Genomic DNA, 138,014 nt, shown 5'->3' with positions numbered 1-138,014 from the left:
AGTTGCCAGCGTGGCCCCACGGTACAGATGCTGAGCCTGGGGCTGAGGGAGAAGCACTGGCGTTGTAGAAACGGGCCGAGCCAGGGCTGGAGCCTGAGTCTCCTGACTCCCGGAGACCTCTGCCTGACACGCGAGCAGGTCCGGGTTTTCCAAGCTGCCCCCACACACGCTCAAGTCCTGTCCACTGCCCCTGTGACCTCAGCCATCTAAAATGCCCTGAGCACTCTGGCTGGCAGTAACTGGTGACTCTGGTGTCACCGCTCCTTGCTGTGTGGCCTGGGGTCTGTGGCCTAATCTCTCGGGGCCTGCTGATCTGTAATGCAGTTGAGTATCACAACTTCATCATGGGTTACAGCACGAGGGTGGGGTAGCCCCGGATTAGGTCCCCTGCTTGTCCGCACGCCGTCTGGGACTGCCAAGCTCCAGTGCATCTGAGAGCCTTGTGTGGGTCTTTCTTAAACCCTGGAGATCGGAACAGCCTGCCTTCAGCTCCCTCTGCCCCAGCAGATTGGTGCTCATGCCACTGCCTGGGCCCAGTGAGCTTTGGTCTCGGTGACACAACCCTCTACAGCACAGTGCACCTGCTCAGCCCACCAGAGCAAAGGACGGGGCAGATGGAGTCCCCGCATTTCGTAGCTTCCAGGAGGGGGAAGACAGATGGCTCATCAGCCCCTTCGTCCACCTGTTCCCCAGATAGGTGCTGAGGGCCACCCACGCGCACACCAGATGAGGCCCAGGGTACAGGAGCATCCCTGTTCTCACGAAGCTTCCCTTCTGGTGGGGAACTGGATCGGCCATTACCTCTGGGGAACATGGACCGGCCATTACCTCCGGGGAACATGGACGAAGCACGCCGTCAGAGGGCAGTGGTTTGCAGCAAATAACGTGGGAACTGGAGTGGAGACCCAGGAGCTCCTGTGACTGGGGGGCGGGGGGTAATCAGGCTTGTGGGAGCTCAGGAGAAGGTGTCCCAAGAAGTAGGGCCTTTTGTGAGCAAGAGGTGACTGGTTTGCTTTTTGAGAATCCTGAAGTTACCAATGCCAGTCACGCGGGAGGGCACTGGGTGCAGCGGTTCAGACGCTGCTGGGGACTCCCACGTCCCATGTCTGGAGAGCCTGGGGGTGACCCCAGCTTCCTGCTGACACCCTCTGAGGCGGCAGTCACGGCTCAGGCAGCTGCATTCCTGCCACCATCCACGTAGCAGACCTGAGATCCAGATGGAGCTCCTGGCGCCCGGCTTTGGTCTGTCCCAGTCTCAGCTGTTGTGGGCATCTGGGGAGTGAGCAAGATAGATATCCCTCCCTCTCTGCCTTCAAAGTTTTAAAAAATAAGAAAAGTTGCTATCTTATAAAAACCACCACAGGCTGCCTTCAAGGTGCCAGACGCGGACCTGTGTCCAAGCCTCTTCCACTTCTCTCCGTTTCTCCCAGCCCTGCTCCAAGGGCCCCCATTCCGCCCTTCCTCTCTCCCTGGAGGGTCCTCCTCCTGGCTGAGGACCAGGCCTGCTGCCCTTTTCTTGTTCCTTTCTGATTGTCATGGAGACCCAGGCTGCCAGTGGTGGGTTTCCAGGGACAAGGGGCTGTTGGGGGAGGAAGGTGCCCGTGCTGAGACCTCCCCCACCTGCAGGCCAGAGGGCAGCCCCCGACTGAAAGGTTGCCCAAGCCCTGTGAGCCCAGCCCAGGACAAAGGAGAAGGAAAAGGGGCTCTGCTTGTCTACTTCTCTCTTTGGTGCCCTCGCGACTCCAAGGCAGGGAGGAGGGCAGAGTCCCTCCCCGTGGGGCCAGGAAGCTTCCAGGATGGGGTTGCCTGCCCCACAGGGGCAATGAGAGACCAGGTCGGCCACGGCCACAGAGGACCCACAGTGTGGGGCTGTGCACCCGAGTGCGTTCCCCTTGCTACTCACATAGTCCTGTGCAGGGCAGCACCATGGACCCCTCCCCTGACTGCTGCCCAGTACAGGCTCTCAAACAGCGAGGGATTCACCAGGCTGCAGGCGGAAGAGGCTGAAGCAAGCCTGGCCGCTAGGACTCCCGATCCCCCTGCTCCCTCTGCCCGCCCACGCTAAGGGTCACCCGAGCAGCCCCTGGCAAGCAGGACATGGCATCAGGGTGGCCAGAAAATGCTCCAGTCCCCCAGCCCTCCAAAAAGCCTCTGCAGGCTGAGGCCAGGACTTGTTTCCAGGCTGCTGGGCACTGGGAAGGGGAACGGGAACAGGCCCCCTGCTCCCCCCACACCACCCAGGAGTCAGAAAGGGGAGTGGAAAAATGGCCACGCATGCAGCCCCGACTCAGTGTCACGCTCCTGCAAGAGCTGCCCGGAACAATGTGCTCAGAGCCTTCCCAAGCCAAGAGAGAAGGCCAAGGAATGAGGGATGGGCCTGGGCCCCATCCAAGGAGTCCAATGGGGCTGCCTCTGGCCATCCCTGCCTGCCTAGCAAGGAACGGAGCTGGGAGCCAGGGAATGAATGTGGCTGGGGGCAGGGGAGGAGGAAGCCTGGGACCACCTCCCATACACGCATGTACATTCATTCATACACTTATACATGCTCTCATGCTACACCCACACACATACAGGCTTTCTCAACACATGAGAGTGTACACACTCACACATGGACATTCATACACATGCGCATACCGTCACTCTACACCTGTACACAATGTGTCACACACACACAGATATAGGCTCTCCCAAACACATGAGAGTGTACACACACTCTGCTCACACACGGACATGCATACACGTGCACATACCGTCACACTCTACACCCATACACACATATGCTGTCACACACATGTGCTTTTACACACTACACTCACACACATATAGGCTCTCCCAAATACACGCTTTTATATGTGTACACACTCACACTCTGCTCACACACGGACATGCATACACGTGCACATACCGTCACACTCTACACCCATACACACATATGCTGTCACACACACACTTATACACACGTACACACTCTGCTCACACAGGACCATTCATGCACATTCTCATGTACACACACACTAACACATGTACACTGCCACACTACACTTACACAGCTACACTGATACACACACATTCATATACACTCACACGCCCCTCCGTGGGCCTCAGACACGATGACCCGGCATCCACTCGCTCTGAGACGTGGGGAAGGCAGGCAGCCCCACAGGAACCTTCCAGCTCCAGCCTCAGGGCAGCAGGGAGGTCCCCCAGAGCCCCGCTCAGCCCAGCCAGCTGCACACCCTCCCACCCACCACCGAGGGGCTGGCCACGGGCACAGAGCGGCCGTGACGAGCTTCCGGTTGAGAAGGTGTCGGGAAATTGCCACGCCCTTCGTGGACAGAACGTTGCCTGTGTGCAGTGAGGGCGCCTGGCCTTGGGCTGAGCCTCCGAACGTCACCAGCACCCTCCTAGGGGTGAGTGTCCCCAGAGCAGTGTGAAGGAGGGGGGCAAGACTTCCTGTTCCTGCCGGGGCCTGAGTGGCCGCCATTTGTCGGGGACTGAGAACGCCCAGGCAGGTAAGAAGCTGGCAGTGGACGCGCTCAGCCTGGCCCCCAGCAGCACTGTCTCCAGAGTCGCTGCCCGCTGCTCGCCTGGCCTCCCTGGCCAGCGTGGGAGCCGCTCGGGGGCACGCAGGGCCCAGCCCGCAGAAAGACTGCCGAAGGTTTGAACTCAGAGCCTAGTTTCCCCAGACCAGGCGGCCCCTTCGCTCGTACCGGGCCCTGGCCCTGCTGTTCCCTAAAAGAGGAAGGGGCAGCTCACCGCGGGGCTTGGAGTGGCTGTCGGACAGCCTGCAGCCAGGGACCTCCTTGGGCCTCTCAGGAAAGCAGAGAGCGGCTCCCAGGCATCCCCAGGGAAGCCGGCCGGCCATGCTCTGCCGCTGGCCTCGCGGGCTAGGGGAGGAAGCGCACCCATGGGTCTCCCCAGTCAGCGAGCACTGCTTGACCCAGTGCAGGCCGGAGCAGACGCGGCCGCTAAGCCTTTGCCGGCCGGCTTCCCTCTCCCGCTGGGATTCTCTGTCAGAAGGAAGGCGGCCTGGGATTTGGGAGTCGCGGGGACGAGGAGGACAGACTACTGATTAAATATCCTCATTTGGACGGAAATGAGTTTTTGAGTGAACAGATGGAAAATCACTGTCTTCCGCTGCCGGGGGGCTGGCAAATCCCTGCGGCTTCTTGGCAGCAGCCCATCAATAATGGAGGCTGGAGGAAGCCATCTGCGTGCGGAGCCTCTCCCTGGCGACGGGGCCTCAGCCCAGCTCCCAGAAGTGGAGGGTGCACGACAAAGCCCCCTGGAGGAGCGGCTTCCGGACAGCTAGGGGACAGGGAGGAGAGGGAGAAGGGGATACGCACCCCCCTAACCTGGTCTCAGTTCTTCAGCGGGGCAGGGGCCTGGGCACTGGCAAAATAGGACCCTTGAACTGCAAGTGCGGCTTCAAACCCCATTCAGCTCCTACTGGAGTCCAGCATAGAGCAGTGGACCCTCAGACCAGCAGTGGCCCTGTCCTGGGGAGAACGCACAAGGCTCTGTAACACACACACTACTGAGGACCCCTCCCCTCGGAGTCCCTCCCCTAAGTACATTTCCTGCAGACCTGAATTCCCCCAGGGCAGCAAGCGACTCCTGCACCCCAGTGGGCCGGGCTTAAAGGCCGGGCACGGCAGCTCCTGCATCAGCACAGCTCGAGCGGCATCAGCCAGCAGCCCCAGGCCTTTGCCTGGTGAGACAAGGGGAGGGGAGCCAGCAAGCCAGCAAGCAGGTGTGATGAGGTAGGCCTCTGATTCGGCTCAGGGGCATACACCTGGGCTTACACAGGCTGCGGGACAAGCCTGCAGAGAGCAGGATGGGAATGGGGAAGGCCTGTGCTCACAGCGCAGGAGAACCCACAGCCATGGGGGTGGCCGGGCCCTGGAGTGATGGGCATGTGTGCGTGCCCAAGAGATTTCACCAGGGAGTCCGTCTCAGAAAGCATAGACTTTGGAGACCACAGATTTGACACTAGTGAGTGATTAAAAATAAATCCCTCTTGTTATCTTTCTAACTGGATTTTTAAGCATTTTTTTTAAATTTTATTCTGAGAAGGCAGGGGAGAGCGTGAGATTGCCCCTCTGTGTGTTCTCTCCTGAAGCTGCTGGAACTCAGATCTCCCATGTAGGTTGGAGGGATCTAAGGACTTGAGCTGTTACTGGCTGTCTCCCAGGGTGTGCACTAGCAGGCAACAAGAACAGGGAGCGGAACTGGACTCAAACCCTAGCACCCCAGTGTGGGATGTGGGCGCCCCAAGCTTTTCAACCACTTGACCAAAGGCCCGTGACCAGATTTTTATCTTCAGAAAAACCACACTTGTAAATTTAGTTTTTATTTCCTCATATGTCTATTTTCTTTTTAAATTTTTATTTATTTTCCTCTTATTTGAAAGAGAGAGAGACAGATCTTCCATTCACTGGTTCGTTCCCCAAATGCCCACAGTGACCAAAGCTGGGTGAGGCTGAAGCCTGGAGCCCAGAACTCCATCCTGGTCTCCCCGGTGGTGTCAGGGTCACAAGTACTTGAGCCATAATCTGCTGCCTTCTAAGTTGCACGGCAGCAGGGAGCTGAGAGCCAGGGCTTGAACAGGCACTCCAGTGGGAGATGCACGCGTCCCAGGGGGCAGCCGAAGCCATTGCACACACACCCTATTGTTTTCTTTTTAACTTTTTAATCTTATTTCAATCTGATTTACTCTAAAATGGGAACTTAGGTTTATAATTAATTTCACCTCAAAATCTTTGTCCTGCCACCAGAAATTCGTCAATTGCTTCCTGATCCATCACTGTTTCCTCAACCTATTAGCTCGTGTCTCTGAGCCACATGCTCTGTTCTTTTGATCTGCGTATCTGCATTTGCACTTGTATCGCGCCACTTAAATTGGTGTTAATTTATTATCTTTTTGCTTCTCACAGATCTCTGCTTTTGAAGATACCTTTTTTTCTCTTTACAAAATTAACATGTTCTCCCTGCAAAAGTTTTGGAGCAGGAAGCAAAAGTAAAGATTAACTAAGACAGCCACAATAGGCTAATCCTCCGCCTGCCGTGCCAGCACACCAGGTTCTAGTCCCGGTCGGGGCGCCGGATTCTGTCCCGGTTGCCCCTCTTCCAGGCCAGCTCTCTGCTGTGGCCCGGGAGTGCAGTGGAGGATGGCCCAAGTGCTTGGGCCCTGCACCCACATGGGAGACCAGGAGAAGCACCTGGCTCCTGGCTTCGGATCGCGCTGTGCGCCGGCCGCAGTGCGCCGGCCGCGCCGGCCATTGGAGGGTGAACCAACGGCAAAAATGGAGATCTTTCTGTCCTTCTCTCTCACTGTCCACTCTGCCTGTTAAAAAAAAAAATTAAGTAAGACAGCCATCATCAAATATTAGAGATCTTTTCAGATTGTGACTTTGAGAAAAATGTGAACATCCATAATGTATTATGATCTTCCTTTATGGTGCCAAAATAGATTATGAATAAGTTGCAAAATAAAAATGAAACGAGCAGAATGATAGGCAAATTTTGAAGATGACTTCCATGAGTTTTACTCATGGATGGTACAGGGAGACGAGCCAGGCAGGGCCGGTCTAACCATTCCAGAATTTTCTCTCCAGCTGGTGGCAGGCATAGATAGAGAAGCCCTCTGTGAAGTTGCTGTTTGCAGCAGGAGAGAAGGGAAGGAAGTGGCCTGCAGGGGGAGCCAGCAGCCCCAGGCTGACAGCCCTGGAGGAAAGGGAGACACCAGCCCTACAGCCACAAGGCCCTGGGTTCTGCCACCTGCTGACCCCAGCTTGGCGAGGGGCTGTGCTGAGAGCCCCCAGGAAGAGCCCTGCTGACACTACCCTGAGCAGAGAGCCCAGTCGAGTCCAGCAGGAATTCTGAGTTTACAGAATTGAGAAATAATAAGGGGTGTTGTTACAGATCACTTCAATTTTAATTGTGTGGTTACTTGTTAAGTAGCAAGAGCAAGCCAATAGAGGCCCGTGTGCCAGTGAATGATAAAAAGAAAACCCCTTTTATCATTTTTCCAGCTACATCTTTAACGTTAGGAAAACTGTGTTTGGGGCTAAGCCTGTGGAGTCAGCTTCATTCTCTTCACCCGGCGTCTGCAGTGGCTCTAAGCCGTGTTCGCCGCCTGGGCTGAGGGGAGGCCCTGCTGTGCAGGTGGGTGTCCTCCCTGCACGAAGCAGGGTGAGGCCCAGGCCCACAGAGACCTCCCCAGAGCGCCGGGGTTCTGAACCCTCCTATGGTCTGGGCCGCAGCCCATGCCGTGTCCCTGGGCCTCCTCACTGAGGGGCCAGCTGACAGCCCAGGGACATCCACACAGAGTGGCATCACACGTGACCAACAAACTCTGATCCCCATCAGAGAGGTCGCAGAACTCCTGGGAATAAGTGGCCACCTTTGCATCTTAACAAAGTTAAGTGTTCACATTTCTGTCCTCCTGCAGCCACGCCTGTCCTGGAACCGGGGAGAGAAAGAGGGGGGGGAGGGGGCTGGGTTACAAAGGGCCCCAGGGCACCATTAGCGTCAGTCTTGCCCTGTGGTGCCAGTAATGATCAAAGCCACCTGCTACTGCCGCCTCGGTTGGTACAAAGCTTCATACTAAGCCGCTGATTCCCCACAGTCTCGATTCGCCCACCGGTTCTAGGGGAAGGAACTAAGGCTCAGGTCTGGTACTTGACTGAATATTTGTATCCTGCCTCCCCCGAAATTCATTTGCTGAGCCCCTAATCCCGACGTGACTGCGTTCAGACACCCTTGGGAGGTGACTAGGCCATGGGGGTGGAGCCGGGCGAGGTGATTCGTGCCCTTTTACAGAGAGGCTGCAGAGAGCTTGCTTGTCTTTTTCTCCACCAAGGGAGGATGCCGCAGGAAGGCGGCCCCCGCGGCGCCAGAGCAGCGCCCCCAGCAGGAACCCAACGGTGACGCCCTCATCCTGGACCTTGCCGCCTCCTTAGCTGCTGCCGCTCCGTGCGTGGTGTTTGCTGTGGTAGCCTCAACTAAGTGATTTACGCAAGCAGACACTGGTGTAGACGAGGCAGAGCCAACTCTGGCAGCAGACTCTGGATTCTGGTGTGGAAGACGCCGTACCTGCGCACGGAGACAGGGTCTCAGCCCTGAGTGCACGGGGAAGCCTGTGAGGAACCTCCCACTTACCGGGGCGGAGCCGGAGACTCTGATTTCAATGGCTCTCAAGGGGGCCCAGCCCCCAGTACTTTACAAGCCTCCCAGGTGAGTTCATTACCATGCCTAAGACTGGCCTTGGGGACCCGGTTGCCTGTGCAGGTCTCCAGCCTATCGGGTTCTCTTTAGCTGTATGTGGGCAGCCCAGAACTCGCCAGCCCAACACACACGCAGAGCAGGGCTTTCACAGTTGCTAAGGTGAAGATGCCAGTTCAGCGTGTGTGCGATGGAGCCTCAGGCTCTGCCTTCCCAACCCACTTGCTGGGGATGCTGATGCTCCTGGCCCAGGGGCCACCTGTGAGCAGCCAACCTCAGCAGGTTTGGAAGCACCCCGCTGGGCCCCCGTTTCTTAAAGTATACTTCTGGGACCGGCAGAACCACATGGGAAGTAATGCACTCCAGAGGTGGAGTGGAGGAGTTGTAGGAAGTCCCACGTTCCACGCCTAGAGGAAGGGGCCACTTCTACTTGGGGCAGCAGCTCGGGGCTGGCAGAGGACACAGCTCCCTCCCTGGGATTCCGTACTCTCGGCCCCAAAGGCAAAGCTGGGGCAGCCCAGCGAGGGTGAGCTGGGAGCAGCCGCACCTCTGGAGCTGGAGCGCAGCAGAACTCCTCTTCCCCAAGAGGTCGGGAGCAGCCACATCAGGAACATTACGTAAATATGCAAAAGGCAGCATTCCTGGAGGAAAGCTCTTGACTTGGTGATTGGAACTCCATCTGGCTCCGCCGACTCCCCAGATGTCTGTTTGCCGCTTCGCCGACAGCTGCCAGGGAGGCGGTGCAGGTTCGAGAGCTTTGTTTTCCCTCATCTTTCTGGAGCCTGAACAGCCGCTTGTGGAAAGTTGCGGGATTTTCCTGGCCTGGGGTAGCAGAGGAAGTTGGCAGCAGGGAGGGGTGGGATTGTCTGTTCCTCCATCCCTTCTGCACACACGGATAGGTTGCCTGCTGCGTGCCTGGTACTCTGCCGGGAAGCGGAGGGAGAAGGCTCCCGGCGTTGATGGCGTCGGTGAGAGGGATCTGCGCAGTTACTGCTGTCTCACCCTCCTCAGCCCCTCCCCGACTTGGCAGTGAATAACCTGAAGCCAAACATGGTTCTCATCTCTGGGAACACCATGGGCCCAGTTTGCAGGACTGGTGGGTCCCTCAGCGCCCCCTCCCTTCTCTGTCCTGAAGAAATCCCAGGCCCACCCTCAGGGCAAGGCCCAGGATCCCCTTCCCACCAAGGTCACCGGTTACCCTGGGGACTGGAATTGATCGACCTGGGAAATGCAGCAGCCGAACCGGCTGTGCCTCTCTGAGCTGCAGCCCCCTGAGGAGAGGGGGTTCAGTTAGAGCTGCAGCCCCCTGAGGAGAGGGGGTTCAGTTAGAGCCGACAGTGAAAGGAGCAGGAGAGAGAAACCAGGGCCCCGGGCCGTGGGGGTGGAGGGCAGAAGTGGCCCCTGCTGCTCTCCTGGAGGAAAGGGCCTGTTCTCGGGCTCCCCACCCGCTGAACGCGGGAGAGGTCGCCCAAGGCTCACACGTCAAGGTCAGCTGCTCTGCCTGGCCCTGCGTGGAAGCGTTGAAAAACGAGGATACTAGAATGATCGAGCATGCAGCAGGACAGCCCGCAGGCCTCTTCCGAGCTGAGGGTGGCTTCCCTGTGGCCCTGATGCTGTTTCCCGTCGCCGACAAAGGAGGCAGTGAAAAGCCGTGGAGCCACCTAGAGGCAGCCAGGTGGGGGCTGCACCTGAGCAGAGGCGGGCATGTGGTCCCTCCCGTGTCACCTGCCAACTTTATGCACTTTGCGCCCTCCCACGGTTTTCCACCTGAGGCTCAGGCACGGTGATGGGGCGTGTCTCCACCTGTGTTTCTTAGGGTTCAGGTCATCTCCCCACATCCCTGCTGGCCTGCTGGCCCTGTGTCCTCGTGTGACCCCAACAGGAGCTTTGAGCATTTCTTCGCCTTTTTTCATGCCAGAAACTAGGAAGGGAAGACTCTGTGCCGTGTAAAGAACTGGACCAGCAGGTGCTAGCAGGAAGCAGGGAGGCCGGCTGTGTGGCTGTGCGTGGCTGTGCGTGGCTGTGCATGGCTGTCAGTGGTCCAGGCAAAGGCTGAAGGCGGACTGATAGGGAGCAGGGCGCAGCGGCAGTGGTGGTAAAACCCATAGGACCTTCTGATGCAAGCATTCAGTGGATGGCGCTGCTCTCTGCTGAGACGGGAGAGACTGAGGGAGCAACAGGGTTGGTGGGGTGGGAAGGGACCTGTTGGAGTTGATCCTGTTTGATCCCAAACATTCCAGGTAGAGAACCGGATACTAGAATCTGCAGGTCAGAGAAGTCCTGGGCTTAAGATACATGAGTTCTTCAAAATGTTCATGGGAAATGCATATTACAAAAAAAAAAAAAAAACCTGTATTTTTTTAAAGATTTATTTTATTTATTTGAAAGACTGAGTTACAGAGAGAGGTAGAGCCAGAGAGAAAGCAAGAGAGAGGTCTTCCATCCACTGGTTCATTCACCGAATGACTGCAATGGTCAGAGCTGAGCTGATCTGAAGCCAGGAGCCAGGAGCTTCTTCCAGGTCTCCCACGCAGGTGCAGGGGCCCAAGGCCTTGGACCATCTTCTACTGCTTTCACAGGCCATAGCAGAGAGCTAGATCAGAAGTGGAGCATCCAGGACTCGAACCAATGCCGATATGGAATGATGGCACTGCAGGCCAGGGCATTAGCCTGCTGTGCCACAGCGCTGACCCCTGCATGGATTTTTTTTTTTTTTAGGGGAAAGAGTTTATTGGGGGAAACCTGACAGACCAGAGGGAAGGGGCGAAGAAGGAAAAGAGGGAGAAGGAGAGCGAAAGAGAGAGATAAGAGAGAGATCCAACCAGAGACCAGGAGATGGAGAGAAAGAGAGCCACGTGTTCAGGAACAGTCCTTTTAAAAGGTTGCCAGGAAGATTTTTGCCCTGTATGGACTTTTAAAAAGCTTTTTTTTTTTTTTCCCCATAAAAATCAAGTTAGCTTTTAATTCCATTTTCCATGAACTTTTTGAAGTCACCCCTTGTGCATTTGGAAATCATTAGCATGCAGACAGTTTGATGCCTGGGAGCTGAACAGGGTCACAGAGGGAGAGAATGGAGGTAGAGGTGGGGAGGAGAGGAGGAGAAAGTGTGGTCTACACTAGATAAGGAAAGAGTAGGAATTTGGCCTGAGGTCACCTTGACAACTGCCAGAGCCTGGGTCAGAGAAAAGCCCTTGTGCAGAGGCTGCAGAGGGAGGGAGAGACAGAGGTGGTTTGCCACAGGTGGGGAAGACAAGGGACATTGTGAGGAGGTGCTGTGGATAAGGGGCTGTTCCGCTCTGTTGTGGTTTTGTGGGCAAGGGGACCATGTCCATTTCCCCCCATGGACCCTCTCAAGGCGTGTGTGCTGGCTGCTGGGAATGATTCAGCAGAGGGAAGCTGGTAGTGTGGGAGGAGGTGGGCGGGAGTCTCCTGTGATGGAGAGGAGGTGCGCAGGCAGCCTGGGATGCAGGCAGAGAAGGCCTTGGCTTTGCTGATAGGAGGCTAAGTTCGTGGGTTTGCATGAACTCATTTTGTGGGGAGGAGGTTTAAGGAGAGAAGTACGGAAGTCGCCCTAGAGGTACTTAGAAATGCAGGTGCCTGGGAGGCACCATGTGTTCTGGTTTCTCTGTAGGAGGTGGCTGGAATGCGAGGTTTTCATGATACTGTCCAGTGATGCCTGGTGTGTGCGTGGGCGGGGGTGGGGTGCTGTCCACATAGCTGGCAGGATTTGCCGTCTGTTTTGAGTAATCTGTGTTCTTTATGGGAATTCTAAAGATGAGGACTGTGGACATGCCAGCTTGCCATTCCCCCACCCTCACATCACTACCCCTTCCACCAGAACCACCCTCACACCACAGCCGACACCGCCAATAGCTGGCCTTCCGGGCTGGGTCAGCGCCACAGTTGCCCTCCCAGCAAGCTTTCTCTCCCTTCCGACGTTCAGGGTCCCCTAGCCGTCAGGGCACCCCTTCCTGCACAGGCTCACTCCAAGAGGACTGGGCTGCTTGGGTGGGGCATAGAGAGCTGCAAGAGCAGTGAGTCCTCTCTAGGGCATCTCCCAGAGTGACAGGAGGACTCGCTCCACGCTTCCCACACTTCCCCACCCTCGGTTCCTGGTGGGAAGGGGGGCCACTCAGGACCACAACCACCTGAGGGGCGCAGTTGCCCCTACCCCTCTGCCTGGAGCCGAGGGGAGGCTTGGAGCTGAGAGGTGTGCACCATCAGGTAGAGGCACTCTTCCTGACCCCGCCAGGCCTGATCAGAGGCACCTGTGGTGTCACCGAAGCCAAGAGAGGTGAGCGGTGAGGCACAGAAGCCCCTTGGAAGTCCCCACTGGGGCCCCAGTGCGCAGACGGGTGGGGAGCATAGCCTGAGAGTGCCCAGGATGCCCTGGACCCCAAGGACTTCCTCCACCGAGAAAGACCCTCCCCACGCAGACCCTGACCCACATCAAGTCCACTCCACCAGCAAATGCTGAATCAGGAACACGGCCGACACGGCGAGGGGGCAGGGCCTCTTCCCCGCCCACCCACCCCATGGCTAACGTCTGGAGGAGAGCCCCACCGGGAACAAGCGGAGAAGCCATGTGAGATGCGCAGAGACAGCGCAGAGCACTAGGGAGGAGACAAGGAGCAGAGGGAGGCCGAGAGCTGCTCTCAGTGTCCCCCATGAGGACGCCAGGGAGGAAGGGACTTGGAGCCCTCTAGGGACTGAGAACTGCGGCTGCAGTGGACGGAGGGGGAGGGTCTCCCTAGCCGCCCGTGATGCGGCCCTGGTGGACCACAGACTGTGCGAAGGAAAGCGCGGAGTGACGCGATGACTGCCACCGAAGCCCCAAGCACCGCCCGTGTCCTCGGAATGGCCCAGGAGCCCCAGCCGATCCCCAGCGCAGCCCGGGGTCCCGGGGTCTCCTGCGCACTCTCATCGTTTATCCTTGGATCCGAGCCAGCGGGACAGGCTTGATCACCCGGCCAGCAGAACCCAGGCTGAGGAGCGAGCACTTGCTCAGGGCGTCCAGACCACCCCGAATCAAGTCAGCAGCCACTTAAGGGACCGCACGAGTTACAGCGGGGCCTGAGGTCCCCGACCTGAGGGGTCACCCCACGTCGAAGGTGCTTGGGTTGCACAAGAGTCCAGCGGCGCCCGGAAGGCCCGGTGTCACCAACCAGAGGGGCAAAGGACACATCTGACCTCCCCCCCCCCCCCCCAGTGAGGGTTCACCCAGAATCCGGGGCACACAAGCGGTGCATGGAAGGACCCTGGGGTCACTCATGGCTTAAAAAGGCACAGGGGACCCCAGCTGAGATCCCGAGGGAGAAGCAAAAGGGAAGGTACATGGGCCGGGCGGCTTGAACTAAAGGGTCAGGGAGCACCCACGGGTCTCGAACCCCCACGCCGGGGTCAGACACCTGGACAGCCTTGCGCGAAGAAGTAACCGCTTTAAGCTGACGCTGACCCGGGGAGGGCTCCTCCATCTCCACTTCTAAACCCCAGCCGAGTGACGTGGAGGGGGCGGCCTGCCCACGTTCCCGCACCCGGAGGCCAGCGCCACCCGCTGTGCCCACGCTGGTCCGCAGAGTAGGTGCCTCCGCGCACAGCGGGCAGAGCCCCGACTGCTTCGGTGGGTCGGGCAGCCAGTGCGTTCGGGAGTCCGGTTCTCCCAGAAGCTTTCCGGGGGGCGCCATAGCAGCCGAGGGTGGCCCAAACCCCTCGGTCTGGGTGCCTAGGAGCAGCCTGCCTACTTCCCAAAGACTGGGCCCTTAAGTTTTGTCGGTGCCCCTGGTGCTGAGCTGGTGATCGGTTTGGAAGGCGAGTGACCAGAGCTGTAGGGACGCCCCCTCGAGGTGGAAGCGGGAAAAGCCTTCCTGCTTTAGCCCACGCCCCGGGTCTTCCCCTTTGGCTCCTGCGGGAGATCCATGAGCACCTGGAGCCCTTTCCCGTGCGATTGCCAGCAAGTGGACTGAGACTCAGGGATGTTATTATTATTACTAATAATAATGATGTCCCATTTACTCAACTCATGCCACTGGGTGCATCCAGCTGTGGGTTAAGCATTTACCCTGTTTGATGGCCACCACAACTCTGAGCGTGGTAATGAACCCATTTTGAGGATGAATCAAGTAACTGAGACTCAAGTGACTGGACTCTTCAGAATTATAAAGAATGACACCATTATCCAAGGATGGAACCAACGTGGGAGCTCCCAAGAAAGAGGAAGAACCACCTGTGTTGTGGTCGGTGTTGCTTTAGAGTGTTTCCAACCAGCAGTGAGCAGCACGTAGGGGACTTGCATTTTCTACTTGGCTGTCTCCCGGCTCCTAGCTCGGGGCCCGGCCTGCGGCAGACATTCAGTGAACACTTGCTGGGTGAGTGAGGGACCGGGGAGAGTAGCAGGGCCTGGTGCTACACACTGCTGTCCCCAACACCAGGCTGGGGATCCCAGCTCCCCCTCATCCCAGCTGCGTGACCTCAAGGTCTTTATTGTCTCTTAGGTTTATTTGGTATTGAACAAAAACCTTAAGTACAGGAAAAAACCCTGTATCGATGGCGAAAGCCACCTTGACCCTCTCTCCAGCTGCCAACGCAGACTCTGCCCAGAGGTAACCTCTGCTTTTTCACAAGGATCGCTGCAGCTCCTTCTGGTCCTCGCTCTGGGATGTCAGCATCCTAGAACGTGCTTGGGGTTCTGGCTGTGTCTTCTTGGACGGGCTGGAGCTGCTCTGGACGCATCGTTCTGAACGTGCTCTGTGGGAGCCTGCCCAGCCCGTCCGGGAGAGCTCTCCTAACTCAGGGTGCCTCCAGGGAGTGCTGAGCCACTGCTGGTTTTCCAGTCCCCCGGACCCTGCTGAGACTGGATCGAAGTCCTTTCTGGGTTTTTCAATCTGTACAGATAGTGCTGCTGTGAACATCTCTGGGCAAACCTCTTCATGAATGTGGCCAAGTATTTCTCGAGGATAAGCAGAAGAGCAATTGATGGGCTGAGCAGCGTATGCACTGAAGTGTGATAGCCTGATTGGCATCCTGACATGGGGTTGTTGAAAGGAAGTACCTGCTGCAGGGGTGGGAGGCAAGGCTGCCTTAAAGAGTCACTCAGGCCAAGCACAGGAGGCATTGCACACGTGACTGCCAGCAGTTGCTTCTCTGTGAAGCGTTCCTAGCAAATGTGTGCATGCATGCATACCCGTGTACACTCTCTTTCTGTCTGACTCACTCACTCACCCACCCACCCAGCTCATGAAGCCCTGACTTTGGGGCCTGGACCCCGTAGTGCATGCCTGGTGCTCCCCCTGGTGGCCAAGTGTCTCTGGACGTTAAATCCTCATCTACTTTAACCTTGACTCAGACCCCCCCTCCCCACTCAGAAGGCACTTTGGAAAACCTCTTAGCACACAGTCCGGACGCCCAGCGCTGGATGACCCAGTGCCTGCCTTTCGGGTGGTGCCCGTGCCCCTTCCTCTTTCTCTGCTTTGTTGCAACCACGCTGCCGTCACCCCTGAGCTGACTCTTAGCACTCTATTCATATGCTGCCTCCTGGGAGTCCATCCTTAAATACTCTGCTTAAAGGGCCGCCTCTTTCCTCCCCACTCCCCGTTCCTTTGCTCTTGGTTGTGTCAGCTTGTGTGTTCCGGCCTCTAACAACTACAGACCTAAGGACGCCAAGACGTGGCCAGGTGTGGCAGAGTGCCCGTGCAGGGAGGACAGGGCTGTGTGTGGCGAGGACAGGCCTAGCGCAGCGCCTGGCAGCACAGAGCACCCACCCTTTGCTAAGTGATTCTGGAAAAAGCAGGAGTGGAGTTGAAATGGAGAACTAGCAGGAGGTGAGACAGGGCAGCCCCCCGGGGGGTTTGTTCCCTTCCCATGATCTCTGCTCTTCCATGAGCAGTGAGAACCTGTGTTTCCTAGGGTAGTCTTTAGCCAGCAGGATCAGCGGGATTAGCCTGAGTGCCTGAAAGTAGCAGAGACGGGACAGAAGCTGGGGGGTGGGGTGCACCGTTGGTTCAGTAACCCTCACCCCACTCAGAGAGGTAGGTCTTGCTTGCTGGGTGAGCAGAGTGGAGCTCATGTAAGTGAAGTGGGGTGCACAGCTAGTGTCTGGATGGTGCGGCGCTTCCTCTAGCCCCACAGAACATCGAGTTCACAAGGAACCACAGCGCCACATGTGTGGCTGGTGACACTTCTCAATGGAGGAATCCAAACTGGCCCGTATCCAGGCCACCTGTTCAGCATCTACCAATAGCAATGATGTTCGACATTGAAGAAGGGGAAAGGTCAGCCTTCAATAGCCTTGTAGCCATCGCTCTGTAGGATGTCAAGTGAGATGTTTGGAGCACATACAAGGAGGGCTCCCACACACGGCCAGGTTTTACATCACTCAAGTCTGGGCATTACCCTTGAGCGAGCACAGTGTGCTCTCCGGAGGCACAGTACACAACCTGAGCAAACGTACATGGCTTCCAGTGGGGGTGGGATAGTGATCTGTAATTAGTGACCAGTCTGAAGGAGACGAGAACTCAGAGCAGTGCCAATGTTTAGGGGTCTGTAGAAGAAGAGAAAGGCAGGGGAAATGGAAGAAGAGCCAGGGTGTTAGAGGAAACAGCAGGAGAGCCAAGACAGAGGTGAGGGTGACAGTGCTGGGGCCTGTGAACAGTCGAGCGGAGAAGGGCTCTGGAGTGACTGCGGCCATGGGGGACTTGTTGGGGACCTTCGCAGCAGGAGTGAGAGTCCGCTTCCTGCTGGGTGAGGGGTGGATGGGATGTGGGGACAGAGAGGGCGTTGAGGGCTTTCTGGAAGTTGGGCTGTGACCTCGGAGGAGGCGGGAGAGGGAGGGGTCTTCAGGATGGAGGGCTTTGTCATGCTGCCAGGTTTTCAGGCAGGGCCCTGAGCGGTTTGTAAAGTTGGGAAGAAAGGCACAGCCAGCTGAGGGTGCAGACACTAGAGAGTGCTTGAAGCAGGGTGACTGGCATTAGAAGGTTTCTGGAAGGAGGGGTGGGATTCGCCCTGGGCAAGGATGCCAGAGGGTGCTGGTGAGACTTCCACAGGCTTCAGGGAGACGGCAAAAGAAGCAGGAGTGCTCGGGACTCTGATGACCACTAGAATGGGGGTGGGTGTTTGGCCTAGCGGCTAAGATGCGATGTGGGACACCCACATTCCATATCGAAGTCCTAGTCCCAGTTCTGTTCGCATTCCCAGCTTCCTGCTGCTGCACACCCTGGGAGGCAGCACGTGGCGGCTCAAGGAGTTAGGTCCCTGGGAGAACCATAGGGAATCAAAAGCAGGTTCCTGGCTCCCAGTCTTGACCCGGCCCAGCCCCAGCTGTCGCAGGCATCTGGGGACTAAACCACCAGATAGGAGTTCTCTGTGTGACCATTTGTCTCCCTCTGCCTTCCAAACAAAGATCAAATTAAAAAAAAAAAGCATCTAGAATAATCAGCAAGTTTAATAAGATTTTTGAATTTAAGATCAGCATTTAAAATTGATTATATTCCCATTTATTAGCAACAAACAGTTCAGTGTTGGAATTTGTAACAATAGGATTTATCAAAGCACTTTTGTAAATACTTAGGGAAACATATGATAAAGTATGTGCAAAATTCATACACAGAAAACTACCAAACATCGTGGAGAGAAATTAAACTTAAATGGAGAAACATACCTTGTTTGGGGGTCAGAAGACAATATTGTCAATTTTTTCCAAAATGTTCTGTAGATTTAATATACTCCCAATCAAAATCCTAGCTGATATTTAAAAAAAAAAAACTGACAAACTGCTTTTAAAATTCATATAAAAAGTTAGGGGCCTAGATTAGCCCAAAGTTTTGGGTAAGAAGAATGAAATTGAAGGGCAAATCTACCCAGTTTTAGGACTGTAGTAATCGGGGCAGGTGTCAGGCACAGCAGCTCAGGGGCCGCTTGGGGGGCCTGCATCCCGGGTCAGAGTGTGCCTGGTTTGAGGCCTGGCTCCTCTGCTTCTGATCCAGCTGCCTACCAGTGCACGTCCTGGGGGGCACTGAGTGATGGCTCAAGCACTCCGGTCCCCGCCACCTGTGTGGGAAACTTGGATTGGGTTCTGGGCTCCTGGCTTTGGCCTGGCCCAGTCCTGGCTGGTGTGGGGATTCGGGGAGTGAACTCTTTGTGGCTGTTTCTCTGTCTTTAAAATAAAATGAAAAATAATTTCTAAAAAAGACCACGGTAATCCAGACAGCGTGGTGCTGTCATGAAGATGCGTAAATGGATGGATGGAACAGAACAGGCTTTGAAAACAGACCCACACGTTGACAGAAAGCTGATTTTCTGACAAAGGCACATTGGATTTGATATGCAAAAAAAAAAAAAAAAAGCACTAAAATTTGAGCCATACCTCCCCCCATCTGCAAAATGGAGATAAATGAAATTTAAAAATCTAATGTTGGGTCATCGACTTGAATGTGTGACCCAACAACCGAGAAACTTCTAGGAGAACACCTGTCTGACCTTGACTTAGTCTGGAATCTAAAACATCTTTGCCAAAGAAGTGTGAGTCACCAAAGAGAGTGACGCCACTGCATCAGAATCGAAAACGCTGCTCTTTGAAACGTGGTGTTAGAAGAATGAGAAGACAAGCCGGCGCCGTGGCTCAATAGGCTAATCCTCCGCCTAGCGGCGCCGGCAGACCGGGTTCTAGTCCCGGTCGGGGCACCGATCCTGTCCTGGTTGCCCCTCTTCCAGGCCAGCTCTCTGCTGTGGCCAGGGAGTGCAGTGGAGGATGGCCCAAGTGCTTGGGCCCTGCACCCCATGGGAGACCAGGATAAACACCTGGCTCCTGCCATCGGATCAGCGCGGTGCGCCGGCCGCAGTGCGCTACCGCGGCAGCCATTGGAGGGTGAACCAACGGCAAAAGGAAGACCTTTCTCTCTGTCTCTCTCTCTCACTGTCCACTCCGCCTGTCAAAAATAAAAAAAATTTAAAAAAAAAAAAAAGAAGAAGAATGAGAAGACAAAACACAGATGGAGATGGAAATCTTTGCAAAGGGTATACACGATAATGGGCAAGTACGCAGAAAAGTCCTCTCAAAACTCAATAGTAAGAAAACAATTTGTTAAAAAAATAAGCTGGGGCCAGCGCTGTGGGGTACTGGGTAAAACTCCCACTTGCAGTGCTGGCATCCCATATGGGCTCTGGTTCAAGTCCCGGCTGCTCTACTTTCCATCCAGCTCTCTGCTATGGCCTGGGAAAGCAGAGGAAGATGGCCCAAGTCCCTGGGCCCTTTCACCCACATGGGAGACCTGGAAGAAGCTCCTGGCTCCTGGCTTCGGATCGGCGCAGCTCCAGCCGTTGCAGCCATCTGGGGAGTGAATCAGTAGATGGAAGACCTCTCTCTCTGCCTCTCTCTGCCTCTCCTCTCTGTAACTCTGACTTTCAAATAAATAAATCTTTAAAAAATATAAACAAATATTTGAATAGCTGTTTCCCCAAAGATAGTAAATGGATAGGAAAAGAAATGCATGAGAAAAAAAAACCTCAGCGTAGTCTTCAGGGAAATGCAAGTTAAAACCTCAAGAAGATAACACTGCATTACAGGCATCAGAACCATTAGAAAGAGAAGACGGACTACCCGAAGTGTTGGCAAGGACGGGAGGCAAGAACTGGAGCCTCCATGCGCTGTGCTGGGAATATGAAATGTGCCACCACTTTGGGAGAGAGAGTGAGGCAGTTTCTTAAAAAGTGAACCCTACACCTATTCTTTTTTTTTTTTTTTTTAATATTTCTTTCTTTTTTTTCTTTTCTTTTTTTTTTTTTTTTTTTTTTTTTGACAGGCAGAGTGGACAGTGAGAGAGAGAGACAGAGAGAAAGGTCTTCCTTTGCCGTTGGTTCACCCTCCAATGGCCGCTGTGGCCGGCGCATCGTGCTGATCCGATGGCAGGAGCCAGGTGCTTCTCCTGGTCTCCCATGGGGTGAGGGCCCAAGCACTTGGGCCATCCTCCACTGCACTCCCTGGCCACAGCAGAGAGCTGGCCTGGAAGAGGGGCAACCGGGACAGGATCGGTGCCCTGACCGGGACTAGAACCCGGTGTGCCGGCGCCACAAGGTGGAGGATTAGCCTACTGAGCCGCAGCGCCGGCTCCTACACCTATTCTAATACCCAAAGGAACTGAAAGCACATAGAGAAGCCGAATCTTGTGTGTGAATATTCCGTGTCCCCTCATTTTTTAATAAAAGATTTATTGATTTATTTGAAAGAGTTACACACAGAGAAGGAGAGGCAAAGGGGGAGAGAGAGGTCTTCCATCTGCTGGTTCACTCCCCAATTAGCCACAACAGCCAGAGCTGCGCTGACCTGAAGCCAGGAGCTTCTTCCAGGTCTCCCATGCGGGTGCAGGGGCCCAAGGACTTGGGCCATCTGCTGTTGCTTTCCCAGGCCATAGCAGAGAGCTGGATGGGAAATGGAACAGCTGGGGGACTCGAACTGTTCCCCATATGGGGTGCCGGCACTGCAGGCAGTGGCTTTACCAGATACTCCACAGCGCTGGCCCCCATGTACCCTCATTTTTTTTTTTTTTTTGACAGGTAGAGTGGACAGTGAGAGAGAGAGAGAGAGAGAGAGAGAGAGAGAAAGGTCTTCCTTTACCGTTGGTTCACCCTCTAATGGCCGCTGCGGCCAACGCGCTGTGGCTGGCACCGATCCGAAGCTAGGAGCCAGTGCTTTTCCTGGTCTCCCATGCGGGTGCAGGGCCCAAGGACTTGGGCCATCCTCCACTGCACTCCCAGCCACAGCAGAGAGCTGGACTAGAAGAGGAGCAGCCAGGACAGAATCTGGCACCCCGACCAGGACTAGAACCCAGTGTGCCGGCACCACAGGCGGAGGATTAGCCTATTGAGCTGTGGCGCCAGCCAGTACCCTCATTTTTATAGCCACAACCTGCACATAACTCAAATGACCATCACCAGGCCAGTGAATAAGCAATCTGTGTTCTGTCATCCAATGGAATATGACTCAGCAATAAAAGGGGACAAAATACTGATAGTTGTGGGGCCGGCACCATGGCTCACTTGGTTAATCCTCCGCCTGCGGTGCTGGCATCCCATATAGGCACCAGGTTCTAGTCCCGGTTGCTCCTTTTCCAGTCCAGCTCTCTGCTGTGGCCTGGGAGGGAAATGGAGGATGGCCCAAGTGCTTGGGTCCCTGCACCCGCGTGGGAGACCAAGAGGAAGCACCTGGCTCCTGGCTTCGGATTGGTGCAACACCAGCCATGTAGCCATCTGGGGAGTGAACCAACGGAAGGAAGACCTTTATCTCTGTCTCTCTCTCTCAATGTCTAACTCTATCTGTCAAATAAATTAAAAAAAAATACTGATAGTTATATTAGCGTGGATAAATCTCAAGGTAATTATGCAGAGAATCCAAAGCCGAGCAAGAAGAGTATATAAAATAGGGTTTGAGTTACTTCACATTCCAAAAGCTGCAGACTGGTCTCTGGCTGGAAACTGGATGCAGAACCCCGGGAGAAGGGGTGACAAGAGTGGGGGTGAGGTAGCATTCCAAAGGGGCGGGGGCTCCATGTGTTGACTGTCTTGATTGTGGTGACGTTTTCAGGGGTGCAGAGCATGTCCAGTGCATCATGCACAGTTTACCACGTGACAGACCTCAGTTAAGCGGTGAGCACACTTGGAGGAGGCCACGGTCTGCTTGTCTGTGGATAGCTGCACAGCGGGGAAGGCACGGGGCCGGGACCCGCAGAGCCCCAAGTGGCTGGGCCTGCTTCCTCTCCCTGCCTCTGGACTCCTCCCTGCAGGCAGCTGCCAGTTGGGGCCCGCAGACCTCGGGCTGCACGTGGGCAGTGCTGAGACAATGGGCCGAGCCTGTCCAAGTGTGCAGCTCTCCAAGGTTAGCTATTGTGTGCAGAGCTATAAATAGCTGATGTTGGGAAGAAAGAGAAAATAAGATGGGCTTTTCGGAGGCTCAGAGGATCTGGGCCCCTTGAATAGCCCCACAGGCCTTTGTAGGGACTGAGAGGCCGTTGACCGAGCACTGTCCGAGTGCGGTTTCTTGGCGGGGGAGGAAGCATTAGGCCCAGGGAGGTGCTACTCGGTCCTCCGCTCAAAATAGAGCCTGGTTGCTTCCTGCCCAGGAAAAAATGTAGTAAATGGATAGGAAAAGCTGGGGGGGTGGGGGGGTGGGTCTTGGGCTGCGGGACAAGGGCAGGCACGTGGCCGCTGAGTTGCTGGTGCAGGTGGGGATGGGATAGGGAGGAGGGGACAGTGCCATGAGCCCGGGCCACAGGGTCAAGCTGGCTCACAGAGAAGGGTTTCAGGGAGCGGCCAGACCCTGTGAAGCTCAGAGTGGAGGAGCTGTGGAGGCTGTGAGCTGCTGGGCGTGGAGGCCGCTGACGGTTCCTGTGTGGGAAGTGACCAGAGAACGGTCCGGAAAAGCAGCCAGGGCCGGACGCTGCCTGCCTGTGGGAGCCAGCAAGCAGAGGGGGTTTTCTTTCTGTTTTTAATTTTGGAAAACATCTGTCTATTCATCTAAAGGGTAGAGTCAGAGAGAGACAGATCTATCCACTGGTTCACTCCACATATGGCCACAGCAGCTGGGGCTGGGCCAGGCCAAGGCCAGGAACTTGGAACTCCATCCGGGTCTCCCACATAGTACAGGGGACCAAGCACTTAGGCCGTCTTCTGCTGTTTTCCCAGGCACATTAGCAGGCAGCTGGATCAGAAGTGGAGCGGCTGGGACTTTAACTGACACTCACTTGGGATGCCAGCATCACAGGTGGCAGCTTAACCAGCTGCACCACAAGGCCAGCCCACAGGTGGGTTTCTGACTTTGTTGGTTGGTTTAGATCCTCTGCAGAGTCCAAGCCAGGACCTCCTAGTCAGCTGGTTGGCCCTGGCGTGGTGTGTGGTGGTTCAATGTACACATAACTGGCTAGTAACTACCACGGCCAGGAATCCCACAAGGACAGCCCACCCCATGACAGAGACCCCTGTCCTCCCCCACACACCTGACCCCAACCCGTGGGACCCTCTTCACCTCCAGATCCAACTGGCTGCAGTAAGCAGTTTACCATGTCAGTGTCACTTTTGCTCCATTGGCGTTTGCTGTGTGCTCCGTTCTGGGGGATGTAGCAGCACTGGCACCAGCAGCAATAATGAGACAGCAACAGGGCTCACAAGTATGAGGGCTCATTAGCGGCCAGGCATCGTGCTGTCTGTTGCACTGATACTGACAATCACTGCCCATGCATCCATTGTAACCCTGTAGTGCAGGTTCTGCTATTGCCCATGTTCAGAAGGAGAAAACATTTGAGGCCCAGCTAGTTTGGGTCTCGACTTCTCCACTTCCAATCCAGCTCCCTGCTAATGTGCCTGGGAAAACAACAGAGGATGGTCCAGGTGCTCGGGCTCCTGCCACCCACATGGGAGACCTGGATAGAATTCCAGATTCTTGGTTTCAGCCTGGCCCGGCCCCAGCTATTGAAGTCATTGGGGAGTGAACCAGCAGATGGAAGAACTCTCTCTTACTCTTTCTCTCTCTCTCCTCTCGGTCACTCTGTCACTCTCTGTATGTCTGTCTCTCTGTATTTCTGCCTCTCAAATAAATAAATAAATAAATCTTTTCTTTTTGTTGTTGTTAAATATTTGAGAGGTGGAGTTATAGACAGAGGGAGACAGAGAGGTCTTCTGTCTGCGGTTCACTCCCCGAATCACCACAATGACCGGAGCTGGGCCCATCTGAAGCCAAGAGCCAGGAGCTTCTTCTGGGTCTCCCATGTGGGTGCAGGGGCCCAAGCACTTGGGCCATCTCCTGCTGCTTTCCCAGGCACATGAGCAGGGAGCTGGATTGGAAGTGGAGCAGCCGAGACTCAAACCAGCGCCCCTATGGGAGGCCGGCACTGCAGGCAGAGGCTTAACCTACTATGCCACAGCACTGGCCCCAGTAAATCTTTAAAAACACCCTGGGGCCCAGATAGGTTAAGCAGCTTGCTTTGGGTCACACGGGTTGCAACTGGCAAGGTGCAACTCACACTTCAAACGCTGAAGGTTTTGTTCTGTGATTATGCTGTGAGAAACGACACCAAAATGCCACAAAGTTCTCCTGAAAGCTGTGGTTCTCATAGCGAAAGCCCGCCCCTCCCTCCTCTGGGCGCCCAGCACTTTCTTCAGGAATTTCCTATGACTCTGAGGCTTTGTGTGCCTCGTCACACAACCCCTGAAGCGGACGGGCACTGGTCAGGACGAGCGTGGCTGTGCCAGGATTTCCCCGCTCAGCTGCTCTCCCAGTGGCCCGCAATGTTCTCTGCAGAGGACGCGTCTGCCAGGGACTGCTAGGCCCCAGAGCCTGCCCTGGCCCCGCCAGCCTCTTGCTCTTAGACTCCAGCTTTCCTGGAAACCCCGCTTCCCGATCCTCGTCTCCATTATCATGCCGAAGTCAGTGCAGAGGCCATTCATCTCTGCAGCCTCTCCTTGGCAGGCCTCATGAAAGCAGGGCTGTGCGCTGTGTTCCAGGAACTGCCCGTGCGTGACCGGCTGGACAGACTGGCACTCACCCATCCCTCCGTGCACCAGTGAGGGCCAGCCGTGTGTCAGCCGCTGCGCTGGAGACCAGGGCCAGAGCCACAGGCAGCGCAGCCCCCGCTCCCCTGAGGACAGAGCGTGCTGTGACCCTCACCGTGGCCCACGTGCAGCTCCCTGTGTCATCCCGTGTCGGGATCCCTGTGGAAGTCAAGGGTGCCATGAAAGTGGGTGTCGGAGCCTAGGCTGGAGTGGTGGGCAGTAGGAAGAAGACACGGTGCAAGTTATGCCCCAGATGGCACGTGACGGGTCAGCCCCTGCAAGCAGGCGTGGCGTGAGTGAGATCGGTGCTGGGCGTTGTGGGGTTTAGTGAGCAGGAGCAGCAGTGTGAGGGAGCGAGGCCAGTGCGGGGCTGGAGCAGATTTCCTGAGAAGAGGTTTTCTGTTACGGAGAACAGGTGCAGACTTGGGGTCCGGCAAGGCAGGGCGACAACCCAAGAACAGAAAAGAGACGGGAAAAACCACCTGACAATGGTATGGAGGGGGAATCCCAAAGGCTCCCCTCCCCCACAAGGAGAGCGAGGACACCTGGTTGCTCTCCTAGAAAAGCTTGTCCTGGGCAAAAGTCTTATCCTATGGGCAGGGAAAGCGTTGTTGCCAAAGTAAGCCCAGACAGGCCAAGACAGAAAATACGGCCCAGTCTGTCATGGCTGGGACATGGCCTCAGCTAGGGCTCGTGGCCAGCACTGGTAGACACCATCCCAGTTAGCTTAAGGGGGAAGAGAACTGGTGGGGAGGGAGGGCTCACCCTTGTCACTGTCCCCCTCTGCTCCTCCGCTGGGTGGTCCCCTCGCTCTCCTCACTGATTGACCTGGAGTGGCTGCTTCCTCAGACAGACCAAGATGGCTTCCGCTCCTTCCGATGGAAGAGAAAGGCTGCCGAGCTCTGTGTGTGCCCCTGCCCAACCCCTATGACAGAGGGCTCTGGTGGCTCTGGATCTGCCCCACCCACCCAACCAGATGGCTCAGTTTTCAGGAGTATGGGAGCTAGAGGAGTGGGTCCCCAAGATGCACTGGCAGACAAAACCAGATCCCCTGGTATCCGAGGGGATGAGACTTTTCATTACTTCCATATGTGGAATTTTATTGTTCCATTTTTTTTTTTAGTTTTGCTTTTACACATTCTACATTTTTTTAAACTTAGCCTGCTATAGATTTATTGAATTTTTTTTTAATTTGACAGATAGAGAGACAGAGAGAAAGGTCTTCCTTCCATTGGTTCACCCCCCCAAATGGCCACTACGGCTGGCATGCTGTGCCAATCCAAAGCCAGGAGCCAGGTGCTTCCTCCTGGTCTCCCATGCGGATGCAGGGCCCAAGCACTTGGGCCATCCTCCACTGCCTTCCCAGGCCACAGCAGAGAACTGGACTGGAAAAGGAGCAACCGGGACTAGAACCTGGCACCCATGTGGGATGCCGGCGCTGCAGGCGGATGGTTAACCAAGTGAGCCACGGCACCGGCCCTGACATTATTTTTTAATATTTATTTTCATCCACTTGAATGGCAGGCAGCAGAGACAGGAAGGGAAGGCTGGAGACATCTTCCATTGGCTTGTTCCTATTCCACGTGCCCACAATAGCCAAAGCTGGACAGGCCAAAGCCAGAAACCTGGAGCTCTATCAGGTCTCCCACTTGGATAGCAGGGGCCCAGGAATTTGGGCCACTATCTGTTGCCTTGGGGGATGCATTAGCAGGCAGCTGGATTGGAAGCAGAGTAGACAGGACTCAAACTGACACTTCAAGAGGTGGCCTGACCCTCTTTGCCACAATGCCTGCCCTAGTTCCATTATTTTCACAAATGAAAAAGGAGAACCGAGTTGCCCATAATCCCATTATATACTATGTTTTAAAAGATTTATTTAATTTATTTGAAAGACAGACTTACAGAGAGAGGTAGAGCCAGAGAGAGACAGAGAGGTCTTCCATCTGCCGATTCACTCCCCAAATGACTGCAATGGCCAGAATTAAACTGATCAGAAGCCAGGGACTTGGAACTTCTTCTGCGTCTCCCACATGGGTGCTGGGGCCCAAGGACTTGGGTCATCTTCTGCTGCTTTTCCAGGCCATAGCAGAGAGCTGGATGGGAAGTGGAGCAGCCTGGACTAGAACTGGAGCCCATATGGGATGCCAGCACTGCAGGCCAGGGCTTTAACCCGCTGTGCCACAGAGCTGACCCTCCACTATTCACTATTTTGCTGAATAACCTGTCAATTATACAGACATGTACATATTTAATTGGTTTGTTTTGTACTTAAGTCATTTGGTAGCAGAATTTTATAATATTGAAATTTAATTTTTGCAAAGAAACTTAAGCCTGTATTTCTCTACTCAGTAATGTCCCAAGTGAAACTTGTGTTGGTACTTCTCTATGTAAGCCTCAGGAAAAGACTCCACTCCCTCTTGTCTTTCTTCATCTTGTTTATAAGATTTATCTTACTTATTTGAAAGACAGAGTTATAGAAAGGCAGAGACACAGCGAAGGAGGGCGAACTTGCATCCACTGGTTCATTCCCTAGATGGCTGCAATGACCCCAGGCTGGTTCAGGCTGAAGGCAGGAGCCATGAGCTTTTTCTAGGTCTCCCGCATGGGTGCAGGGGTCCAAGCACTTGGGCCATCTTCCACTACTTCCCCAAGTGCATCAGCAGTAGCTGGATCAGAAGTGGAACAGGCAGGACCCGAACTGATGCCCATAAGGGATTCCGCACCGCAAGCCAGGGCTTTAACCTGCTGTGCCACAGAGCTAGCCCCCCTCTCGTCTTTCTTACTACTTTACACTGATGTTACCATCCCCATCACGTCACCATCCCTGGCTTTAGATCTAACCGTAAATGTTCATGTTCCCAAATGTTTTTGTACTCTTCCTCTTATCTTAGCTTGAAATCCGCATTTTTGAATTTAAATTTAATCTGATTAAAGTACTTACTACCTTCTGGAAGACATTACTATATTTATGAGTTGTTGAATGACCAGAAAAACGATGTATACCCACGGATGATAACTTGGCTGGATGTAAGATTCTTGGAATGTAGTCGTTTCTTTGAAAATCTGGCATCATTGTTTCACAGTCTAGTCATTTCCACTGTTGTAGATGAGGATTGTCAAGAGTCTGATTAATTTTCTTTCTCTGTGTTGGACTTTCCCTTTAATCTCAGCTTTGAGAATCAGGATGTGACTGGCCTTGGTTTTTGTCTAATTGTTTCATTTTGTATGTCTGCAGCTTGGAATTTAGGGAGACCTTTAGTTTAGTTCTAGAAGTGCAGCTTTTTCTACAGCTTTTTTCTTTCATTACTTCTTTTATTGTTATTTTTCTCCTGCTATGACATTTGCCTAAAACATCTTCTGCAGTTAGCATATCTGAATTCCCAGGGTGAATGTTTATGAACTTTATCTTCATTAATTTTTGAAAGATTTATTTTATTTATTTGAAAGGCAGAGATAGAGAAGGAGAGAGAAAGAAAGATCTTCCATCCACTGGTTCAGTCTCCAGATGGCTGCTACAGCAGGCGCTAGCCGAGACTGAAGCCAGGAGCCAGGAGCTTCCTCTGGCCTCCTAAGTGGGTGGCAGAACTTGGGCCACCTTCTGTTTCCCTCCCTGGCACATTAACTGGGAGCTGGATTGGAGATGAAGCAGCCAAGACTCAAACTGGCGCCATATTGGATGCAGGGGGCAGCTTGACCTTCTAAGCCACCACGGTGGGGGCTCTTTGAATCTTTGCCTTTGTTTGTGTCTTTGCTTTTGTGACCTGCGGGGCAGTTTTTGGCTGCTTAGCATGCATTTGTGTGGAAGCACAGATGCTTCCTTCATCTGATTTTCCAGGCCACGAATTCCATCGTCATCAGGATTTGCTCTGATGCTGTCTTCATTTTTGCAGTCTTCAGTTCACGACTTGTTAAAAATCGTCCTTTTTTTTTTTTTTTTTTTTTTTTTTTTTTTTTTTTTTTGACAGGCAGAGTGGACAGTGAGAGAGAGAGACAGAGAGAAAGGTCTTCCTTTGCCGTTGGTTCACCCTCCAATGGCCACTGCGGCCGGCTAATCGCGCTGATCCGAAGCCAGGAGCCAGGTGCTTCTCCTGGTCTCCCAGGTGGGTGCAGGGCCCAAGCACTTGGGCCATCCTCCACTGCACACCCGGGCCATAGCAGAGAGCTGGCCTGGAAGAGGGGCAACTGGGACAGAATCCGGTGCCCCGACCAGGACTAGAACTTGGTGTGCCAGCGCCGCAAAGCGGAGGATTAGCCCATCTCTTGTCTTTCTTGCATCAGAACTCCCTGCACAGGTCCCTGAGCGTGTGTTGAGAGCTTGGCTTCCCCCCTCCTTGAAAACACGTGGTGGACTTTCTTTCCTGGAGATGTCGACGATTGTGTCAAGCTGTCTTCTGTTACGTAGTATTCTTGGGGGAAAGTGGGACAGGAACCTCATATTTTGGGAAAGCATTGAGCTGCTTTTTCCTGGGAAGCACTGAGAAAGGGGAGCTGGGGCTGGCCAGGCAGCTTCAGCTGAGCAGCAGCCCCCCCGGGGAGCACTGGGAAAGCCCCAGGGCAAGGCTGAGCTGTGGCAGTGGGGAGCAATACAACAAGGCAAGGCAGAGCAATTCACCCACGGGGCACACCTGACTTCCACCCAGGACGCGTCAGAGAAGCCTGGTCCTTAATGCCCCTTGATTCGCTTCTCTGATGACAATGATATATGAATACTGAGCTTCCAGGTCCTGTGCTTAGGGGGACTGCCGGGTCCCAGAGTTTCCCAGCAGTACTGAGTCCCAGCTTCCAGCCAGCACTGGGAGATGGTCTGACATCACAAGTTGTTTTTGACCAGAGGTCAGCTACCTGCCACCTGCCGATCACCTAAGCTCATTGCACTTAGCGCCTTCTTCCCTGCGGGTCTGCTCTCATAGTTACCCAAACTAAGACAGCTGGTGAGACCCTATGGAGAACCGAGCTGAGAGTACATGAAACAACAAGGCTGCGGAGTTTCTACTCTCCCACTTCCTCAATAAAGCATCCGGAACTCATACTTTATTCTGAATTCCCACCCTGTGCATGGTGGAGTCATTGCCCTCCCAGTCACTAAGCTTACAAAGGACTCGCTCTGCCATGCAAAGACAGCACAAGGCGATGGTCATTGTGGTGCGGACTGTGGTGGAAAACAAGCTGCACACATGTCAACAGACCAAGGAAGAGGCTGTGCGTTCCCCCAGTGGATACAGTGCAGTGCCTAGCAACACTGCTACCGATTTCCAGGCACCGCTAGGGACAGATACTCAAAATGTACTGTTAACAAGAAAAATTAAATTGCTAAAAAACATTATACGTTATTTTTCACCAATGGATAAATCAGTAAATATTGATTGTCGATTCTGTGCCCCCTTTTCATTGTCCCATTTTTGAAAATTTCACCTGGGGCCGGCCTTGTGGCACAGTGAGTCAAGCCTTCACTTGCACCACCAGCAGCATCCCATGTGAGTGAATCAGATTAAGTTCTGCTCTACCCTCAGATCCAACTCCCTGCTAATGCACCTGGGAAAGCAGCAGAAGATGGTCCAAGTGCTTGGACCCCTGTACCCATATGGGAGACCAGGATGGAGTTCCTGGCTCCTGCCTTTGGCCTGGCCCAGACTGGACTATTGTGTGTCCATTTTGGGAAGTGAATGGAAGCCCTTGCTCTTTACCCCCCAACCCTTTCTCCTTCCTTGCCTCCCTCCACCTTCTCTCTCTCTCTTTGTCACTTTGCCTTTCAAATGAATAAATCTTCAAAATGTCACCAGTTGTATTACCTCAATCTTGTACTGTTTGAAAGACAACCTGTCTTGTAAAAGCATTCAAAGCAGATGAGAAAACAGGGCTCAGAGTAGCTCTTGAAAACCACTAGAGTTAATAGTTTGAATGCCTGATAGAAGCATTTTCCCCAAGTGTGAAATAAAAGGCTAACTGGAAGCTAGACCTCGCATACGTGTATCTGTAGACACGAGTCTGGGCGTCATCTTCCCGCTGTGAACAGAACCTGGGTCATCCTGTTCCTTTCTGTGCTGCTTGGGTTTTACCCTGAGGATGAATTACTTGTATAGCACACAAATGTCCATGCACGGAAGTCTCTCCGCCTGAGCTCCCCGCTCCGTGACTTGCTGCACCCTCGAAGCTTTGTCCCTTTGTCCTTCTCGGCCAGGAGCAGCACCATTTCCCTTGAACCAGTGGCCTTGCTGGGCCAGAGGCTGTGTTCAGTCATCCTGGGGTGACTGTTGGCTTTTTCTCCCAGGACCTTAGCGATTGTATCTCTCCCAAAGATATTCCAAGAAGATGAAGAAGAACGTGGGAACATTCTGGAACCCTTCTGCGCTCATAGCTTGAATACCTTAATAAAAAGCTTTGAGAAATGCATTGTGCCGTAAAAGACTGAAGCTAAAGGAAAACATACCCTGGCCTATTTTGCTAAGCCCCACCCTGGGCCTAATGGGCAGAAGGAGCCGCTCATTGTAAAGCTATTGGTTAGTCTGCCTCGCTGCGCGCCTCCCTCCATAAACGGGAGGAAACAATGGGGTCTTTTACGTGCCCGTAGATATGGTGCTCATTAGCTAAATGCGGACTTTGTTGGGCTCTGGAACAGAACAAAATATCCTACAGCAAGGTCATGGCTGTGGCAAGCTGGGATGAAAGGGGACTCTCACACCTGTGTCTGGGTTCTGGGTGGGGAAGGAGCCAGGCTGGCGGGGCCAGGGCCAGAGGTGCTGCCCAGGTGGCCACCTCCCCCTCTCTAGGGTGAGGCGGGAAAGAGATGGAGTATGGACCCAGGGCAAACAACCGGGCAGAGCCAGAGGGTCTCAGCACTGCTCTTGTCTAGCTAGTTTGATCACAGCTTCCTCTCTCAGTAAAAAATGTCTGAGCTGTGCTTCCAATTTACATTGTAATGAGGTGCTGAGTGTCCCATTCAAAACTGTGAAGGGAGAAATGTGGAGAACAGAGATCGCTTCTAAAGATGAGGCAGCACAGCACCTGTGGTCCCCACGATCTTCGATCTTCGGCTGAAATGAACTGGCCGTTCCAGCTGCAAGCCTACTAACTTCTGGCCCAATTTCCCACCAAAATATTTGTGAAGGTACAGAGGACGCCCAAGACTCACAGTAGCTGTCCAGTGGCTATAAACTGAGCGCGGAAAGAGCTTCCACCAAACTCAAGGCAAATGGAGCAGGACCAAGGGAAACAGCACTGGCCACTGGCTTCCCCCGTGCAGCAGGCGATCCCGCGGCCTTGACAGACGCAGAGAGCAGCCACAGCAGCCTCCTGGGGTCTGCAACAGTCATAACATCGGGCAGGATTTCAGAACCGAGGCCTGGCACGGCCTGCTCCTCACCAGCGCTGCTCCTGCCGAAGTCCGTTCAGACGTTGCCTATTCCCAGAAAGGTCAAGGGTAGGGAGGTTGGGGATGGGCAAGAGAGAAGGGGCGGGGGTGCAGAGAGGTTTCCAGAGGATGGAGTTCCCAAGGTCAGTGTTTTCAGGCAGAGTGGGGAAATCTTCATCACAGCACAGAAGGAGGGTCTCACCTCTCCTGCAGTTCGTCAGTTCAAGCTATCCGCGAGCCAGGGACAAGGCTGCCGGAGACAGTGCGCCTGCGCATGAGATGGGTACCTGACAGGAGTGATCTGGGTCTTTATTCCTCAGTACAACAGAGTTATGACTCTAGGTTTTGATTCTAAGATTTTTTTTCTGAAATAGCATTCTACTGAAAACCAAGACAGTGCTTCCTGCCAGGCATTGGAAATTGGGGCCTACACCACTCCAGCTCTCTGTATTTGTGAGAAGGGAGGCTGGGCTGTGCACTCATGCATCTTCCCTGGAATTCTCTCTTTGGGTAGAGTCAGGTAGGAAAGGGGAACTGGACAAGGAACAACCAGGGGTGGGTATTGCGCCATAGCAGGTTAAGCCATGGCCCGCAACACCAGCATTCCTTATCAGAGTGCCAGCTCAAGTCCCAGCTATCTGCTTCTGATCCAGCTCCCTGCTAATGCGCTTGGGAAAGCAGCAGAGGGTGGCCCTAGCACTTGGGTCCCTGCCACCCATGTGGGAGACCCAAATGGAGTTACAGACTTCTGGCTTCACCCTCAACCAGACCTGGCTCTTGTGGCCATTTTGAGAGTGAACCGATGGGCAGAATATTATCTGTCTCTCGCTTTCTTTTTCTGCCACCCTGCCTTTCAGATAAACAAATCTTTTTTTTTTAAAGGAACAGGAACACAAATAACATCTCAACAACTCAGAAGGACATGACAGCAAAAATTATTTATGGCAAAATCGAGAAGGTATTTTTGTAAAATTGTTTGGCACTTTGAATAAGCAGGGTTTCTATGAAATGGGTCTAGAAATGAGAAAACAAGATGAGTTGAGAAGGGATTGAAGGAGGGCCAGGAAACTCAGACTCATATTAATGCTAAGATTAAAATCATCGAATTGGAGGCAGTGAAAAATCAGATTAATGCCCAGAAAATTAAATCATTGACATGGAGGATAAATGCTAGCATGCTTTACAAAATGCAGAGGAAATGGGCAAAGCAATAAAGATTACGAGAAAGGAAATGATATACTTGGAAGATAAATAATGGAGACAAAATCCAAGTGTAGGCCATTCCAAGAAAGAATCCAAATATGTGGGTGTAGAACCCATAAAGCGTAACTGAATAAACCAATGCAGAGATTTTGTATGAACATGTGAATCAAAAATAAACTCGTAAAAAAGGAAGATATAGGTGTGTGTATGCGATGTCAGGAGCGGTGAGAACTCCCTAAGCTTGCTCCCAGGCACCCCGGAAAGCACACGTTCAAATGATGAAACGTGAGGACAGGGTTAGCTCCCTTTGTTCCCAGCAGACGGACACGCGGGTGTGGTGAGCTGGTGCGAGGGGCTTTCAGATTGAGGGGAAAGAGACAAACAGGGAGCTGGAAGAGAAAGGGTTTCCAAAGACGGACTGTGGGGGGGGGGGGGGGCAGCGAGGGGCAGGTGCTGTGTTTTGTAGAGGGGACGCTTCTTGCGTCTGTGCTCCACCACAACTCCCTCCCGCAGGCATCACCCAGAGCACAGTGTGCTGGACAGCGGTTGAAGAAGCCTGGCTCTGGTCCTGGAGAGGCCCGACTTGGAGTCTGAACTCCGTAGCTTTCCCCTGTGGGGCTTAACCTCCCTGAGCCCAACTCTCCTCAACAACGGGAGGGAGACCAGATGGTGGTGCGGGGACCCGCAGGTAAGCAAGAGAAGTGCTTATGGTGGAGCCTGGTGCGGCATGGGCTCTCAATCTGTGCTGAGCACGAATAGTTCACCCAGGCAACTGGCCTGCCTGTGGACATGGCCCTTCCTTTCCGTCTTAATTATTTTTCTTTATGTCTTAATTATTTTAATAGAAACACGTTAAGCTGAAGCACACATTTTCCAGGCTCATTAAATAGAACATAATGAATGCAGTGAGTGCTTCAGTTTTTATTGGGTGTTTGTTTTCCTTTGTGTGCCTCGCTGTGCGACGTAAACCCAGCAGAGTCTGTGCAGCTGAGACGGGCAGTGGTCCAGCCTTCTCCTCCCCTCCAGGCGCCCACTCAGAGCGGTGTGCAGTGTGTCCTGACTTGGTCTTCCTGAGAGTGCCATCAGAGATGTGCTGCAGGCTGCGGTCATCTGGAGCCACACGATGTGTGTGGTGGCCAATCCTGTTACAGACTCCGTGGCAGCCCGGTGTCCCTCCCTTGAGGTCAGCCTGTAGCTTTTCCCAAACACCCTTTCCCACATTGGTTTTAGTGTCAATCTCCTTTGCTGGAAAAAAAAAATCAAGTTGATTACGAGTGTACTATTAGGAGAGTCTTTCAGATACTTCAGATCTAAAATAGTTCATTTGTCCTGAGCTTATAGTTACACCACAGAAAGAGATGTAGTTAGCTTGGGAAGGAGGTTAGAGGAGAGATCTGCTGAAGATCTGATTTCTTTTTTTTTTTTTTTTTTTGACAGGCAGAGTGGACAGTGAGAGAGAGAGACAGAGAGAAAGGTCTTCCTTTTGCCGTTGGTTCACCCTCCAATGGCCGCCGCGGTAGCGCGCTGCGGCCGGCGCACCGCGCTGATCCGATGGCAGGAGCCAGGTGCTTCTCCTGGTCTCCCATGGGGTGCAGGGCCCAAGCACTTGGGCCATCCTCCACTGCACTCCCTGGCCACAGCAGAGAGCTGGCCTGGAAGAGGGGCAACCGGGACAGGATCGGTGCCCCGACCGGGACTAGAACCCGGTGTGTCGGCGCCGCAAGGCGGGAAGATCTGATTTCTGGTTCTGACCCTACCCTTTAGTACCTGTACAAACGTGGAAAAGTCACCAAAACTTGTTAAGCCTCATTTGCTACACAGAAAAAAATTTCAAAAAAAAATTATTTTGGTGCCCCAAAAATTTGAATCCTTGCACACAAAGTCCATAGAAAATGTATATCATGGAAAAAATATGCAGAGATCTCCAGTTTTTTCCAGCAAAATAAACTTAGGTTTTAACTCCATTTTCCACTCCCTTTTTGCAGTACCTATGTGTCTCTGAGCACTGGGCACACAGCAGTGAACAAGACAGGCAATTCGCCTCAAGCATCCATTCAAGAAGGGGAAACAGAGAGGGTGAACAAAATGCGCTCCCGAGCTGGTGTCTGAGAGCGCTTTCAGGTAGGGGCCATGAGGTAACTAACAAGGCAGCCTGCCTATCTCTCAGCCTTGCTAGGCCTTCGTGTTTGTCTCACAAAGGGTTTTGTAAATTATAAAATATAATTTATTCTCAGGAAACAATGAAGTGCCCGTACACTTGCAGTCCCAATTACCCACAATTCTGTGATTCTCAGAGAAGTGGTACCTGGAAGGAGGAAGAAGCATCCAGAAAGTTGTCAGAGGGATGAGAAGCGCTGCTTTCCAGTTCATCAGACTCTTTGTCTGCACTTACCTCTAAGTTTTCAAACTGTCTCCCAAATCCTCGGGCAGGGAGTGGCAGGAGAAAAGGAAGAACTCTTCTTCTACACACAAACGGCTGCCTCGTGTCCCTTGGGGGAGACCCTTCCCTTCCTCCTGGAATGCTCTCCAGCAATGAATGAGGGACTGAAATGGTGCCCAGGACAAAAGCTCCGCTCTGCCCTTTCGTGGTGCGCCCTCTGCAGAGTTTCCAGACAGATAACTCGATCTTGAATGGAAAGAGAAACTCGGAACAAACTGATGACAATAAGTCTAATGCCACGACAAAGCAAACTTAGTACTGGGATAAAGGCACATTTGCATACCTTGCTTTGAGATTTTTGCTTTCCTGGGCTGGAACTTGATAATTCTCTCAACCATCCAGTGAGGTTGGTATCACTCTGTGTGCTTTATGAAGGGCAAGTTGAGGTTCCCCATGAAGGCGTCATCCACAGCGTGTTGTTGCACCCGCTGCTGGTCTAGCAGCCTCCTGGAGCTTAGGCCACGGTGGTTTTCTTCGATGCTTCCAGGGACCCATGGTACGAGGGGCCTCCAGAACATTCCCGGACAGTGGGATTAAAAGGTAAGTTTATTTTGGAGGAAAAAAAAAAAGAAACTGAAATCCATGCAAAGTGTTTTCATAATACATGTTTCCTATTAACTTTTTTTTTTTTAAAAAAAAGATTGATTTATTTATTTGAGAGGCAGAGTTACAGACAGGGAGAGTGAGAGAGAGGTCTCTGTCTACTGGTTCACTCCCCAAATGGCTGCAATGGCCAGTGCTGGCCCCAATTGAAAACCAGGAGCCAAGAGCTTCCTTCAGATCCCCCACATGAGTGCAGAGGCCCAAACACTTGGGCCATACTCCACGGCTTTCCCAGGCCATTAGCAGGAAGCTGGATTGGAAGTGGAGCAGCCAGAGCAACCAGCATGCATATGGGATGCCAGTGCTTCAGGCAAAGGCTTAGCCACTACACTACAGAGCCAGCCCCTTCTGTTAAGTTTTTGAAGACACCTGCTGTGCTTGCCTGTGCTGGGCCTTTATAGTCACCTTCTTTTCACCTGTCCTGCTCTCCCTCTTGATCTCCTGTCTCCTCCCCAATCCTGTACAAATCCCCATTAATTTTTGCTGGCCACACTTCTTTGCTTCCAGCCACATAGGAAGAGATGTTCTGCTTTCCCCTTTGTTTATTTGTGTCTTGTCAGTCATCCCCATCACAAAGTTGAAGTTCATTCCCGCTGGTTCGTGGCTGTATCCCCAGCACAAGGCACAGCATCCAATAAATATCTGGTCAATGACGAACAGAAGGAGAGAAGGAAGCCCAACACACTGTTTTTATTGGAAGGTTTAATCACCCAATATAACAGTTTCTCCTGATATAGTGAAAATGTTCAAATGTACAGAATGTTGAATTGTATAGTATTGGTTCAAAAATCGTTGACATAAAGTAAGGGCTATCAGTTGAGGTTTGTCTCAAGGAAAAGTGAATTTACAGCTGAATGGGTTGGTTGTTTATGACAACCATTCACTGGACCAGCAGTCACTATCTCATTTGGGATTCCTTGGTGTCAAAAGATTGGCTTGGCCCTGTGTGAGCAAAGGAGGTCCCTGGGGGCCACAGGTCCCCTCACACAGAGCCGGGTCATCTGTACAGCTCCTCCTGACACCCGATGTTGGAGCAGGAGACACGTCAGCCCGGAGGCCTGGTGAAGGCTGCGGGTTGACTTCCTTCTCTTCCCTGGGTCCGTTTCTGTGAAAGCAGAATTCATGTCCCCAGCCTGCCGCATCCTTGGTCACCAGGGTGAGATGGTGGGGAACAGATGGAGGACACTGTCCTTCGTGGAAGTACAAGTGCGGTTGAAATGGAAGGGCTCGTGGCCGTAAAAGGCACACACGAAGCACTGGGGCGTCTGGTTTCTTTCCTCGAGGATAATTTGCACTGTGATGAAGAATTCCAGGTCAACTCCCAGCTTCTGCTATCTGGCGGGACTCTGGATGGAGGCCTTGGGGCTCCTCCCGAAAACACAGGCTTTGGCCAGGCGAACCTGTACGGGCTCCTCAGACGCCGCGCACTCCCCGGAAGCCCGTTTGCTTTGAATATTTTGCCAAGTCGCCTGCCCACTCTTGGAAGGAGATTTGAGCCGAAAGCATATAGGAAGCATTGTCTGCCAGCGCCTCCCCTCCCCCAGCCACAGGCTCCTGCCTCGCACGCACCCTCCTCCTGCCTTGCCTCTGCTCCCTCCCACACCCACACTCGTGGGGGACCTTTTGCCCTGAATTTCAGCAGGAAACGCAACCAGCAACCAGATGTCTGACTTTTCCACCCCGTTGGCAAGGATTAGCCATCTTTCCTGTAAACTTCCGGCCTTTCCTCTCCGTTGTGGCTTTCAGCTTCTTCACGCTCCATCTCCTTCAGCAAAGACACGTGAACACCCTCCAGAGGAGAAACAAAAGGTAGCCGGCCCAGCACTGCGACCCAGGGCTCCGAGGGGATGGCATGGGGAGGGCAGCGGCCCAGCTCCCAGGTTCGTGTGGTCAGTCGCCAAATGCAGACCCAGTGGATTTTAGATCCATCTTTGGATCTAAAATTAAATAAATCCGCAGCTTAAACTAACACACCAAGGACAATATATGCAGATTCCAAGTGTGAAAAAATAATAGGAAAGGGAGCGTTCTTAGCTCCAGAAATATGAGACACCCAGCAGAGCACTTCGGAGCTGGGAGAGACTGGACACAGCAGCTCAGTCCATCCTTTGACTTTCCTGGGACGGAAACCAAGGCTGGGTCTGGGTGGAAGGGACCTGCCCCACGTCCCTTGCTTGATGGCAATGTGGGGTACTCCAGTTCAAGGGACTCACAGGATAGCAGCTCAGGCCTGGAGCAGCCGGCCTAATCTCCCTGCTTTCTGACTGCCTGGGGCCAGTACGCCTCCTTCTCAGGTGGCCACTGTGAGCCACAGCTCTTGGCCACAAAGCAGCAGTGGCTCTGGGGCCTTCTCGTCCTGTGTCGTGCAGCCACCTGCTAACAACCCTGAGCAGAGCACTTGTCTTACCTGGAAGCAACTCTGGCTTCAAATCAGCCCTCGTGGACAATCCACACATGGAAAGGAGCAAGTGGCTCTCAAAGCAATGTGTGAGAAGCAGGTGCGTCGGCACAAGAAGTCCTTAAAGGAGATTTTTGGGAATTATCACTCAGCCGCAGAGTCCTGTGTACCCCCTCCACCTCTCCACCTCCTGGCTTTCCCCAGGCCCCTGTGTCTTTGCTGTTGTACACCCCCATTCCTCCATGCCTAGATGTGTGACTGTAGTCAAACCACCACCCTCTCAGTGCCTCAGTTTATCACCTGTAAAATGGGGATATTAGTTCTTATCTGAACTATTGCCTGGGAATTAGGAGAAGTGAGTGACATTTAATGAGCTTTAATTCTCCTAAAACCCTCTTCCTATAACACACATCCCTTCAGCAGCGGGTCCAGCAGAGCGGGAGGGCCCGTCTCAGCAGGCCCTAGAGCACCGAGCTTCCCCCTGCACTTGACTTTGCCCTGCAGCCTCTGCTGCTTCCGGGAAGGAGAACAGGTGTGGGCCTTACAGGGGCAGTCACCTTGTCCAGGTGGCAGAGTGACTGTAGGAAGAGCCCCCCCCCATCCCAGGCCCAGAGGGGGCTCTCTTCCTTTCTCTAATTGTTCAACTTTGTTACAAAGCATGACTTTTTCTTCCAAGGAAAAAAAAGAAAACAGGAAACAAGCATCCAAGGCCCCAACCTCCATGTAAATGAATCCCAAGGAGCCTGTGGCCGTGGGCTCAGAACGACTTCATTGAACACGGTGGTGAGGGTGAGCAGTGGGCACTTCAGACCTGCAGGAGCAGCTCCAGGCCAGGCCAGCGCCAGATGTGGGCTTTCCAGCCGACCAAGATGTCACCGTTGTTTCTGAAAACAGTTGACCGAGGAATCCCTAGCCTCCAGCAGCGTCTGAGCTCACCTGCAGATCTGCCACCTGGCTGGGAGGACCCCGGGGTGGCCCAGTGCGTGGAGGACATCTCCGAGACCTGAGGACCAGCACCCAACACAGACAATCAGCTGAGGTCTCCTGGGAGGCCCCACAGCCAGCAGATCTGCTTCACGTGCCAGCTGCACCACTCCTGTAGGGGCTTCAGGCAAAACCGTCCTCAGTTTCCCCAACTGGCAAACAGGTTCATTCATCGCTGTCTTCTCAGGCCTCCAGCCTGGATTTGTTCTAGCATCACAGAGGATGTTTCTGGGCTGCTTTGTAACATGAGAGTTGTGTTCAGAACGTGGGACAGCTCAGCAGAGCGCACCGAGGAACCAGGCTAGCTCACTACTCAGGTGAGACACAGAGGGTAACGAGCCATACCCAGACGACCGATGAGAGATTGGAATATACAGTATCAGGAATGGTAGCGCTGAATTAAAGGTAACTGTCATTGCTTGTGGGTTATTCTTCTCTGGACCACCTTGTCTTGTAGTAACTGATCTAACCCTATAGCCAGAGGCCCAGTTTGGTCTTGTACTTAGCTGTTTTTTCTTGTCACATGGATGGAACACTCTTCTGCCCACGGTAATCCTGCATCACACAGAGAGGGGCAGGCTGAGTAGGTAGAGCAGTGGGGGATTTTTAAGACAGTGAGTCACCGTGCAGCTGAGAGCTGACCAGTGGCCATGTCATTCTCACTCTGCACTGTGAGCTCATTGCTCACGCATCCACCTGCAGGGCCAAGGAGGGATGCAATGGAATCTTCAGTGATCCTTGTATCTGGATAACTGAGTGAGTCTGGAGCCCAGGAACCTGGGGAGAGTGTGTGTGTGTGTGTGTGTGTTGCAGAAAAGATGTGAAATTTCCACCATGACAAAGTGATAACGCTCCTTGGGTAAGGCAGAGGCTGCTTCGTCCAGGGGCCTTCCCCATGCCACTTCCATCCTGCCGCCACCAGTCTCTTAGAGCTTTTCAGAAGGTTTCCTTAGATCATCTCATCATTCATGTGCAGCCTCAAGGAGAGCTTTGTGACAGGTGCAGAGTGATGGCGACCACACTGTGCTGGGCAGAAATCCCACGGCAAGTGCAGGAGCGGACTCTGTGGCTGTGTCTTAGCATGTCCTTCAGTCAAAGCCAAGGACAACATTCAAGCACAACTGAGTGATTCACACTCTGCCAGGAGGAGTGAAAATTGGCACAACCTTTTTAGAGCACAATTTGGCAGTATGTTGCAGAACTGAAGATGTGCCTCCCCTGTAACTCAGCTTTTCCTTTGAGAACTCTGTCCAGCAGAAAACCAGCCCCTGCATGCACAGCGGCGCAGGCGCAGCTTGTCTGTTGCAGCGCGCCAGTGCAGAGACCTGGGAGCGGCCCACGTGCTCATCCAAACACACAAACACGCAAGGCTGCTCACTATGCCAAGTCTGCAATCGCAAACCAAAGTGAGCCGGTGCACCTTCCATTTATAGGAGCTGTAAGAAACCTTGAGGTGATTCAGTGTGCAGACTACGGAGACATGGAAAGCCTCCAAATATAGATTAAGCAGGAAAAGTGGGCTGCAAAATGCTTAGTGTAGTGATATCCTTTTTGATAGTAAATACATAGGAACAAAATGGAGATGAATAGACTCAGAGCTATTAGTAGTCGTGATCTTGGAGGAGGAAGGCAGGGAGTATGGGAGACTTGTCATGTCCTGCAGTAATTTCTGCGGTACTTAACTTCATGGTGAGGATACGTCAGCTTTAAAAAAAAAGGTAATAGAGGAGATTAAGGAAACACACACACAACCACACCTGAGGGTAAATAGATCCAAGGTACTGGGGCTAGAGTGGGGCAGGTATGGCTTTGGAAGCGTGCCACGTACAGCATGGAAGCTCTTCGATGGGCAGTGGCCCTGGTTTGTGGGGACCTGTGGCACAGGCAGCTCAGAGGTTTAGAGAACACCAACCATTGCGTGGTGTGAGGTGCTCATGGAGAGGGAAGCTCTGAGCCTCAGGGCAGAGGGGTGGTGGCCCCGGGCTACCTGGCTGTGGGGAGAACCTCTTCTGTTTCTCCCCATGCTGCTGGGGTACAAAGGTTCTGTGCTCACAACCTGGCTCTGGCTTAGGAACAGATCTGGGTGTCAGCCAGCAAGGGAGGAAGAGCTTCCTGACGGGCTCCCACCCAGCGCCAGCTGGGGTCACGGAACAGCAGGTCTGCCCTCCTTCCGTACCTCCCTGAGGCCTGTGGAAAACTCCCCTCTGTTAACCCTCTAAAGCTTCTGAGTTAGCGAGACGGCACAAGTCCAACTGCACACTGGGGCTGTTAACTGGGAAGCAGAACTCCGCGCACTCTGCTGTGGCCTTTGCATGTCCCAGCAGCTATCACACTAGGCTTGAACCTGGGGAACTGGCAAACACCAGACACATACTGCCCAGAGCTCTGGAGGCTGGGGAAGTCCAGGGTCACGGTGCTGGCAGAGTCAGTGCCTGCCGGCGGCCCCTTCTCAGAGATGGTGCCTTCCTTGCCTCCTCACGTGGCAGGAGGGAGGAACAAGCACCCTGGGGCCTCAGGGATTCAGGGCTCATGAGAGTAGAGCCCTCATGACCCAATCACCTCCCACACGCCCCACCTCATGATGCCATCTCTGTGGGGGTCAGGACACAACACGTGGGTTTGGGGAGTTCACCAGCACTCAGGCCATGACAGCTGGTTCCCACAGAGAAGTGACAGGGTGAGCCCCCAACCCCAGCAGGACCTCACCAGAACCTCACTTCCTGAGTCTAAGGAAGAGAACACCTACCTTTGTTGGGTCAATAAAATCCACTGCACCTGCTGAAAATGTGGCCTGGGGTCCCCCTTAGTCTTTGGTCCACTTTGACTGTTTCTGAAGAAAGGTCCAGACTGTCAAGTGAGGCTTTGGAACACTGAGAAGATTTAGAGAAAAAAGGCATCAAACCCATTCTGTGGATTTCCGAAGCACGTTTATTCCTTTGAGTGTGGTTGTGTGAGGCCAGTGCTGTGGCAGGTTAGGCCACCACTTGGGACTGTCGCCCACACGGGAGTGCTGGTTCCAGTCCTGCCTGTGTGCTTCCAGTCCAGCTCTCTGCTGATGCTCCTGGGAAGGCAGTAGAAGGTGACCCAAGTGCTTGGGCCCCTGCACCCATGTGGGAGACCCAGAGGAAGCTCCTGGCTCCTGGCTTTGGCCTGACCCATGTGGGGAGTCAACACGTGGAAAGAATCTCTCCCTCTCTCTCTGTCTCACTCTGACCTTCAAACAGATAATTCTATTTTTAAAACTGGCTTTGAGTTCAAGGGGAAGGGGACACGTTTTTCACCTGCTGCAGGAATTGCCTTGGTAGAAAACTGAGTGAGGGAAGGACTGAGCCATTTCCTGGGGGCAGTGAGCTCCCTGTCCCAGGAAGCATGTAAGAGAGCTGAGGGCTGTCTGCCAGGCTTGCTGGGGGAGGGGAGGATAAGCAGGGAGTGGTGTTCCTCCCAGCGTCACATCAGGACTTCGTGAGCATGGCAGCCACGTCCGCTCAGTCACGGTTCTGTGCCGAGCACCCGGGCAGTGCTCCATGCAGAGCATGTGTGGGACCTATTTTTTGGAACCAGGAAGTAAAAAGGTGCATGAAGGAAGGCCACGGGAGCTCTGAGCATTCACTGCCCAGCACATATCCGGTGGCAGAGCAGCAGAGGCTCCGCTCAGGGCGCCTGCCTGGACTCTCAGAGTTCTCTTCTTCACTCCATAAATCCAGTTCAGCATTCCCACCCGCAGGAAACCGTGACCCTCCAGGGATCAGCGAGGTTGTCTGAATTTCAGACAGGACTACTCACCCTTATGGATGAGCTAGGCTTTTTTTTTTTTTTTTTTCAGATCTGAACTTTCCTTAGGACACATAGTAGTGCTAAAATGGAACAGAATAGAGAACCCAGAAATTTCTCCACATGCACATAGCCAACTGATTTTTTATAAAAGGGCTCAGATCATACAGTGGACTAAAGAGAGTCTCTCCAACAAATGGTGTTGGCAAAACTGGATTTATATATGTAGAATGATGAAATTAGATCCATACCTCTCACCATATATAAAAATCAACTCAAGATGGATCAAAGACCTAAGCTTAAGACCTGAGACTATGAAGTTGCTGGAGGAAAATGTAGGGGAAACACTTCAAGACATTGGTGTAGGGAATGGATTCTTGGACAAGACCCCCATAGCACAGGCAACAACAGCAAAACTAAATAAGTGGGAATATATTAAACTCAGAGAAGGAAATGATCAATAGAGCAAAAAGACGTCCAACAGAATGGGAAAAAATATTTGCAAACCACCCATCTGACAAAGGATTAATATCTGAATATATCAGCAACTCTAAAAACTCAACAACAAATAATTAATCCTTGAGAAATGGGCAAAGGACTCAACAGACAGTTCTCAAAAGAATAAATACAAATGGCCAAAAAATATGTGAAAAAAATGCTCAGCATTGCTAGATATCAGGAAAATGCAAATCAAAACTGCAATGAGATATCACCTCACCCCTGTCAGAATGGATAAAACCCAAAACAGAGAGTAACAGATGCTGGGGAGGATGTGGAGGAAGCTTGTACATTGTTGGTGGAAATGTAAATTTGTGCAGCCACTGTGGAAAATGTGTGGGGATTTCTTAAAAAACTAGAGACAGACTTGCCATATGATCCAGCAACCCCAGTACTGGGTATATACCCAGGAGACTTGATCAGAATGTATCAAAGAGATACCTGCACCTCCATGCTCATAGCGGCACTGCTCACAACAGCCAAAATTTGGAATCCACCAAGGTGTCCATCCTCAGATGAATGGATAAAGAAAATGTGGTATAAATACACAATGGAATATTATTCAGCTATGAAAGAGGATGAAATTCTACCATTTGTAGCTAAATGGATACAACTGGAGGGCATGATGTTGAGTGAAATAAACTGGGCCCAGAAACATGTTCTCCATTGTTTGTGGGGACTAAAATTCACAAAACAAAGCAAAAAAAGTAAGAAACATCTGTGTGTATCAGTGTTGCTGCAAGTAGTTTTGTAAAACTTTGTTGTATACCTTTATGAAACCAATGGTTCAGAATGTTATACTACAATAGCTGTAATGATCTGTGATTACTTTAGAATTTACCATAAATGAGTGAAATGGTCATTTTTCCATTGTTATGATTTATAGCTGTTTATATTTCCACTAAACTGGGGTCTTTTTGCTTTTTACTTGTTAAACTTCTTACTCGGTGAAATATGAAGCCTTTATACCGTAATGTAAATTTAAGATGTATTATCTCAAAAGCTACCAAATGAAAAAGAAACAAAGGGAGAAGGAAGGAGAGTGGGAGGTAGGGAATGAGGGAGGAAGGGAACATCATTGTTCTTAGAGTTTTATCTACAAAGCACACTGCATCTGTTAAAAACGAAGTAAAAATTAACATTGGGATCTGGACTGTCCTCAGGCGCATAGCACAGCACCACACTGCAGTTCTGGCCTTGGATGCAGGCAGACCTGACCACATCCCTTACAAGCCTGACCTTGAACGAGTGGCCTCCGCCCAGCGCTGTCAACCTCAGCTCTCACCTGTAAAACAGGGAAGTAAGAATTCACTCAATTGGACACCAGATTATTGTCAAACTGTTTCATATGCCTATCTCGCAGGCAGACCACAGAGAGGGGGTGGCCCCTAAACTGCTAGTCCTGGATCTTTCAGTCCTGAGCACCTTAGGAAGAAGAGTAAAGATCAAAACAAGAACAGACAGAAGCCCAGCCTGCTTGTGTTCAGAACTCCGTTACAGAGCAGACAGCTGGGTGTGAGCGCTGGCTTGCTCACAACTTCACATGGGCCCCAGCCAAAGAAGCATGTTCTTCCCTAGTGAGCTCATCTTAGGACCACACAACGGCCTCTTATCCTTGGCTTCCCTCTTTGCTATATAATTTTGCCATTCCCTGTATTGAAAGGTAGACTCCATTCCTCCAGCCTCAGATCTGGACTTGCTTTGGCCAACAGGTAAAAAGTGATGTGACTGAAGACTTGGACATTTCTGTGCACTGAGACTTACCCAGCACTGGAGCTTTGGACGTGGACAACACCTTGTGAATGATCTTCAGCTGTCTGTTGGACAGGTCACTTGGAGGAGAACTGAGACCCTCAGGTCAGCAGCCTATCAAACTCCTGAGTGACATTGCTCTAGACCATTCTCTCTTAGAAAAGCAGACAAACCACTCAGCTAACCCCAGACCAAATTGCCAGCTCCAGAGCTGTGAGCTAACAAGCAATTGCTGCTTCATGGTGCTAAGAGCAGGGCAGTCTGTCACACAGCAGTAGTCCCTGGGCCCCAGGGCTGGGGACGCCCTGGGGACACTGAGCACCCACTAAGTGCCCTGCTTGCAGCGGCTGCATATCTCAGGGCATCTGCAGTTTCACACATCCAGAACAGAGCTCTCGATCTCTTCTCACCAAACCTGCTCCTCCTCTAATTGCTCTCATGTCTCCTGGGTACTTACAGCACCCAGTTGTTCAAAGCAGGAACCTCACACCTCCCTGTTCCTCACCACCACCCCAGACTGACATCTGGTTCGTCCCTCAGTCCTTTAACCATACCTGAACCATTCCTTTGTAGTTTGCCTTCATGTCCACCTCCACTGTCACTGATCCAAAGCAGGTGACCCTTCTCTTGCCTGGACAGCAGCAATAGCCTCCTGACCAGGCTTGCCCTTGGGGGTCCATTCTCTGCCCAACGGCAGCATGAACGGAGCGCAGCGCCCCAGCCCCATCTCACCGAGCCTTGCAATGATTGCTCATCGCACAGACTTTTCTCCAGCATCTCTAAGGCTTGGGGAGTCTGGCCCCGCTCCTCTCTGTGGCCCCGTCTCTCACTGCCTCCTCACTTTTCAGCCCTGCTTCCTGCTTTTTGTCTCTCCGAACTCCTTACATTTTTCCTACCTCCAGCCTCCCTGCATGTTCTGTCCTTTTCTTGGCCTGGCGAACCCCTGTTCTAACTCTGGAGGTCATCTCAGAGGGCACAGTCTTAGAGGAAGAACATGTATATGTATATGTACAAGTATATGTACAAGTATATGTATATGTATATGTACAAGTATATGTATATGTATGTGTATATATTTCCCTCTGGACCACAAGTTCCTTGTCTGTCATGTACATTATGAAACACACAAGTCCTAACCCAGTGCCTGGCACACAGTAGCTTCTCAACATGATTTTTGTTGGATAAATGAATGAACAAGTAGTTGCCACACGCCTTCAGTCATCTGTGTGTTTCACATATGTTTCCCTTATTAAAAAAAGACTTATTTATGGGGCCAGCATTGTGGTGCAGTGGGTTAAACTGCTGCCTGGGAAGCTGGCACCCCATATGGGAGCACTGGTTCAAGTTCTGGCTGCTCTGCTTCTGATCCAGCTCCCTGCTAATGCGCTTGGGAAAGCAGCAGAAGATGGCCCAGGTGCTTGGGCCCCTGCCAGCCATGTGGGAAACCCAGATGAGCTCCTGGCTTTTGGAAAGAGACTATGAGAGAGAGAGAGAGAGAGAGAGAGAGAGAGAGAACTCTCCCATCCACTAGAGTTTTCCCAAATGCCACAACAGTCTGGGCTGAGCCAGACTGAAGCCAGGGGCCAGGAACTCCATTTGGATCTCCCACATGGGTGGCAGGGGCCCAAGTATTTGTGTCCTCATTGGCTGCCTTTCCAGGTACATTAGCAGGAAGATGGACTGGGGACAGAGCGTCCAGGACTGTAACTGGCTCTCTGATATGGGATACAGGCTTTGTAAAGCAGAGACTTAACCTACTGCCCCACAACACTGGCTACCACACATATTTCTTGAGCACCTCCTGGGAACCAGCCCCATGCTAACTCCCAGTGATACACTCGTGAACACACCAGGCACGCTCAACCTCAGGGAGCTTACAGTTGAGTGAGGAGGATACCCTCTGATTAAATGATAACCATACAAAGTATGTAAGAGCGAAGTGAGATGTGTGCTCTGAAAGAAGAAGTGGGTTTTAGGGGAACCTGGAGTGAAAGAGCCTGAGCCTGGTGATTGTCTTTGACATGTGATGTGCATTTAGGATGATTTTAGAATACTGCCTCCCCACCCCTTGCTTCCTCTGTCCACACATTGTTCTTTCCTCATTGTCACTGCCGTACTCCCCCATGTCACTGAGTTCTCTGTGCATACCAGCTCCTCTGCCAAGCAGAATTCCCCCACCCAGCTTGCCCTCACTGAATTCCTGTTCATGCTCAGGTCCCAGCTTAGGCACCTGTTTTTGGAGCAGACCTCCTTGCCTGGCCTGTGCTTGCATTGGCCCAAGCTCTTTTCAGCACAGTGTGGTTATTTGATTACTGCCCCTGCTCCCACTGGGTTATACAGTCCGCGTGTGCAGGGACGGTCTGTTTTTGCTCACCACTGCATCTGGCCCCTGTCACAGAGTCTGCCGCAGGGAAGGCTCTCGGTAGAAGTATGCCAAGGGCATGCCTGCGTCAGGGCATCCGTGAGTGCCTTGTATGGGGAGTGCATGCCTTGGCCCTCACTTTACATGCTGGCCTGGCAGCAGTGGAGTCGAGGACACCCAGGGTGTCTGCTGCACCCGTAGCCACCTTGTCCGGAAAGAGACTTGAGCCCCTTCCTGCCTGGATCGTCGGTTTTGACTTGTGCTAAAAACCAACAGTAAACTCTGGGCATAGCGACCGAGACAAGGACAGTTACTGTGCCAAACTGCAAATGGCCTAAGGAGGCTCCGCATACACTTCCTCTCAATGGGGCTTCGTTTTGGGTGGCGGCAAACTTGGAAGTTTCTCTTGAGCTGTTTGGCTATTCAGAACTCTGGAAAAGTGAAAAAAATGAGCAAGTCCATTCTAGGGCTGCCTGTATCCCTGACCATGGCCTGAGCTGTTGTTCTAGAACTTGCTGGACAACCCAGCCTCAGTATCCAGGGGACCAGAGTGCCTTATGTCCAAGAAAATCACGCTCCTTGCCACTCCACACTCCTGGTGATGTACCTCCTTTACCAGGGAGAGCTTGTGTTGACCTCTTTCTTTTCAACTTTAGAGTAAGAACTACCCAAGTGTGAGATTAAGAATTGGGTTTCTCTCCATGTGTTTGTCCTCACTAGGTGCTGTGGAGGCAAACAAGAACCTTACTGGTCCAAGTTTGCTGCAAGTCTCTAAAGCAGCTGCTAGAAAAACACTCAGCACGCACACACACACACACACGCATGCACACATGCACGCACACAGCCTTGCGTCTGCTTCCTTGTGCTCACTGAGCTGTGAGGCGGCCAATGGAATGGGTCATGACATCCTTCCAGTCCCAGGACTATGGGGGTCCTGAGGGTGAAAGCGGCAAAGAGTACAAGGAGGAACAAAATCTGCAGTTTAAAAGCTTGAGCTCAGCTAATGCTGACAGTAATGTGAAGGTGGAATTGGGGGATCACCTTAGGTAGAATAAACAGGGAATAATTTGCATTAGTCTCTGATTGATGGCATTCCAGGAGAGCAGTGCTCCTGTATGGTTCTGCTCTCAAAGCCAGCCCCAGCCTCTTGCCCAGTGCCGGGATATAACAAGCATTCAACCAGTTTGTTGATTGAATAAATGAATCAGAAAGGAAGTTGCAGAGATCAGAGAGATCTGACCAGAGGAAGAGATGAGGAGGGAAGTTCGAGGAGAAAGGTGGCCATTCTTTCTCACTGGTACCCTTATGTCTGAATTTCCTTACCTTTCATGAATAAATAGAGGAACGTTTGGAGCCACTTTGTTACCATCATAGTTCCTGGCATACAGCAGAGTCTCGTGCAGCAAACACAAAGTAAGTAAAATAAATATTTTATCTTACTTGTGAAATAGACTTCTCTCCTGGGGTCCCCCGCTGGGTATTGCGCTGACCTTGCAGACATGATCGCAGGGACCACGGTGGAGCTCTGACTTTGTACAAATTCTCGTTTCTGCCAGAATGGCCTGGAAGGGGGCTCCTCCTATTCCCTCTGTGTCGCATTCTGGGCAGGGACTCGGTGGACCTCTTACCTTGTTTCCGAGCCATTTGAACTTTGTAGAACACAGTGCAACAGTGCTCTACAAAAAACAGGTTTGTGGGAGCCACGCAGATGAGATCAACTGCTTAGCACGCTCTTTCTGCAATGGAAACATTACACGGTGTGACTTGGGTCACCAGAGTTGACTTAGAGGAGCTTAACTGATTTGATTCATCAGTCCAAATCGCCTCTAATGTGGCACATTAGCAATGCCCCCATATTGTAAATGATGCGTTCACAGCAACATTAGTCATTACACAAATAGAATAAATAGACTTCACTGCCCTTCAAGATAAACACACTGGAACACTAGCTCCATTCAGTCAGGGCCCTTTGAGCTTGCCCGGGGTCCTTACCTGGCTGTGTGAATAAATACAACATTTTATGGCCTGCTTGCTCTGGGTGACTTTGCCATCACCCCATGGCACACATTCAGGTGAGAAATTGCAATTGTGTGTGCTGACACATTTATTTATTCCCTTTCTTAATAACTTGTTTTCCAAGCTCAGTTTGTAGAGTATGTAGTTCTCTGATAGTTAGCGTAAGATTTCTAAGAATGGTTCTGTTGGGGTGCAAACATTTAAAACCGTTCTGTGTCTCAGTGAGAGTGACTCAAGTGAGCAAGCAGTGTTGCGTGGTGGTTAGAGCAGGAGTTTGAGTTAGATTCAGCTGCATTTGGATTCTAGTTCTCTCATCTACTTTGTGTATAGACTCTGGAATTCAGTTCAGTTATCTGCCCTTCCACTTTCTTATCTGTAAAATGGCTGTGAGAGCCCTCACCTGTTTGCCATCTCTTCCTTGTACTCACTCCTATTCCATCTTTTCCACCTTCCAGAATCCCAAGCAGTAGAAAAGATCCTTGATGACCAGCAAGGCCCCATGAAGAAGGACAGCAGGAATAAAAGGTGACCTGGGAAGGAAAGACAGGGCGGGCTGTGGGATGGGCATTCCCTCCAGAGGTGACCATGAAAGCAAAAATGTGCAGACAGAAACATGAGGGCCAGCTGAGACCTGGGGGCGGTGGCGGTAGCAGAGACCAGTGAATGACCAGGAAAAGGTGTGCATAGAAAGCAGAAGATGCAAGATTTTACAGACTGTAAAGTGAGGAACAGACCTCATGTACCAAATATTTCAAACAAATTCTGTTATCACCTCTCACGATTAGCAAGCATTTTGCAAACACTAGTTTTTTTTTTCTTTTAAAGATTTTTTTAAAAATTATTTATTTGAAAGAGTTACAGAGAGGCAGAGGCAGAGAGAGAGAGAGAGAGAGTGAGAGAGAGAGAGGTCTTCCATCTGCTGGTTCACTCCTCAGATGGCCATAATGGCCAGAGCTGTCCTGTTCCAAAGCCAGGAGCCAAGAGCTAGGAGCTTCCTCCAGCTCTCCCACGCAGGTTCAGGGGCCCAAAGACTTGGGCAATCTTCTTCTGCTTTCCCAGGGCACAGCAGAGAGTTGGATTGGAAGTGGAATAGCCAGGACTCAAACTGATGCCCATATGGGATGCCGGCATTGTAGACGGCGGCTTTACCCGCTATGCCACAGCACCAGCCTGCAAACACTAATTCTTAATAGACAATTTTTGTGGGGGTGGGAAGGGAGCAGGAAGAAGGGCTTCCCGAGGGCAGTGTGTGCATGTGCGTGTGTGTGTGTGTGTGTGCGTGTACCACTCATCCTTGTCTTCCTTGCACATGACAGGGTGCCAGGTGCACAGTAGGTACCACGTTAATGTTTTTACATTGAGTAAATAAGTGAGTCAATGAATGCTAAATCTGAGGGCTGAGCTCCTGCTTGGGAAGTTGTGGGAACCATACTTTCTATTACATATTAAAATTTGATTAGGAAATTTTAAAAGAATGGAAACGATGTGATTTGAAACAAGAGCAAACGTAAGACCAAGATTGAAGTAGAAAATTCTATGATTTTTTTTTTCCTGAGGGCCTGTAGCATGCCAGTCGCTGCTCTAAGTGTTGAGGATTCAGCTGTGAAGGTGAGCTTAATTACAGTGGGGGAAATAGACTTTGATCAAGTCATGACATGTGAGAAGCGTGCTCCGGCAGAGAAAGTGTGTGGGGGAGGGGTGGGGAGCAGATGTGGCCAGGGAAGCCTTTGTAGCAAGGTAGTGTTTATGCTGAGACCCAAGGTTGATGAGAAGGAGTGAGACAGGCCAAGAGTGGTAGGCAAAACATTTTGCAGTTTCCAAGGCGGAAAGAGAGAGCATGGCAGAAGGAACGAAATATACAAGGACCCTAACTTGGGGAAGGGCTTATGGCATGTGGTGGGAGATAAAGAACAGGGTGAGCCAGGCACGTACTAGAAGCTTGGGAGTGGCAGGCTGGGCTAGGGTAAGGAGTTGGGATTTTTGTCTTAAATGCAGTGGGAAGAATTTGAGGCGCTTTGATATGAGATGGCCATGATTTTACTTGCATTTCAATGTGGAATGGCTGTTGGGAGATAATGGAAGGGGAAGGAGGTGGAATGGAAGCAGAAGATAGTGCAAGTGACCTGGAGAGGGCTTGACCTTGATTATCTGTGGAGTAGACATGGGGAGAAGCTAGAGTTGAAATATAGTTTATAGGCAGAACTGCTAAGACCTAAGGCTGGATTGAAAGTGGAAGGGCCAGCTTTTTGGATCTGTGCTACTCCATCTGAACAGCAGCTGTCACTCATCTTTCATCCTGTTGACTGCTCTGTCCCCTCAACCCTGTTCATGGATTTTTCTCCCAGATGTTCATTACCATGAAACATATGAAATTTTACTTGTCCTATTTTTTTTTTTTTTACAGGCAGAGTGGATAGTGAGAGAGAGAGACAGAGAGAAAGGTCTTCCTTTTTGCCGTTGGTTCACCCTCCAATGGCCACTGCGGATGGTTTTTCGTGCTGATCCGAAGCCAGGAGCCAGGTGCTTCTCCTGGTCTCTCATGCGGGTGCAGGGCCCAAGGACTTGGGCCATCCTCCACTGCACTCCCGGGCCATAGCAGAGAGCTGGCCTGGAAGGGGGGCAACCGGGATAGAATCCGGCGCCCCAACCGGGACTAGAACCCGGTGTGCCGGAGCCGCAAGGCGGAGGATTAGCCTGTTAAGCCACGGCGCCGGCCTACTTGTCCTATTTTTAAAGATTGTTATAACTTGGATTTTTGTCTATTCTATTTATTGTGTAATCCCTGATGCCCCAAACGTGCTTGATACATGTAAGCGTTCAATCAGTATTTCTCACCTTATCTAGTAAGGGAGTTTGTAAATGAATAAACGAATGAGGGTGAAAGGATTAAATGAAAATGTTTTTGAGTTGGTTACTGTAGCATAACAAAGAAGCCCAGAGCAAACACTGAGTTTTCCTTATGCTTGGGTCCATGGATCAGCTTGGGCAGCAGTCCTTCAGGCTGTAGATCTGTTGAGCTGACTCCAGGCTGGGGGTTGAAATTAGCTCTGTTCCATATGCGTTTTCATCTTCCTTGGATCAGGGGCTACCTAGAGTCTACACCTCTCATTGTAGAGATGGCAAAACATAAAAGACAGGGCTAAAGCATCAAGTACATGTAACGAGATGTTCGTGTCAGATCTACCGTCCAGAGTCATCACGGTCAATTCTCCCTCCTCTAGTGGAAGACATTGCAAAGTCACATGGATGAGGGCAGAAGTATACACTCTCACAACGAGGGGTGAAGATTTAAGAACACTCATCCAGGCTACCAATACAATCCCAAGGTCTGGTTGGAGCAACTACATGGGTGGAACTGCCATTTGTTGATCTGGGCAAGACTGTAGCAGGAGCAGCTGGAGCTGGGAAGATGACAAATAACCATGACTGCAAGTTTAGACCTGCTAAGTGCAATGAGACTTCCAATGGTAGATATTACCAGTGGTAGAAGTGTAACTAGCTTGAAGAAAATCAGAATGTACTGGCTAATGGAATTGCAAAGTCTAAGGAGGAACTTTAGAGCTACCAGTATCGCTGGATCAAGAACTGAAGAGCCCTCTCCCTCTCCCCCCTACCCAGAAATTTGTCTTTGCTTCTGTTCCTCAGCTCTGCTTCTCTCTTTTGGCTTCCTTTCCAAGGAAACTCTCTCCATATGATGGCAAGATGGTCTTTGGCAGCCTCACAGTGAACCTTAGGTTAGCAATGTTAGAAAAAAGTGTTTTTCTCCCTCAGAATTCATGCATCAACTTGAGGGGTGATATATATTATTTTGCCTAGGTCATATGTTCATTTGTGAGCCAGTGACTGTGGCCTGGGCAGTTGGGACAATACAACCCTCTGGGTCATGCATGCATCTCAGAGGTGGGGTGTCTGGTATGGTGGTTAATATAGTAAGGGAATGGTACCACAAAGGGGACAGGTGAAAGAGTATTGGAAAATATGGGGCAGAGAATCTATGAATATTGCTGTCTAACAGAGAAGCTAAGAGAGCAGCTGAATTTAAGGGTCTGTAGTTTATTAGCCAAGTCCAAGATGGAAACAGAAACTTGAATATCATAACAACTGGAAGTGAATGAGATTACCTGAGTAAAAGGGAAAGTGCTAATGTCCTGCAAACTAGATACACATATTATATAACAACGGACCTGCTAAGTTACATTTTAGAAGTTGCTGGCATTTTGGGAGAAAGAATGTATTTTATTTTTAAATATTGTATTTATTTATTTATTTAAGAGGCAGAGTTACAGAGAGAGGGAGAGACAGACAGAGAGGTCTTCCATCCTCTAGTTCACTCCCCAACTGGCCATAGTGGCTGGCGCTGGGCTGATCTGAAGCCAGGAGCCAGGAGCTTCTTCTGAGTCTCCCACACGGGTGCAGGGACCCAAGCACTTGGACCATCTTCCACTGCTTTCCCAGGCCATAGCAGAGAGCTGGATTAGAAGAGGAGAGCCAGGAATTGAACTGGCTGGTGCCCATATGGGGTGCTGGTGCCATAGGCAGAAGCTTAGCTTACTACACCAAAGCATCAGCCCTGAAAGGGTATACTTTAAAAATAAACTTTTAACATGGGCCACACACCATGCGAAGCACCTTGCATGTCTCTGTGTATTAAATCCTCATGATCATAGTTAATTCTACTATTACCCTAGCTTTCACATCTGAAGACTGAGGTCCAGGTTGGTTAAGGAACGTGTGCACAGCCACCCAGGTACTAGGTGAGAGGGCCGTGTTGGTACTAAGAAGTCTGGCTTCAGAGTTCTCATGATGAAATTGGTTAAAGGGCGGCCAGCGCTGTGGCTCACTTGGCTAATGCTCTGCCTGCGGTGCCCGCACCTTGGGTTCTAGTCTCAGTTGGGGCACCGGGTACCAGTCCTGGTTGCTCCTCTTCCAGTCCAACTCTCTGCTGTGGCCCGGGAGGGCAGCAGAAGATGGCCCAAGTGCTTGGGTCCCTGCATCCACATGGGAGACCAGGAGGAAGCACCTGGCTCCTGGCTTCAGATCAGCGCAGCGCCGGCCGTAGTGGCCATTAGGGGAGTGAACCAATGGAAGGAAGGCCTTTCTCTCTGTCTCTCTCTCGCTGTCTATAACTCTACCTGTCAAATAAAAAAAATTGGTTAAAGGGCTTCCTAGAGAAGGTAAAGTTCTGTCTTGTTCTCCTTCCCCCAGCTCCATCACATGCCCTGATTTTCACCTGCTGCTCTGCATTTGTGGCAGGGCACACATGTGGTTTGGCTCATCCAAGACCACGTCTCTGAAGATGAAAACTGAGCCTGTAGAACCAGGGAGGGCAGTCAAGTTCGGGGGTGTTTGCTGTCAGGAGAAACAGATGCTGCTCTAGTCAGGAAGAAGGGAGTGCTTGCTCCAAGCTCCGCTTTAGAAAGCGTCTTTGTTTTATGACTCTGGGTGCAAGCAACCCTTTTCATTTTGTGTTTTGGATTTCAGCCATGGGAGGCCTTCTTTAATGTAGCAGGTGGCTGGAGACAGGCAAGCCTGGCTCCTACACTCTGCTCAAGCTGTCTTTCCCCGGAGAGAGTCTCCTGATTACATTCCTGTAAAAAAGAGAAGAAAAGATAACCTAAAATGGATATGTTACAGTTCTGCCGTGTGTACAGTAACCGCTCTCGAAGCATGTGCAAGCATACGGAGGTCCGGAAACCTTTTGAGAATCTGATGAAAGCCTGGGCTTTGCACATAGGTGTACACAGAAACGTGCACATTCATTCCAGCGGCTCCGAGAGGCTCTGATCTTCATTCCCGAACCTCCGAGGAGTCTGCGGCTGCCAGATTCCTGGGCTTTGAGCGCAGGCAGCTGCTACTCTTTAACTTTTTCACTATATTCAGATCAACTTCTAACGTGAAAAGAAAGGCCTGTGGATTCTGAAGGAAGCAGTCACACTGGAACACCAGCATTTTACTGGAAAAACGTCCTTCCAAATTTTGGAGAAAATGGCTTCAGTGTATAGCTCATTCTGGTAAAGACTCCCCGCACAGCTCTTCCGACAGATTGCTGCAGATCATGGGGTGTGTCACTGCGCATCATTTCTTTGGAAGCTCACTCTCCTGGCACTGTTGCCAGCATTTATGACTGGGGGCAGGGGTTGGTCAGCAATGAAAGAACAAACACGGAATTCTCAGACCCTTGAATGGCAGCTTGACTGTCTCCAAGGACTTCGTCTGGAGGAGTGACACAAAGGTAGACATTTCTCCCTCTGATGTCCACTGAGCCATGACTGAAAAAGCTGGAATTGTTTAAGGTGGCTCCCTGGACCCTGTGAGGATCTCTGTGACATCATTCACTGGTGCTTCTCTGTTGGGCGACTGCTGAACATCATCGCTTTCTTCCAACCCCACTGGGTGTGGAGCAGTCATTTAGGGAGCCCGGCTGAGCTACAGCAAGCGTATAATTGACGTATGTCTTAAGGATAGTTACACTACAAGCAATTTGACTCAACTCCTGTACACATTTTTAAAATTAATTTATTTATTTGAAATAGAGGGAGGGAGAAACAGAGAAATAAATCTTCCATCTGAAACCAGGAGCCAGGCACTTCTTCCAGGTCTCCTACTTCAGTCCTGAGGCCCAAGGACTTGGGCCATCTTCTACTGCTTTCCCAGGCCATAGCAGAGAGCTGGATCGGAAGTGGAGCGTCCCCATGGAATGCTGGGGTCACAGGCGGTGGCTTTACTTGCTTTGTCACAGTGCTGGCCCCAACTCCTATACATTTAAAAATAAAGCTTTAAAAACATCGACTTAGTTGATTATTCCAGTTCTTCATATTCCATCTGTTGTTCCACTTCTGAAAATTGATTCCATCTTGGATCTGGAAATTCAAAGTCTGAGTAGGTCAAAGGCTAGACATTTCGGCTACCTCCCTATGCTAAATGAATAATTTCAACAACTCCTGGAAAAATCCAAAGGAAAGGCCCATTTCCTCCCTAATTAAAGACAACCTATCTGGAGTTTAAGTCAGGGTTTCTCAGCCTCAGCACTGTTGGCGTGTTTGGCGGGATACTTCTTAGGAGAGGCTGTCCTGTGCTTATTAGGGCATTGAGCAGCAGCCCTGCCCTCTCGCCACTGGACACCAGCAGACCTATTTCCTGGCTGTGACAATGCAGAATGTCCTCAGGCACTGTCAGATGTTTCCTGAGGGGTGGGGAGGGCTGCAGCAGTTAAGTCAGCGCTTGGTGTGCCAGCATCCCACATCAGAGCGCCTGGCTCGAGTCTGGCTCCCCTGCTTCCTATCCAGCTCCCTGCTAAGGCACACCCTGGAAGGCTGCGGGCAATGGCTCATGTACCTGGGTCCTGCCAACCACATGGGAGACCCAGATTGGGTTCCTGATTCTTGACTTTGTCCTGGTCCAGCCTTGTCCATTTTGCAGCCATCTGGAGAGTGGATAGAAGACCTCCCTCTTACAAATAAAATGAAAATAAATCATAAAAACTTTAAAAATTGAATATTGAAGCTTCTTTTATCTGACCTTCCTGATCAGATGAATGGCCAAACTGAAAAGTGGCTTGTCTACTTTAATAACATCTGTTCAGATTGTCCTGTTCTACATTTGTAGATCCCATTTGATTGCTCAAAACAGAGACCCCCCCACCAGGTCCGTTCTTAGGCTCTGGCAGGCCCATTCATTTGCTGTTTTACCATCTTCTTGGCTATATAAATACTTAGTGACCTTCTCATGTACTGACGTCTGACGTCCTCTGGAAGGCTTTTGCTGTGCTGCTCAAATCTCCCTTCTTCCCTTCTTCTCCAAATGACAGCCTGCGCTAAAGCCACACAGGACCTGGGAGAGGCTGGAGTCTCTGCTGTGTCAGACCAGCATGCAGATACACAGTCCGGAAAGCCAACTGCTGGCTTTAGAGTTTTGAAAAGGAATCCTGGGTTCACAGAATGTTCTTATATGTGCACTGACTGCAAGACAGCAAACAAATTGTTTGGGGAAGGATTTTACCGGCTGTATGAAGGAGTGGTTTTGGTGGACACAATATTTAAACCAAATTGTTCTGTGCTACAGTGTTCAATAAAGTGCTCTGCAAACATCAACTCTTAAATTAAAAAAAAAAAAAAAGGCAGGGTTATAGGCACTTCTGGGAGTTGTAAACTCATGCAGGCTCCAGAAATATGTGCCTTCCAAGGACTGGAAACTTCTGAATTAACAACAACTAGCCAGTGAGTGTGATAAAGAGTTAAAGTACACAGACTTGACTTTCATGAAGTTTATGATGTAGTAAAGAAGTTTAAGATGTAGACCTGAGATTGCAAACTGATGGCCAGCAGCCTAAATCAGGACCATGGATTTGTTTTGTTTGCTTGTACAGGGCTGGCCTCTGGACTTAAGAAGGGGAAGGGGTGGGGAGGGAGGGGGGAGGAGGGAGGAAAAGGAGGAGAAAGAGAGAGAGAGAGAGCGCTAAAAAGATAAAACTGAGATTTTAGGGCCAGCAAAGTGGTGCAACAGGTTAAGCAGCTGTCTGTGACCCTGGCATCCCATATGAGGACCCGTTCAAGTCAGCTGCTCCCCTTCCAGTGCAGATCCCTGTTACTGCACCCGGAAAAGCAGTGGAAGATGGCCCAAGCACTTGGGTCCTGCCACTGATGTGGGAGACCCAAATGGAATTCCTGGCCCCCAGCCTTAGCCCTTGCAGCCATTTGGGGAGTGAACCAGCACATGGAAAATCTTTCTCTGTCTTTCCCCCTACCTTTCTGCCAATCCTTCAAAAAAAATCTTTTCAAAAAACTGAGGTTTTAGTTTTGCATAAGAATCCAAATTTCCAGCTTTTATTTAAAAAAAAAATCAGAAGATTTGTCCACAGTGGGCCCTTCTTCCTACGTTTCCCCATGATGGCAGTTGGAGTGCAGTAGCAGCCAGCATGCCCTTTGCTGGGAGCTGGCACGCCCTAGCTGCCCACCCTGGCCCACTCGCCTCCCTTGTCAGGCCTCTGTCATCCCTTGGGATGGCCACACCCCGATGCAGGGACTTCTGCAGCATTTATTCAGTCTCTTCCACATGAAACAAATGGCTGGGGCCTGGAGCAAAGGTAGCGCTTTGTGGGTCAGGTGAGATGAACCAGTCCGCTGCCATGGAGGTGGCAACAGAGGTAATGAGAAATGGTCAGACTGAGGATCTATTCTGAAGGTAGAGTTAATTGGACTTCTTATTAAATTAGGGTGTGAAAGAGGATTCCAAAACGACTCATTTTTATTTGTACTTTGTAAAAAAGATCTATTTATTTAATTCAAAGAGCTACAGACAGAGGAGGGAGAGAGCTCTTGCATCTGCTAGTTCGCTCCCCAGATGGCCGCCAACACTGGCCTGGGAGCTTCATCCGGGTCTCCTGCAGGGGCTCAACGTTGGCCATCTTCCGCCATCGCCAAGATGGGACGCTGATGTAGCAGGCAACTGCTCCGCCTCAACGCTGCAGTGCTGGCCCCTCTACTTAATTTATTTTAAAAGGAAACCCTTCGTGGAGTATCTGAAAAGCGGTATTGATTTTTTAAAAATAAAAATTATTTAAAGCTTTGCCTCACTAGCTACTCTGTCAGTCACACCCTGGGAAATAGTGACAAAGTGGGGGCTCTGTAAGGAGAAACATCCGAAGAGCCCCAGGGACTAAGCGGAGGAGGACCTTAGCCTCCGGGCGGCCCCTCCTCCTGGACAGGAGGCCCGAGTCCCCGCGGGGTCCCCCGCCCCCTGGCAGTGGAGCCCGGTCCCGCCGCACAGGGTGGTGCCCACTTCCCCAGGCCCGCAGGAGCTCCAGGGGTGCCCCGTGGGAGGGGCTTCACAGAAGGTGTGAGGTGGCAGGAACTTATTTTGAAGCGTTGCACCGAAAGACATCTCTCTTTGTTCAGATTTATACCATTTATGTTAAGATCCAGGACGATTCCTTTATTATAACTGCGTAGACGTGGTCAGGCAGGCTGCTGCTGGGAGAGCAGCAGGCCTCGCCATCTCCGCGAGAAGCCTGGACTCATCAGAAGCCGGGCTTGGCTGGCGCGGAGCCAAGCAGAAAAGCTTCCTTTGGCCTCCGGGGCTGCGGGCCCGCCCTCGGTCCCGCAGCGGTCACTCGGGCCTGGCGCGCATGCGCCGATCCCAGCGGGCGTCCTCCCAGGCTCCTTCCCTCGCTCCCTCCCTCCCTCATCCGGGTCCTGGGCGAGCGGGCGCCGTACGCGTGTCCCGCGACCGGGCTGCTAATAAAGTTGCGGCGAGGGGGAAGCGCAGCCGCGGCGCGGGGAGAGCGCGCCCAGCCGGCTCGTGAGTGAGTGAGGGGCCCCCGGGGGCGGGAGAGCGAGCGGGGCCGGGGTCAGCCTGGACGCCGCTCGCCCTCGGGCCCTGGCTGCCGGACTCTCCGGCCCAAGCGGGGGCGTGCGGCCGCGGGCGGAGCCGAAACGACCCGGGGCCTGCAGGGCGGGAGGTAGGCCGAGTCCGGGCCTGCCGGGGTCCCCGGCGGGCGGCGGAGGCCTCGCTCGCCGCCCGGTCGGATCTGAGGCGGGGCCGGGGCTGGCCGTCGTCCCGGTCGCGCCGCGACCGCGGGGACCGTGGAGGGCGGCGTTCGGGCCGCCCCCGTGGGGGTGGGGGCTCCCTGGCCCGGCGGCTGTCGGGGGAGCGGTCTGCTGGGCGACCTCCTCCAGGCACCGCCCTCGGCACCCCGCCCTGAGAGGGCTGCCGGCCGACGGCCGTCCCCCGGCTGGACGGGTCCGAGCGGCCGTCGCTTTGTGTTTCAGAGATAAGGATCCGCGCTTATCGGTGGGAATTACACGCTGGGCGCTGGGGATCTGCTCCCGCGCGCAGCTGGTCGTTAGCCCTGGCTTCCGCCGCTTGCCCTGTCAGTTTTCCCCCCACTGCAAAGGTCGCTTCGGCTTCCCGGAAGCCCCTGCAGGCTGCGGGAGCCGCGCCAGAGCGGGGTCTCTTGGCCCCGACCACGCTCCGCCTCCGCCGGGCCCCCCACTTGGGCATCTGTGCTCAGAGCCGCGCTCCGGGCGCTTCCCCCTCCCTCTTCCCCTTTTAGCCGCGGTTATTACGTGGAGTTTGGAGCCTAAGCTTTGAAAACTCCCATGTGGCGCCTGTCTTAAGTCGGAGCATGCTCAGTAGCCCAAACAGAGTCTCGGTGCAGAAAGAACTGGGGCGAGGATAGTCGGGGTATTTGGACGCGTGCCCGCTCGCGAGCAGAATGTTCCAATTCTGGCTTCGATGGCATTGGAGAGCGGCGCTGCGGCCGGCCTGGAGGTGCGGAACGCCTGAGCAGCCCGGGCTCCGGATGGTTATCTGGGTTGTAAGAGACAGTGTTTCCTGACCAGCTGGAGGGCCGCGGCGGGGGGCGGCGGGGGCAGCCCTGACGGCTGCGTGTGCGTGTCAGTGGGTGTGGTGCAAAGTGTATCTTGTTTACCTTCACTTTGCTGTGGAAAAAAGTTTTGAAGTCTGGTTGGGTTTGTCACATCGCGCCTGTTGCCTAGCACTGCCCCAAGTGTTCTTACCTCGTCTCACGCAAGCTCCGAGGCCGGCGTTCGTCTTGTTCACGCTGCGGTCCTTGAGTTTCCTCAGAGGACGGGAATTCCCCGGCATGAATTAGTTTGTAATTTTAAAGCTGAAAAGTTAAAAGCCTTAGTCCCATAGGTTTAGTACCAGTCCGTATAGTTGGAAAATTTTAAACATGCGGATGCTGCGGTGTCGATTGGGGGAAATTAACACTCACTGTGGCAGTTTCACACTTTGATCCCAGTACCACTAGGAAATTACTGTGTTCCAAGATCGGAAAGTAAGAAGCTATTTGCGGATATGTAACAAGTTGTTTTGTATTCTTACCGTTTTGGTAACTATTGTGTTCCTCTAAGGTGCACCTCCAAATTACGGAACAGCTCAGAAGAGACAATTTAACAAAATTTAACTTTCATAAAGGTTGTAACATACTATGTTTAGGTTTTCAAAATCAGATTTTTGTTTATGATTGCATGTTTGCCCCCAGCATTGTTGCCCTCTGTCAGTGCCCTTTACGTAACAGCTTACCAGGGTAGCTTTTTCTTTTCAGATAATCATTCATCAAATCTACATCTATTTTTTGTGTTGTAGCTGAACTAGGCAGCACAGATTAGATTAGCTTTCTCAATTGACTTTCCTCTTAGGTTTCAAGTGCATCTCTAGGATATGGTCTGGTTATCAGGAGGAAGAGAGCAGCAAACTGGATGGAAAACTGACATAGTGCTTTTGTAGATTCTTTGCAGACCTGGTTGTATTATCTGCTTGTCTGGTTCTCTGGTAGGCGCCATAGAAATGGGTGGATTGATAAGTGCTGGGTTTCTTTCCCCCTCTGGCTAAGTCAGCCATTAATTTCAGTGGGAGACAGTGGTAGAATGTTGTTACTAATGAGGTTTGAATCAGATCCTTGTTTACTGTTGGTTATGTAACACATTGCGGGGAGTATTATTAAAAGTTGCATTCTGTAGCAAGGTAGAGGCAAGTAAATTCTGCTTACTGTCTTCACTGAGTTTTAATTCTTGGCTGAAGCTGAAGGCACATTAGACTACAACCATAATTATACCTGGGCAGCCTGTCTGTTTCCTGTTTTCATCATGAACCCAAACATTATGATTTGCAGTGATGATCTTTTTTGTCCTTTGCGTTAAACAGACTTAGTGTGTTTTTCCCTCACAACTGAAAACAGATTTGTAACTTGGTCGAATCAAAGATTTTAATGTTGTGGAAGACTAGGCAGTGATATACAAAGGATTTTTTTTGTTTCTTAGTAATTTAAATTGAAATACCATCTAAAAATCTTTTTCATGTATATTCTTTGATTTGTTTTATGTAACTTTTAACATTACCAGTAGTTTGAGGGGTCTTTTTAAAATTTTTTTTTTAAAGATTTATTTTATTTATTTGAAAGAGTTTCAGAGCAAGGTAGAGCCAGAGAGAGAGAGAGAGAGAGACAGAGAGGTCTTCCATCTGCTGGTTCACTACCCAAATGTTTGTTTTTTAAAGATTATTTATCTGGGGCCGGCACTGTGGTGCAGTGGGTTAAAGCCCTGGCCTGAAGCACCGGCATCCCATAAGGGCGCTGGTTCTAGTCTCGGCTGCTCCTTTTCTGATCCAGCTCTCTGCTGTGGCTTGGGAAAGCAGTAGAAGATGGCCCAGGTCCTTGGGCCCCTGCACCCATGAAGGAGACCCAGAAGAAGCTCCTGGCTCCTGGCTTTGGATTGGTGCAGCTCTGGCTGTTGCGGCCATCTGGGGAGTGAACCAACGGATGGAAGACCTCTCTCTGTCTCGACCTCTCTCTGTAACTTTCTTTCAAATAAATAAAATAAATCTTAAAAAAAAATCATTTATCTGAAAGGTACAGTAAGGGAGAGACGGAGAGATCTTCCATATGCTGATTCACTCCCCAGATGGCCATAACTCCTAGGGCCAGAACCTAGGAACTCCATCTGGACCTCACATGGGTGGCAGGGGCCCAAGTACTTGAGCCATCATTGACTGCTTTCCCAGGTGTGTGAGCTGGAAGCTGGATCAGAAGCAGAACAGCTGGGGCTCAACTGTTGGTCCACTATCACAAACAGCAGTTTAACTTGCTGTACCACAACACCAGCTCCACTTTGAGGAGTCTGTGAATTTAAGAACATATTTATTATTTCTATATGTGTTGGTAGTGCCACATCTGGGTGAATTTTAGAGCTGACTAACATGTACTGTGAGATGTAGGTGTTTTTATTCCCCTGGTCTGTCAGTCTTTGTTCTCTTTATTTCTGGAATGTTCCCCCACCCCCAACCCTTGGCTTTGTACTAAGAGTGAAGAAACAAGATAGTTCAGTTCTTCAGAGATGTCAAGGCTTCTTCTATTCTATGATTTGCTAGTGCTCATAAGGTCAAAGGCGTTGGCGAAGAGTCCTTATAAGGCACAGTAGCAGCCTGAGGAATGATTATCTCCACCAGTCTGGATATTCTGGGGAAAAGGGTATCTGGGAAGGTAGCATTCACAAGAAATGGAATGCCCAGATATATCTTCCTGATGAAGAAGATGATGAAGGACCTCCAAAAGTTGACCCATGTTCTTTTTTCTTATTTAAATTTTTATTTGTTTATTTGGCAGAGAGAGGAACAGACAAAAAGAGAGAGAGGGAGGAGAAACATCCATCCTGTCTGATGGTTCACTCCCTAAGTGTCTGTAATGGCCAGACCCTGCTGAAGCTGAGAGCCACGAACCCAGTCCAGGTCTTCCACGTGAGTGGTAGGAACCTGACTGCTTGAGCTGTCATTGCTGTCTTCCAGGGACTGTCTGTATTAGCAGGAAGCTGGAGTCAGGAGCTAGAATGGAGTGTCAAACCCAGGTAGTCTGATGTGGGACATGGGCATCATTAACCAATAGACTAAACACTGCCCCAACCCATTTCCTTTTTCACTTCTGAAGTTAATTGAATAGTAATAATGGAAATGTTCAGCTTATTCCTGCAGTCACACACCCTTTACCTCTAATCAGAGCTCTGAATCTAAGAGGTGTGTTTAGTAAGTGGAAGGTTAAGATTTTTAAGAATTCTTAAAAACTAGATTGCTGAGGCCCATGTTGTAGCACAGCAGTTAAGCCTCTGCTTGTGAAGCTTGCATCCCATATGCAGACTGTCTGTTGAGTCCTGGCTATTCTGCTGTTGATCTAGATTCCTGCTGTTGCACCAGGGAAGACAGCAGAAGATGGCCCAAGTACTTGGGACCTTGCCACCCAAGTGGGAGACCAGGATGGAGCTCCTGGCTTCAGTCTGGCAGACCATTTGGGGGAGTGAACCAGTGGATGGAAGATGTCTCTCTCTCCCCTCTTCTTCGATCTTTCTATCTACCCCTCTCTGTTCTACAAGTATATAAATCTGAAAAAACAACAACTGCAGCAACTAAATTTTGTCAGGACCAGCTGATTTCCCAGTCTCATAGGTCACCTTCATATTCAGATAGCTTTTATTGTTTCTCAGTTTGGAAAGATGGAGTAATCTTAGCATTTTTGGTTTTTTCATAAATAATCAGCCAGTTCTGGGCTAAATTTAGTTATGATTTTTTTTTTTTAAACCTTGGGCAGCCAGCAAGGGAGGTTTTTTTGTCCAGTTTTAGTAGAGTGGTGCTTTTAGCAATTTTTCTTCCTGCTTTTACTGTGTCCTAATTTGGTTGAGATAATGTCTTGGAATAAAGAGTTTCTTACTAAGAGTTCTGTATGTGCAGTACTGTAGTTGTAATTCACTTTTGGAAGCTAGTTGTTAAAGTATATTTTATAAGCAGATTTTGGTCTTGTACCCTTTGGGTAGTTTCTGCCTATAATTTATAGACTGCTCATTTATGGAAATTTGAAAATAGTTTTATCTGTTGTGACAAGACACTAAGTGGATTTTCCTTTGCATTTCCGTATGTTTTTGTTCAACTGAAAATAATAATAAAAAAGACTAGTGTTCCCTTGCCACAATTCACTCAGTACATCAAGCTGGTATCTTGGGAAGCTTATACTTTACAGATTTAACTGTGATCTCAGAATATGGCTGGCTGGTGCTTTCAAGACAAGTTTTGTTTTGTTCAGTTTTGTTTTCATGGTGTATTGGGAACTGCCTAGTGCCTCGTCTGGTAGGCTGTATAACTTAAGACCTGGTCATTCTGGTTTTTATCTTCTCAGGAAGAGGGGTACTGTAGAAATAATTAAAAGACAGGCCTCGATTTGCTTCCTTCCAGCTTCCTTCCCACTTAAGTGAGTGTGTACTTAGCTTGCTGACCATGTTCCAGTCTTTGGAGTTGAAAGTGCAGATTACATAAATGAAGACTAAAGTGGAAAAGGTACCAGAGTCATCTGTATTCTCATTGCTTTTAAGTAGGGAACTTGAATTCTGGGGTGCATGTTGAGGTATATGGAGAATATCTTCACAATGCATTGAAGTAAGTGTTGTTTGTGTACATAGATAGCTCATTGTGTTCCAAAAACACATTTTACACTAATGATTTAGTATGTGTACTTGACGATTTTATGATTTAAAGGAAAGCATTGTAAAGACTGACCAGCTCTGTCTCCTCCCATGCCTACAAGCCTGTACTGGCCCACTTGGATACATCTGGAAGCAGTGTAGGAATCTTGGAGGCTTGGGGGGTGCGAGGCTGAGTGATACATATACATCAAGCTCAGCTTACTTAGGGAATTTAGAGAAGCAGGTGAAGCTTAAAGAGTGGTTAAACACTGGGAAACAAAAGTCTGCATGTGGGAGGCAAAAGTAGAGACGATTGTATGGGCACAAAGACTAGGCAAGAGGATTATGATGTGGAAAGTGTCAGGGATGATGAGTTCAACTCCTAAAGGGCTTTGAAATCCACTGTGAGAATGTCTGATGTCTTTGGAAATTGGGAGTCACTCCTGGGAAAAATGGTGATTTAAATGTTTCCTATAGAAAAATACATTGGGTGCCCATGTGATCGTATCCTTTCTTCCTTACAGGTGTTCGCATAGGGAATAGGATATCTGAATCTTGAAGAGCTGTGGGCAAACTTATTTTTGCCTTTTTTCTCTTGTCTGCCTGCAATTGTGAAAGAGACAAGCTTTTTAAAATCGGTGTAACTGAATCTAGGGTTGATGAGACAGTGGTGGTGATTATCTGCTCTTGATGACACTTGGTGACTACTATTAATACTGGAACCACAAGAGTAAGATTTTTACAGCTTTATCCCTACCAAGATGTATGCAAGTGGCTTTTCCAATTTCAAGTGATCCTGGGCACCTTGGTTCATAAACCTGCATAATCTGGGACTTTTACTAAAAATGTGGGTAGTAGGGGTGAGCATGGATGCAGCGGCTAGGATGCTGGTTGAGATACCCGCATGACATATCAGAATGTCTTGTTTGAGTCCCTGGTTCTGCTTCTACCTCCAGCTTCCTGATCATGCACGTTCTAAAGGGAGCAGATAATAGATCAGATCAAGTACTTGGGTCCCTGCTGTCCACGTGGGAGATCTGGATTGAGTTCCTGGCTCCTGGCTTCAACCTCGCCTAGCCCTGAGTGTTGGGGGCATTGGGGAGTGAACTAACAGATAGATGGAAGATCTCTGTCTTTAAGGTGGGACCCCTGCATTCTAAACCCTAATGAATCTGATTTTTTGAAAAACAGATTTGTTCTATTTATTTGAAAGGCTGAGTGACAGGGAAAGGCAGAGAAGGATCTTCAGTCTGCTGGTGTACTCCCCAGATGTCTGCAACAGCTAGGACTGGGCCAGGCCTCAGCCAGGAATCTGGAACTCCATCCGGGTCTCCCACGAGGGTAGCAAGGGCCGATGTACTTGGGCCATCTTCTGGTGCTTTCCCAGATGCACCAGCAGGGAGCTGGATCTGGAGTGGAACAGCAGGGACTCAAGTCGTCACTGCGGTGTGAGATGCTGTCAGTGTCTTAACTTACTGTACCACAATGTCAGCCCCTGGGCAGTGCCTTTTGAGCCTGAGTTCCTAATGTGGAGTATTCCTGGCATATGGTAAGCACCCAGTAAATCTTGAATAAATCTAGTTTCTACTATCACAGATTCTACTCTCATTTCTGCTCATATGATCTCCAGATTTATGTATTTTTTTATTCTTTCAAGTTTTAATTTCATATCTTCTTGGAAGTATGTCAGTGCTTGCTTCCTTGTATCCTTCCATTGTCATCTTCTTTCTCATTTTGTCCTTTACTAGAATGCTCTTTTTTTGTGGTTAAGTGATATTTTCATTCTTCCAACTATTAAACTTTCACCTTTCTGTTATGCTCATTTCAATTCTAGTTGGTTGCTAAGCCTTACTGAGTGTTTATTTATGGTGTCACTCATACCTCTTCCTTTTCGATCTGTACTGCAATCACCACTCTGGTCTGTGTACCTCTCATATGGGCTTACTACCATGTTTTCCATTTGCCCCCTAACTAGTCTCTTATTTGGTCATGTGCTATTGCCAATTTTATCTTCTTCAAGTGGCTCTTCGAACATACCTTAACGTTTAGATAGAACTCTACAATGAACATTGATAATGTCTAGCATTCTGATTCCTTAGGCTGGGCTTTCATTCTGTCCTGCTGCCTTTCCCTCATGTTTTGCCGCCATGTTTTGCTGATTGTCCCCTCTCTGTTTGGCCTATCTCATTTTGCTTACTGATTGATACTTGGTTTTCCTTGTTAGTGTCTTTTCTTATCCAGTGGACTGTGAATTATAGGTGGCCATATTCTTATTTGGTATTGGTTGGGGGTGTATGGGGAGTCTGAGCTAGGTATTTTTTGCATACTTGTTAAGCACTCCACGGTTGGTATGTTACTGGCCACTCGTGGCACAGTTAATTACTTCTTAAGCAGTCTTATTCACAAGTATACGATCTTTTTCTCTGCTTTCCAGTTGTATTGGTATACTCCCTCCTCCTTTCTGTTCCATTTAAGTCCCCTAAATAGATCTGAATTTGAAAGTGTTTAATCACTCAGATTTCATTATATTCATTCTCGCTGCGACATTGATGAGAGTTTACTGGCTTACCCAACACAGGCTGTTTTGTGTGTTACCTAGTGGGGTTATAAATTTGGGAGAGGATTTGTGGGTTCTCTGAAAGATATCTCAACATGGTTCAGTTTAGTTTGTACTTTTTGTTTTATGAAGTTCTTGGTTAGATCTTTAGTAATTATTTTAACTACCCTTGACTTTTAAAGAAAGGGCTGCTTGACACTAGGTGTTCAAAAAGTTGATTTAATGTGGCTTCAGTAAGAGCAATGTTGAAATAAGACATTCAACATTTTAAAATAACTAATTTGAAATAGCTTCTTATGGAGGTTTATTGCAAAAGAAAATAACTTGATGTTTTAAGTTCTTTGAAGCCTTTTGATTTTTTTTTTTGGCTCTTCTTACAAACTAAATATATCAACTTGTAAAAATAATAACAAAATACAGTATATATGATGTAATTGCATTTTTGGTGGTCCAGGATGAGACTGGCAGAGGTGTAAATAGAATCTACTTGGAAGCCAGATTTTTAACAAGGGCATTGTCTCACATATGTGGGCTGTGAGGTGCATCTTCCCTGTGACTTAAGTAGAAAACTCAGAGGGAAGCAAGCCTGAGAACACCCAAAAGTACAGTGATGTACGTTGCATACTTCAGGCTAACTGGGTTATTTCTGAGGTAAAAGAGAAGTTTATTCTCATTAGTTGATGAGTTAATCGCCAAGTTTCTCCAAAACCAACACTGAGGAATGTTGGAAAGGCTATGAATAATGCAGAAAGAGAAGGCAAAAAAAGAAAAGGCAAAAAAGAGTCTAAGGAATGAGAACAAAAGAGAGAACAGCATTACTGGTGAGAAATTTTGGGATTATCAGAAAGGAGTTGGGGAGAGGAGAAAAGAAAAAGCTGCCATATTTCTTCTCAGATGTACATTCTTGCTACTTTGTACATTGCTAAAATTGTAATGCCTTAAAATTTGTGGTGTCAGAGTATTGCTTTTGGCCAGGTAGCAGTTTTTATGCACTTGTTATTGTACATGTATGGCTCTGCTCAGTATTTCGTTTTTCTCCCCTCCCCTCCCCTCCCCTTCCCTCCTTTTAAAGATTTATTTATTTATTTGAAAGTCAGAGTTACACAGAGGAAGAGAGATCAAGATCTTCCATCTGGTGGTTCACTACCCAAATGGCTGCAGGGCTGAAACCAGGAGTCAGGATCTTCCACGGTGGTGCAGGGACCCAAAAAGTTAGACCATCCTCTGCTGCTTGCGCAGGCACAGCACCAGGAATCTGGATTGGAATTGGAGCAGCCAGGCTCTGAAGTGCTGCTATATGGGATGCTGGTGTTGTAGGTGACAGCTTTGCCCACTACACCAGAACACTGGACTCTGGCATTTTATAAGCATTGTTGTAACTTCTCATATTAAGTGATTTGCAGTTTAAAATATTTTCTCAGTTATTGTTTGTAAATCTTCATATATGCCTTTTGGAAAGGGCAAGCAAGCACTAGTATGAAAACTTGCAGGCTGAGTATTAGTGACTTTGAAAGACAGTCCTGGAGCAATATTAGAACTGTCTTCAGATCTTTGGTCTTGATGGCAGAAGGATGTTTTGTGAAAACAGATTTTAAGTGTTGAAAAGCATTGTGTGTTAGTTTAATTTGTATCTTTCTTCAAGGTTAATAAAATATTGATGTCTTCTAAGGAAGATGACTTTGTTTTCTGTTGAAATACAGGGGGTGGGTGTTTGGTGCAGCTTTTATGATGCTGCTTGGGATGTCTACATCCTATATCTGAGCACCTGGGCTCCAGTCCCGGCTCTGCTTCTGCTCCCAGCTCCCTGCTCATGTGCGCCCTGGGAGGCAGCCGTGGTGACTGGGGTAGTCATCTGCCACCCACCTTCAAGACCTAGGTTGAGCTCTGCGCCCCTGGCTTGGCCCATTCATGGCTGTTGCAGGCATTTGGGGAGTGAACCAGTGTGGGAGTGCTCGAGAAATGTTAGTGGTTTTATTATTAATATATTATCGAAATAATAATGGGATCCCTTTGATTAAGCAGTTGATTTTGTAGAAATAAAGCTGCTGAAATCCTTGAAATAACTATGTTCTTTTAAGAAAGCCAACTGTCTAAACATCCACCTCTGTAAGTAACATTTCAAGATCGTTCATGCCCTTTTGTCTCTTGAGTCAGTAACAGTGCAGCCCATATTCCATACTAGGTATGGAGAAGGTTTCCTGCACAGTTCATAATGATAATTGAGTTAGCAGAAAAGGCTTTATGAACTAATGAAAATTGGTTCAGGAAGAAGCTCATTGGAAATGAAGCCACTTAAAACATAGACCAGCATTTCAAACTAAGTGGTGAATGAAATGTCTAATTGGGACTTCATCTTGAAAAATGAAGCTAAAAATTTGGGAAAATATTGGATTATGTTGGTAAGCTTGCATTGTTTTAATGAGCATAGAATGAATCTAGTGTGATTGGATAGACTTAATTTTTCTTAGATGTTAATTTAGTAGCATGATACATGAAATTCTTCAGTTTGACTTTTGTGGCATTAACATTAAGGGTTTTTTGTGTCAAAAATATTGATAAGAATATGTGTCAGTTTTCCCAAGGACTTCTGTTAATCCTTTGATAGTCACATTACTCTTACCTCTCAAAACATTACTTGCTGAATACTATAGAAGTAGAGTGCTCAGGCTCGGCATTCCTCATCTGTGGAAAGCTGCAGTTCTGCAGGACCATATCACACACTTGTGTGAGGTCTTGGCTGCAAAGGGAAACCCAAATCATACTGATGCATCATGCTACTTCCTGTGTCAGGAGTAATAAAGTGTTTTATTGCTAATATGAGAGTCTCATGTCCTTTGTCATCTTCCAGGAAACAGATTCATACTTAATTTTTCACTTGCAAGTAGATTAAAATCAAATCGTAGACCCTACAGTGTTTGCCATGATTTTTTATTTATTTATTTATTTATTTTTTTGACAGGCCTCGAGTGGACAGTGAGAGAGAGAGACAGAGAGAAAGGTCTTCTTTTTTTTTTTTTGACAGGCAGAGTGGACAATGAGAGAGAGACAGAGAGAAAGGTCTTCCTTTTGCCATTGGTTTCACCCTCCAATGGCCGCTGCGGCTGGCGCACTGCGCTGATTCGAAGCCAGGAGCCAGGTGCTTCTCCTGGTCTCCCATGGAGTGCAGGGCCCAAGCACTTGGACCATCCTCCACTGCACTCCCGGGCCATAGCAGAGAGCTGGCCTGGAAGAGGGGCAACCGGGACAGAATCCGGCACCCCGACCGGGACTAGAACCCGGTGTGCCGGCACCGCAAGGCAGAGGATTAGCCTGTTGAGCCACAGCGCCAGCCGCCATAATTTTTTTAAAAATTATTTATTTGAAAGAGTTACAGAGAGAGGTAGAGCCAGAGAAAGAGAAGTCTTCCATCCACTCCCCAAATGACCGCAACAGCCAGAGCTGAGCTGATCCAAAGCCAGGATCCAGGAGCTTCTTCCAGGTCTCCCACGGTGGTGCAGGGGCTCAAAGACTTGGGCCATCTTCTACTGCTGTCCCAGGCCATAGCAGAGAGCTGGATCGGAAGAGGAGCAGCCAGGACAGGTACTGGTGCCCATATGGGATGCCAGTGCTGAAGCCTGGGGCTTTAACCCCTTTTGCTACAGCGCTGGCCCCAATCATTTGTATAAAGTTTGTAAAATCTTGTAAATTTTCCAAAATTTGGAGTGTCTTAAGCCATTGTGGTGAGGAGGATACTAATGAATGGGAACTAATTTTATAAGCAGTCTGTCACTAGTAAATTTTCTTAAGATTTTAAAATATTTTAGTAAATTTAGTTATTTGAGAGTCAGAGAACTCCTGTCTACTGGTCTGCTCCTCAGATTCCTACAGTGGAGTGGGGGTGGGAGTGGGTGAAACTAGAGCCTGGAACTCAATCCAGCTCTCCCACGTGGGTGGCAGGAACCCAGCTACTTGGGTCAACATTGCTGCCTCCCAGGGTCTGCAGTGAGCAGGAAGCTGCCATCGGGAGCCAGAGCTTAGATTGAACCCAGGTATACCGATGTGAGTCCCAGATGTCCTAAAGGACATCCTAACAGGTGTCTTAAATGGTAGACCAAATGCCTGCCCCTAGATTTTTTTTATAATTTTTAAAATGATTTATTCACATATTTATTTATTTGAAAAGCAGAGCAATGCAGAGGTGGAGAGAGAGAGATATCTTCCATCCATTAATTCATTTCACAAATGACTGCAACAGCCAGGTCTGAACCATGCTAAAGCCAGTAGCCAGGAACTCCGTCTTGGTCCCCCCACATAGGTGCAGGGACCCACGTATGTGGCCATCTTCCATCACTTTTCCAGGCGTATTAACAGGAAGCTGGATTGGAGGAGTAGCCCTGATTGTGGTAGATGGGATGTCGGTGTTGCAAGCTTAACGTGCTGTGTTACAACACTGACTCTAGCAGATATTTTAAGTTGAAGTATATAAATAATAAAGTGCACACATCTTAGGTCTACAGCTCAATAAACTTTTACACATGTTCCCACCTATGTCTTCACCACCTATATCAAGATAGAGAAAATGTCACGCTCCCTAGAGGTCTCTCCTGGGAGCCCTAGTATCATACTAGCCTCTGATACCATAGGGTAGTTTTATCTGTTTTTGAATGTTATAGGATGGAATGGTTTAGTACATAATCTTTCCATTAGTGTTATGTCTGAGAAATTAGTTCATGTTTTACGTATATTAGTTTATTCATTTTTTGTTGCTGTGACATTCCATTGTATGAATTTATTAGCATGATTCATTTACTCCATTGTTAATGGATATTTGGGTTCCAATTTGGCACTACTATAAACAAAATTTCCATGAACATATACTTGTCTTTTGGTGGACATAGCATTCACTTACATTGGGTATATACTTGGGAATGGAGTTGATGGGTCATGGAGAGTATTAGAGAATACTGTCAAATAATTTTCCATAGGGACTAATGCTAATTTATATTCCTTCTTGCCATATGTTAGTGTTCCAGTTGTTCTGGATCATCTTTTTTTTTTTTCTTAATAGCCATACTGGAGTATTCTCTGTCTCACTGTGTGTTGTTGTTGGTTTTTGTTTTTGCATTTGTCTTATAGCTACTATTGAGTCCGTCTTCTGTTAAACATTTTGACACCTTTTGTGAAATGTCTGTTCATCTCTTTGGCTATCCACTAATAAATTTTTATGGTGCATTTTGCTTCCTTCTATAACTTTGTAAAGATTTAGATAATGAATACTGGGATAGCTTAAATATATCATGTATACAGCTGGAAAGTAAAGAATTCCATTTCACATGTTAAAAATTTTGAATTGTCCCATATTTAAAGAATTGGAACCAGTTTTTTGGCCTGGTGGTTGAGGCCCCTGTGATCCACATGTGAATACCTGGGTTCATGTCATGCTCTGGCTTTTGACTCCAGCTTCCTGCTAATGCAGACCCTGGCACTGTGGTGATGGCTTAAGTAATTGGGTTCCTGCCACACATGTGCTAGGTTTGGATTGAGTTCCTGTCTTACAGTTTTGGTCCTGGCCTAGCCCCAAATGTTATAGGTATTTGAGGAGTGGGGGAGCTCGCTCTCTTTGCTTTTTAGATAAATAATTAAAAAAACAAAACAAAACATTGAGGGAACCAGTGTTGTGGCACACCGGGTTAAGCCCCTGCCTGCAATGCCAGCATCTGAGTATTAGTTTGAGTTCTGGCTGCTCCACTTTCCATCCACCTTTCTGCTGATACACCCAGGAAAGCAGCAGAGGATGGCCCAGTGCTTGGTCCCCTGCACCCACATGGGAGACCCAGAAGGAGTTCCTGGCTCCTTGGTTTGTCGTGGCTCAGTCCTGGCCATTTGGTGAGTGAAGCAGATTGAAGCTCCATCTCTCTTTGTCCCTTCTCTATTCTCCCTGTTAACTCTGCTTTTCAATTAAACAAATAAATTTGGGGGAAAAAAAACATTGATTGCAAGGGTTGTCCTTTCCCTCAGTGCTAGTTTTAAGAAAATATTAGTTTTGAGTCTTAGGTTTTAAAAGTATGATTCCCATTGTTCTTTCTGAAGCCAGTTCTCTTGAAATGTAACTGACATGCCTGTTCACTAAAATCACTAGTCTTTCCCTTATTTATATTCTCTTTAAACTTTCCCATATGTGTGATCTTCTGTAGTATCATTTGATCTAATTCTAAGCCTGTCTTTTTTTTTTTAGCGATTCTTCATATGTAACTTCTTTGCTAATAATTGAATGTTTCATAATATTCAGATGTTTGCTTGCTGTTCTTCTCACTTTATTGAAAATCTATTTTTTTATTGTTACATCTCTTTGTGCAAAATATTAAATCTATTTCTCATCTTTACCTCCTAGTCGTTGCCTTTCTCAGTGGAGTTTACCATCATTTATACTGATAGAGCAGTCTTCCCAGGGCATGTATGTGGTATCTACCAGCGCTTGGGATCCTGAATCTTGCATCCAAGTACCTGGTTTGAATTCTGGCACTCTGCACTTCCTACCTAGCTTCAGAGTAATCTGCCTGGGAGGCAGCAGATGATGTATCATGTATTTGAGACTGAGATAGAGGCCCAGATGGAGTTCCTGGCTCCTGGCTTCCACCTGGCCTATCCTGGCTGTTGCTGGCATTTGGGAAGTAAACCACTGGATGGAAGATCTATGTGGCTCTCCCCTTTGCTCTGTCACATTGCCTTTCAATTAAAGATGGAAAGAAAGATGTATTTTTTGAGCAACCATCCAAATGCCCTTAGTTCAGATATTTTAGTTACTTGGATTTAAAATGTAAAATATCTGTAATTTTAAAGTATAGTTGACAGAAAAATCAATGACCATTCATCATTACCATTGTAGTGTGTGGTATGGTGCGTGGGATAATGCCAAGTCTTGGAAGGATTTTATACTGGCAAGTGAATATATGCTCTTATTATTGTCATTAATTAGTTTTTAATGATGAATATTCAGTGAACATAGTTTGTGGGGAAGGGAAGTCTTCACAAAAGGGAACTGGACTTGAACTTGTCATTAAAGATGACTAAGATTTCTCTTTGAAGACTCAAATGGGTAGAGGTGCAGGGATCTGGGCTGTGTCAGGATGTGTGTACGTTTTGTGGTACAGTAATGGGTAAAGTTAGATTGGAAATATGACTTTTTTCATCTGAATAGTAATAATCTTAATTGGTGTTTGAATAGCTGTAACATTGTTAAGGGTGTGCACACACACATCACCCATTATTTAAACTTTCAGTGAATGAGGAGCTATCATCTCTTTTACAGAGAACTTAATAGGTTTTGAAAGAGTCATACCTGGTCATAGTCATTTATTTAGTAAAGTACAGAATCTAGTATCCTGATTTCATTATACTACTTTTAGTTAAAAATAGTAAATTTTGGGGCCTTTGTGGTGTATTGGATGTTGGCATCCCATTTGGGCACTGATTCAAATCCCGGCTGCTCCACTTCCAGTCCAGCTCACTGCCAATGTGCCTGGGAAAGCAGCAGAAGATGGTCTAAGTCTTTGGGCCTATGCCACCCACACAGGAGACCCTGAAGAAGCTCCTGTCTTTAGTCTGGCCCAACCCTAGCTGTTGCAGCCACTTGGGGAGTGAACTGGTGTATAGAAAATGTATCTCTCCCTCTCCCTAATTCTTCCTTTCAAAGAAATTCAAATAATAAATCTTTTTTAAAAAGTTAAAAAATGAATTTTTTGAGTTATGGAATACTTCAACACTTGAAAGAATAGAGGTAAAAATGTATCTGTGCACAGTTTGCTTCAAATCTAGTTTTTTTTAAAACACAGTTCAATTTTTTTCATGTTTGCTTTATCTTTCTTTTCCTGCTCACTAAAAACAGCCAGTATTTAATACCCTGAGGTTGTTGTGTCTCAATTCCACAGATACTTTTATTCTCTCATTGTTAATCTAGATATTTGTATAAAAGTGTGTTTATGTAGTTGGCCCTCTATATCTGTGAGTTCCTTAACCACAGGTTCAACCAGATGTGGATTGAAAATATTATGGAAATAAATGGATGGATACTAGACACATACAGATTTTTTTCCCTTGTTTTTACTCCCTAAACATTTTAGTGACAGCTGTTTACAAACCATTTATATTGTATTGGATATTATAAGTAATGTAGAGATGATTTAAAGAATATGAGGGGCAGGTGTTTGTTGCAGTGGTTAGGATGCCTGCATCCAATATTGGAGTGCCTGAGTTTGAGTGCTGGCATTGCTTCTGATTCCAGATTTTCTTCCTAATGCACATGGTTGGGTGCCAGCCATCCATAGGGAGATCCAGATTGAGTTTCTGGCTCCTGAGAAGTCAGCCAATGAATGGGTAATCTCTTTGTCTCCCCACCTTTCATGTAAATAAAATAAGTAAAAAATTTAAAATAAGTAAAAAATTTAAAAAGACCAAATTGTGGCATAATGCTTTAAAAAATATATGAGGGTGTGTAGGTTATATGCATGCAAATACTACACCTTTTTACATAAGGGACTTGAGCATCTATGGATTTTACTTTCTGTATATTTTTGTGAATTTTTTTTTTTGAACATTTATTTTATTTATTTGAAAGAGTTACAGAGAGAGAGGTCTTCCCATCTGCTGGTTCACTCCCCAGATGGCTGCAGCAGCCAGAGCTGTGCTGATCCGAAGCCAGGAGCCAGGTCTTCTTCCTGGTCTCCCATGCTGGTGCAGGGGCCCAAGGACTGGGGCCATCTTCTACTGCTTTCTCAGGCCATAGCAGAGAGCTGGATCGGAAGAGGAGCAGCCGGGACACGAACCGGTGCCCATATGAGATGCTGGCGCTTCAGGGCAGGGCTTTAACCCCCTACGCCACAGTGCTGGCCCCATGGATTGCTTTTTTTTTTTTTTTCCCATTATCTCACTTAATTTTTTTTAAAGATTTATTTATTTATTTATTTGAAAGAGTTAGAGAGAGGAGAGGCAGAAACAGAGAGGTCTTCCCATCTGCTGGTTCACTCCCCAGATGGCTGCAGCAGCCAGAGCTGTACTGATCTGAAGCCAGGAGCCAGGAGCTTCTTCCAGGTCTCCCATTTCGGTGCAAGGGCCCAAGGACTTGGGCCATCTGCTGCTGCTTTCCCAGACCATAGCAGAGGGGTGGATTAGAAGAGGAGCAGCCGGGACTAGAACCGGCGCCCATATGGGATGCCGGCACTTCAGGCCAGGGCGTTAACTTCAGGCCAGGGCGTTAACCCTCTGTGCCACAGCACCGGCCCCAATCTCACTTAATTTAAAATAAGGTAGTATTGTAGGTCCAGGGGATCTGACATTGGGTTGGGAAGATGAGACTAACTGTATACTAACATTTCAGTGGAGAAGACATAGTAAATAAATAAAAAAGCAATACTGTAATATCCGGTTAGAGAACATGATGAGGAGATGGAGAGTGATGAAGGCATGGCTTTATGCTACTTTAATTAATCAGTGGGTTTCTCTTTCAGGAGTTGGCATGTGAGCAACTGTATTAATAGAGTAAGTCATGACAGATCTGGGAGGAGAATTCCAGGGGAGAGAACATTAATGCCAAGACTTTGAGGCAGAAATAACCTTGGAATACATGAGAAGTGGAAAAGATCTACTGTACTGAGTTAGCTGGAAGAATGGTTAAGAAATTAACTTGAGGGTCCTACACTTTTGCTGCAGAAGGTTAAGCCTCCGCCTACAGTGCCGGCATCCCATGTGGGTGCTGTTTTTTTTTTTTTTTTTTTTTTTTTTTTTTTTTTTGCAGGCAGAGTGGATAGTGAGAGAGAGAGACAGAGAGAAAGGTCTTCCTTTTTGCCGTTGGTTCACCCTCCAATGGCCGCTGCGGCCAGCGCATCGCGCTGATCCGAAGCCAGAAGCCAGGTGCTTCTCCTGGTCTGTGGGTGCTGGTTTGAGACCTGGCTGCTCCACTTCCGATCAAGCTCTCTGCTAATGGGCCTGGGAAAGCAATAGAAGATGGCCCAAGTACTGGCTCCTGGCTCCTGGCTTGACCTGGCCCAGCCTCAGCCGTTGGGACCATTTGGGGAATGAACCAGCAGATAGAAGATTATCTTTGTCTCTTTCTCTGTATCTCTACCTTTCAAATAAATTTTAAATAAATCACAAAAGCAACGAAATTACTTCAGAGAAGGAGCCAAGGGCAAGATTGTGTGGATCCTATAATGTAGCTTAAGTTTAAATTTGGATTATAGTGGTGAGCCAATGGGTGCTTTTTGAGCAGGGGAATGACATGATTTGACCTACTTACATGATTACTTCTACACTGGACTTTTGTTGAGTAGAAAAGAATGTAGAAACTGTATAAAAGATCTTGAAGATATGTTGTCATAGGTTCTTCTGTACCTTTTTTCTCTTTAATATGCAATCTTGTAAAAAAAGATAATTGTGAGTTTTGTATTTGCTTGTTCAAGTGTAAAATTGCTCTCAAAGGACAGAAGAGATAAAGGTATTGGGAGCCTGTGAGAAGGGGAACTAATGATAAAGAATAGGATGAAAAAGAGCCAGATACCTTAAGCTTTTTACATGCCAAGAAAAGTGTACAAGTAAGGATCCAGTTAGCCAAATTTTCATAAACTGAGCTCTCCTGTGTGGTGACCTAGAGTGAGAACCAGCACTTTCCCAGGACAGCAGAAGCCACTCAGGTTTTCTTGTGGTTTCCACCCCACTCTTACTTTCACAGGGTAACACTCTACCCCTAACCTCCTGGCAGCTTCTCATAGCATGCATTAGTCTCTCCTGATTTTTGTACCAGCGCTTTTAATTTCATCCTATTCGTCGTAACTTGATTCTGTGATTCTTTGATCGATACCCTTTGTTAAAATGTTAAAACAGTGCAGAAGTCAAATAGAACATATAATGAAGGGCTCCTGTGTTTCTTCCTGGTCCATGCCTCTCCCCAGAGGCTGCTGCAATGAATATTTGTAGGGAGGCTGCTGGTCCTTGTTCTCTGTGTTATATACACAAACCATTCCCTTTTTTCATGTTAGTAGTTAATTATGATAATGGTAGGTTATTAGTTAAACATTTATTAAGTGCTTTCCATGTACCCTGTGCAGTTCTAAGTGATTTATATGTAATAACCCATTCCCATTTTATGGTTCAAACTTCCCCAGAGTTATAGTACCCACATTATTGTTTTTATTGACTGCATAGTATTCTTGCACTGTATCAAATTGAAGACCATTTTGTCTTTAATTTAAAAAATTTCTACTTGTCTACTTGAGAGGCAGAGACACATCAAGAGCTCCCATCTACTGGTTCACTCTCCAAATAAAACAGCTGGGGCTGGGCTGGAGCTAAAGCCAGAAACTCAATTTAGGTCTCCTATGTACGTGGCAGGGACCCAACCGTTTGAGCTAAGCTGCCTCCCAGGGTCCAGATTGGTGGGAAGTTGGAATCTGGGGCCAAAGCCAAGGAACCACCCCAGTTACTCATGAAATGGAAGGCAAATGTCTTTTTCCTTTTCTTTTTTTATTTTTATTTTTTATTTATTTTTTTATTTTTGACAGACAGAGTGGACAGTGAGAGAGAGAGACAGAGAGAAAGGTCTTTCTTTGCTGTTGGTTCACCCTCCAATGGCCGCTGTGGCTGGCACGCTGCGGCCGGCGCACCGCGCTGATCCGATGGCAGGAGCCAGGTGCTTCTCCTGGTCTCCCATGGAGTGCAGGGCCCAAGCACTTGGGCCATCCTCCACTGCCTTCCCAGGCCATAGCAGAGAGCTGGCCTGGAAGAGGGGCAACCGGGATAGAATCTGGTGCCCCGACCGGGACTAGAACCTGGTGTGCCGGTGCCGCAAGGCAGAGGATTAGCCTGTTGAGCCACGGCGCTGGCCAATTTCCTTTTCTTTTTTAAAAATTTATTTATGTATTTGAAAGTCAGAGTTACACAGAGAGAGGAGGGGGCTGGTCTTCCATCCGATGGTTCACTCCCCAATTGACTTCAACGGCTGGAGCTGTGCTGATCCGAAGCCAGGATCCAGGAGCTTCTTCCAGGTCTCCCACATGGGTGCAGGAGCCCAAGGACTTGGGCCATCATCTACTGCTTTCCCAAGCCATAGCAAAGAGCTGGATCGGAAATGGAGCAGCTGGGTCTCAAACCGGCGCCCGTAAGGGATGCCAGTGCCTCAGGCCAGGGCGTTAACCTGCTGCGGCACAGCGCCGGCCCCTTTTTTTCTTTTTTAAAGATCTATTTATTTATTTTCAAAGTAAAGAGTTACAGACAGCTCTCTGGGATGCAGTGCCAGCCCTGGAAGCAAGTGTCTTAATGGCTAAGCCAAACACACTTCTTTCCCTTTATCACAGTTGGTTGAATTGTTTCCATATTCAGTGCTATATGTAGAATGATGAGTGTATTATGTATTGTGATCTTCAACCTCCTCTCCTTGGCCTCCTTCCTTAACATATTTCATTGCTCATGGATTCTTTCACATGCACTGCCTTATCTACACCCCTTATATTCCAACATTCCTGATTAAATCTCAGTGAGTCCAGCCTGTGTTGTCTCTCTTTTAGGAAAGTCTCTGTTCATGTCCACCTATATTTTGTTTGTGTCCCTTTACCTTTGAAATTTCCCTTCAGTCTCAGTCAAAACCATGCCTTTACTTTCTGATCAAATCGGATTATTTTCTACATGATCGCTGTAGTTAGAACTGGAGGTCAGCCGCCTTATAATTCATTTAGCACATAGTGCTTCATGCTTTGTGACCTGTAGCTTTCATTCTTTGTTACATTTGTCTTGTTTCATGTGTCAGTCTTCATTGCCTTGCAAAAATTATCCTACATTGGATTGGGAAAGACAAGGTACAAGGCCTATCCATAGATAAGGAGTGGCCTTCACTTCCTTGTCACCTTTCAATCTGGTGCCATGATAGCAGGCTGGAAAGGATCAGTATTCAGTGCCCGGCTCATACTGATTGTGAGTAAGTACACTGCAGTGAACAGTTGTTGGCTCTCGAAGTGAAATCTATTTGGTTTAAATTTTTTTAAAAGCCCCATCATGGCTGTTTACCTCATATGACACTTAATAAACAATCAGTAATTGTACCAATCATTGATTTTAACTGAGTTTTCTTTATGTTTACCTGGGGTTTAATTGAGCCCACATGTTCTTTTCTGGTATGATGTATCCCGATCCAAAACAAACTTGATGCTAGAATTTGAAAAGGTGGAGCCATAACATTGCTTGGTGATTCTAGGCATAAGAAAGGAAGTGCCTTTGTTACTGGCATCATTTTTCCAAACATCGTTGCTGCTGTTTGACCAGGTGCCCATTGTCTGTAGTTGGCTGGGCAGTGCTCTGCAGGGGGTTTTACCCACTCTTCCCAGGAGAGCACTGCTGCAAGTCCCTTTCTCTGGCCATTGTCTCTTCTCTGAGAGTTTTGCAGTGGTGCACATGGTAGTTTACCTAGAGCTGCTGTATTCTTATCCTTAAAATACCGCAGAAGCCAGTAAGAATGATAAAATTGTAAACTGACCCCCCCCCTTTTTTTTGCTAAATTGTGAATTTTCTTTAAATATATTTGGCATTCATAATTTTAAAAAGAGATACTTGGTAGTTTTTTTCTGGAAGTTTTATGTGCTTATGATTTTAGGGTTTGGTATATCTTAATACAGTTTACATCTAATTACATGGCTTGAGAGGATCATAGCTTTTGTTGAAACCATGTAAGTCAGTGAAACATTTTAAAGAACGTGATGACTTAAGGAAAGAACTAGATTTCTGTTAAGTCTTTTGTTCATATCAGTAGTTATGTTCAAAACTGATACAGCACGTAGCATGGCTTTCAGTGTAGGAAGGTACTTCAGAATCAAACCTTACAAGAGTGTTTTAGGGCTTAGTGACCTGACCAAAGGAAAGCAGGGCTATTTTTGCTTTTGGTTTTCATTTGATGTTGCCATTGAATTATTTGTTTGTTAAAAGGAGAGTGACTAATAAATCAGTACAGAACTTTAATTATTATAAGTCAGAAATAGAGACAGAGAGATCTATCTTCTATCTGCTGGTTCATTCCCCAAATGGCCACAAAGACCAGCACTGGTCCAGGCCAAAGCCAGGAGCCAGGAGCTTCTTCCAGGTCTCCCACGTGGGTGCAGTAGTCCAAGCACTTGGACCATCCTCTGCTCCTTTCCCAGGAAGATGCAGCGAGCTGGATCAGAAGTGAAGCAGCCAGGACTTGAACTGGAGCCCATATGGCATATGGCAGCTTTACCTGCTGTTCCACTGCACTGGCTCCAAGTATAGAACTTTGAGAGAAAATTTCTTCTTGAGTTAGTTTTTTGTGTTACTTTGTAGTGCTTTTCTGCTCTTACTGACAAATACCATTTTTTGAAATAGACTTAATATATGTAATTTGATTTGATTTAAATTAGGATTCTTTCCCCCTTTCTCTTTCAGGACTTGAACCAATGAAAGGAACATATGGCACTTGTGGAGAGAAATGTCACTCTTCCCCGCTTAGGGGGAGCTTCGGCTTAGGACCTGTATATGACTTTCACCCACGATCTGTTCTTGAGTAGCCACTGACTTTGATTACAGGAAGGTCTCTGAAGATTTGTATCAAATGACGTCAATGGCCAGCTTGTTTTCTTTTACTAGTCCAGCGGTAAAGCGATTGTTGGGCTGGAAACAAGGTGATGAGGAGGAGAAATGGGCAGAAAAGGCAGTTGATGCTTTGGTGAAAAAGCTAAAAAAGAAAAAGGGTGCCATGGAGGAACTGGAGAAAGCCTTGAGCAGCCCAGGACAGCCAAGCAAATGTGTCACTATTCCCAGATCTTTGGATGGACGCCTGCAGGTTTCTCACAGAAAAGGCTTACCCCACGTTATATATTGCCGTGTTTGGCGCTGGCCTGATTTGCAGAGTCATCATGAGCTAAAGCCATTGGATATTTGTGAATTTCCTTTTGGATCCAAGCAAAAAGAAGTTTGTATCAACCCATACCACTATAAAAGAGTGGAGAGTCCAGGTAGGTTTTACACCCTTGAGAAAGCTTTTCTCTTCCTGATTTGTATGTAACTGTATTTAGTAATTAAGATATTCACCTTGTATTTCTTTCTTGAAGATTTTAATCTTGGATTATTGGATTTTTCAATTTAGCTTTTTGTAACATAGGCAATAAAATTCCCAAGCACCCATTATCTATACTCTGCCTTCCTTTTGGAAAGTTTGTTCCCATTTTATTGAAGCTTAAGACCCACAGATCACTAGATCCCATTTCTTTTTTCAAGAACTGGGTGTTCTGTGGGTGAGTGTTTGGCATAGTGCTGAAGAAGCCTATATCCTGTATTGGAATGCCTTGGTTCGAGTCCCGGCTCTTCTCCTAATTTCAGCTTAGTGCTGATGTGTAGGTGTTGGCTCAAGTACTTGAGTCCCTGCTATTGTCCATGGAAGACATACATTGAGTTCTAGGCTCCTTTTTCCTAGCTGAGCCCCCAGCTATTACAAACCTTTGGGCAGAGAACCAGAACTCTGTCTGCCTTTAAGTAAAAATGAAAATAAATAAATATTAAGAAAAAATAACTGTTTTGCACAATTATTCCACTTTCCAGCATTATATTTTCCCCTTAGCCAGATTATTTCTGATAGCATACACTCATGGCATGATACCGTATAAATTGTCCCTTATAAAATAATGGTTGCCAATGAATTTTGCTTTTGACTTCATTCATCTACCCCTGATCTTTTTATTGTACTACTTCCTCAGACCATTTTATAACATTCTGTGTTACATTTTGACATGTTTATTTCCCATTCTTTCTTGTCATAGCTCCAGTTAGTCTTTGTTCCCTACCGTTTAACTTGTCAAGATCCCCAGTGACTGCTGCCTTACAGATTGCGGGATCCTGTCCTGGTCTTCATCTGTTTGCCCTTGTAGCAGTGTTTGGTGCAGTTGCTTTCCTTCCCTTCCTCTCAGAACCTTTTCTCTATTTGGTGTTTACTTCACTACACTCTTGTGGTTCTCCTACCTCACTGACTTGTTGCTTAGTCTCTTCTTCGGCCTTTTATTTTCCTTATTCCTTAGACCTCATCATCATCTGTATTCATTTTGTGCTGCCGTGGTGCCATATGTCTTAAATAGTTTATAAGCTGATGCTCACATTTGGAGCTTCGTCCTTCAGTTTTAGATTTGTGTATCCAGTAGCCTAGTTGACACCTCCACTTGACTGTGTAATGAACAAAATTGAATGTCATAAGGCAAAGGAGAACTTTTGGCTTTTTTCTCCCACCAAATCAGTTTTTTGTCCTGCTAGTCCTATTGAAGCAAATGGTACCGTTACATATGTAGTTGCTAATGCTTTAAACCTATAGGTTTGTATTTGATTCATGATCAAATGGTGTTTTCTGTGCTCTGAACCTACTTTTTTTTTGGGGGGGGGGGAGGGGGACAGGCAGGGTTAGACAGCGAGAGAGAGACAGAAAGGTTGTCCTTTTTCCGTTGGTTCACCCCCTAAGTGGCCGCTACGGCCAGCATGTTGCGGCCAGTGCACTGTGCCGATCCAAAGCCAGGAGCCAGGTGCTTCCTCCGGGTCTCCCATGCGGGTGCAGGGCCCAAGGACCTGGGCTATCCTCCACTGCCCTCCTGGGCCACAGCAGAGAGCTAGACTGGAAGAGGAGCAACCGGGACAGAATCTGGCGCCCCAACCAGGTCTAGAACCCTGGGGTGCCGGCACCACAGGCGGAGGATTAGCCTAGTGAGCCGTGGCGCCGGCCAACCTACTTTTTTTTTTTTTTAAAGATTTAGTTATGTATTTGAAAATCAGAGTTATATATAGAGAGAAGGAGAGGCAGAGAAAGAGAGAGAGGTCTTCCATCCGATGGTTCACTCCCCAGTTGGCCACAGTGGCCGGAGCTGTGCTGATCTGAAGCCAGGAGCCAGGAGCTGCTTCTGGGTCTCCTACGTGGGTGCAGGGGCCCGAGGACTTGGGCCATGTACTACTGCTTTCCCAGGCCGGAGCAGAGAGCTGGATTGGAAATGGAGCAGCTGGGGCTCAAAATGGCACCCATATGGGATGCCGGCGCTGCAGGCTGCGGCCTTTCCTGCTATGTCACATCGCCGGCCCCTGAACCTACATTTTAATACTATCACATCTCATCATCTCTAACAACGCTTCTGTAGTACAGACCCTCATCCTCTGTCATTTTAAGTGGGCTCTTCATTAGTTTCTCTGCCTCTCTCCTCCTTCCCAGCCCCAGCACCTTGTATTTTCTACACTGCAGCCAGATTGCTCTTTAAAAAATGTGTATTAAATTATGTCAGTCCCTACTGACAACACTTTAAAGGCTTTCTACCACACTTTGAACAGATTTGTACAAGACTCCATATGATGTATCCTAATTCTTACTTGGAGTTGCCATATTCCTGTGTCCAGCCTTTACTTTTTGCTGTTTTCTTTATAGCACTCTCCCTCCAGGATCTTTCATTGTACATTTTCTTTTTAGTTTTTTAAGATTGATTTATTTTATTTGAAAGGCAAAATTACAGAGAGAGGGGAAAAATAGAATCTTCCATCTGCTGGTTTACTCCCTAAATGACTTGAATAGCCAAGGCTGGTCCCGGAGCTTCATTGGGGTCTCCCATGCGGGTGCAGGGGCCCAAGTACTTTGGCCATCTTTCATTGCTTTCCTAGGCACTTTAGCAGGGAGCTGGGTTGAAAGCAGCTGGGAATTGAAGTGGTGCGCATATGGGATGCTGGCATTGCAGACAGGAACTTAACCTGCTACAACACAGTGCCAGCACCTTGTTGCACACTTTCTTGATCCAGTCAGTCCTCCAGGATCTTTTCATGGCCACTCTTCATTGATCCATTCAGTCCCTGCTCAAATATTCCTGTCACTAATTGACTTTTAGATAGTTACTTTGTGTATTGAATGACATGAACAGAACCTTCCTGTGTATAAAATAGTATTGCTTCCTGGCACTTAGTAGATGGTGCTCAGTAAATATGTTTTTGGTAATGAGTGAACTGTATAAACTGATGTCTTAGTCCATTTTTTTCTGCCATAACATATACCACAGGTGGGGTAAAACAAATTTGACCTGGTTCTGGAGTCTGAGTAGTTCAGGATTGAGGGGCTGCATCTGGTGAGGGCATTCTTGCTGTGCCATGACATGATGAAAGGACAGGGAATCAAAAGGGGGCTGAACTTAAATCTCTCTCTAGATAAGTAATCCACTCCCAAGGTAATGACACTGTTCCATTCCTCAGCCCTCATAACTTGATCAACTGTTGTTAAGCCCTGTCCTGCCCAGCACTTCCATTAGGGATTTAGTTTTCCAACACATAAACTTCGGGAGACATATTCAAACTATAGTAGCTGAGATACTGGCTAGGTACATTACTTATTCATTGCTACATAACCAACTTGGTGGCTGAGCAGGACATGCATTTATTACCTCCTACTTTCTGTGGATCAGGAGTTTCACCATAGCTTCACTGCATCCTTTGCAATGCTGTAATCCAGATATTGGTCAGAAGCTTAACAGAGCAAGGATCTGCTTCCAGTTCCCTCTGATGACAGAATTCAGTTCCTTGCAGGCCATCTACTTTAGATGATTGTAAGCTGGAGACAGCATTTGGTTGCTTACCTATGATCTTCTTAGGTAGTTCACATTCTTGTCAGCTTCTTCAGTGCAAATAAGAAAGAGAGCATCTCTTGTAAGAAGGGCATTATGTCCTTAATGTGATCCCATTTATCTTGTTATCTTTGCCATAATCTGTTGGTTGGAAGCAAGTTCCAGGGCAACTGATATTCAAGGGAGGGAGTTTACCCAAGGACATGAATAGCTGGAAGTGAGAATCGTGGTGGCCACCCAGAGTCTGTCTGCCACACTGAGTTTCACATAGAGAATAGTGTAAGCTCGATGTGGTAAAAAAAAAAAAAATTGAAAAAGACATTGAGTGTAGGAAGTCACAAAAAAATAGCAGTGATTGTGCAGTCAGAGAAAGTTCAATTTTAAGAGCTTGAAATCTGCCAGTGACATTGAGGTGATTCTCAGTATTTTGTTGGATCCATGGTGCTCTGTAGCCTTAAGGATTGGATGAGGAAAGGGAGATGTGAAAATTTAATAAGGAAAGGTAGTCTGAAAAACTCCCAGGCTTGATGTTTGCCAGTTTTAAGTCTAGGGATTTCATGTACTCATATTCCCCCATAGCCAGGATGTGACTGATGATCAGATGGGAGAAGTGTCTTTTTTTGTAATCCATTTTTGTCAGCTATGATTCATTCTGTACGAAAGACTGGAATATAGCTCTTACACTTCTAATTGATGCTGAAAATTCCGTGTCTTTACTAGTTCAGCTATCAGAAAGAGACTGAGAGACCTTGTTTTTGTCCTGGGAAAGGACTGATAGGCCCAGTGGATTAACTGGCTTTTGCCTTGATCAAGCAGCCATGACACAGGGTAGATCATTATATAATAGTATTAATAAGGTGGTAGTGGTGGTGGTAATAGTAGTAGCAATTAGCATTTAGTGAGCACTTACGGAGCAGGCCCTTTCATAACTATGCAATGATTCCTTCAGAGAGTTAGACAATGATACTAACCCTCTAAGTGTACTTACAGGTTTACAGATGCAGAAACCAGGACTTAAAAGGGAAGTAACACATAGGATATCATAGCTGATAAAGACTTGGAAAAAGGTAAAAAGATGAAAGATAGTTGGGGAGTGATAATGAACATATTAAAAATAGAAGAAAACCTAGGTAGTTCATTGTTTATAATTTTTTTTATAATTTATTTTATTTATTTGAAAGACAGGGAGAGAAGGAGACATTTTAAATCCACTGTTTAACTCCCCAAATGGCTGCAGCAGCCAGGCTGGACCAAATTGAAGCCAACATCCTGGAACTCCATCTGGGTCTCCCATGTGGGTGGCAGATATCCAAGTACTTGGGCTGTCTTTCCTGTTTTCCCAGCACATTAGTAAGGAGGCAAATGAGAAGCCAAGCAAATGAGACTCAACTGGTGCTCCAATATGGGAAGCCTGCTTTGCTGTGTCATAGGCCATACCTTAACTATCTCCTGCAACCCAGACCCCTCATCCAGTGTTTAACAGGCAGTTTTGTGTAGTGGTTGAACCTTGGTTCTGGAGCCAGACTTTGTGAACCTGAATCTTGGGTTTACTGAAGTACTACTAGAACAATTCTCATAACTGAAAATTGAAAGAGCACAGTGATAAAATAATCAGAACAAGGTTCAGTAAAGGACCCATGTGAGGAATTTGAGTATATTATAAAAGAAAAGATATATTACAATGAGTTGGAAATCAGAATATTGGGTTTCTCAGTGCAAGTGTGGATTTTAGAAGAAAGTGAAGCACTATTCTCAAATTTCAGATGAAAAATGTTGTCAGGAATTCTTCCTCCAAACAGACAAAACCAAATTATTTTCATGCAGGTGAGGGATCGAAAACTCTTATCTTCCTTAAGCTTTTTGAAGAGGTCAGTTGAGGATGAGGCCCTGAGAATGCTATCCAACCAGAGGGAAGGAAGGTTTGTAAGAGAGTTAAGTAGCAACAGTCTAGGTTGGAACAAGAAGATAGAAGACCTAGGGGAAGATGTGCAATCAGTAAATTACTTGTGACCCGTGGCATCTGAAAAATAGTATTGACAGGCATTTGATAGATCTGTTGAGATTCTGGAAATGTTAGTGGCACATATTTGAAATTCAAAGAACAAGGAAATAACTTCAATGGAAGTACTGTTAAAAACCTAGTTCACTTGGCTCACAATGAATAATAAACATATAAATATTGGATATTGATTTAACCAGAAATGCTTATGTAGCTCTTTTTTTAAAATTATTATTATTTTATTTATTTGAAAGTCAGCGTTACACGGAGAGGCAGAGAGAGAGAGAGGTTTTCCATCCGTTGGTTCACTCCCCAGATGTGCTGATCTGAAGCCAGGAGCCAGGAGCTTCTTCTGGGTCTCCCATGCTGGTGCAGGGACCCAAGGACTGGGGCCATCTTCTACTGCTATCTCAGGCCATAGCAGAGAGCTGGATTGGAAGAGGAGCAGCCAAGACTAGAACCGGCGCCCATATGGGATGTTGGCTCTTCAGGCCAGGGCTTTAACCCTCTGTGCCACAGCGCCAGCCCCATATGTAACTCTTCTGTGAAGAAAGAGTTCGAGTAATACAAGAAAGCTGACTTAATTTGTTTATAAATTTTGTCTTGACTAATCAATAATAGCCACATAAGCATATAATTTAGCTGTGAGCGAAGTAAATATTAAAAAGAACTTCTCAGTTTAACTTTGTTTATGGTAACAGTATTGGAGGGGACTAAATTGCTGTCTTTGTTATGATTGCTTTTTAAATATATGTTATAATCTTGTCTGCCATTTTTGTAATTATTCATAGGTTATTTTGTCTGAAGATAATTTTTAAAAATCTTGTGCGTAGATACCATAGAAGCAAGAGAGAAGCCAGTGATTGTAGTTATACCTCAAAGTAAATCATTACTGCTCTGAATTCCTAAGTAGTTGTTTCACTAAGTCTTTCAGATTACTCCCCAGCTAAACATAGAAATCTTTGCCATCTAATGCCCTGCTCTTCACTAGCAGCTGCCCCATCATTCTGTAAGAGGAACAGCAGTTGGTAACACAGTAGAACAAAACAGTTGCAGTCCAAATGTTAACCATGCATTTACAACACTAATTGACTTACATAAAAAGAAACTGTAAACACTGACTTGCATAGCCTCTGCAAGAGAAGTATGAACTTGGTAACTAAAAACAAGCTGATTTTGTTGGTGCTGAATGATGTCAGAATCAAAGTGAGATTCTCCAAAATGAAGTTATATTGACAAACAGAGAAAAATTGTAGAAAGAGATGAATTGGTACAGTAAGAGTTTGAAGAAAGTTTGTTTTTATTTGAAGAGTTCGAAGGTTTGTTTTCATTTCCGGTAGGGAAAGGTAATCAAATATTTGCATGTGATTGATGATTTGATGTTTCAAGAAACCCAACATTTTAATTAGATTAACATTTACTTTTTTAAAAGAGTATGTTAAAATGTCTAAATACTTGAGTATGTTTTCATTATGATCATATTTAGAAGAGTCATTTTAAATGGAAGACATGTATGGAAAGAATGTTACTGTTTGTGGAGAATTGTTTAGGAGAAAACCTTTCTGATGGATATAAAATGTGAAGATATCTCTCACACTAAGAAAGATCAAAGTGTTCAAAATTAGAAACCTGGAGGTTTCTAGCAACCCACCTCAACTTCACTGTAGTGTTACCTCCCAGATCAGTTCCTAGACCAGTTAACTATTAACAAATTAATCACCTTTCTCCTCTACCCCTCCCTATTAGCACCCCTACACGAAATTCTCCAGATTCTTTTTTTTAAAAAAATTTTAAAAATTTATTTGAAAGGCAGAGTTAGAGAGACGGAGTGGGTGGGGAGACACGGAGAAATCTCTTTCATCCATCCGAGTTCTCTCAGGTGGGTGGCAGCAGTCATAGTCCACTGTTTTCACAGGCCCATTAGTAGGGAGCTGAATCAGAAGAGGAGCAGCTTGGACTCTAATCAGTGTTCAGATGAGATGCTGAAGTCAGACGGTGGCTTAACCCTCTGTGCCACAGTGCTGACCCCCTCCTGATTCTTTAAGGCCCAATTAGATGTTGTCTTTCCCACAGGATTTTGCTGGATTCCATACTAGCTGGGAGTGCTCACCCCTTCTGAATTCCTGTTGCGTTACATTTTCTATATTATGATTGCTTTAAAATCTGCCTTAAATCCTGTAGAACAGGAATGCTGTCTTTGTTGCATTTTATGTTTTTTAGGGTGCCTTAACAGACTAAATGCTTTCAGAGTTTTTAATGTAGTATTAGGTAAAGATGGATTCAGGGTTCTACAAAACAGCCCTTCCTAAAAATAAGTTGTTTTAATAGGTTTGCAATTGTATGTAATTCCTTTATCAACTCTGTCATGTGGATAGGGATGTTTCTGACAGAAAACTCTTTGATTTTTGTCTTTCAGTCTTACCTCCAGTATTAGTGCCTCGTCATAATGAGTTCAATCCACAACACAGCCTTCTGGTTCAGTTTCGGAACTTGAGCCATAATGAACCACACATGCCGCAGAATGCCACGTTTCCAGATTCTTTCCACCAGCCCAACAACACTCCTTTCCCCTTATCTCCAAACAGCCCCTATCCGCCTTCCCCTGCTAGCAGCACGTATCCCAATTCCCCGGCAAGTTCTGGACCAGGAAGTCCCTTTCAGCTCCCAGGTAAGACTTCATTTTATTTTTATTCTCCCAGTGGGCTCTTTGGGCAAATGTTATATGTGAAAAGCTAGCTATTCCTGAGCCTTTTCTTAGATAATTGATTTTCAGAAGTGTGGATATTCTTTCTTGCTGTATACCTTATATTTAAAATATGGAGGTTCAGTGTTTCCTGTAAAGTTTTTTCATGTAGTTTATGATACAAAGGACAATTAGTAGTCTTTTCTGTAACTGACAAAGTTTATAAATTTTGCTAATGCGTGCCACTTAGAGACATCATTTTGTTACTCTTGTCAATAAATTGTCAGTCATGTAAGATTATTCTTGTATCTCTTGTGGTAAAATATCATTTGATGAAGGTTTTTTTTTTTTTTCAGTGTGTATATTTTTTAAGGGGCATCAAATACCAGCTGTTTAACTTTCTATTAGAAATTTACTCAGAAATGTTCAGGGAGTTTCATGTATGACATATATGAAATTTGTTCACTTTAAAAACTAAATTAATTTAAAAACCCAAATGGTCATACATTCTGTTAGATTCAGTGCTGATTATAGCTCTCTCTCAAATGTGTTTTATACAAACCTTGAGGTAAAAGACAAATTATATTCATTATTTATAGTTACGGAGACAAAGAAGTATAACCATGGCTTTTGCAAAGATTTTTTCTTTTTTTTTTTTTTTTAATTTATTTATCTATTTGAAAATCGGAGCTACACAGAGAGAGGAGAGACAGGGAGAGAGAGAGAGAGGTCCTACATCTGATGGTTCACTCCCCTGTTGGCCGCAGTGGCCAGAGCTGCGCTAGTCCGAAGCCAGGAGCTTCTTCTGGGTCTCTGACACAGGTGCAGGGGCCCAAGGACCCGGGCCATATTCCACTGCTCTCCCAGGCCATAGCAGAGAGCTGGATCAGAAGTAGAGCAGCCAGGCGCCGTGGCTTAACAGGCTAATCCTCTGCCTTGCGGCGCCAGCACACCAGGTTCTAGTCCAGGTTAGGGCGCTGGATTCTATCCCGGTTGCCCCTCTTCTAGGCCAGCTCTCTGCTATGGCCCGGGAAGACAGTGGAGGATGGTCCAAGTGCTTGGGCCCTGCACCCGTATGGGAGACCAGGAGGATCACCTGGCTCCTGGCTTCGGATCAGCGCGACACGCCGGCCACAGCGGCCATTGGAGGGTGAACCAACGGCAAAAAGGAAGACCTTTCTCTCTGTCTCTCTCTTTCACTATCCATTCTGCCTGTCAAAAATGAAAAAAAAAAAAAAAAAAGAAGTAGAGCAGCCAGGAATTGAACTGGCACCCATGGGATGCGGCGCTTCAGGCCAAGGTGTTAATCCACTGCACCAAAGCATCGCCACCCCCCTTTTTTATTAAACTTATTTTGCAAAGATTTTCAACCACAAGTGTTGGAATTCAAGAGATTTTCTGTTAACATTAAATTTCTTCATCAAATTATCATCTCATGACATGCAACAGCTGTTTCTGTACATTGCAAAAGAATCGTAGAATTGCTGTTGGTGTTGATGGCAAAATTGTAAGGGTCACAATTTTATATTCTTTTAAATAACAATATACAATATGTGACAATTTGATAATTTAGATGTGTTTGTAGTTTACACATAACCTCAAACAGAATAACATATTTTTCCAATAGATTTTTTCAGTAGCTGTAGTTTCTCTGAACATTATTGTAAGTAAATAATTTGAAAATTCTTGACCTTGAAATTTATTTTAGTGAATTTTAGCACTGAACTTAGTTTCCTGATTTATCGGGGATCTAGGCTTAGTAGATGTGAGCTTATTATGTTTTCAGTAGCTATTTAATGTGTCTTTTCCCCTTTCTGTTGGCCATAGGGTAGTGTCCTGAATTTTTTATGTGTAATTTTCAGTAAAGACCCTGCTTGGTAACCTTAGGAATTTTTAAGTGCTTGCAGTGTGATAACTTGTGTGGGTTTAAGAGTTTAACTGTTCTTTTGGGACTTTAACCTCTCATTTTCTTCCTCTAAGCTGATACACCCCCTCCTGCTTATATGCCCCCTGATGATCAGATGGGTCAAGATAATTCACAGCCGATGGATACAAGCAATAATATGATTCCTCAGATTATGCCCAGTATATCCAGCAGAGGTAAGAGAAGTACTTACCATCTGTGTTTTGTTGCTCCTGTTTTAATATTTGAACTTCTTGGCCACATTTTAAAAACCATTTGATTGAAGTATAGTTTATATACTATAAAATTGATCCATTTTAAGTGTATGGTTCAGTGATTTTGATAAATGTGTACAATTTTGCACAATATACTTTCAAAACATTTCTATAACCCTTTAAAAGATCCTTGTGCATCTGTATGTGTACTCTATCCCTATGCTATCCCCAGGTCCGTGCACACTCTAATCTGGTATCTGTATGTACAAATTTACCTTCTCTGAACATTTCGTGTCAATTGTGTCAGATAACATGGGTAAAGTTTTCAAGGTTAGTTCATGATAGAGTATATCAATAGTTTGTTCTTTTTTATTGCTAACCTTTTTGCTGCCATCTTATGTTTATCCTTTTGAATTATTCCCAGATTTTTTTAGTACAAACAATTTTACGAATATTTGCATACAGATCATTGTATGGGCATTGTTTTTATATTTGTCTCTCAGACTGCTAGTGCTGGAGTTGCTGAGTCATAAGATAAACTTAACTATTTAAGAAAAGCCACCAAAGTTCTCCACAGTGGCAGCACAATTTATATTCTCATTACCCTTGTTTAAGGGTTTCTGACATCTCCTTAACATTTGTTTTTCTTGTCTGCCTTTTTGATGATAGACATTGTAACTATGTGTGAAGTGTTCATTGTTTTTTTTGTTTTTGTTTTTTGTTTTTTTAATTTGTTTTATTTATTTGAAAGAGTTAGAGAGAGAGACAGAGAGAAAGTCTTCTTCTATCTGCTGGTTCATTCCCCAAATGGCCTCACGGGCTGGAGCTGAGCTGATCCGAGGCTAGGAGCCAGGAGCTTCTTCCAGGTCTCCCCCCTGGGTGCAGGGGCCCAAGGACTTGGGCCATCCTCTGCTGCTTTCCCAGGCACATTAGCAGGGAGCCGAATAGAAGTGAAGCAGCCAGGAATCGAACCAGCACCCATATGGGATGCCAGTGCCTCAGGCCGGGGCTTTAACCTGCTTCACCACAGTGCCAGACTCTCATTATTAGTTTTAATTTGCATATTCCTAATGATGTTGAGTATGTGAAAAATAAATTTATTAGCTATTCATGTCACTTCTTTGATGAAATGTTTACTTTAAGTCTTAACGCCCGCTGGCTTGTCTCCTTATTGAATTTATTATAAGATTTTTTATATACTCTGGATATGACTTCTTTATCAGATATGTTGTAAACGTTTCTTTGAGTTTGTGGACTTCTTTTTATCTTTTACTGGTGTCTTTTGAAGTGTAATAGCTTTCAATTTTGATGAAGTCCAGTGTATTGATGATAATGCTCTGATGTTGCATATCAGATGTTTTTTCTATCCCAAGGGTCATGAACATATTTTCTTATGTGGTCTTCTCAGTGTTCTAGTTTTAGCTCTCAAATTTAGGTCTGTGATTCATTTTGAACTATGTTTGTGTGTGGTTCATAACAGATCTTTAAAGTAATTTGTGAGTATGAAGAAATCCAGTTGGTTCTAGCACCATTTGATGGAAAAGATACTGTTTCTCCACTGAATGTAAATCTTGATCAGAAACCAGTTTATTATAAATGTAAGGATTTATTTCAGAATTCTGATGGCCTTGATCATTAGAGCTTTATAGAAAGGATATTTTCTTCCCTTTTTTTCTATTGTAAAATACACATAACATTGTCATCTTAACAGATTTTTTTTACTTTTATAATGTATTTACTTGAGAGGCAGAGAGAGAGAGACAGAAAGATAGACACAGAGCTCCTGTCTTGTGGTTTGTGCCCCAGTGCCCACATTGGTTGTCAGGGCTGAAGCTCAGTCCAAGTCTCACAGGGGCGGCAGGACCCGAATCTCTTGAGCCATCACTGCTTCCTGATAGGAGCCTGAGCCCAGAATTGAACCCAAACACTCGAATTAGGGACGAGAGTATCCCAACCACTAGACTACAGATATACTGTGAACCTTAACTTTTTTTTTTGTTTTTTTAAATTTTTTGACAGGCAGAGTGGACAGTGAGAGAGAGAGACAGAGAGAAAGGTCTTCTTTGCCGTTGGTTCACCCTCCAATGGCCGCCACGGCCGGCACGCTGTGGCTGGCGCATCCTGCTGATCCGAAGCCAGGAGCCAGGTGCTTCTCCTGGTCTCCCATGGGGTGCAGGGCCCAAGCACTTGGGCCATCCTCCACTGCACTCCCTGGCCACAGCAGAGAGCTGGCCTGGAAGAGGGGCAACCGGGAGAGAATCTGGCACCCCGACTGGGACTAGAACCTGGTGTGCCGGCGCCGCCCACCTTAAATATTTTTAAATGTAGAGTTCAGTAGCATTAAATACATTTGTAATGTGTGACCAGTACACTCATCCACCTTCATAATTCTTCACCTTGTGAAACTGAATCTGTATACCCGTTCTCCCTTTCCCCCTTCCCCCACCCTGGCAGCCTCCATTCTATTTTCTGTCTCTATGATTTTGACTATCCTTAAGTGTCTCATGAGTGTAATTGTATAGTATTTGTTTCTTTGTGACTTGCTTATTTCACGTAACATTAATATTCTTAGGGTTCATCCATATTGTGTCATACGTCAGAATTTCATTCCTTTTTGAAGCTGAATAATAATCAGTGCACATGTGTACCAGATTTGTTTTTCTGGTCATCCATTGATGAACGGTTGGCTTACTTCCACTTTTTGGTTATTATGAATAATGCTGCTATGAACATCGGTGTACCAAGAACCTCTTCAAAACTCTGCTTTCAGTTCTTATGAGTATATACCCAGCAGTGAAACTGCTGTATTATATGGTAATTATATTTTTAATTTTTTGAGAACCAGGCATACTGTTCTCCACGCAGCTGTAACATTTTATGTTCCCACCTATGCTGTACTAGGGTTCTAGTTTTCCACATCCTTGCCAGTGTTTGTTATTTTGCTTTTTGAGGGGGTAGTAGCCATCCTAATGAGTGTGAAGTGGTATCTCTTTGATTTGCATTTCTCTAATGACTTGTGCTGTTGAGCATCTTTTCATGTGCATATCTTCTTTGGAGAAATGTCTGTTCAAATACTTGCTCACTTTTGAATTGGGTTTTTTGTTACTGAGTGATAGGAGTTTTAAAATATATTTTGGATATTAATCCTTACCAGATACATGATTTGCAAATAATTTCCTCAATTTTAGTAAGTTTTAAAGTGAGAAGTGTTAGTCCTCTAGTTCTGTGATTTTTAAAAAAAAGTTTGGCTCTTCTGTGTTCTTTGTACTTACATATAATTTTGGTATTAATTTGTCAGTTTCTGCCCATACAAATTCCTTGGACTTCAGGAGAGGTCACATTGAATCTCTATGTCAACTAGGGAAGATTTGTCATCTTAACATAGAGTCTTCTTTGATATAGACATGAAGTATCTCCATTTATTTTTTATCTTCTCAGTTCTCATTATGTATGTCTTGCTTTTCCACTTTTCTTTATTCCCGAGTTAATAGAATTGCTTTTTAATTTCATTTTTGAATTCTTCTTTATTGGTATATAGGAATTTAATTGATTTTTGAATGTTAATCTTTACTACCCATGACCTTGCTGAGCTCATTTCTTAGAGGTAGTATGGTAGGTGTTTCTGTTGGTTTATGTGGATTCTTAGAGTTTACTAAATTCTCAGGGTTTGTGAATCAAAACAGCTCTATTTGTTCATTTTCAGTCAGGATGCCTATAACTTCTCTCTTTACCTTTGCCAAAGGGTATCTTTGAAAAACTGACAGCTGTCATAATGTATTGCTTTCCCCTTATTATTAGGAATAAGACAAGGATGTCTGCTCTTACTACTGTTTCTCATTGTTCAAGAAGATCTAGCTAGTAAACAACTTTTATTCCCAGTTTGTGGTAAATTGTTATGGTGAATGGGTGTTGAATTTTGTCAGTTTTTTTTTTTTTTATCAAATCATGTGGTTTTTTAATTCTTTATATTTGGTGGTAATAATGGTATATTACATTAATTTTCTGATGTTAAATGAGTTTTGTAATCCTGGGATAAATCCTACTTGCTCCTTGTATATGATCCTTTTTATATACTGCTGCATTAGGTTTACTAATATTTTATTGAATGTTTTAGTTTGCTTATTTATGGAGAATTTTGTTCTGTAGCTTTCTTGTGATCTCTTTGTTTGGTATGAGTATCATGGCAGTAATAGCTTCATGGAGTGAGTTGAGAAGTGTTCCATCCAAAAAAAAAAAAAAAGAAGTGTTCCATCCTATTTCTGGAAGAGTGAAATACTGGTGTTACTTCTTCATTCAGTAGTTGCTAGACTTTATTGGCGAAGCTTTCACAAAGGCTTGGACTTGGAAGAATGATGTTTATTTACTGATACAATTAATTTACTTGTTACATGACTATTCAGATTTTCTTTATTTTTCTTGAATCAGTTTTGGCACTTTGTGTCTTTAAGAGTTTGTCCATTACATTGATATTGTCTAATGTTGGCATATGGTTTCTCATAATATTCCTTTATTAATTATTTTAATATATGTAGAGTTGGTAGTGATGTCTTCATTTCTGATTTTGGTAGTTTGTATCTTTTTTTTTTTTTTTTTGGTTGGTTTAGCTAAGGGTATGTCAATTTTGTTGATTTTTTTTTTTTTTCAATAAACCAGCTTTTAGTTTTCAGTGATCCCTTCTCCACTTTGTCTTTTAATGATTTCTACTCTTATCTTTTTTTTTTTTAAATTATGCCTGCTTTATGTTTAGTTTGTTCTTTGTATACTTTCTTTTTTATTTTATTTTATTTTATTTAAGATTTATTTATTTATTTGAAAGAGTTACACAGAGAGGGAAGAGGCAGAGAGAGAGAGGTCATCCAACTGCTGGTTCACTCCTCAGTTGGCGACAACTGCTGGAGCTGCGCTGATCTGAAGCCAGGAGCCAGGAGCTTCTTCCGGGTCTCCCAAGCAGGTGCAGGGGACCAAGGACTTGGGCCATCTTCTGTTGCTTTCCCAGGCCATAGCAGAGAGCTGGTTTGGAAGTGGAGCAGCCGGGACCCGAACTGGCTCCCCTATGGGATCCTGGCACTGCAGGCGGTGCCTTTACCCGCTATACCACAGCGCCAGCCCCTGTATACTTTCTTAAGGTAGAATCTTGGGTTACTGATTTTTTAAAAATTTATTTTATTGATTTGAAAGGCAGAGAAGGGGAGAGACAGAGAAAGAAAGAGATCATCCATCTGTTGCTCACTTCTCGAATGGCTGCAATGACCAGAGCTGGTCAAGGTTGAAGCTAGGAGCCACGAGCATCATCCAGGTGTCCCACATGGTTGTAGGGGCCCAAGCATTTGAGCAGCCAGGACTCGAACTGGCACTCATATGGGATGCTGGCATTGCAGGTGGTGGCTTAAACTACTGTGACACAACACCAGCCCCTGATTCTTTTCTACCGTGGGTATTCAAAATAATTTTCTTATAACCACAGCTTTCATTGCTGTGTTCCTTAAAATTAGATATATTTTATTTTTATTCAGTTCCAGGTATTTTTTAAAATTTATTTATTTATTTGGAAGTCAGAGCTAGAGAGAGAGAGAGAAGGAAGGAGGGTGAGAGAGAGCGAGAGAATCAACTGATCAGTCTTCCATCTACTGGTTCACTCCACAGGTGGCTAGGATGGCTGGGGCTGAGTCAGGCTGAAGTCTGGAGCTAACAGCTTCATCTGGGTCTCCCACTTAGGTGCAGGGCCCTGAGCACTTGGGCATTCTTCGGCTGCTTTTCCTGGGCCATTAACAGGGAGCTAGATCAGAAGAAGAGCGGCCGGGACAGAGAGTAATCCGTATATGGGTTGCTGGCATTACAGCTGCTGGGTTTATCCACTGTGCCACAACAGTAGCTCCCAGTTCTAAATATTTTTTTAAAGACTTACTTATTTTACTTGAAAGAGTTACACAGAGAGAGAAGGAGCAGCAGGGGGCAGGGGTCGGGGGTTGGGGTGTCTTCCATCCCTGGTTCACTCTCCAGTTGACCACAGCAGCCGCAGCTATACAAGCCAAAGCCAGGAGCCAAGAGCTTCTTCCGGGTCTCCCACATGGGTGCAGGGGACTAAGCACTTGGGCCATCTTCTAATGCTTTCCCAGGCCATAGCAGAGAGCTGGATTGGAAGTGGAGCAGCTCACTCGGACTTACCCCTAATGGTAGAGCTAGAAAAGTGCCAGGGGATTCCAAATCAATCCCATCAAGGTGGCATGTACCAATGCCATCTCACTAGTCAAAGTGATCAGTTTAAGTTCATAATTGATCATAAAGATAGGATTAAGTGTCAGAGGAATCACATAAACAAGACTAGTGTCTGCTAATAATAACTGATAGAATTAAAAAGGAGAGAACGATCCGATATGGGAAGTGGGATACACAGCAGACTCATAGAATGGCAGATGTCCTAAACAGCACTTGGGCCTCAAAATCAGCTCTTAAGGTATTCAGATCTGGCTAAAAAGCCCATGAGAGTTTCTCAGGCATGGAAAGCCAAGACACTGTGGCAAAAAAAAAAAAAAAAAAAAAAACCTAAATGAAGGATCTCTGTGAGTGAGATCCCAGCAGAAAGAACAGGGCATCAAAGAAGTAGGTACCTTTCTTTGAAGGGAGGAGAGAACTTCCACTTTGATTATGGCCTTGTCTAAATAAGGTCAGAGTTTGAACTCAAGAGGCTTCCATAGCCTTGGCAGCTCATGACAAGAGCCTCGGGTGATTACTGACGTCATAAGTAAGAGTGTCAGTTGTTAAATCAACAGCAGGAGTCCCTGTGTACTTACTCCCCATGTAGGATCTCTGTCCTTAATGTGTTGTACTATGCGAATTAATGGTAAAACTAGTACTCAAACAGTACTTTATACTTTGTGTATCTGTGTGGGTGCAAACTGTTGAAATCTTTACTTAGCATATACTAAGTTGATCTTCTGTATATAAGGATAATTGAAAATGAAAAAAAGTATATGAGAGCATCATGCGTAGACTGGCCTATAGGATGGGTTAAATGTCAGAGTTCATGCATTCTGCTGATTCTAAAGGGTCTACAGTATGTTAAGGGAGAAGCAGAGTTTTGACACTACAGTTTGACCTCTTTGTAATAAGTACTAATCAAGTAGGCACTCTTTATGCACTGCATAATTCTGTGCAAAAGCATAAATTAGAATGCCAGTCACAACAACATCAAAAAACAAAGTTCCACTAAAACAGCTTAATTTATTATTTATTAACTCAAGCAACAAAAGGTCTTATGTTGGGTGACTTTATATTTTTTTAATGAAGGAGGTTGATAACATCATCAAGAGGTTGTAGCTTTATAGATTCTATTTTTCTTTTATGTCGTGTTCAGAATTTTGAATTGTTATCTTAGGCAGGCTCTCTTTATTAATCCAAGCTAGCAGACTCAGGTGCAGCCACCACACCCAGGTGATGGAATAAAAAGAATGTCTCCTCCTTTAAAAAAAAAAAAAAAAAAAGTGGAGCAGCAGGGACTCCAACCTGAGCCCATAAGGGATGCCCTCACTGCAGGCGGCGGCTTTACCCGCTGTGCTGCAGCACCAGCCCCACTAGTTCTAAATATTTTAAAAATTGCCTTGTGATTCCTTTTCTTTTTTAACTATTGAGTGTTTTTGGTAGCTTGTTATTTAACTTCTAACTATAGCAGGATTTTAAAAATGTCTGTTGATGATTCCTAATTTTATTCCATCATGATCATTGATCATACTCCATGTGGTTTCTGTTCTCTTAAGTATATTGAGAGTTGTTTCATGTATTTTTATACTATGACCCAAAATAATTTTTACATTATCGAAGGATTGCTGAAAAAAATAAAAATATATGGTAAGGATAGTATGTGGCCTGCAAAACATCAAAACTTGCATTTCTTGAGTAAATGTCCCTTGGCCAAGGTATTTATTTCTTTCTACATGTTGCTGGGCAGGAAAGGTTTGTCTGCTTCTGGCATAGCACATGATGTATCCTAGAAAATGTTCTCTGGGCTAATCCTCTGCCTGCTGCGCCGGCACCCTGGTTTCTAGTCCCGGCTGGGGCACCGGTTCTCTCCTGGTTGCTCCTCTTCCATTCCATCTCTCTGCTGTGGCCTGGGAAGGCAGTGGAGGATGGCCTGGGTGCTTGGGCCCTGCACCTGTATGGGAAACCAGGAGGAGGCTCCTGGCTCCTGGCTTTGGATTGGCACAGCGCACCTACTGTGGCGGTCATTTGGGAGGTGAACCAACGGAAGGAAGACCTTTCTCTCTGTTTCTCTCACTGTCTAACTCTGCCTGTCAAAAAAATAAATAAAAAATAAAATAAAATAAAATATATTCTGTGTACATTGGAAAAAAAGTGTATGTTCTGCTGGTACAGGGTATTGTAAGTTCTATGTATTTCAGTTCAAATTGGTTGATAGTGTTCAAATTTTCTTTATCCTTGTTTATTATCTTTATTGTATTAGGGAGAGTAGGTGATTGAAGTCTCCAGTTATTGTTGAATCATTTATTTCTAGTTTCCAATTCTGTTGATATTTTGATTTATGTATTTTAGGGGCTCTCTTGTTAAAGTGTGTATAATTCAGTAACACCAAGTACGTTGGCGGTGTTGTGGATCTGTTCTGGACTCTATTCTGTTCGTTCCTTGGATATATTTTTCTATTCTCTCATTTGTATCACACTGGTTTGTTTACTGTATCTTTAAAATAAGTCTTTTTTTAAAAAATATTTATTTATTTGTTTGAAAGTCAGAGTTACACAGAGAGGAGAGGCAGAGAGGCAGAGAGAGAGAGAGGTCCTCCATCCGACGGTTCACTCCCCAATTGGCCGCAACAGCCGGAGCTGTACCGATCCGGAGCCAGGAGCTTCTTCTGGGTCTCCCACATGGGTGCAGGGGCCCAAGGACTTGAGCCATCTTCCACTGCTTTCCCAGGCCATAGCAGAGAGCTGGATTGGAAGTGGAGCAGCCGGGTCTTGAACCGGCACCCATATGGGATGCAGGTGCTTCAGGCCAGGGCGTTAACCCGCTGAGCCACAGCACCAGCCCCTATAGTAAGTCTTAAAGTCAATTAATTTCAGTTGTCATACTTTGTTTTTTCTGTATTATTTTGGCTGTTTTCAGATTTTTTTTCTTCTCAGTATCGACATCAGAGTTGTATATTGATAGCCACAAAGTAACTTTTTTTTTTAATTTGTATTTTTTTATTTTAAAGAATTACTGAAAGAGAGAGAGAGGGATTCCATTTACTGAGTCATTCCCCAGGTGGCGCAACAGCCAGTGCTGAGTCAGGCTGAATCAGGAGCTGCTTCTGGTCTCCCACGTGGTTACAGGGACCCAAATACTTAGGCCATCTTCTGCTGCTTTTCCCATGCCATTAGCAGGGAACTGGAGTGGAAGTGGAGCAGCCGGGACAGAGACTGGTGCCCATATGGATGCCACTGTCACAAGTGACAGCTTTACCTGCTACGCCATAGCGCAGGCTCCTGCAGACTCTTTAAGGAGTCTGTTATTCAGTTCTGTTGGATGTTCTACAATTATGTTATTTTAAAATAAAAACAAGTTTATTTCTTCCCAATTGATGTACTCTCTATTCCTTGTTGTTTTACTGTATTAGTGGGACTTTAGTCCAGTGTTGAAAGGAGTGGGTGAGAAGAGACATTCTTGCTTTGTTACTGAAGTCTCAGCAAGAAAACTTCTAGGTTTTCATCATCAAGTATGATGTTAGCTGTAGGTTTTCTGTAAGCATTCTTTACCTACTTTGAAAAGTACCTTTTTGTTCCTAGTTTGCTGAGACTCTCACTTAGCTTATTAGCTCAGCTTTTGTTCGGAATAGTTTTACAGGTAATACATTCTTAAATCTTTCAGGTTGCTGAGAAAAAGGGTTATATCTCATATTTAAGCCTGAATTAGAATGTACTAGAAAAATAATTTGACTGTTGCTGCTATGTACTGCATTGTGTCTTCCTGTAATTTGTATGGTGAAGCCCTCGGTGCTAGTGATGTATTGTGATGGTATTTGGAGATGGAAGTCTTTGGGAAGTAATGAGGTTTAGATAAGGTTGTGAGGGAGGAGTCTTCGTGATGGTTTGATTACACTTAAGAAGATCATTCCCTCCATCTCTCTTATCAGCACAAAGCAATAAGGTGTTTGGCTACAAGCTAATAAGTGGGCCCTCCCCAACCACTGAATTTGCTGCCACTGTGATCTTAAACTTCCTGCCTCCAGAACGATAAATAAATTTCTGTTAAATGTTTTAGCCTGTGGTGTTTTGTTGTATCAGCCTGTAGCACCTAAGACAGAAATTGGCCTCAGTGCTGGGGTGCTGTTTTAACAAATATCTGAAAAATGTGGAAGTGGCTTTGGAACCAGGTAATAGATAGAAATTTGAGGTCCATATTAGAAAAAACCCTGCTGTGAGTGGCAGGTGCCTGAGTACTTGGCCATCTTTTGGTTTCTCAGGCACGTTAACAGGAAGCTGGACAGCAAGCAGAGCAGCTGGGACTCAAAGCAGCGATCCAGTGTGGGACATCAGTGTGGCAAATGGTGGCTTAACCCACTGTGACACTACACAGTGTTGAAGGAGTGGCCTAGTTTCTCCTATGACTACTCATGGTGAAATTTAAAGAGAAATGAAAAAGGAATTAAGCAGAAAGGAACCAGAACTTTATTAAAAATTTGGAAATTTTTCATTCCCTTTATATTACAGAAAATGAAAAAAAAAATGTGTTCAAAAGAGAACAGTAGAGGTTTTGCTGATAGACTAGTTGGTGAGATTGGTGTGGGTGTGAGCCATGGGTGTGATCAGGCAGCCATTCCAACAGGGCACAGCTCAGTTTGAACTGAAGGCAACAGAGACTGGTTGGAATGAAGAAGGCTGTCATATTTCTTAAATTCTATAGGACAGGTCAGTAAAGATACTTTACTAAAAACTTGTAGTGTTCTTCAGAAGACAAAAAGTGGCCTTGAAACTGATAGATTGTCAGGATTGCTGCCTTGGTTTCCAGACTGGCTGTCCTCTGAAGTCTTGTACTTGGAGCAGAGTGTGCCCCAATCCCACCTCTCCACCCCCAGCACGTAACTGGTTTCACAGGTTTCACAGGTTGAGGTTTTGCCTGAGTCTCACCCACTTCTAACTTAAATGAAACTGGACTTTAGACCTGAGCTGCTGATAGGAGTTAAGACCGGGGGCTGTTCCAATGGAGTTACTTATATTTTACCTGTGAATGAATTTTTATTTTATTTTACCATGAATTTTCAAGGGCTAAACATGGAATGCTCAGACGGTTGCACATTCGTACATTGAAGCCCTGACTGCTAATGTGTTGGTGTTTGGAGATGGGGCCCATGGGAGGTAATTAGGTGTATATGAGTTCATGAGGGTGGAATCCTCATGATGCGTTTTCTTAACAAAAAAAAAAAGACTTAGTTCCGGGGCTGACACTGTGGAATAGCGGGTTAAGGCCCAGGCCTGAGGCGCCGACATCCCATATGGGTGACGGTTCAAGACACTGCTGCTCCTCTTCCGATCCAGCTCTGTGCAGTGGCCTGAGTCCTTGGGCCCCTGCACCCGCGTGGGAGACCTGGAAGAAGCTCCTGGCTCCTGGCTTCGGATCGGTGCAGCTCCGGCCGTTGCAGCCAGTTGGGGAGTGAACCGTCGGATGGAAGACCTCCCACCCCCGCCTCTCCTCTCTCTGTGTAACTCTTTCAAATGAATAAATAAAGTCTTAAAAAAAGAAACCAATTTATTTGTTTATTTGAAAGTCACAGTTACAGAGAGGGTGAAGAGAGACAAATATTTATTCCATCTGCTGGTTCACTCCCCAATGGCCACAGTGGCCAGCATTGAGCAGGCCACAGCCAGGAACTGGAAGCTTCTTCTGGGACTCTTATGTGGGAACAGGGGCCAAAGAATTTAGGTCATCTTCTGCTGTTTTGTCCAGGCCCTTAGCAGAGAACTGGCTTGGAAATGGAGCAGCTGGGACATGAACTGGTGCCCATATGGGATACTGGCATCACAAGTAGCACCTTTTCCTGTGTGCTACGTCACAATGCTGGCCCCCTCATGATGGGTTTAGTGCCCTGTTAAGAAGAGAAAGACTGCTCTTTGTTTGCCCACACTGAAACACGGTCCTGTGAGCATGCATTTCAGAGGGCATTTGTCTCAAATTGGGACGTGAATCCTTGCAAATTTGCCAACACCTTGATCTTTGACTTCCCAGGGCTCTGAGAAATAAATTTCTGTTATTTTAACTAGTTCAGTTTTGGTATTTTTTTAAAGCAGCCCAAGCAGGCTGAAACTTTCGCCAGTCCTTGTATTAGCATAGTTTTAAAAATTGTCATGCTCAAGCTTATTTCTAGTGTTTTTTGGATGTAGGCTGAAAGCCAGGATGGACAGTGAGACTTGAATGAAAAAGTGAACATTTTCTTTTTCATGCAGTGTCTGGGTTGGGTTAAAGGGTAAACATATAAAGAATCTTGACTTTCTTATAATTCTTTATTAAACTTTTTTTTTCTGGTTTGTTCACAGATGTTCAGCCTGTTGCTTATGAGGAACCCAAACATTGGTGTTCAATTGTCTACTATGAGTTAAACAATCGTGTTGGGGAAGCTTTTCATGCATCTTCTACTAGTGTGTTAGTAGATGGATTCACAGACCCTTCCAATAACAAAAGTAGATTCTGCTTGGGGTTGTTGTCAAATGTGAATCGTAATTCGACAATTGAAAACACCAGGCGACACATTGGAAAAGGTAATGTTTTCATTTGTCATTTGCTTTTCTTGTTGTATATAGCACTGTCTAAGGTTTCTAGAAGTATATAAAGCTTAAGGCATGACTTCTACTTCAAATTGCATATTTTAGAGGATATATTACTCAAAGATAACAATGAATCCCCTCTTCCTTGTCCAACTTAGCTTTTCTTTGTAGTACTAAGGTTGTGAAACCATCTTACTTTTTGAGTGTTATCCTTATTTGAATATAAGTTGTACAGAAATTTGCCTTATTCATAACAGTAGCCTTGGTGGTTAAAACAGCCTGGCTTATAGTAAATACACAGGAAATACTCATGCAGCATAGAAGTGTAGGTGAAGGATGAGAATTTTATAACTGTGGTATTTATGAAGTGCCTGGGATTGTCTACAGGTCTCTGAGTATCACAGTGGTGGAGAAGCAGAGTTAGATGTGGGAATCCAGAATGAGGGATGTTGTAGATGCTGGTAATGAGGTTTTGCTTATAATGAGCCCTGCAAAACAGTTGCCCTGTACACAAGGCCCTTCTCCCACTGCAGTTTGCACCATGGCATGCCCCACGCAGTCAGGAAGGAGGCCTGTCGCAGGCAGTGTTCCTGTTTTCTTGAGGATTAGCTTTTACCTCTGGCTGCTTTTTTGCTTTTCGACATGACTCTTGGTCCAAAATAAGAACAAAAATAAGTAAAATTTTCATGAGATTTGTTATAGGAGATATTTTTTAAAACTACTCTGCCAAAAATAAGTTGTAAACTAAGTTTTGATTCTTTTTACTGCCAAGTTGCCATGATTTTTAAGGTGAATTGCCTCACTTCTGTGCATTGTTCCCTACCCCTCAACCCCCGTCTTACAATAGAAATAATTTAAGGTAAATCTACCTGGTGAATTCTGAAATCCTGGAATTAATTTTCTCCTTTTTCCTAGTATATAGTTCTAAAACCCTTTCTTTAATGGGTCAGTTTTATTTGCTCAGAAATAAAGCAGTTTTTAATACCACAGCATGATACTCATTCTCAAATAATGTACACCATTTAGAATATATACAGTGGCAGAGTTCTGCTTTGGAGCCTAGTAAAATCCGCTAAGATCTGTTAAGAGCAGGTTTCTGATAATAGAATATGATACTGGCTAACTTAGAAAACAAAGTTAAGCCAGACACCCACCCATATGTAAAACCAAGAAAAATGTTCCATAGTAACTTAGATATGCAATTTTTTTTTTTTTTTTTGGACAGGCAGAGTGGACAGTGAGAGAGAGAGACAGAAAGTTCTTCCTTTGCTGTTGGTTCACCCTCCAATGGCTGCCGCAGCCGGCGTGCTATGGCTGGCGCATCGCCCTGATCCAAAGCCAGGAGCCAGGTGCTCATCCTGGTCTCCCATGGGGTGCAGGGCCCAAGGACTTGGGCCATCCTCCACTGCACTCCCAGGCCATAGCAGAGAGCTGGCCTGGAAGAGGGGCAACCGGGACTAGAACCTGATGTGCTGGTGCTGCAGGCGGAGGATTAGCCTATTGAGCCGCGGTGCCGGCCTAGATACGTAATTAAATGCATATTAAAAGGTTTGAAAGGATACACACCAAACTAGCAGTTTCTGCCTTTGAGGAAGAAAAATTAATTTGAGGAGGTTAGAAGGATAATTTGGGAAAATACTAGATGGCTTTAGCTTTAGTGATAGAATACCTTTTAAAAAAAAAAAAGATTTATTTATTTGAAGGGCAGAGAAATAGGGAGAAAGAGAGAGATCTTTATCAGTTGTTTTACTCCCCACATGGCTGCAAGGGTGCTGGTGCTGGGCAGGGCTGAAGTCAGGAGCCTGGAACTCCACCTGGATTGCCTTTGTGGTGGCTGGGCCTAAGTGCTTGAGCCATCCGGGAGCTGGATTGGAAGCAGAGCAGCCAGGATTGAAAGGATGCAGGCCGTTGCAGGGAGCAGCTTAGCTCACTGTGCCACAATACTGGCCCCAGAACTTTAAAACTTTTCATTTCTTTCTTTTCTTTTTTTTTTTTTTAAGATTTATTTTATTTTATTGAAAAACAGAGCTACAGAGAGAGGTAGAGACAGAGAGAGACGTCTTCCGTTCGCTGGTTCACTCCCCAGATGGCCACAACGGCTGGAGCTGTGCCAATCCGAAGCCAGGAGCCAGGAGCCTCCTCCGGGTTTCCTACACAGGTGCAGGGGCCCAAGGACTTGGGCCATCTTCTGCTGCTATCCCAGGCCATAGCAGAGAGCTACATCGGAAGAGGAACAGCCGGGACTCACACCGGCGCCCATATGGGATGCTGGCACTTCAGACCAGGGCTTTAACCCGCAGTGCCTCAGTGCCGGCCCCTCATTTATTTCTGTATCTAAGAAAGTTTAAAAGAAAGTAAAGGAAGTCTGCCATCCAAAATTATTCCTGTGACTTGAAATGTAACTTTTTAAATTATCAGCTGTCCTTTTCACAGAAAGAATGCAAAACTCTGCCAGGTGACTGTTTATTTAAGTTGGTAGCACAGAACATTCTTTTGAAAAATTATCAAAAGGCAGCTTTCTTAGTGTTTTCTCATAGAGATAATAAATGATTGTTGGATAAAGTGAAAGACTGCTATACTGCCAGCCTGAGGCCTGACTCAGTTTTTTGGGAGCCATTTTGGACTGAGGCTTTCATTAACTTCTTGGTTGTCTTTGGCAGCAGAAGGCCATCTAGTGGTAGCCTCTCGTTCAGATGGTCAGGAGTTTGCTGTGGCTTTGTAGGTATTTCTGATGAACTGTACAACCTCTTTGATATGTAGATAAGGCCGTACCTAATCTGACTCTCGCAATGCCTGTCTTTTTAAGGAGTTCACCTGTACTATGTTGGTGGAGAGGTGTATGCGGAATGTCTCAGTGACAGCAGCATATTTGTACAGAGTAGGAACTGCAACTTTCATCACGGCTTTCATCCCACCACTGTCTGTAAGATTCCTAGCAGCTGCAGCCTCAAAATTTTTAACAATCAAGAGTTTGCTCAGCTTCTGGCCCAGTCTGTCAATCATGGGTTTGAGGCAGTGTATGAGCTCACCAAAATGTGCACCATTCGAATGAGTTTCGTCAAGGTGAGTTGTGATCCAAAACATGAGTTACTGTAAACATATGTAGCGTGTCTTCCTGTTATAATTAAAATTCCGTCTGTTAAATAAAAGAGGATAGTTAATTTTAACCTGAATTAATAGGCTTCAAATTAAATTGTTGAATTTAACATTTTAATCATATGGTAAGTCTGCATTTTCATTTTCTTTTTTTTTTTTTTTTTATTTTTGACAGGCAGAGTGGACAGTGAGAGAGAGACAGAGAGAAAGGTCTTCCTTTTGCCGTTGGTTCACCCTCCAATGGCCGCCGCGGTAGGCGCGCTGCGGCCGGCGCACCGCGCTGTTCCGATGGCAGGAGCCAGGTGCTTCTCCTGGTCTCCCATGCGGGTGCAGGGCCCAAGCACTTGGGCCATCCTCCACTGCACTCCCTGGCCACAGCAGAGAGCTGGCCTGGAAGAGGGGCAACCGGGACAGGATCGGTGCCCCGACCGGGACTAGAACCCGGTGTGCCGGCGCCGCAAGGCGGAGGATTAGCCTGTTGAGCCACGGCGCCGGCCTGCATTTTCATTTTCTAATCCATGCATTATAAACACATCATCGTTAGTGATTTAGATGTCAAATAGGGGTTGAGTTTATGAAGCATTTTAGTTAAAAGACTGGAAAGCATTTAATGTTAAAATTTCCTTTTCAGTTGTTAGCTTCAACAGTATTATTAATAGATTCCGTTACAGCATATTAGCAATGACTTAGAATACTAAAATTATTTTTACTTGTATCTAAGCTGTAAGGTTTACACGTTTATCATTTATTCTCTTGACCTGATTCCACTGACATTCCAGAGGTATGGTTCATAAACAAAAGTCTGTTCTATTCCAGTGCATCAGTTTATCAATTGACTGAAGGTAATTCCTTTCCCTCTATGAAAATATAATACATATTTTCATCTCCACTCCCCCCAGCTTCTCTACCCATCTCCCCTCCTGCCTCCCTCCCACCCCCCACTGTCAGAGGCCATGACTGCCACAAGCAGTGTTAAAAAGGTAATTGTAATTATTTGAAGGACAGAGGCACACACACTTACTCAGAAAGCAAGAGACAGATCTCTTATCTGCTGGTTTACTCCCTGAGTGCCAGGAACAACTGGGCCTGGGCTGGAGGCCAAGAGTCAGAAAGTCAGTCTGGGCCAGGGGACCCACTTACTTAAGCTATCTCCCATTGCCTCTCAGGTTGCACATTAACTGGAAGCCAGGAGTAGTGGTAGAGGCAGGACTCCAACCCAGGCAGTCTTAGACGGGCTGTGGCAAGCAGCATCTTAATCACTCCCTCTGTTTTAATTTTTGGCAGGAATTGTAGGCTAAAATGTTTCAGCCCAATTCATCCATTAGTTTCCCATCTTAAAGGATAATTTCTGTGTCACTGCTCGACTAAATTATACACATGTGCATTGATCAGTGTGTACATGGCTTTAAGTCACAAAGGGGAGGGTGTGCATGGGGCAGGCATTTGGCTTGGCAGTTAAGACTGTACATTCCATGTTGGAGTACCTTCGTCTGACACCTGGTCCTGGCTGCTCACTGCAGCTTCCTGCTAATGAGCATCTTGGGAGGCAGGAAGTGATGGCTCAAGTGGTTAGGTTTTTGCTGTTCATGTGGGAGACGTGAATTGAGTTCCCAGCTCCTGGCTTCACTCACTGTGAGCATTTGGGAAGTGAACCAGTGGGTGGGAGCTCATTCTCTCTGCCTCTCCAGTAAACAAATTTAATTTTAGGAAACAATAACCTGAAAACCAGGAATTTTTGTTAACAGTCTGACATGAACTTTTACGATGCTGTTTATTTGAATTTATCTCATTAAGTGAGGATGCGTTTCACTACAGAAATACTGTTCTAATTACAAGATATTATCTTACATTTCTGAAATTTCTAAGATACATGTCTGAACTGTGCTGGGCATTTAGGTTTCTGTTAAGGGAGTTATATGTTACTTAAAAATTCATATAGTTTTGAATGATGAGGCTGTTTTTTTTGTCATCATTACTGTTCAATTTTATCAAAACAACAAAAAGATAATGTGTTTAAACTGGTTGACAATTTAAAGAGAAATTTGCTATGATATCTTCATTTCCGTAGGGCTGGGGAGCAGAATATCACCGGCAGGATGTGACCAGTACCCCATGTTGGATTGAGATTCACCTTCATGGGCCTCTTCAGTGGCTGGATAAAGTCCTTACTCAGATGGGTTCCCCTCTTAACCCCATATCTTCTGTTTCATAGTGCAGAAGTATTCTTTTCAATTACATTATTAGTGGACTTGTTTTAATTTTAGAGAAACTTTCAGTACAGATACTGTGAGCTTACATGGAAAACAGATATTACAGCTTATTTTTTTCTACATAATTGTGACCAATACATTTGTATTTTGTGATGAATCTACATTTGTTTGTATTCATGTTCCCGTGATGAACTCTCAGAGGTATTGTGAAAGATGCAGAGTATTGTGCCCCAGGTCAGAAGTTTGCATTGATGCTAAACTGGAACATGCTTTTGCTTTCTCGTCTCAACAATTTTTTGTTAGTTAAATATATAAGAAGAATCACAAGGTGAAACACGAAATAGGGTATAATGAAAACTAAGTCTTTCCTCCCACTGTTTATGTTCCTGAAACTGCTTTTATCACCGTTTTTGTCCCATCAGCTTTAAAAAAGTAGGGTTCATTGTTTTGCAAAAGCAAAAGATAGGGGCTTAAAAAGAACTATAAGAACACGGTGTTTGATTTGAAGGAACACTGTGTGCGTCTCAACAGGCAGTGCTCACTGAAAGCAGAGTGATAGTTTTCTAGATGACATCGTAAAATTTACCTTTAATATAGCTAAATGTTTGTCAGTGTAATGTAACTTTATGCTATATACCTTTTGTAAAACATTTCCTTTTTAAAAATAATATTGCAAATAACTGATCTCCAGTATATGTCATTTACTCATAATCTGTCATAAGTACTACTTTATAGCCAGTGACAGTGCATGCATGGCCTCGTTCAGCTGTGTTTGCTGCTTTTGGCCAATGTTGCAAAAACTCTAATTTTTACATGCATTAATCTTTCATTTTGCACTTTGATGGGTGGCAGTTCTTAGTGTAATCTTTGGTAAAACACACTCAAGTGACTTGGACTTAGATGCTTAGCCTTACTTCTGTGGTTACCTCTTTTGTATTAATAAACACTGCAACTTTTAGACTACAGTTGTAGGAAGTTAGGCTTTTTCTTTCTTTTTTTTTTTTTTTTAATTTTCTTGTTATTTTCAACCTTGGTTATAAGACTGTTATTCTGTAGCTCCAACTTCAGGTGCCTTTTTAATTCTCTGTGATTTTATGGGTGTTATTAATGCTGGAAAATCACACACTTAATGCCATTGCTCTTCTGTCAGCTCATGTGGGAACCTGTGCACTCTAGCCGTGGGAACCCTTCAACGTGGACCTCAAGAATGAGGCTTCTGATCAGGTGCTCACATGAATCAGCAGCGAGTGTTGGCATAGCTGATTTTTAGAATATTCATGTAACAGATTGTAGACGGTTCTCTCACCATCAGTACTGTGTCAGCTTCCATTTTTTAGTACCTGTTGGATGCTAGACTCCCAAAGTACTATCTTCAAAGAGGAAAAACATGAAAACTCTAAAATGTTAAGCAAAAGCTTTTAACACTTTTTCTAGGGAGCTGTTAAATGGACAGTTAGTATGGCAATAGAATGAAGACATTATTTTGGGAAAAAAGATAACCTAATTTACCCAACGCAAGAAGTTTTGTTTTCTGGTGCCTTTTGAAAGTGTATGGAGCCATGTTGTCATTCTGTTTAAACTGTTAGTTTGGTTTAACTTTCTACTTTTACTATTTCTGCTTTTATGGAAAAAAAAAGTACGTCTTTTAAGGAAAGGATTATGTGATTTCTTTTGTCTCCTGTGCCATTATTTATTGTTTTTCTAAGTGCAGCCCATGGGTGGTTTGCGTTTTTTTCAGTTGAAGAGCCCTTTGTGTCCCAGCTCACCACCATTCTTGCTGGGTGACAGGACCACTTTGTGACAGTAACCTGAGCCTTAGCACAAGTGTCACAAGACATGCGTCCTCAGTCTCCCAGAGCAGTGGCAGCCACATTGGAGAGCCATTTGCTTTGTGTTTTCATCATTCTCTCACCCGTCAGGTGCATGGCACAATCTTTGGAACAAATTTGTGGGAAAAAAAATCATTCAAGTTGAATGACAGATACATGGAAACAACTTCAGCAGGTTCCCATGGTAAACTAGGAGAATCTGTTGCATAGTTTTACTGATGTTTTCAAATGGGAGCTAATTAAACATTGTTTTTATTTGTGACCATAATGTCATAGCTTTTGGAGTTAGCAGGATTTTGTGTGACTGGCCTCATAGAAGACAGTGTTGAAGCTGTTAGCTCTCAAGGGTTTCATGGAAAAGGGTATACTTCCTGTAGTTATTCAAAGTTGTCAGCCCCACACCTGTGGATTTTAAATGAGAAGTCTATTTACTCCAGCTGCTTTACAGTCACTAAGAATGCCCATGTGTCTGTGAATGGGAAGTAACACTTGCTAGGGAAAAAAAAAGTGAAATCCTGGCAAACAGCATTTGTGGAAATTACAGGTAGCTTTTTTTTGTTGTTGTTATTTAGATTTATTTGTCCAAAAGTCACAGTGACCGGAGGGAGGAGAGGCAGAGAGAGACGTTCCACCCATTGGCTCACTCCCTGAATGCCTAAAACAGCTGGGGCTTGACCAGGCCAAAGGTAGGAACCAGGAACTCCTGCATATCTCACCTGGGTAGCAGGGTCCCCGGTGCTTGGGCCATCATCTGCTGCTTCCCAGGCACATTAGCAGGGAGGTGAATTGGAAGCAGAGTACCTGGGACTGGAACCCGGCACTTTGATAAGAGATGTAGGCATCCCAAGTAGCAGCTTAACCCACTGTGCCACAGCACCTACTCCAAGAAAATCACAGTTTTAAGGTTTTATTTAATCTACAGGATGGTTAATAGTTAGTCAAGTTTATGAAAACATCAGCACTACAATAATCACTATTTATACAAGCATATACCAACTGAAAAGACCGAATATGGAAATAACAGAGTTACAACCAATTTGGTAAATACAGAAAGCAAAGTAGAATCAAATTAATCTTAGTGATGAATTAAAGCAACAGGAAAATATTAATTGCATAAAAGCAGGATATAAAAGGTGCATTTGACGGTCATCTGTACATAATGGAATGTTACGGCCTGGTTGTTATTGCCTGGGTAAAATTATGGAATGTAAACTAGTAGTCATGTTATTAATCTACTGAGACTAACATTATTTTAGAGACATTTTAAGGAAAACAATGTCAGCTGTAAGCATCAATATGAATCATTTTTCACATTTTACTGCTGCTGTGTAAGACAACTGTGGTAGTAGAATTGGCTGGGTTCCTGAGGTGAAATCTGGAGTACTTTTACTAACTCAGTAATTCAGCGGGCCACACCCAGTAATACAGAAAGACACAGCCATTTTACCCTTTTTGTAACTTTTGAAAGCAAGACACCCTTTTGGGATGTAGAGTGATTGCTAAGTATTCAGGTCTGAAACCTGCTGTCAAGATGAGAACCCAGGCCTGTGTTACAAACCTTTCGTATAACCCGAGGGGACCCAGGGAACAGTTCCCTGCCCTGTAATAGTTCTCTGTTGGAGGAGAACGTTTACACAGGAAATGAAATCACACCAGTGGAGAAACTCCAGAACCTGTGCTGGTGCCTCTCACAGCACTGTGCTTGGGTTACAGAGAGCATCTGGTTTACCAGTACAGTGGCATTTCTTGATGCTTTTTCTCATCATTTGCTTAATAGTACTTAGGATCATTATCACCTTTCCCACTTAAAACACATTAATATCCTTCTTTCCAAGGAAAACAGAATCTTGATAAATTATTAGTGAATTCAGCTCCCAGTGAAGACTTCGATTTTGGACCCGTTAACTTTTAACTGGGTCGGAGCCCTTCCTTGTCTTATTAAATCCTCACGTAATCTCCCAAGTATGAATATGAACATGTGTCCTGTTACGCCCATCAGCTAGACAAGCAAGTATCCTTGAAGGTAGTAGGGACCTGTTGGTTTTAGATGTGCTTGATGATTGTTATGGAAGTTTTCCTAAATGGTGATTGATGGGTGGTCTTAGCATAAGCCAGGACAGCTTTTTGGAGGTTTGATGCCTGTTCCCCAGGGCAAGCAGCATGTTTCTCATTGATAATAGGTGAGATTCTCAGGAATTTTCTTATTGTGAAGGAGGTATGAATGAACAATGAGAATTCAAGGCATTTCTTCTGCGTAAACAAAGATGCCAAACAGAAACCTCTGCAGTTCTGTGGAATTGAGTGGAACGCAGCTCAGTGGGTGCTGGTTACAGGAGTAACAGTGTTTATCAGCAGCTCAGTGGGTGCTGGTTACAGGAGTAACAGTGTTTATCAGCAGCTCGGTGGGTGCTGGTTACAGGAGTAACAGTGTTTATCAAGCCTGCCACATTGGATCACTTGTTTCCCAAAGTACTGCTGTCCTGTAAACTAAGTGACATCCTGCAGTTGGGTGGTTCACCAAAACCAGTGGAAGTGAGTTCACACTCTGACGGGTTTGTTGTTTTTTTAAATGAGAAAATGTATGCTATGCTATTTGCCAGGAGCAGCTGATGTAACACAAGTGATGAGTTACTTTGTTCAAAAGATCCAGTTGTAGACGGGGATGGATTGGTCATTCATGGCAGGGTGAGAAAGGTTTGTGTCATTCTTGTCTAAATAACTCACTTCCTAAAATTCTTAGAATCGTCGTAAGCCATTATACAATACGAATTTACTTGAAGTTACCTTTAAAAGTTTGGAATTTTGTGTACAGGTAGTTTTTCCCCTTCATGAATGAATAGGTAGTGTCTTGATTACTAGCAGGTGTGAGCTGTAACAAAACTCCAGTGAGGCCAAAGAATCCCAAATCTTTGTAACAGAAATCTTTTAGTGCCAGGTTGTTGCCTTTTATTACCACTGAAGATGATACTGCTTTGATTTGTTCCTAAAATAACTCTAGGGACTCTAGAAGGGGCTGGTTCAGCAAGTGATTTTCTTTTTAACCTGTGTGGTTAAAGTTGCATTTTGAAATCACTGAAATTGGGTAAAATTGTCAGGAAAATGGGATGAATGTGTGCAACAGCTGACTTTCTCCCAGAAAGGTGTTTCACATGCAGATGATAAAGACCAAACCAACGGCTGCGCTGCAGGTCTGCTCTTCTCATTTGTGCTTGTCCGTTTCTGTTGATATTGAGAAAATGAAATTTTGGCAACTTGCTTCGACTGTTCTTTTTGATACTTACAAATGTGTACTAGGTTTTACTATATTGTGCTTTTCAAAGCCATAACTCTTAAAAAATTTGTTTTTGCAATTGTTTGCTAATACTTTATTTTAATAAACCTCAAAACCTGCCTAATGTGTCTTTTTTATTTTGGTACTGTGTTTTGACTTGCATTTCATTGTGCAAGAGGGATGAGATGGTCTCTTGCTGCTACCTGTTTGTACGCTAGTAATAAAAAATGAATATACCACGTCTTCCGCCCTGCATCGGGGTCCTGGGTCTCACAGCCATGTGCCCAAGGGAAGCTGCTACATCTCTCTGTGCCTCAGTTTCCTCATTTGTAAAATACAAATCTGCTGTCTAGGATTTTGGGTAAAATTCAATGAAGTAATACAAATAAAGTTCCTAGAAGAGTGCCGGGTATATATGCACTCATATTTTTAGATAAGTAACGTTTCTGTTGATTTTTTTGATTCATAGTAATTATTGATGCTGCTTGACCTTGCTAGAGCAACAGTTGATGGTCCAATTTGTGAATCAGCTGTATTTTCTTTATTTTTTGTCTTTTTTTCCCCCTCCACTTTTTTTTCTTTTTTTTAACTTATTTGACAGAGTTAGTGAGAGAGAGAGAGAGACAGGTCTTCCTTCCGTTGGTTCACCCCCACCAAATGGCTGCTACGGCTGGAGCCACGTTGATCTGAAGCCAGGAGCCAGGGGCTTCCTCCTGGTCTCCCATGTGGGTGCAGGGGCCCAAGCACTTGGGCCATCCTCCACTGCCCTCCCAGGCCACAGCAGAGAGCTGAACTGGAAGAGGAGCAGCCGGGACTAGAACCCAGCATGCATATGGGATGCCAGTGCTGCAGGTGGAGGATTAACCACGTGAGCCACGGCACCAGCCCCTCCCCCTCTACTTTTGAAAAACTTTAAATCACACACTAGCTGTTGATCATCCCCATCAGTTACTGCCACCCCTCTGTGTCGTGTGTACAAGAAGTGCAACGCAGTCTGATTAGGAAAGGTGGTGAAAATCCACCTGCTCTGGCCAGAGTACTAGTGAAACTCAAACTAAATAGCCCCTGAAAATAAATGGAAATTCTCTTCAGAAAAGAGTCTTCCTCAAAGGATTGAATTTCTGCAAATCCGTTGCTGCTTTGGTCTTTTATTTGAAAATCACTTAGATGTTTTGTAGAGACTGGTGTTTGACAGGCATTTTTGTTTGTAAAATACTTGACCTCACAAAAGTTCACTGAAAAGCTGGTACCTTCTCAGATTTAAGATAGTTTTTAAGTTACTGTGGCCAAAACCGTTCAGGTGATGTAGGAGTAATGGCTGATTCTGTTTTATGTTACAGCAGTTTGATGCTGGTCATATTTGATGAGCATTTATAAGAAGGCTGTTAGCAGACAGTGCTTTTGAGAAAGTAGAACTCTGTGTAGTATATTTGGTTGAAAGAGGAAGCATTTCTAAGAGCTGCCTCCATTTACCATTTTAAATACCATATTTTTGTTTTTTAATTGGTAAGTCTTTAATAAGCTTTTTGCCAAACATTTTTTTTGTTCTTTTGGTGTAAATCACTTTTTTGGGGGTTGTATTTTAAAGAAAGGGGAATGATCATGTGGAGAAAATATAAATAGTGTTGGCAGTTTGCATAAGCATGTGCATTGTGAAATGTGTTGGATTGAAAGAGGCTTTAGTCTGTGATTAAGACTTACTTAGTATCTATCGTATCAGGTCAGCGTGTGAATGTTTCCCTTCGAAGGGCCCTTCCTCAGCAGTTGATTGATATTTGGAGGTAGGTTTTTTTTAAGACTTAGTTATTTGAAAGGCAAGAATTACAGAGAGGCAGAGGCAGATCTTCCATCTGCTGGTTTGCTCCCCAAAGGCCCTCAATGGCCAGAGCTGGGCTGATCCAAAACCAGGAGCCAGGAGCTTCTCTTGGGTCTCCCATGTGGGTGCAGGGGCCCAGTTACTTGAGTCATCTTTTACTGCTTTCCCAGGCCATATCAGAGAATTGGATTGGAAATGGAGAAGCAGGGTGTGGAACTGGAGCCCATATGGGATGCCAGCCTTGCGGACGGCGGCCTTTACCTACTACTACACAGCACCACCCCCTTGAAAGGCAAATCATCTTTCTGCTTGTTCACTCCCCAAATGGCTGTAAAAGCCAGGCTGAAGCCAGGAGCAAGGAACTCAAGTACTTCAGAGGTCAACATTGTTACTCCTCAGGTGCAACTCAACTCACTACCACAGTGAGCGGCCCCCGGAGGTCGATTTTGAAAAGCTCCTCTACTGTGCCTTACCCCTTCCTTTTCATCATGCAATTAATTTCGCCTGCTGTCTGATGTTCAGTAGTACTCATATCCAAGATAAATGCTGAGGATTTTAACAGTACAGAAAATTAGGAGCAGAAACTGCAACCCATAGCTAACCACTGAATGTCTGCATGTGTGCCACTGGAACCTGTTCCAGTGGTAGCTCCTGCCGTCCTTTGCCATCTTTGACAAGGATGAGCTGCTCTGGGTGGAGCTCTAGCCCCTGGTTTTCGGAGAAACTGGTTTGGTTGCAAAATATTTCTTAAATTCTGCGTACTCAAGAAAGCTTTTCTCTGCTCATAGCATTTATCACCGTTAAGCATGCACCATGTGTTTTCTTTACGCTGTTGATGGACAGTCTCGTGTCATGGGAATGTGAGCTCCGCATAGACACACCTGTGCTATCACTGCTGGTGTAGCTCTCTGCAGTGTAAGCCTGCCCTCTCCTGTCTATGGAGTGCTCAGTGCTGAAGCAAGAAGAGATTAAACATAAAAACCAAAAGCTGGGATTCACCTTGTACAGACTGTAATAAGTCAGTTCTTAGCTGCATTGGTTCTAGATCAGCACTGTGTTAGACATCTTGATTACACTGCTTAGAAGAAAGGGGGTGGCCGGCGATGTAGCACAGCAGGTAAAGCCGATGCCTGCAGTGCTAGCATTGTATATGGGTGCCGGTTTGGGTCTTGACTGCTCCCCTTCTAATCAGCTCTGCTGTGGCCCAGCAAAGCAACAGAAGGCCCAAGTCCTTGGGCCCCTGCGCCCGCGTGGGAGACCCAGAGGACGCTCCTGGCTCCTAGCTTCAGATTGGTGCAGCTCCGGCCATTGCAGTCATTTGGGAACTGAACTGACAGATGGAGGACCTTTCTTTCCTTATCTCCCTCTGCCTCTCTCTGACTGCCTTTCAAATAAATAAATCTTAAATAAATTAAAAAGGGAAACAACATATTAGAGCACATGCGTCTATTTCAGTTTGAACTTTGGGACCTTTGCCCTAAAGGGAACAGGCTCCTGGGATTGTTGATCTGAGAACCTACACAATTATCATTCAGATTGGAGCTTTAACCTGTTGACATTCAGTGTTTTCCCAGAGAGCAAAAAGGGCATGATTTTCTTGACATATTTGACAAGTGAAAAGAACAGAAAGGTGTAGTTTTTATTTCAGAGCTTACAGAGTTAGGACGCTGGGTGCTGCGTAGTTTGAGTTCCGTGCCCTGGATCAGACACTGGGACCCTTCCCAGTGGTTGTAGATGAGGATCAGGCCTTTGAGAAACAGGAGGAGGCTCAAAGTAGGTGACCCATATTTTGTACTTGAGACTAAAAGTTGAATTTGTTTTAGAGTGTGTGGGTGTTGTAGGGGCAGGAAGTTAGCACTCGGAAAACACAGGAGCCTGGAGGGCTTTGACAGGTTTGGGCTACTTTGTCGTTCCTTCAGAGGCATGATAGCGTTAACAGTAAGCATTCCCCGACTGCCTTTTCTCTCCATAAAAGTCTGTGGAATGAGGTTTGCATCAGCTTGTTGAGACCAAGTTAGTGATGTCGGTGCAGGTAAAGATGCTGAGTGCAAGCCTAACTCGTGATACAAGTGCAGAACAATGTCCACACGAGAAGGCTCTGTCATGATCTGATACACTCTGGGGTTGCTGATACCCCTTCTGGCCTTCTTTAGTTAGGAAACACTTAGACCCAGTTGCATACTACTTTTCCCAGCCTCCCTTTGTGCTGACCCATAGGATATGAGCAGACATGGTGTGTGCCACTTCTCTGTTACACCCTGAAGAGGAATGTTGTACCACCTTCCTTCCCTCCTAAGATGTATTTATTTATTTGAAAGAGTTACACAGAGAGAGGGAGAAGACAGAGATCTTCTACCCACTGACTCATTCCCCAGATGGCCACCGTGGCCAGGGCTGGGCCAGGCCAAAGCCAGGAGCCGGGATCTTCTTCCCAGTCTCCTACCTGGTGCAGGAGCCCAAGGACCTGCGCCATCCACCGCTGCCTTCACAGGCACATTAGCAGGGATCTGGATGGCAAGTGGAGCATCTGGGTCTCAAACTGGCACCCATCTAGGACACAGGCTGTGGCAGTGGCCTTGTCCACTAGGCTACAATGCCAGCCTGGCGAGATGCTCTCTCAACATTCCCCTTCTGGAAGGCTGAATGCAGGCATGATGACAGGAACTAGAGAAGCCACCTGAAGTGGGCGTGCTACTCCTGGAAGGTTCCTGTTAGGAGCTTAGAGGCAGGATTTCTTTGGTATAGTTTAAAGTGATGAGTTCAGCTACTTTTCCCAAGTCTTGAATGGTGCTCAGGACAACTCAAGCTTTAAGGTATTCATAGTTTCTGTCCTCAAGGAAAGGAGCTGTGAGTGTTAAAGTTCCTACCTGGCTAGGTTTAATCGGTCCTGTCTTCCAGGCTGGAGAAACAGGAACACAGAAGGAGACAAAAACAGAGGCTCTGCTCCTCGGTTGCTGTTTTTTTCTGGCTCCAAACAACTGCATTGGGTTTTTGTTCAGCTAATACCAGGCCGAGGATAAACAACAACTCATTCTCTCACGGGTCTTCATTCTGGTTGGTGCAGAGTATAAATAGTGTGTTCACTGCCAAGTTCTAAGGAGAAAAAATTGAGCAGGAAGCAAAGTCGGGGGCTGGGAAAGAACTGCAGTTTCAGATCCAGTGGCCAGGGAGGGTCTCGCTGAGAACAGAATCTCGGGGCAGAGTGCGGGGAGAGACCAGGAGGTAGGTGTGGGAAGTAGCAACTTCAGCAAGCAGGGGAATGGTTCTGCTGAGAGGTGTGTGTTCCTGCGGAAAAGGAGCACTTCAAGCAGAAATGGCTGTAGGTATGAACTTTGTTTTGTGCAAGTACGAAGTGGTAGATACTAACAACTTGGTGGATTCCCTCTCCAACCGAACCGGCCACTTGGAGGACCACTCAGTAAGGGAGAGGTCAGCTCAATCATTTCAACTGATAGAAGTTTAAGGTGGAAAATTTGAGAGACGAGTCCAAAAAAGAATGCCCAGGCAATTTTACCCTAGCCTTTAGCTTTGTTGTGCCACTCTGTTTGATTTAACAAGTACTTACTGAGTGCCTGTCTCATGTTTACAATGTGTGGGGCCTTGGGGAAATGTCCGCAAACAAGAGGCGTGTCGCCGACCGGACAGCTTCCAGGTTAGCAATGAGCAGAGACCAGCAGCCACCAGTGAGGCCGTTCACAGCTGTGGTCAGCACGAGCAGGACTAGGACACGCCCTTGTTGAGGAAGGGAGATGTTGTAGCTGAGACCTCAAGAATGAGAAAGAATTACCCAGAAGGAGGAGGGGCCCTGGGGACTGAAAGGCTGCTGTGACCAAAGGGGTGTGAGGAGATGAGGCTGGGGGTGGGCAGGTGGCCCTGGGCCTCAGGCCAAGGTTAGGCTTTTGTTTTTTTGTCCCCAGAGCAGGGAGAAGCCATTCCAAGTGTGAAGCTGGGACCTGCGGTTACTGAATGTACTGACTGGAGAGAGGCGAAAATGGATGCGGGGGTGCTGGTTTGGGGGGCAGGGGGCCTGGTGGAGCAGAGCGGTGTGCAGGAAGTGGTGGTGGTGCATCTGGGAAGATGGGACGAGTTCGCTTTGGGTATCCTTGTGCCGGAGGAACTTAGGTGTCATGCTGAAGAGAAAACCAAGATTCTTTCCCTTGTGGGTCTTCACTGTGGTTGATGGAGACACCACACCAGCTAAGTTAAAGGTGCAGTGTGTTCACTGGAACGTTCTAGAGAAAAAACCGCAGGAAAGGGAGACAACCGGATGGGGGCCGGAAAGGGAATTAGAAGGATGATCTCATTTAGACAGAAGGATGATGAGTTTTGGACTTGGTGAGTTTGTATGAGATCTCCAAATGACGGTATTGGGGGGTGCAGGGGTGGTGTGGAGGGAGTCACTGGAAAAGCAACGGAAGCCACGCAAGTGGAAGAGGTAGCTTAGGGGGCAAGTGCAGGGTGAGGAGCCACAGCACAGCTGCCCTGCAGCTCGGCACACTGTCAGGAAGTGGCCGGCAGTTTTGCCACAGCACATGTTTGCACAGGGCTGTGGACCGAGGTAGCAGCTGTTGGCACTGCCACAAGCACTTCTGGGATGGCATTCCGGTTGATGCTGCTGATAGCTCTCGTTCAGAAGCCGTGCTACCTAGCAAGCCTGAGCCTAACAGCTTGCTAAGCAGTCCCGTGAGTGTTGAGAATCCTATGAAGCAGGTCCTGTTCCCACCCGTATTACAGATGAGGAAACTAAGACCAGCAGAAATTCAGACATGCGACCCAGGCAGAGCGGATGATCCAGCTCAGGTGCCCTGGCTGTGGGACTCGGGCTCTCGCTCCCATTCTGCTGCCTCACTGGTTGCTAACAGCTGCACCAACCGTCCTCCCCCCTTCAGAAACCTCTTTTCCTTAAGCCTCTTGCTTGCTCCTAGTGGCTGCTTCCAGCAGAGGAGCTCAGACACCTATGACATGGGCTCTATTCCTGTTTGTAGCCTTGCCTTGCGCGGCTCTGCAAAGGTGGCTCCAAGACATCTTGGGATTGGTGGGATAACAAAGGGCAGGAGGACATGGTGCCCTAACAAAACACCATAGGCCGGGTGGCTTAACCAGGGATTTGTTTTCCCACAGTTCTGGAAGCTGAAAGTCCATGATGGAGATTCTGGCTGATTAGCGTTCTGGTAAGGGCCCTCTTCCTGGTTTGCGGATTGTCATGTCACTGTATCCTCGCAAGGCCTTGTCTTGGTGTGTGCATGGAGAGCGTGTGAAGAAGCTAGCTCTCCAGGGGCTCACCTGTAGCACTTCACATAACCTTCATTTCTTACTCTACACACAGCCATTCTGCGGTTAGGGCTTCAACACAGGGGTTTTGGGAGGACACATGCATTCATTCAGTGGATAACATCGCCCAAATGTCCAGTCACCACATTGGAGTCCAACGCTCTGCATATCAGTAGAGGGCAGCCGTGAACTTGGCCACGTCCCTACAGCTCGGGGAAAATTGGATTGCGCCCAGCATGACAAAGAACCAGCACCGTCCTAGCAAAGGCAGCGCGGTTACTCGGGTTCAGAGTGCTGGCAAGCAGAACTCTGACTGACTTCTGGATGCCAGCTTCATGCAGGAGTTTATTCCAGAAACATCTATTTAAAGGGGCCAAGCCTTCTGCTTTGGGGACCAAAGCCACTGTAACCCTGTAGAGCCATCAGAGAGCTGCTTTCCAAGTTGTGTCCACCTTAGCAGTTTGTGGTTTTAACCCCTTGATATGCCTGCACCAGTCGTAGGGGATTCTGAGAGCCTCCTGGGTCACCCTGGCCATAGCTGATGCTGGCTCAGGACAGGTGACTTCTACTCCAATCGGCCTCTCATGTTCCCCCAGAAGGGACCAACCCTTGCATTTGTGTGTGGCCACAGAAGACAGTGGACCTTCGAGTGCATTCGGTGTGGGTCGGCTTCTTCATCACCAGTGCTCCCCAAGCTCGTAGCTCAGTCATGATGATAGCTACCATTCGGGCACTCCCTTTGTGCAAGCATTGTTCCGGCATGTTAACGGTTACACTGTTTAATATACAACACTGTGGAGCTAAGTAGTTTAATACACATTTCAGAGACGCAAAAACAGGCTCCGACCTGGGAAGGAATTTGCATAAGGTCACACCGCCAGTGTGCGAAGGAGCTGGGACTTCACACCAGACAGCTGGGCACCCCTCCAGCGCTGGTGCTTCTGCGCACGTGCCTACTGCCGTCCTGTCTGGCCTCCGGGACGTGTGGTCGAGGAATCCTCTGCCACAGCAATCGTGTCCTGCCCCTCACAACCGCCAGGCCACAGCTGAAGGAAGTTAGGTGTGCCAGCCAGGGACTCTGCCGTTTCTCACGTCTACCCCATCTCGTTCTGTGTGCAATCAAGGTGCATGCAGGTCGGCTGGGTTACCCTGGGTAGGCTGCAGAGGTTCAGCTCCTTTCCCAAAGGCCAAGCCATCATGTGAGAGCTGGTCACAGCGCTGGCCCCGCTGGGGTCTGCCAGGTGTTGATTCTGGAAGGCAGGCGTAGGCTGGCCCCCAGGGTCTTGCCTGGCTCCTGCCCCTTTTCATGGCTGCGTGGGGTGGGAGCTGGCAGGGACAGAGGGGAGGAGAGTGTTGGGACGGGTTAGGAAGAAGTGGGGAGCCTCGGCAGTCTCTTCAGCCACAGGAGTGTTCAGTGGCCTGTGTGGCCAGGGGCAGGAGTCCTTAGCTTTCTGCCCATTCCCAAAGCCCAAGTGAGCTCCCGTGATTCCAGACGACTGGGTTAGACCGCCGAATGCATTCAGTGGAACCTTCTCTAACCTCCAGTGTCCCCATGAGCCAGGTAACTCCAGAAACTATTGTAAACTCCCATGAAACAGACTCCCTAGAATCTGGTCAACCCTGCAAATGGTCAAGGTTATCACAAACCTTTCTAGACCCTCTCCAGTTCATTGAAATACCTGTCACTGCTGCCACCCCCCAACCCCGAGCTGGATTTATTCATCCATTCCCTTCCTGCAGAGTTCCCCCCCCCGGGTTGCCTGGCGGAGAACCCTCCCCCACCACGTTTCCGACCATCAGCCCTAACTTCACCAGGTGATTCTGGCCAGGTGATTTTGGCTCTGAGAGCCAAGCGGAGGCCTCCAGCTGGAGCAATGCCGCACAGAGCCAGGGTCAGGCAGCAGGTTTCCAGACAGCCGTGCAGAAACGTCCAAGGGCAGGCGACCGCCCGACGTGGAAGCCTGGAGGGGAGAAGTACCGGGAGACTGACCTGGGCAGGTGGGCCGCGCGTGGGTCTTGTCCTGCTCCGGCCGCCAGCCCTTATCCCCGTTCCGAAGCGGCGCAGCAAATGACCAGAGCGTGGTCAGCACCAGGGCGAATTCGGTGAGCTTTTATTGTGGAAACCTGGCCCCTGGAGAAGGGGCACGAGAATCCCCCGCTGCAGCCCCACAGAAGACACCGACCGCTTCTCCCCAGTGCCTGCAGAGGGAACTGGGCTCCTGGCTCCGGGCGGGACCCGTTGAAACCCCGCGTCCCATCATTTCCCCAGGGTGGGCGCGGCCCCCAAGGGCCATCTTTCTGCTCGCTCAGATCCCGGTGGGGTCCTCACTGCCGAGGAGCGAGTAGCCGCGGGGAAACGGCCAGGAGGTCAGGGCGTCGCGACAGGTAGCTCCGGGCCAGTCGCGCGCTCGTCGCGCCTGCCCCTTCGGTGCGCGAAGTGAGTTAAGTCAGCGGGCGGCCGGCAAGGCTCCTGCGCTCGGGCAGTCGCGCCGTCCTCCGGGTTGGCTCCCCGATTGGACCTGGGGTGTAAAGACCCGGCCCGGGAATCGCAGACAACGACCCTCCAGGGACCTGGGAACCCGGCCCTGCGCAGCCTCTGGGAGCCTCGGTGCCCCGGCCGCTCCAGGTCGCAAAGGGTCTTTGGGTCTGGGCGCAGCGTTCCCGGAGGCGGCGACCCCTGGCGTCAAGCCCTTTCTGCCCGGCTTGGGCTCGGCGAGGACAGCGCACCCGGCCGCCGCTACACCGGCCGCGTCTTCCAGGGCGCGCGGGCGTCGCGCAGCGAGCGGTCGTGGGGCAGCGCGGCGAAGGCCGAGTGGCGCAGCTGGCAGCCGATGAAGAGGACGACGAGCGCCACGGAGAGCAGCAGCAGGAAGAAGAGCAGCAGGTAGGTGGGCAGGTCGGGCTTGGTGGCCGTGCCGTCCCGCATACCGCGCGCCGTGGCCAGCTCCAGCGGCAAAGCGCCCTCTGCCTTGACCGTGGCTCCCAGGGCCAGCGCGCCGCCCACCGCCGCCTCGGGGCTGCCCGTGGCGTTGAACAGGTCGCCGTACATGGCCCGCGGCTCCCGCCTCACTTCGCCTCGCGCAGCCCGGTGCCTGCCAGCGCCTCCATGGCGCTCCCCTCCCGCCCGGCTGCGCGCCACTGACCGGAGTCGCTGCCTTGGGAGCAGCGGGCCGCAGAGTCCTGGGGACGCGTCCGCTCGCTCGCTCGCTCGCTCGCCTCGGTGTTCAGCCGCCTTCCCCGCGGGGCGGCGGACGCCAGCGCTCAGAACTGGACAGCTCCGTGTCGGCGCCCCTCGGGCTTTGCGTTTCTTGCCAGCGCCCCCAGGACCGTGGGCCAGGGTCAGCGGGTCGCCTCGCGGTCTCCCGGCCGCTCTTTCAGCTCGGACCCCAGGTCCAGGCTCTAGGAGCCTGGGGGCGCGGCAGCGGGAGGTGCCCTGCTTGGCGCCGGGACGCAGAGCGCACCGAGCGCGGGTGGCCCGGAGCCCGCCGCGTCCGCCGGCGCAGCCCTGCAGCCCCGGGTCCTGCCGGCAGTCCCGGCGTGCGGCGAGCCAGTCCTGAGCCGCGCGGCGGCTGCCTCGGGTCTGAGCGGGCGGAGACGGAGCTCCAGCTGCCGGGCGGCTCTGAGCGCGCTCGGGGCCGGCGGGGGGGGGGGGGGGGCGCTGCCCCGGGAGCCGCTGCGAACCAATGAGGGCGCGAGAGGGCGGCCTCGCGCTGCCCGCCGACGCCGGCCTCCAGGACGCGCAGGGCGGCCCAGAAAGGCTGCCCGGCAGAGGCACCGCTGCAGACCCCTGAACTCCACCGAGGCGCACCGCGGGGCTCAGTGGGCACCGGCGCCTGCTTCCTTCTCCAGCACGGCCGGGTTGGCTCCGAGTCCCCGCTGGTTGCCAGGTAGCGCTGGGCCGCAGGTGCGCGGTGCGAGCTCACTTGCGCAGCAAACCCCGCAGTTAATGTTTGGACGCAGAGGGCACATGGCGCTGAGGGTGACCACCTACGCTGGGCAGCCCCGTCAAGCCGGGCGGTGCACAGCCAGTGGAACTGAGGGGTGAGGGTGCGTGGGCAGCGTGTGCTTTTCCGGGAGTCTAGTCTCCTTACTTCCTGTGAAGCCGCCGAAGCCCCCGGTGCAGAATGGAACCCCTGGCCTGGGCCGCCCCAGACTCTGCAGGGTCAGGACCGGGAGGCCTGCAAGGAGTCCAGGGAACAACACAGGGGACACAGGCGCCCCTGGCCCTCCTCCCAGCGCTGTCGCCGCGGTCTCTTGTCTCAGACCCTCCCAGGGTCCTCCCACGTTCACCTCTGCGTCCCTATCCACCTATTGTCCACTGCCGTCCAGGACTGAGTCCCTGGGGAGACTCTGGGGCACTGGCTGAGGGAACTGTGGAGAGGGGAGGCAGGCTGGGTGTGCCAGGCTGGCCTTCGCCAGAGCTGGTCCCCACACCCACTGCTCAGCCCAGCAGGGACCCTCTGGGAGGTGTTTGCTGACTTTGAAATTGTAGTCCCAGGTCCTGAGGTGCAGAAATACTGAGAGGCCTCCCTCGGGGTTTTCCACTTCGGCTCCAGCGCAGGCCTTGGGGAGCCTGACTGTGTGAGCAGGAGACTGGGGGGCAGGACCCAGCACTGAGACCCCTGCTGGGGTCCCCATCCCAGAGGAGCCCAGCGTGTCCACAGGCGCAGGCCCCTGGCCTGCCCGGCCTGCCTGCTGCTTAGGCACACATGTGGGTTTCAGCTGGGGAAGCCAGCTCAGAGGGGCTGGGGCTTCTCCGGGTTAGCACAGGGCGGCCCCGTAGGCAGCGGCATCAGCAGCAATGGCAGTGGCCACTGAGCAAGGGGCGCGCGTCCCCTCTCTGAAGATCTGACCTAATTCGGACTGCACTTTTCTCGGTCAGCAGGCTCCTCGAGGACCCTGTGAAACCAGAACAGGCCTCCCCGGCACTGTCAGCCAGAGGGAGGGCTTTTACTCTGGTAGGGGCCCTGCTGTGGGTAACTGCTCAGTCCGGCCGGGGCCTGGATGCTGGGCTGGGCTCTCTCGGGCTTGGCCTGGCGTTTTCTCCTGGGGTCTGTCTGGGCCGTACCGCGGCCTGCATGCCCCACTTCATGGCACCATGCAAGACTCCCGGCGGTGGCTTGGAGAAGCTGGGGCTCAAACCTGGGCCCCGGGACTGCAGAGTCCATGTGGCAGGGCGGCTCCGGCAGCTACTGGCCATAGCCCCCTTCCCCTGGCCAAGCCTTGGGAAGTGCTTCTGCGGTCTTTGTCCCACAGCAGCCGGTGAGAGGTGCTGCAGTCATCTCCATTTTCCCAAGAGGAAGCAGAACTCCAGCAGTGAGGTCACTTGCCTGGGGGCGGGGGCACAGCTGGGTGGGTGCAAGGGGCCTCATGCTGCCCCCTGGTGCACACCCCCTCCGTCTCACGGAGGCGCTGGCCTGCCTGACCTTCCTGGTGGCCCTTCGGTCCTCAAGTGCAGCGGCCACTGTTTCTTTGCTGAAAGATGTGCAGAGCCTGGTGGGGCAGTCACGTGCCCTGCACTTCCCCGGGCAGGAAATGAAGCAAGGCTGGCACTGAGTAAATGCAGCCACGAAGTTGACACAGCTTTTTATACACCCGCGTGACCTGCCATTAAGGGAGCTTTGTGTACCCATACATTTACATCTTCAGGAAAGATTATGAAAGGGGGCTTGGAGGTCGGCTATGACAGGCAGGGGTCACAGGGCTGGGGCCCCGCAATGACCTCTTTCTCATTACGTAGTTGTGTCCCATGGCACATGCGCCTTCCGCGCTGCCCGTCTGTGGCGAGGGTGGGGGAGGCGCGGGCGCCTTTCAGCCATGACAGACCCATTTGGAAGCTGTCTAATGGAAACTTGGGATCCAGGGGGCATCGGAGCCCCAGGGTTTTGCAAGGTGTGCCACACACCGGCCTGTGGAGCTTGGTGAAGCTATTTCCACGTGTGTGCGGGGAGATTGGGATTCGAGCACCCAGCAACTTGGATTGGCTGGGAGTAAAGGTCAGGGGCAAAGAGCCGGGGTCTGAGGGCTGGGGTTTATTGCTGCTGGACTGGGAAGTCTGTGTGGACCCCAGGGTGGGATCAGCCTGCGGAACGAGTGTGGCTGCTGACCCTGCTCGAGGAGCTGTCCTCCACCGGCACCCACCCAGCAAATGCTTTTTTATTTTTTATTTATTTTTTTATTTTACCTTTTTACAGATGGCTTTGACATGGGGTTGGTCATCTAAGGTTAGATTTTAGGATGGTTGCTTTAGGAACTAAATGCAAGGGAACTTCAAAAAGTTTGTGGAAAATAGAATCAAAACATGTTTACTTTCGTGCAAAAAAAAAAAATTCGAACTCCACGGACATAAACACACATTTTCCTAACATGCATTTTCCATGAACACTTTTTGAAGACTCTGCGTCACAAGTAGCCCAAGCTCGTCTGTTTCAGGTTCTGGAGTGAGGCGGTTTTCCAGAGAGAAGACCCCAGGAGGCTTGAACGCTGACGCCAGGGTTTTCCAGGTGGCTGTAGTTTGGTCAGGGGAGTTTGGCGATGGGAGAAGGGCCAAGGGCGGAGCTTGCAAAAACCTCAATTCCCGGTCCCAGAAAGACGTCTCTGGCTCTGTGCTCTGGTGCTGCCAGCCCGCAGGTCTCTGGTGGGGTGAGGCGTGGGATGAGGCCCTGCGCAGCAGCAGAAGAGGGTGCCGACCTGGCCCCGGGCCTGTGGGCTCTGGCTGTGCTGGTGGCTGGCTGTGGGTATGCGTGTTTGGGACCAGGTCTCCCCACTCTCTGCCTGCTGCCTCAGCGTCTTCCTCTTTGATCCCGCTGACACACGACCTTGCCTGCCTCCCTGGTTCCTTTAACTGTGGCCTCCAGCCAGGTGGGTCGCAGTGACCCCAGGCTTCTGGGCTGCTGTGGCTGACCGCAGGCTGGCCGTTGGCCCTGAAGGTTACCTCGTCTTCTCTAGAAAGGTGGGCGCCGTGCTGAAGCTGTGGCCCTGTTGCCACCAGGCCCATCCGGGCCTTTGCGGGGAGTCGTGGGTGGGCTCTCTGCATGTTGAGGGCCAGACCACTGTGTTGGCTGAGACCTGGGGACAGAACCACACGTGACCCGAGGAGCAGGGGGCTTGTTCTGTGGGATCAGTGGACAGGCTTAGTCCGGCCTTACATCCTGTACTTCGGCAGGAGGTGCCTGGTCCAGGAGGTTGCAATTCTGAGGGGTGTGGGAACCAGAGGGAGGGCCTCAGACACCGCCCCCCCCCCCAAGAATGGAGCTGGACAGCAAGGCAGGGAGCAGGTGTGTGGAGTCAGGTAAGAGCCCCCAACCCAGCTGTGGCAGCCGTGGGAGAGCTGCTGCAGGGAAAGGATGAGAGAACCCCGGGGAGGGTTTGCTTGTGTCCCAGGCTTGCGTTTGTTAAAAGTGGCTGTGCCTGCCTTAGGTGGGGTGCACAATTCCTCTAGGAGGTGCCTGGATAGGCATGAAACCGAATCACGCGCTGACAACGCGTGATTTTAAAATTTATTTATTTGAAAGGCAGAGAGAGAGAGAGGGCAAAAATGCCTTCTACTGGTTCACTAACCAAATGCCCACGATACCAGAGCTGGACCAGGCCAAAGCCAAGGGCCTGGGACTCCATACAAATTTCCCACGTGAGCGGTAGAGGTCCCAAGTACCTGAGCCATCCCCTGCTGCCTCCCAGGGTGTGTGCCTCAGCAGGAAGCTGGAATTGGGAGTGGAGCCAGGAGGAGTACCTAGGATGCAGGCATCTCAAGCAGTGTCTTTTTTTTTTTTTTTCTTAAGATTGTTTATTTTAGAGACAGGGTTAGAGTGAGGGAGCGACAGAGAGGTCTTCCATCCACTGGTTCACTCCCTAAATGGCTGCAGCAGTCAGAGTTGGATCGCTCCAAAGCCAGAAGCCTGGAGCTTCATCCACATCTCCTCCATGAGTGCAGGGGTCCAACCACTTGGGCCATCTTCCACTGCTTTTCCAGGCCATTAGTAGGGAGCTGGATCAGAAGTGGAGCAGCTGGGACACAAACAGGTGCCCATATGGGATGCAGGTCTAAACCTACTAAGCCACAGCTCTGGCCCCCCTAGCAGTATCTTAACCACTGCGTCAAGCACCAGCCCCAACAGAGTCTTTTAATTATGCTGATTATGGCAAGAAGTGTATGTTTTATTATGGGGCTGTGTCAGTTTGGGTTCTCCAAGAAGCGTCCGTGCAGTGGATTGATTTGTACCTGTGACGGGCCAGAGGTGCAGGAGCAAGGGGCTATGGAGGGAGCCTGTGATGGAGAGGAGACTAGGGTGCAGTGAGAGTCCCCAACAGAAACCACCCAAGCCAGGCCCCGGGGCTCCTAAGCAAGTGCTGCCTGCTAGGAGTCCCCACCAGGCTCACTTTGCACAGGGCGGTAGTGCTGAGCCTGCTGGCCAAGCCGAGTCCTTGCCACAGTGGAGGCTGGGGCTGGTGACCCTTCGCAGAGCATGTTGAGTCCTGGAAGAAGGGGCTAGGTGCGAGGGATTGAAGGCCCAGCAAGACGCCTTTCTTCACAGCCCCCCACCCAGCCCTGGGCCCCAGGTAACCTCCCTGCTGCCTAGGTAGCCCCATGTATCTCTGTTGGTCCTGACTGTGCCCAGGCTGTGGGGGATACCCTCTTCTTGGGGTGCCCTCTGGGCCTGGGCTGACGTCTGAGCCCGGGGTGGTGGCCTGACCACCTTGTGGTCAGCTGTGTGTGTGAGGCCCACGTGTGCCCCGCCTGCGGTCCCTCGCCTGACCCTGGCTCCGCATTTCTCCTGGGATTGCCGGGCCCTGAGCCCAGTGCTAGGCGCCGTGATCACAGCGCTGGCTGTCCTTTGCTTGCCCTGTGGCCCATCCTCAGGGACAGAGCCAGGGGTGAGGGGCCTGCAGCTCGGACGCCTTGAGGGTCTGCTCTCAGAACCAGACTGAGACCGCAGGATGTGGCTTTGAAGTGAGTATTTATTTAGAATGATAATGAATGGACAATTTAAAACAGCTGACCAAGATCCCAAATAGGAAACAAAGCGGGACTGCAGGTTGGCTTGTGACCACACAGCCGGGCAGGGAGGGCTCCGGGCCCCACCTTCTTAGGGCTCTGGAGCTGGGGGCGGGGAACCTCTCCCCCCACCCCTGGCTGGGGCGTGGCAGCTGCTCCAGTGACACCATGTGGGTCAGCAAGATGGCTTAGGCGTGGGGTCACCGCGATGCCAGGCCTCTGGGTGAAGCTGTGGGGAGCTGAGACCAGGCCGGGGCAGAGGCCGGGAGGCCGGGGCTGTGGGCTGCAGAGTCTGCCCCTGTGCCGCAGCCAGAGGCCTGGCTCTGCAGGAACAGGCTCCCCTGCTCCTCCCGACCCCTCCCTGAAGACCAGGCCGGGCCCCGCGCCGCTGTGGGCCCAGGCAGCCGGCTGCCCTCCTTCTGGGTGTGTCTTCGTGGGCACAGCCACGCGCATGCGGGCTGGGAGAGGGGGCAGCTCCCATTCTTCCTGCCTGTGCCCTGCCCCACACCCCGAAAACACGGGGCAGGACTCCCATTCTGGACGAGAAAGATGGACAAAAATCAGGTTTTACAAAACTGCAGCACGTTCCTTCAGGATTTGCAGTTCGCTTTTCATTTTCTCCCAAATGTTCAAAACAAAACAGAACAAAACCCAACATCTGAGTTTTCCTCCCATGAGCTGCAGCCTAGCCCTGTATCCCTGGATGCCAGGGCCGTAACTTGAACCAGCCACGAATTCAAACTATTTAGGAAGAATCACAGCGTCCATAGTGCATATGTACAGACTTTTCCCCCTGTTGTAGTCCCTATTCATACAGTATTAACTATTACAGAATGATGTGCGCAAAGCAATTCAGCTGGGTTAGCGAGGGGACTTCAAGTATACGGGAACGTGTACACGGCTCAGCTGCAAACACCAAACGAGCTGTATGGATTTATACAGGAAACTTGGGTGTCCTTGAATTTGGTATCCACAGGCGGTCCTGGAATTGCCCCCCACAGTCGCCGAGGGGTCTGAGTTCTGTTGTGTGGCTGAGGCCCGCTCTGCAGCCTCACCCAGATCAAACGCCCTCCCCCCCTCCCCCCGCTGCCGCCACTGGGGACAGCCTTGGCTGCTGCTGGTTTTTTTTTTTTAAGATTTTATTTTTTTGTTTGAGAGGTAGAGTTACACACAGAGAGAAGGAGAGACCAAGAGAAAGGTCCTCCATCCTTCCATCCGCTGGTTCACTCCCCAAGTGGCCACAACGGTCACAGCCCGGGCTTCTTCCCTGGTGCCTCCTGCCTGTGCCCTGGGCAGTGCCCTCTTCCCGCAGAGGAGTGGCAGGGGCAGGACTGGTGCTCACAGGCTGGGCAGAGGCGGCCGAGGCCCCCCTCACTCCAGACACAGCCCCTGGGCCATCGGGACTCTGAGCAAGATGATCCCCTTTGCTCTGCCAGCCCTCGTGCTGGGGGCGGGGGGCGAGGAGATGGGCAGGGGCAGCTGTGCTCCTGGCCTGCTGAGTCACGTGAGGAGGTGTGATTATTTAAAAGAGTTTGAAGTGACAGAACTGAAGCTGTCCTTTAAGTGGCATTTGAAAACCTAAATTGGAAAGGACACTGGCACTGCCATTCGCAAGGCAATAGCAGCTCCGTGTGCTCCTCCTCTCGGGCTCCCAGGGCACACGTGGCTCCCTGCAGGCTGGAATCTGGGGGTGACAGAGGGGGCGGGGTGAGCACACGACACACCCCTGGGAAAGGATCTGCTCCCTGTGAGCACATGTCTGCCCTCTCCCCGTGGGAGCTGCAGGGCTGGGGGCGGCGTTCTCCAGGGACGGTCTCAGTGTCTCCTCCCGGGACCTCCTCTGCACAGCCCCTTCAGAATCACCCGGGCCACAGCAGAGAGCTGGAAGGAAGAGGAGCAACCAGGACAGAATCCAGTGCCCCGACTGGGACTAGAACCCGGTGTGCTGGCACCGCAGGCGGAGGATTAGCCTGTTGAGCCGCGGCACTGGCCACCTGGAGTGCTTTTAAACACGTTCGTTTTGGCCCCCAACCAACCCCAGAGATCGGAGCCCAGTGTTGGGAGCCGCAAATGGGCATGTGCATGTGAGGGTATGGGTGGGTGTGACATCATCATGTCAACTTGGGCTGTGTGTCCTCACACCTGTGGCTCCTCTTTGTGGATGGAAGGAGGCCAGAGCTGTTCAGTGTTGGTTGCCTCAGGGAAGGGCAGATTGCAGAATTTGGCTAACACAGGAGCCCAGTGCCCGAGGCTGGGTCTGCAAAGCCCTGGTTCGGATGTCGGGTTTGACATGGTGAGTGAGTGCAGGGCTGTGGCCCACAGAGCCACACCCTGGGCCTCCTGTTGGCCCCCGCCTGTCAGAGCGCCTTTGTGCAGCGCGTGCACTGCCCAACCTTCTGTGGCAGGCCACAAATGGCAAGCTTCCCCCTCCCCGCAGCTAGCAAAGATCACCTGATGTCCAGCAGGGTGAAGGAGAGGAGTTGGCAGGAAGACAAGGAGCCCCTGGATGTGGGTGGACCTCTGAGGGGTCACAGAAACCCAGCTCTGTGGGGGACCAGCCTTTCGATGGCTCTGCCAGCCAGCCCCACAGGGTGACAGGTGGCGGGACAGCGTCTGTAGATTGACGCTAGAGTACAGAGAGGTGGGGCGGGGTCCCAGTGATACAGGAGGGCACGGGGGAGGCAGGGCGCTATTCCACAGGCTGAGGGTCCACACAGCGGCCCCCAACATCACTGACCCCTAGGGAGCAGAAGGCCAGGGCTGTGGGGCGCAGTGCCCACTCGCCACCTCCAGCCGAGTGCCAGTCACCAGGCAGGAAGTGGGAGCTGGGCTGAGTTGAGGCAGGGGGGCTCCCTGCTCCCAGAACAACAACCGTTGTGTGGATTAAAATTGTATAAATGTGAAAAGAAAACTGTAAGTAAACACCTGGCAACAGTGAGCTCTGGGCGCTGGGTTAGGGGGCTTCTTGTGGTGTTTCTAGGAGCGCTGAGGTCTGGGCGGCTTCTCCCGCGCCCCTGATGTACTTGGGGGACAGGAACACTGCTTCCCCCAAAACAGCAAGGAAGGCAACAGCGACTGCCTGGGTTTGCTCACCCCTCTGCCCGCTGGCGCTCCGGGGTCTTCCTTCTTGTCCCTTCCTGCCAGCTGCGCTGAAAGGTGGGGCTGGAGTCCTGCAGCCTTGGGCCCGCCTCCCAGGACAAGGGGCATTTCCTGTCTACCCTATAGGCTCTGGCAGACACAGCCAGCTGGGAGGAGGGACGGCTTCGGAGGATGAGGTCCCTGCCCCAGGCGGGAGGGCCTGGCGGGTCAGCTGGCCTTGGCCCATCCGAGCTCCTGAAGTATGGCCCTGTCTCAGGCTCTGCTCCTGGGCCCCAGGGCCCCTGCGGAGAGCCCGCCTCACTGTCAGAGCCCAGGAAAGGCCCGGGGCCCCTGTAGGATCCTGTGGAAGGGAAAAGATCGTGGGTCCCTTTAAGGGCTCCCCACCTGGAGGGGCCGAGATGAAAATAGAAGCGGGAGGGAGGCCAGTGGGAGCTTCAGCGGGTGGGCGGGAGAGCAGGCTGATTATTAGACAGCGAATTACCTGCGGCTAATTACGGACACACTGGCGCAGCGCCTCTCCTCCGTGGCCGCCCTTGGAAGTGGCTCCCTTCCAGGCGCAGGGTGGGGAAGGGGGACAGGAATAAGAGGTACGCCTCAGACATCAGGAGCCGCCCTGTCCTGCCCTCCCTCCCTGCCCCTCCTCCCCATGAGTTGTGGTGGGAAAAGGACCTGCATCCTCTCTTTCCCTCTTCCTCGCTCTCCCTCCCTCTCCCTCCTTCCCTCTCCCTCCCTCTCCCTCCCTCTCCCTCCCTCTTTCTCTCTCTCCATCTTTCTCCCTCTCTCCCCCTCTCTTCCTCTCCCTCTCTCTTCCCCTCTCTCCCTCTCTCCCCCTCTCCCCCTCTCTCCCTCCTCTCTCTCCTTTTATCCCTCCCTCTCTCTCCCTCTGTCTCCCTCTCTCCCCCTCTCCCCCTCCCTCTCTCCCTCTCTCTCTCCCTCCCTCTCTCCCTCTCCCCCTCTCCCCCTTCTCCCCCTCCCTCTCTTCCTCTCTCTCTCCCTCTCCTTCCTCCTCTCTCTTCCTCTCTCTTCCTCTCTCTCCCTCTGTCTCCTTCTCTCCCTCTCTCCCTCTCTCTCCCCTCCCTCTCTCCCCCCTTCTCCCTCTCTCTCCCTCTCTCTCTCTCTCCCTCTGTCTCCCTCTGTCTCCCTCTCTCTCCCTCCCTCTCTTCCTCCCCCCCTCCCCTTCAGCCTGGCTGGAGCTCTCCCTCCTGCCATCTTGGTCAGCAGAACCTGCCTGCCGCAGGGGGACAAGGCCTCCCCTCCGCCAGGCAGCCTCGTGTCTGACCCTAGGAGAGTCCTTGGGTCCCAGGACAGAGTGCAGGGTCGCTCTGAGACAGGAGGCCCAGGCTCGGCCACCATGGGGGATGCTAGCGCCTCAAACCCTCCTTCACGGCTGCTGTCCCTTTGCCACTGTCTTCAGTTAGCCACCGTCTTCACTTAGCCACCGTCTTCACTTAGCCACCATGCGTCTAAGTAGGGATCTGCAGCTGGGGTTGGGCAGCGTCTCCTGGCTGCCTCCAGTGCCTTACCCTCCCCCTCACTTTTCTGCACTCCCAAACCCTACACAGAATCTCTAAAACAGGGTCATGTCTTCCCCAGAGAAGCACAGGGAACCGGAGCCCTGGGCCAGGTCCATCTCTGTCA

General features: G+C 48.3%; 2 protein-coding genes and 1 long non-coding RNA gene across 7 annotated transcripts; 2 read left to right on the top strand and 1 right to left on the bottom strand.

Moving 5' to 3' along the window:
- The first annotated feature begins 34,368 nt into the window (after window positions 1-34,368).
- On the top strand, window positions 34,369-56,830 carry LOC133758031 (uncharacterized). Its single transcript, XR_009865755.1, has 7 exons — window positions 34,369-34,490; window positions 35,293-35,428; window positions 35,542-36,287; window positions 45,165-45,858; window positions 49,456-49,528; window positions 50,587-50,656; window positions 55,613-56,830. It is a non-coding gene; the product is annotated as an uncharacterized LOC133758031 (long non-coding RNA).
- Window positions 56,831-60,320: 3,490 nt separating this feature from the next.
- Window positions 60,321-117,314, top strand: SMAD5 (SMAD family member 5). Of its 5 annotated transcripts, none has more exons than XM_062189095.1 (7): window positions 60,321-60,431; window positions 83,063-83,631; window positions 91,656-91,907; window positions 93,903-94,022; window positions 106,562-106,783; window positions 109,596-109,852; window positions 111,954-117,314. In XM_062189095.1, the coding sequence occupies exons 2-7, from the start codon at window positions 83,229-83,231 to the stop codon at window positions 112,095-112,097; spliced, it is 1,398 nt and encodes a 465-aa protein (XP_062045079.1). In that variant the 5' UTR covers window positions 60,321-60,431; window positions 83,063-83,228; the 3' UTR covers window positions 112,098-117,314. The 5 variants fall into 5 exon arrangements, with proteins under 5 accessions (XP_062045079.1, XP_062045083.1, XP_062045081.1 ...); XM_062189097.1 differs by lacking the exon at window positions 60,321-60,431 and adding an exon at window positions 60,901-60,919; XM_062189098.1 differs by lacking the exon at window positions 60,321-60,431 and adding an exon at window positions 61,381-61,399.
- Window positions 117,315-127,019: 9,705 nt separating this feature from the next.
- On the bottom strand, window positions 127,020-127,331 carry SMIM32 (small integral membrane protein 32). The gene has a single exon (XM_062189760.1). The coding sequence runs from the start codon at window positions 127,329-127,331 to the stop codon at window positions 127,020-127,022; it is 312 nt and encodes a 103-aa protein (XP_062045744.1).
- Between the last annotated feature and the right edge of the window lie 10,683 nt (window positions 127,332-138,014).

This window comes from Lepus europaeus, chromosome 4 (assembly GCF_033115175.1).
Source record: "Lepus europaeus isolate LE1 chromosome 4, mLepTim1.pri, whole genome shotgun sequence".
Taxonomy (NCBI): Eukaryota; Metazoa; Chordata; class Mammalia; order Lagomorpha; family Leporidae; genus Lepus; species Lepus europaeus.
The sequence above is the reverse complement of the archived record's forward strand: the minus strand, read 5'-3'. Positions and strand labels throughout refer to the sequence as shown.

Bases quoted from the DNA above. Each gene is read 5' to 3' on its own strand.
- SMAD5 (XM_062189095.1), top strand. From the start codon at position 83,229: ATGACGTCAATGGCCAGCTTGTTTTCTTTTACTAGTCCAGCGGTAAAG. The intron at 83,632-91,655 runs GTAGGTTTTACA...TTTGTCTTTCAG, and splicing joins TAAAAGAGTGGAGAGTCCAG to TCTTACCTCCAGTATTAGTG. The intron at 91,908-93,902 runs GTAAGACTTCAT...TCTTCCTCTAAG, and splicing joins AAGTCCCTTTCAGCTCCCAG to CTGATACACCCCCTCCTGCT.
- SMIM32 (XM_062189760.1), bottom strand. From the start codon at position 127,331: ATGTACGGCGACCTGTTCAACGCCACGGGCAGCCCCGAGGCGGCGGTG.